The sequence below is a fragment of the Sphaerodactylus townsendi genome, linkage group LG06 (genome assembly GCF_021028975.2).
Source record: "Sphaerodactylus townsendi isolate TG3544 linkage group LG06, MPM_Stown_v2.3, whole genome shotgun sequence".
NCBI classification, from domain to species: domain Eukaryota; kingdom Metazoa; phylum Chordata; class Lepidosauria; order Squamata; family Sphaerodactylidae; genus Sphaerodactylus; species Sphaerodactylus townsendi.
In genome coordinates this window covers 101,580,112-101,687,663 of record NC_059430.1, presented here as the reverse complement: position 1 = coordinate 101,687,663, position 107,552 = coordinate 101,580,112, and the positions used below count along the sequence as shown (strand labels likewise).

At 47.3% G+C, this 107,552-nt stretch overlaps 3 protein-coding genes across 6 annotated transcripts; 1 reads left to right on the top strand and 2 right to left on the bottom strand.

Annotated features, from left to right (window-relative positions):
• Positions 1-9,261: 9,261 nt before the first annotated feature.
• LOC125435419 (S100P binding protein) lies at positions 9,262-28,381 on the bottom strand. The gene is given in 8 exon segments (XM_048501618.1): positions 9,262-9,626; positions 12,282-12,378; positions 15,215-15,308; positions 17,856-17,993; positions 17,995-18,091; positions 21,091-21,268; positions 21,385-22,268; positions 28,305-28,381. Coding segments are annotated over 7 exon segments (1,509 nt in total). The 5' UTR covers positions 22,154-22,268; positions 28,305-28,381; the 3' UTR covers positions 9,262-9,490.
• YARS1 (tyrosyl-tRNA synthetase 1) lies at positions 28,333-46,338 on the top strand. 3 transcript variants are annotated; one of them, XM_048502319.1, is made up of 14 exons: positions 28,333-28,479; positions 29,359-29,455; positions 32,638-32,784; positions 35,069-35,244; positions 37,184-37,313; positions 38,078-38,158; positions 38,569-38,661; positions 39,493-39,628; positions 40,660-40,745; positions 42,229-42,364; positions 43,118-43,215; positions 43,691-43,884; positions 44,115-44,256; positions 44,744-46,338. In XM_048502319.1, exons 2-14 carry the CDS (start codon positions 29,399-29,401, stop codon positions 44,852-44,854), a joined length of 1,587 nt encoding a protein of 528 aa, XP_048358276.1. In that variant the 5' UTR covers positions 28,333-28,479; positions 29,359-29,398; the 3' UTR covers positions 44,855-46,338. The 3 variants fall into 3 exon arrangements, with proteins under 3 accessions (XP_048358276.1, XP_048358277.1, XP_048358278.1); XM_048502320.1 differs by having other exon boundaries at positions 28,336-28,475; XM_048502321.1 differs by lacking the exon at positions 28,333-28,479 and adding an exon at positions 28,516-28,669.
• Positions 46,339-46,800: 462 nt separating this feature from the next.
• Positions 46,801-94,570, bottom strand: KIAA1522 (KIAA1522 ortholog). Of its 2 annotated transcripts, none has more exons than XM_048500474.1 (7): positions 94,328-94,570; positions 63,220-63,375; positions 62,036-62,091; positions 59,414-59,531; positions 58,520-58,636; positions 54,276-57,410; positions 46,801-49,169 (listed from the first exon to the last, which is right to left on the bottom strand). In XM_048500474.1, the coding sequence occupies exons 1-7, from the start codon at positions 94,413-94,415 to the stop codon at positions 49,147-49,149; spliced, it is 3,693 nt and encodes a 1,230-aa protein (XP_048356431.1). In that variant the 5' UTR covers positions 94,416-94,570; the 3' UTR covers positions 46,801-49,146. The 2 variants fall into 2 exon arrangements, with proteins under 2 accessions (XP_048356431.1, XP_048356432.1); XM_048500475.1 differs by lacking the exon at positions 94,328-94,570 and adding an exon at positions 69,837-70,094.
• Between the last annotated feature and the right edge of the window lie 12,982 nt (positions 94,571-107,552).

Genomic DNA, 107,552 nt, shown 5'->3' with positions numbered 1-107,552 from the left:
GGGAGGAATTTTTGACATTGGACACATTCTAAAATCTCTTGCTTGAAATTCTACAGCCATAATAACTGCACATCCTGCTATTTATTGGTCTGCACAGATCACCCTTCCAGTTATTTGCACAGTTTCTAAGTCTGTTTTTCAAACCTCGGCTGCAGGGGAATGCCTGCCTTGAGAAAACATATTGATGAAGTTTCAGGGTTACACTTACATTAAACTTGGTCCTCATCTAATTGATAGGAGTGCCCTGGAAGAAGACCTCTTCCTTGTAGGATTCACATGGGAACTGCATGCTCAACCCTGCTGCGTTACGGCTGCCTGATCTTGAAAATGGTTGTTAACTTTCACTGAGACGCTTTCACTCAAGGGTTCTGCTTTCCACAGCCGGCACCAGAGGCACAGCAGATCAAGCAAAGGCCATGATCCTAAGGCTGTTAAGCACCCGCCAAACTATTCACTCCCACAGGCTCACTTTGTCCTGAGATTCAAAGAAGGTTGGCAACAGTTGATGCTCTTGGGCATCAGAACAAAATGAGAACCATTGCCATTGTGTGCCATAACAGTGTCACAGGAAAGAGGAGCATGGCTTGCACTGGGCAGAGGCAGAGCTACAAGGGGAAAGGGGTGTGTGCGTAGCACCAGGCACGCGCCTGTGGGGAGGGGGGGGGAGCAAAAATGTTAGGTTTGTTTTTTGTATTTTTTGTGTTTTTCAGTTTTTGGCCTGCAGGGGGCACAGTTTTTAGGCTAGCAGCACCAAAATTTCAGGGAGTTTTCAGGGTACTATCCTGATGATACCACCCAAGTTAGGTGAGGTTTGGTTCAGGGGATCCAAAGTTATGAACTCCCAAAGGGGGTGCCCCATCCCCCATTGTTTCCAATGGAAGCTAATAGGAGATGGGGGCTACACCTCTGAGAGTCATAACTTTGGATCCCCTGAACCAAACTTCACCACACCTGACTGGTATCATCAGGATAGTCTCCTAAAGATACCCTGAAAATTTGATGCTGCTAGCCTAAAAACTGTTCCCCCTGCAGGCCAAAAACTGAAAAAACACTAAATACAAAAAACACAAATGAACGTGGGGGGGGGGGGGGAGCAAAACTCAGATTTTGCACCGGCCTCCATTTTCCCTAGCCTCTAGCACTGGGTTCCTGGGAAGGTTGAAGCAGCTAGAAAGCCCCACATTACCACTGAGCTCCTTGGCATTCAAAATGAACACACCTTCCCTTTCCCCCAACCCAAAGGGGTCAGGATTTATTAGGTTGCATTAGGCTCTGAAGGGCAGTAAAAGCAGTTGGAGGGAGGAGAACTTTGTGGTTGCTACAGTACTGTGGATGGGCCCACAAAGGCTGCTTCACTCTTTACTAGTTAAGGTGACTGAACTTGCCCCATACCCTGGACCCCATGCAGGCCCTTTACACATCAGTCTCCAGGACCAAGCTGCTTAGGTAGACCTGGTGCTCCACAGTGTTCCCTTTGGCCTGAGAAGCATCCATACATCTGGGCAAGTCTGATGTGCTCAGAAAGGCAACTGGAACCTGGCAAGCTTTCATCATGACAAAACCCAACTCTGCATTCACAAAGCTGCCTTATAATGAATCAGGCCATTGGTCCATCAAAGTCAGTACTGCGTACCCAGACTGGCAGCAGATGTCCAAGGTTTCCGGCAGAGGCCTTTCACATCACCTGCTTCCTGATCCTTTCCACTGGAGAGGCCAGAGATTGAACTTGACATGCCAAGCAGATGCTCTGCCAATAAGCCACGTCTCTTTTCCTTTTGTGTGCCAATAAAAACCAGTGAAAGCAATGTACCAGGATCCAGGAAGCCAGGACACAGATCTTCATTCGGCCACAACGCTCACTGGGTGAGCTTGGGTCAGACTCACCCAGCCTTACCAGCCAGGAAAAAAATTGGGGAGGGAGAACATACACAGCTCCATGCAAGCAAGACGGGATACAAATGGGATCAATGATACAAAAATTACAGGGGGGAAATACAGAGAATTTCTCTAGTAGTGTGGACAGGCGTTTTACGTCCTGCTGAAATACATCCCTAGCAATTTCCTGGAAAGCCTACCTGCTCTTTGCATGTTAAGTGCTTAGACTGGCTTTCCATGAGTAGTGAAGGGAAGGAAAGGGGCATATAGGCTGCATTTCCTGTAATTGCAGGCTTTTAAAAACGTGATAATAAATGCTATTAGAGGGGGGAGGGGAAAACGCCAAAGACAAATGCAGTCCAAAAGTAATTCCACGCTTCACCAGGAGGATTTGCAAGCCATTAAAAAAACAGCCACAGTCTCTCTGTGCAGAGATCTTTAAATGATCAGGAATGCAATAAAATATCGTATATGTGGATGCTTTAAAGGGGCTGGATGGATTTCAGAAAGGACACCAAAAATGTAAGCAGCTGAAACACAAATTGCTAATAATTTATATTCAAAAGGACAAGCATCAGGCATTGGGGTGGCCCATATAAATGGCTTTTGTGAAGTTGGGGGACACTGAATTCAGTTCCTACTCTGCAAAGACATTTGCACCCATGGAAAATGGTAATCACACCCAACGTTTTCAAAATTTCAAAAGCATAAGGTGGGCTTCCAGTTAGAAGACTCTCTCTCTCTCTCTCTCTCTCTCTCTCTCTCTCTCTCTCTCTCTCTCTCTCTCTCTCTCTCTCTGTGTGTGTGTGTGTGTGTGTGTGTGTGTGTGTGTGTGTGTGTGTGTGTGTGTGTGTGTGTGATATATATGATTAAGCATTGAGTGATTTTCCATTTCAGCTTAAGTTTGGCAGGTGCTTCACAGATTCATGCATTTGATTAGTCCTGAAGTACACATTCATCCCCTGGTACTATTTCACACCATATCACAGCAGCAAGTTCTACAAAGAGGAATTCCTGTTTTGAAGTCAGCATCCCAGCTGACTTTGAGTCTCCTTGCAGGAGAGAAAGGGGGGATATAAATCCAACTCTTCTTCTTCTGACAACAAAAACAGGTAGATTTACTCACTATTCATATGCTTGAAAAGCAACAAGGGCAACAGGTCTGAGCAGAGGACGGGTGGGGGGAAGAACAGGACTCTAACTGGGTTAATAACATGCACTGTCATTCACACTGTCTGAATATGGGAAAACGAACCCAAGCAAACAGGTCTGAATTAGGATGTTGTAGGTTTTCCAGGTTGTATGGCCGTATTTCAGTAGTATTTTCTCCTTTATCCTCTAAAGATGCCAGCCACAGATGCAGGCGAAACGTCAGGAGAAAATACTACTGGAACATGGCCATACAGCCCAGAAACATCTGAGTGAATTTGGACGTGAAAGCCTTCGTCAATACAGGTCTGAACTGTTTGCAAATAAGGGAAACTGTTGAACAACAACAAAAGTCAGCTCCCTGTTCATGACCATTAAACAGACCGAGTTGAACTAGTGGGTGCTGCAGCATCCCCAGTGATCAATGCCCTGCTCACTGCCAAGGAGCCTAGAGAGCCCAATCTAGCTCAATCGCTTCAGAGAAGCTAAGCAGGGTTGGACCCGGTTAGTACTTGGATGGGAGACTACCAAGGAAGCTAAGGGTTAGTGCAGAGTCAAGCAATGGCAAAGCACCTCTGTTCCATTTTTTGCCTTTAAAACCCTGCAGTGTCACCCTAAGTCAGCTACGACTTGACTGCAGCAACACTGCCAAAGAAAGCAGCCCCCCAATTCTTAGATGTGTATGGCTCTTAGTGATGGTTAAAAAGAAGAAACGATTATTCACATATTCTAAGGCATTCCAAAATGGAGACCTGTAAAGGGACACATGAACTATGGATGTGCTTAGAGGATGAGAAACTCCAAAACTGGACCCTGGCACACTCTGGCTCATGAAGGCCTGGATGCAAATTGATTGTTAAATAATTCCACATATAAAACAAAGCCATTCCCCAGTGCATGGCAGAACTCACTGAAATTATACAGTAGTGGATGAAGAAACAGGCCAAATTCACAAGTGCCACATTTTACAGCCCCTCTCCTGTTGCAAGGGTGAAAAGCAGTGCCTGGCAAGATGGCTTAAAAACTATTCCACATTCTTCTGTAAAAAGGCTGTTCTAAACAGATTCACACTGAGCTTCTGAACCTATTTGACAGCTCTGCAGGAAGGTTGATTTATACTTTCATTTCAGCCTTCCAGCACTTTGCAACAGGGGAGCGATTGGGGGTCTAATTGCAGGCAGACAATTCAGCTCATGCAGTTGCATAAGAAACTCCCTCCTGCAATATGTGGTTTTTAATTGACAATTTAAGGAAGAAAACTAAATGGAACTGAACGACAAAAACCCACATCAGCAGACTCCACAATCTTCTCTTCAGCAAGGCATTGTGTGCAAAGTGGTGACACAAGGGGGCAGTGTGGAGAACAAAGCCACAATTCAGCAAGGTTCCCTCCCTTCACATCCTGTGATTACCATTCATTTCTAACCCTACTACATCCTGTACTTTGAAATCCCTGTATGACACCCCCACCCCCACTAATGAACCAAGAGCGTTGCCCCTGGTAGTTCTCCTGCACAAGACTCATTGCCATGGTCAGGCTGTGGCGCTGCTCTTGCGCATCTCCTGCATCTTGAAACGGGGCTTGCGCAGGAAACCTTCCTACTGGCTGGCTGAATCGACAAGGCTCCATTTCCCAACTCTGCGGCCATCAGCAACATCCAAAACCTGCCTCCAACCTGCTGATTTCATTTATTTACTCCCCTCCCTTTAAAAGCACCTTTCTTTTACTGTCACTCAACACCACCAGAGCTGAACAGACCTTGACTAGAGTCAAGTGTTACACTATTTGTGGACAGAGACTTTGCAAAGGAACACACACAGAGAGAGGCCAGCCCGATAGATATATTCATCCTGCGTCTTCAAGGCCTCTGTGCTCTACCGCACAACTCACAGCTGCAACCAGAGATCAAAAACAGCAGGTATGCAGCAGTGAAACCGGTTAATACCCCTTTCTAACAGTGAAGTACCTCATGCCAAGAGACACTGGCAGTAAGGTGAGCAGTCTGGATGGCTTTTGCTGCACGGACAGGGCTTGATCGAAGCCCCACTGGGTCAAGCTTTTCTCTCTCAGAGCCAGAAGCGGTGTGTGTGTATGTATGTGTGTGTAGTAGCTTCCAGTTTCCTTTTCTGCTCCACGAAGGCTGGCCCCAAGTTTGTTTTCAAAATTCAGGCCTAACACATTTAAAGAAATCAGAGACAGCAGGAGTAAGAGGCGATGTGGAGAGTAGACACACAGTAGGAGATGAAAGGCTTCCAATCCAGTCCCTGAATTCTTCTGGACACCTCCTGAACAAACTTCTGGACGATTTGGAGCCTTTCATGCCCCCCTCCCTCCAAAATGGAATAGCACAGCAGGAATCGCTGCAGCAGACAGACAGGTGGGGCCTGGCAAACTCCTGGAATGATACGACTTCTAGAGAAACTGTCTGGATCTTTGTACCCGGCTTCGGTACCTCTTTTCCTTCCTGTCCCCAAACCACTCAGCAATCCAGGAATTTCCCAATGTGGAGTTGGCAACCATACAGCCAAAGCAGCAGACAGTTGCAAGGAGGGTAATGCTCCTTTCAGTCTTGGCCCCTGGGCAAAGGAGGAACTCTTTTAACTGTCTGCAAGTGGCCATAACGGTGATGCTTACTGTTACTTGCATATTAATATGGACTGTAATTGCAATCCACTTCAGGTGCCTGAAAAGCTGGTTATAGATACAAATGCGACAAGGTTTTTGACTGTGCTCAATAGTTATTAGTGTTGTGTGTTTTCCAGTAGAACATGGCCATACAACCCAGAAAACCCACAACACTCTAGTGATTCCAGCCGTGAAAGCCTTCGACAATACTAGTTCTTGTAGTACAAGTGTTGCTGTTCTCTTAACATGTGCCTATTTCCTGTGTTGTCTCACAAATAGTTTAAAGATAAATCTAACTTAAAATCAACTTCATTAGAGGAAGAGAGCTGTCAGGAATCCATGTGGGGGTTGCCATGACTCTGGCCTATTATGTTGGCTCTACCCTATGAGTCTTAGCAGCTAAAGGTGGAAGTTATGAGGTTAGCAAAGCCATTGCCGCCACCTCCACCATCTGTGCATCTTCTACCCTTTGGGGCCTTGGCTCAGTCATGGAGCATCTACTTTGTATGCAGGGTGTCCCAGGTTCAATCCCTGGCAGCCTCAGTTAAAACGGTCAGGCTTCTATAGGAGATCCTAACTGCTGCTAGTCACGGTAGGCAGAAAGCATTTTGATAGACCAAGGATCTTGATAGATCACATGTACAGCCTCCTTTCTCTCACTGTAGTCCAATGAATTCTGCAAAATTTTGTTCCGGGGGGGAGGGGATCCTTAAGAATGACACGAGGGGCAAACTGGAGGTCTGCAGCAGGAAAGAGAAATTGCTTTCAAAACTCAGTGAAAGTTACGCCTCCCCTTCCATTAGCAGAAAATTCAGTCTGGATCCAATCCAATATGTTCAGGATGGCTCTCCTTAGCAGTCAGTACTTATAAATTCAACTTGCATATATGGACTAAGCCAGGAGCCCTGGAGTAACTTTCTTAAGCTGACCAATTCAGGGATGCCAGATCAGCCTGTCGCTTCTCAACTGATTACAACAGGAGGAACACTTTAATGAGGCTTGCCAGCACAACGATAGCATGAAACATCTAATACAGGGGTGTCCAACTCATTTGTTATGAGGGCCAGACATGACATAAATGAGACTTTGGGGGGGAATCTGGGGGGGGGGGAGGTGGCTGCCTTGGCTGGTGAACTCCAGCAGGCTCGCCAGCCCAGAATGGCACTGGGGGAGGTGGTCAGGACTGGAAGGGGTGGCAGCTGGCAACCCCACAGCAACCTCAAAAGCCCAGAATGGCACATGACGGGGGGTGACTTGCCAGGTCAGATCAGGAGTGGGGGAGCTGGCTCGTAGGCCTGATAAATCTTCTCAAGGGGCTGGATCGAGCCCAATGAATTGCATGTTCGACACCCCTGACCTTGCATGTTGCCTGCAAGAGGCATGCTACCAATGGTGCACTCCTTACAAAAAGTTTCGGCATTTTTTTTACGACAGCCTGAAAGCTGTGTCCCACAGAAAAGTGGAGGGAGGGGAGGAGAGAACAAAACAGGAGTGACTTTGCATTTGTGTGCCAGGTTATACAGCTTCTGCCTACTGCAAGACCATTTAAAGCTTTCTTGGCAAAGTGTCATTGATAGATCCACCCTCCCTTATAAATCTGGCAATCAACCAACTAGAAGCTACTGTAGAAGGATAAATTCTGTCACTCAAATCCACGTTTCTTGTGGAATACCCTTCCATTTCTTCTGGGGTTCCTTCCAAATCTATGACACAGAATGATTCCACGCTCTGGTGATTAATAGAAGAGATGCTGTTCTGTGGAATTATGCACACATATAAGACCATTGCTCAGCTTCTCATAACTGGAAGACAAGTAGGCGAAGATATGAACTGCCTCTATTACAAACCATTATGCTCGAGGTCTTTAGTCTGTCACCAGGGATATGCTCCCCATAAACAGGACCTTGCTTAACACAGTCGCTATTGGGCAAGCAGGCCAATAAAAACAGGAACATAAGAACATAAGAACAAGCCAGCTGGATCAGACCAAAGTCCATCTAGTCCAGCTCTCTGCTACTCGCAGTGGCCCACCAGGTGCCTTTGCGAGCTCACATGTAGGATGTGAACGCAATGGCCTTCTGTGGCTGTTGCTCCCGATCACCTGGTCTGTTAAGGCATTTGCAATCTCAGATCAAGGAGGATCAAGATTGGTAGCCATAAATCGATTTCTCCTCCATAAATCTGTCCAAGCCCCTTTTAAAGCTATCCAGGTTAGTGGCCATCACCACCTCCTGTGGCAGCATATTCCAAACACCAATCACACGTTGCATGAAGAAGTGTTTCCTTTTATTAGTTCTAATTCTTCCCCCCAGCATTTTCAATGTATGCCCCCTGGTTCTAGTATTGTGAGAAAGAGAGAAAAATTTCTCTGTCAACATTTTCTACCCCATGCATAATTTTGTAGACTTCAATCATATCCCCCCTCAGCCGCCTCCTCTCCAAACTAAAGAGTCCCAAACGCTGCAGCCTCTCCTCATAGGGAAGGTGCTCCAGTCCCTCAATCATTCTTGTTGCCCTTCTCTGCACTTTTTCTATCTCCTCAATATCCTTTTTGAGATGCGGCGACCAGAACTGGACACGGTACTCCAAGTGCGGTCGCACCACTGCTTTATATAAGGGCATAACAATCTTTGCAGTTTTATTATCAATTCCTTTTCTAATGATCCCCAGCATAGAGTTTGCCTTTTTTACAGCTGCCATGCATTGAGGTGACATTCCCATGGAACTATCAATTAAGACGCCTAAATCCCTTTCCTGGTCTGTGACTGATATTACTGACCCCTGTAGCGTGTATGTGAAGTTTGGATTTTTTGCCCCTATGTGCATCACTTTACATTTTGCTACATTGAACTGCATTTGCCATTTCTGAGCCCACTCACCTAATTTATCAAGGTCCGCTTGGAGCTCTTCGCAATCCTTTGTGGTTCTCACCACCCTACATAATTTGGTATCATCTGCAAACTTGGCCACCACGCTACCCACCCCTACTTCCAGGTCATGTATGAATAGGTTAAAGAGCACTGGTCCCAAAACGGATCCTTGGGGGACACCACTCCCGACATCTCTCCATTGTGAGAACTTCCCATTTACACCCACTCTTTGTTTCCTGTTTCTCAACCAGTTTTTAATCCATAGGAGGACTTCCCCTCTTATTCCTTCATTGCTGAGTTTTCTCAACAGTCTCTGGTGAGGAACTTTGTCAAAAGCCTTTTGGAAATCCAAGTAGACAATGTCCACCGGTTCACCCCTGTCCACATGCCTGTTTACACCCTCAAAGAACTCTAGTAAGTTTGTAAGACAGGATTTGCCTCTGCAAAAGCCATGCTGACTCTTTCTCAGCAGGTCTTGCTTTTCTACATGTTTTATAATTTTATCTTTAATGATAGATTTGACTAATTTACCAGGAACAGATGTCAAACTGACTGGCCTGTAATTTCCCGGGTCCCCCCTAGATCTTTCTTAAAGATTGGTGTGACATTGGCCATCTTCCAGTCTTCAGGGATGGAGCCTGATTTCAGGGATAAGTTGCATATTAAAGTGAGAAGGAGCAGAAATGTAAACTACTGGGGTGTCTAGGTCAAGCGGAGAGGAAGGGGAAAGAAGTCAGACTATTAAAACGTAAAAATATTTTATAAAATATCAAAGGGAGCTACATCAGAGAGAGTGGTGAAAACAGCAGAACTCCAAACAAACAAAAACATGGCATTCAAAACTGGCCTTAGCTTACAAAATTAATAAAACATAATTTAAAAAAAATCATTAGACAAGAATGGTCAGCAGTTAGATAACTTTTAAAGTGCAGATCAGCCCACCGCTTAGTCGTCAGAAGCGAGGCGGCTTCTAACGGCTCAGGGCAAGGCTGCGTTCAAACTTGTCAGGGATGGTTGCAAAACGACGTCCGTAACGCTTGTTCAGGCTCATCCACTTTTCGAGGCTGTACTTCTGGATCTCTCTGTTCCTCCGCTTGGCGTAGTTTCTGAATTGGGAGATGGGAAAGAGGAAAGAGAGGAAGGGAGAGAAGCTCTAATGCAAATTGTAAAGTGGGTGCGAGGATGAAGAAGAGTTTCTCTCCTGTAAGGAGACTCAAGGTGGCTTCCAAACTCCTTTCCCTTCCTCTGCTCACAACAGACACCTTGTAAGGTAGGTGGGGCTGAGAGAGGTCCAAAGAACTGTGAACTCTTTCAATGTCACAGCTCCATGCTTGTATCCACAGTGGGATTCCGTATAGTAATTGCATGGTGATTTTAGCATTAAATGCCTTAATGCCAGCAGGTACAGATTAATGGCTTTTGGTGCGAAAATAGCGACTGATGGCCTTGCAACTGAGTTTGCTTGATTCAACAGCCAATTTCAGCAGGAATGCAGAAGTGCACAAACACATCTGGTTCACTAGATAAGCCTCTGTCACTCAGGTGGAGGAGTGGGGAATCAAACCCAGATTAGAATCCACCAGCTCTACACCATGAGGGGTGGAAGATGGAAGCCAGGTGAGCCTGCAGATGTGACTTGCCTAGCTTCTATCCTACCTACACTTTTCACGTTTCTAATCCATCTCGACACATCTGATCCAGCACGGTGTCTCCAACAGCAGTGGAAGCCCGCAAGGAGGGCATCATAATGGCTTCCTCTATTTACCGCCTCCTGCCTGTGTCTCATATTCCAAGGCAGCCTGCCACTGCAGAAGGCAATGCCAGTTACTTATTGTGCCTAACAAGTGCCCACAGACAGAACCCATCATTTGTGAATACAATTAACCTTGTTTTAAAGCCATGTCAGCATGTGGTCGTACAAGCTTCACACAATAGACATCAATTAGCCATTGCTGCTGGAGATCAGAAATGAGCTATGCCAGCGGTGGCGAACCTTTGGCACTCCAGATGTTATGGACTACAATTCCTATCAGCTGATGGGAATTGAAGTCCATAACATCTGATGGGAATTGTAGTCCACCACGGAGCTATGCTATCCAAGAGATTTACTTCTATTTGAATCCTGGATAGCACCAGGATGCAGCAACTTAGTTATCTTGTCTTTTGCTCGTCTGTCTTTCTGCACAGGGCAGGTTTCCTCTATGAGGGCCACGGACCTATTTGTACGACACTTCAACTATTCCCAGTCATCAAGGGAAAAGCTTCTGGGATCTGTCCACTGCTAGCTTTAAAGCACTTTAGGACAAATGGTGACTGCCCCCATTCCTGTTCCTAGGGCATGTCAAAGAACATAGTCAGTCGATGAAGGAGCATTGCTTCAAGGCATGACCGAGAAGGCCACACATCACAATACACTACTGGGCGGGGGGGGGGGGGGGGGGATATATTTTCTATTTTTACTTTATTATATTCATGCCCTGTCCATCCCTGACAACAGCCATTCTCTCCCTTCTTTAGGTGCTATGCCAAAAACCTGTACTTGAACACTCTTCCAAGCATTTCTAGCTGAAGGAGGAAGTACTAGTGGAAAACCTGGATACTTTCGCTTCCAAGGTAGTAAAGGACTCTTTCAGGCAGGCCTGAAGCTGCTCCAATTGGCCCACAATTCGGCTTAATCTAAACAGGAGACTGGCAAGATGACGCGCTTCCCTCTAAAGTGCTGCAAAGGCTCAGGATCACATTTTGGCTTTGCTGCAACACAGATTTCGCTGGCCAGCCAGAGATCTGCACCCCTTGAGGACACTGTACTGGCAGGCCCTCCTGCATGGTTTGTGTGATGAAGTTGTCCTGTAACTGTATTAGAAAAAGTCACACTAGCCTGACAAGCTATTTGATGCCCAGAGGCAAGACCAAAAGGTGGTAACCAAAAGGAAGCCGCAAAGAAGAAGAAGAGAAGAAGAGTTTTGGATTTATATCCCCCCTTTCTCTCCTGTAGGAGACTTAAAGGGGCTTACAATCTCCTTGCCCTTCCCCCCTCACAACAAACACCCTGTGAGGTAGGTGGGGCTGAGAGAGCTCTGAGAAGCTGTGACTAGCCCAAGGTCACCCAGCTGGCATGTGTGGGAGTGTACAGGCTAATCTGAATTCCCCAGATAAGCCTCCACAACTCAGGCGGCAGAGCGGGGAATCAAACCCGGTTCCTCCAGATTAGATACACGAGCTCTTAACCTCCTACGCCATTGCTGCTCCAAACATCAAAGGCTAGGTGACCACATGGCAGGAAGGAAGTTTTCCTGAGAAGTAAAGAACAAAGGTTTGGAGATTCTGATCCAGGCTGAGTTCGAGTGAGCATCTGAGCTCAGGGGGGCTGAGAAAAGCCTGAAGGAACGGTGCCATTCAGCTGAGAAATATCTGTATTGACTGTTTTGTTATTTTCTGTTTTTTATTTTCAATAAAATCATGGAGAACTCAGCTGGTTTCAGAGTATCTGGAAAAAGGAACCCAAGGTTTTGTAGAAACAAGCATGGCTCTCCCAGGCTTGATTCCGTGACAGTTTGCTACACAGTCAAGACAAGATGCTGGGTCTGGGCAAAGTCACATGAGAAGCTCTTTCCCTCACTTGCCTCACACCTGCCATTTCCCCCTTGATTATGTGCACCTAAGAAGATTAAAAAATTCTCGAGCAGGGTGAGGAAAGTGCTTCCATCTCCTTTGCTGAGGGGTTCCCCATTCTGGTGCCCAGAACAGGAGGAGCAACTTACCTCATGGTCAAGTTTGTCGGGTGCCTCTGATCGGCCTCCTGGAAGTGGTATTCAGAAGTTACCTTCCCCATTAGTTCGTGCAATTCGTTAACAGCTTCTGCAATTTGACAGAGCAAGAAGTTAATGAAGAGATGCCACGATCCAGTGTCTGTGCCTTAAGTTCAAAGAGGGACAGAAATGCTTCTGCATCTTCTACACTCACTCTCCCTAGTCCCCTCCCCACCCAGCTTGTGGGAAATGTTTGGAACCAGTCACATTCTGAAACACAACTAGAGTCAAGGTCCTGTTGGGGGCTAGCCTGGTCAACGAAGGTCACAAGTCAGTAAGAAAGTACTTTAACTAACAAAACTATAGACAGAACCCCTGTAGACCTGGGGACTCAATTTCCTTTTAGCTGTTTCTGGAATTGAGACTCAAGGCTGGAAAGAGTCACTGCAAATGAGAAGCAACAATAACAAAAGCCTTTTAGCATAACACAGGGATTTAAATACAAGCAGCTTGAAAGAGAAGGGAGAGAGGCCCAGCTTCTCAAGGACAGATGTAGGCAGCGTGGCCAAGTATACAAAAGCAAGTGTAGGAGAAAAGAGAGAAAGGAGAGGACTCAAATAAGCCTGAACTGAGCAAAGGCAGCCAGAAGGAGTGGGGGTGGGGGTGGGGGTGGACTTTCCCAAGGCTGTGAAGGTCCCAAGTAAAAAATACTCATACTGCCGAACAGGCACTGGAGATATTTTTAATGTCTTCAACAGTCTGCATGATTAAGTGAGTGTGTGGGACCTTCAGACTTGGAATAGGCCTTCAGCCTTGCCTCCATCACATCTTGTCTATAATGGCAACTGAACTGGGCTCCATTACCGTGAAGCAAATCTGTCAATGCCAATTTGCAGACTTTGCCAATGAGATTCCACTCTGCATCAAGCTTGCACAGCCATTTAAAGGGAAGCCACTGAACGTTCTCTGGAGTGAAGAATGGAACTTGGAGCACCAATGTTGCTCAAACAGCAGGCTGCAGGAGCAGTCTTTGACATACCCAATGATGCCACTAATGACTGGCAAAAGAGATCAGAGACTTTGGTAGAGAACCACAAGGGCAGAAAGACCTTCACTCAACAAAATGCTAACCTCTTTTTTTTTTTTAGTAAAGATGCTCTTTGACATTTGGCTGCCTAAAGACTGTACAGAGGAGGTGGGTTATGCACCATGTTCTGTTCAGAAAGATGCTAGCAATGGGAATTCCACTGCCCAAATAAAGCATGCTGGGTAAAGTGACATCAAATTGCACCTGACTCATGGAAACTCATCGAGTATTCAAGCAGGAGACGAACAGAGATTGTTTGCTGTTGCCTTCCTCTGTTTAGCAACTCTAGACTTCCTTGGTGGTCTTTATTCCAAGGGCTAAACAGGGCTGACCTTATGTGACGAGATCACACTAGGGAAGTGAAAAGATTAAGTGTGCTGCAGAGTCACACCTGACTCAAGATGATCCCATGGATCCTGGTGTTCTCAAGGCCAGAAATGAGCAGAGGTGATTTGCCATAAGACTTTCTAAGACTAGCAGCCTCAGACTTCCTTTGTGGTCTCCCATCCACCAAGCACCAACTCAGCTTCTGAGCTATGAAGAGATCAGGCTAGTTATGAGTTATTAGGTGCTACCCAAAGCAGGGGTCTTTAAAGGGCATTTCCACAGCCATCTATAATGCAAAGATTAGGCTCTCAGAATGCAACCAGAAAAACATGGTCACCATTGCAACTTCTGACTCCAAAGAACCAGCAAGGAGCTGAAACAGTAGCAGGCAAACAAGAATGGCGATCAAAGTATTTTACTCTTGTAAGCCAAGGACTACCCCACTGCATTTACGCTCTGATGTATTTTCCACACCATACTCAATATCATCTATTACCCAACAGCAGGGAAGACTTTGCCTTTACATGGCGTGAAGTCACAAACACACTAGAAGGCGGGATGACACACAGAGGCAAAACCCAGCCAATGCACACAGGGTGAGCTGCTCCTCTAAGTTTGGCCGTCTATTTAGCACATTTGCACTGTGAACCACATAACCACGTTCTCTGGTTTTTTGCATCACCGCGCCCGTGCCTAGTGCTGCCAGAGGCAAGATTTGCCATTCTCAGGAAGACTTATTCCTGGCCACAATAATAAGTTTGGTATTAGAAACAGACTTGTCAAACAGCTCACAGAACAAGATGGACACTTGTAGGTTGCCACACATAAATGCAATTAAGGTCAGATAGCAGCACCCCAGCACCACCTTCTGGAGTCAGTCAGCAACACAAGAACATAACTGCTGTATCATAATGCCCCTCAATCGCTGCTTTAGCCAGAAACATTTCAAACGATCCAGAGAAGTCCAGGACAATCACACTATTTCTCTCTCCTGGCAAAGATCCTCTGCCCTGGCACCATCTATTCCAAATCCAATTCTGAAGTCAGACTGAAATGAGAATCTCATCCAAGGACATTTGGCGCTGCCCTTCTGCATCTGCCCCCCCTTGCTCAAAAGATGGCTATTAGCTGGCCCATAGTCAGTCTACAGAGGGGTGATGCCCAAGACCGTCAAGGCAGTTGGACCCTCACTACTTCTGGAGCTGCCTTGTTCTGAATCAGACTCCTGATCCCTCAAAGGAAGCACCATCTATTCAGAAAGGCATCAACTCTCCAGGGTCTGCTAGAGGCCTTCCACATTGCCTGCTACCCGATTCTTTCAACTGGAGCACCAAGGAAGGAATCTAGAACCTTCTGCATCTCCCACTGAGCCACAGCCCCCTCTGCAGAGCAACCCCTCTGGCTAGATGCCACAAGCCAAGATCAAATATCTAGGAGGTAGGTTGTACATCTCCAGGAAGTATCATTTTTGTTCCAGTAATATTAACACTTTCAAAGTGCATGACTGATCAAACAATGACAATTATCTTACCTGAGACTCGGACCTTCAGGGCCATTAACACCTGGATCCCCTTTGCCTCTCTGCCTCTCCAAGCACCCCTGACTTCAGTTGCCCTGTTTCTAGTCTAATGGAAAGAAAACCAGTGACTGAGCCCAGGTGCTGGCAGAGCTCAGGACAGTCTTGAGTATTATCTCATTCAAGGAATATGTGTTTTGGGAATAAAACAGCATGACTGTTACAACTCGGGCAAAGGAAAGGACACGCTATCAGCAAGAGAAAGAATGTAACATCGGGGTAAGCCAACAAGACGCGTGGGAAGATAGAGGATTTGAGAAGTCAGTTACAATAACACTGAAGTGGCTTATCTAAAAATTCCACTGTGTGCTTTTGCGAACCTTACAATGCTGCAAAGTCTTTTTCACATAGGGGCGGGGGGGGGGGGGGCCCCTCCTCCAGTGTTTTCCCAGTAACTTCAGCAACTGTGCACCAAGACATCCCCCGTGCAAGTTCCACCAATACCAGATGGGAACTGTGAAAGGGCATATAAAGTTGTCTTAAGTGGCCCAAACCACTGGGGTCATCAAGCCCCGCATTACCTATCGCAGGGGTCTGCAACCTGCGGCTCTCCAGATGTTCATGGACTACAATTCCCATCAACACCGGATTTGTAGTCCATGAACATCTGGAGAGCCGCAGGTTGCAGACCCCTGATCTATCGTGACTGGCGGGGGCAGCAGCAGCACTTCAAGGTCTCAGGCTAAGGCCATTCCCAGCTGTTACTGGCTTAGATCCTTTCTTAAACAGATATGCAAAGGATTTAGGGACCTCTCTGAAGGCAAAGATGTGCTCCATGACATACCTTGACTGTTTATTTTTTGGTAACATTTCAACATTTTCACAGGCAGACTGAATGTTTTCAGCACTTGGGACCAGAAAAAAAGGTTGCCGATACACAGAAACTGCTAAACATACCATCCTTAGGAGGAGCAGCTGTCTTCTTTGCTTTCTGGTCACAATCAGAAAGGACCAAAAAGCCAGCTAGAACAAACCCTACTCAAGGAAGAACAGTGTCCCAACCCCTTTTCCCACAACTAACTCCCATCTTGTCTTATTTACTATGTAATTGAGCAGCATGTTCCAAACAACGAACCAGAAAAAACAGGACTCTGGGAAAGGTAGTCCAGAGGATGCAATTTCCTAATGTACAGAGGGGCTGACAGGACTACAACTCCCAGATTCCTTCTCACTCAGATCGTAACACTTTTTAAAGCTCTGTTGTCCTTGCAAGGCTGTTCTATTCCTTGCCAGAGCCAACTCTTGAGTAAGTCATCAGTGAGTCCGGCACCAGCTGCCAAGACTGAATAGGCCATCCCAGGGGGAAAGGGAAGGCTTCGCCGCACCTAGACAGCTCTGGCTGAGGAAGTGAGAGCGGGGTTTGGGAGCAGAGACCATGCCATGCCCATCAAGAGCATCATTGGCATGCTACCAAAAATTGGGGGTGGGGGAGGAGAAAGAGAGTTGGAGTAGGGGCAGAAAAAGAATGAGCCCTGGGGAGGGGCACAAAGAGAAGAGAGAGCTCAGGTTGGGTGGCAGAGGCAGAGCATAGAGAGTTGGGGTAGAAAGAGAGAAAGGCAGAGCTGGGGTAGAGGGAGCAGAAAGAGAGCTGAGGCAGCAGGGCAGAAAGGTAAAAACAGAATTGGGGTAGTGGGCCAGAAAGAGACAGCTGGGTTGGGGGGGCAGAAAGAGAGTTGAGGTTGTAGAGGAAATTAAGATTAAGAGAAGGCTGAAGAGTGAGAGGCAGAGAAGAAGGGGAAGAACAGAAGAAAAAAGGTGGGGAGAATGTTCTCTTGAATCCCCACTTGCTAGAGCCCGTTGTATTTTTTCACACAACGGGCTCCCCATCTTCACAGGTACTCCACTGGCTCTCTCCTCGCTTTGCAAATACGAGATTCAATTTTGCAAACAGGGGGAGGTGCCTATGGAGATGGGGAGAACTCTTTCATCTTCACAGGCACCCTACTAGCCCCCCCCCCTCTGAAAAGCCAGGATCTTGCCCTTGATTAGTTTTCTAGAGTCTGTTGTATTTTTTTTGCACAAGTGGCTTTACTGCTAGTAATACATGATGCATGTCTCACAAGGAAAGAGCTTCCATATCCTAGGCAGCATCTATAAGTAAACAGGTAGGAAGTGCATTCAACTAAGAAACCCAAGCAACCATGTTTAAAAGCGCTGGGGCAGAGGCTAGACTGCAGAACCTGGGAGACCAGGGTTTAAATCCCTCTTCAACCACAAAAGCCTACCACAGGGGTGTGCAATTGGCCATGGTGGCAGGGGCTGATGGGAACTGTAGTCCATGAACATCTAGAGAGCCGCAGGTTGCAAACCCCTGGCCTACCACGTGTCCTACAGCAGGAACCATTTCTTGTTGACACAGAGTTTGTGTGAGATTGAAGTTACCTTCTGGAAAACTGCCCTGAGCCCTTTAAAGGAAAGGTGCGCTCCAAAAAAAAGGAAAGTCAGGCTCAGGGTTACTAGCCAATCAGTCCTTAAGAAAGTATGCAACTAGACTGGAAAAAAAAATTACCATGAAATAAAATATCAGACCAAACACCCAGCAATTTGACCTGACACTCAATATGGTTGGGAAAAAGGGTGAGAGAGAGAAACTTACCTGGAGGAAAAAGTGCTCCCTGATCACAACAGGCCCCAGCGGAGGCAGAAGACACCACAGACCCTTTGTCGGACCACCTACCTTTCTGAATGTTTGGATGGCTTTACTGGCCCACACTTTGACATTAAGCCTCTGGCTTACCTATGATGTTGGGATGTTGAATGTGGGTAAGAACACTTGCAACATATTTCTCTTTGCTCAACTGGAGTTCATCTTCTGGGATGAATATTCGCTGTCTAATGGGAAGAAGATGACAAGTTATCCTTGCCTAGCAGGTGGTGTGTGAAAAGCAAATGATTGAGAAGCTTGGACCCCACCCCACCTCCCTCAAGGCTACCATCTTACCATTGTTTATGGTGCTCTGCAATTAATTCCCTGGTACTTCCAAGTTTTAGAAGATCAAACGCCTCCCACATTTGTATACATGAAAGCCAAGACACAGCATGTGAATCCTGACAGAGATCTCTGTCAAACACCACTTTGAAATGTTGATAGGGAAGAGGCCATTTACCACACCCTTTTTAGAATCTAATATTCACAGGTTCCAGGTATTTTCTTCATCAGTGGCACAAACTTTTTCCCAATCAGTGGGTGAGACAGCAAGAACTTAAAAAGCAGAAGCTGTTTATACAGTTTGTAGTGTTAAATGACCAGCACCATCCAAATCACTTTGAAGTCCTGGTTGACAGCCCAGTTTTAGGTCACCTGTTACAGATCTGGCACCTGAAGACATCTGTCTAGCTGAAAAGCTGAATGGGTACACTTCAGAACTTCCTCCATAATGGGACTTTTTGCTAAATCTGTTGGTGTATACAGAGTAAAAAGTTCCCCAGGCTTTACTGGTGATAGGTAGTAGTGGGAGAAATCATCCTTTCAGCTTCCTTGTTACCATACTGCCCTGGCATAGTGGGGGAGGGGGGAATGCTTATTTACAGGTATCTCTGCCCACGTGCCAGCCTAAAGGGTAATGCTGGCGTTGCAGAGATGGGGATCCCATTCTCTAGCAAAACCAGGTCTACCTACAAGAAACTTCCAGGAATTGTTTTCCTGTACTCATGGTCTCAGCTTGCTTGCCATATCAGCACATGTTCAGCTCCACAAAGGAAGAATGAGTCCTCACCACGATAAAGTAGCCCTGCTGAATGGATACTCATTTTCAGCCACAATAAGGTTCCTGATGTTATTGCTTCCCCTTGTTATCTTAACCCAGATACTCCCTTCTGTAACTAAGTTATTCTGACCTTACAATGCACTCTATCGTTTCTCAAACAGACTTTCTGGACACCTCCCAGAGGTTGTCCTAACATCCCTCAAAGGTTGTCCTGACACCCCATGAGGTAGTTCTTCACCCTATGAATATTCTACCCTCCAAAGGGCCAATTGCTCAGTGCCACTGACACCTTTCCATCTTTGTCGCTGTGTCCAACACATTGCCCCCTGGCACCAAATGCTGGCCATTTGGCTCTGAACCCTGTATCTTCTTCACGTCACGATCAGGTGGTATTACCCATATATCCCATACCCCTTTCTATTCCAAATCTATTTTCCAACTTATCTATATCTTAGGAACGTTGTGTGTGAATGTTGGCTGCATTTAAACCAAGTGATTATAAACCCCTTATCTCTACAATAAAGACTGTCAAATTTGCCTGCCTCCACATGTGCTGAGTCTGGGGAGAACTATGACTAGCCAAAGGTCACCCAGCTGGCTTCATGTGGAAGAGCAAGGAATCGAAGCTGGTTCTCCAGATTAGAGTCCACCACTCTTAGCCACTGAACCACGCTGGCTCACCTAGTTCTAGTATCCAAACTTAATGGGGCTCTGAGAACTTGTGTGGACTTCTGAGTAGGCAATAGCATTTCAAATTTTGGGATCTACCCCACGCCAAGGATTGACTGGATGGTGGACCAAATCTGTGAATTGCAGTACTTGTGACCGTCTGACATGACAAAAGAGTATTGGCAGATATCACGGACAGAGGAATCTAAAGAAAAGACAGTCTTTGCAACAACCTGGAAACTATGCTGTAATCCAAACGGCTTTGTACAAAGGACCATTAGAGCCTTTCAGCACCTTGTGGATAAAATGATGTCTCTTTTGTAGGAAGACTTGTGTTTGCCTATGTGGATGATACAAAACTATTAAAGAATGTGAAGCAGCCAAACTGCAACGTAGACTTTTGTCTCAAGATAGAACCTTAAAGTGGCGGGGACTTCAGGACTCTCCTCCCATTGGGCTGCACAACTCCACAACACCTAAAGGCTATAAATACATACAGGGTAAGGTATGGAGACAGGTGTCAAAGAGGCTTCCTGGGTCTGCCATAGAATTAGCAGAGCAAACAGGAGGTAACTGCCAAAAACCGGATGTGGTAACACTGTGACAAGAGGCACTCTCCTGGCAAAGGGGGAAGGAGGGTTCTGGCGACTGAGGCATTGTAAGTGGTTAAGACTCTAAGGAGGGGGAGCCAGCAGCAGTCCCTGTCTACTGTGTGCTGTCAGTGTTACCATGGCAAGTCTGCCACATTCATCAGGAGACTCCAGGCCCACATATAGGGGCAGGTTAGGATCCTGCCTTTTGAGTGGACACTGGGACATCTGGCCAAAGGGAATATCCTGCCTAAGGAAAAAGTACCACTCCCTCCCCACCCCCAAGTATAATATGACCTGCAACAGCCACAGACTCATGGCCCACAAAAGAGAAATGCCTAGGCATTGGCGGAAGGTCAGAGGTGAGGTAGGGGCAGAGCTTGGGCACTCATCAGGCTGTAGCCTAGGGCTCTGTCCTCTGAAGCCCCCCTCCCCCCCCCAGGGCAGGACAGACAGAATTTAGAAAAATCAAAATAAAGTTCAATCAAACAACCATGAGTCATGCAGAAGGCCCTTCTGCCCTCTCAGACATGCAACACCCAATTCATTAAACAGTTATGTGCTTGCTACCATCTAGAAGGCATAGAGACACAAGACACTGCAAAAAAGATTACAGGCACAAGCCACTGCAAACACTGATAGCAAAACAGGCCATGTCAGATTTTAGAGCTGTTGTTTAAAAAGACAGAGATTAGAAGAGATCAAAACACCAAGAAAAGCTCCCAAGTCCTTGACGTTTCATCTGTGCCATTGTTAGCAGAATGCCATGAGCAGATAGCAAGAAAAGTCAGTGTGTGGCCTGGCAGACCACAAATTACTTAAGAAACCAAGCCAAGCTGCATGTAAAAGGGGAAGACATTCTGACCTCTTGAAACAATGAGGGCTGGGGTCTTCGGATTCTTCAGGGCTGGATTTTTCAGATGCTTCAGGGCTGGGGTCTTCTGCATGATCCTCTTTTTTGGCAGTGATGAAGTGGTCTGATGCAACCTCTGGGGCAGAGATTGATGCTTCCTCACAGGGTGGGCTGCCTGCACTCTCTCCTGCTACTCCTCAACTTTGATCTCTTATTTACGAGAAAGCCTGTCCCTCTCAGAGAGGCCTTTACTCAATCCCACCACACTTATGAAATTCATGCTCTGCCAGCCTTTTAAGCGGTCTCAGCATATGGGTGATGACTCCTCTCCTCCTGTCTGAATAGCTCCCTTATCTAGTATCCCAGATCCACTATCCCCTCTCTTTAGGCTACAAGAACTTGCCTCAATTGATTCGGCAGCTTGAAACCCAAGCCTGTCTGGACTCACATTGAGTCCCATTTGATTCTGAGGATCTACAGTGGCATTAGTTGCTCCTGCAGGATTTGCAGGGGCACTACTGTAAGGAGGAACACTACTGGGGCAGATTGAAAGGCCAGTGGGATGGAGGGGCTCTGGACTCACATCTAAGGTGCTAGGAACACTCTGTAGCTGAGTGTCTTGAAAGGATGCTGCAGGAAACCCACTGCCCACTTCTTTTACACTGAACTCTACTAATATATTGTTTGTGTCTGTCTCCAGGTCATCTGCTAAAAGCTGATCCTCATCTTCAAGGGTAACACTCAAGGGGGAGTCGTGGAACTCCCCATCGGAAAATTCTAGTATGGTGGAATCCATGTCGCTGTCATCACAGTCTCCATCGGGGATCAGGGAATAAACCTGAGAAATAGCTATTCTGTTGCTTGGAGATGAAGGAATAGCAGATGCCAGCGACATCTTTTGGGACGGGAAGGTTAAGCCGCACTGCTGTTTCTTAACATCTGGTTGAAGGGCTTGCTCTCCCTCTTGAAAGTCTCCAAAAGGCCTCTTGCTCCTGGAAACTAAATCATTTAAAATAGTGACTTTAAGTTCATGATAGAGTCCAGAAGAGCGGGAGTGGCAATACCTGCTCGCCATGTTTCTTTCCTCACTTCTGCACTTTTTAAATGACCCTTCTGCTCTCCAGACTAGCAGGAATTAAGAAGAAATTCTACACTCAGATTTTGCTTCTGTCAAAGGAGATCTCAGTAGCCTGCAAAAAGAAAGCAGAAGAAGCTAGCTGAGCTAGGGGAGTCTCAAAAAAATGCTTAAGCTCCTCTCCCCCCCCTGCTTCCCTTCTTAACTCAAATCCCATGCCCCTCTAAGAAAAAATGATATCTTTTGCCCACTCTCACTTGGGCCTTTTCCCCTCCAAAGTCTGTACTTACCTGGAAGTGAAATAAACTAAGCTCATTTCTACGTAACATGGTGGGGAAGGGCAGACTGGTCAGAAAGCGCTGCCAATGAACATCCCCTAAAGTTAAACCCAAAAAGCTGTAACATGATAACAAAAAGGGTATGATTTGTTCCAGGCCTTGAACTTTAGGAATTAAGCTTGAAGAGCCAGCACGGCTAAGGAGTCTGCCTGAATCCCACCCCTGTTCCAGAGGAAGACCCTTGCAGCAACTTAACAAATTTACTATGGCAGTGTGTCGTCAAAGGTTTTCATGACTGGACTCAACTGGTTGTTGTGGGCTTTCCGGGCTGTGTGGCCGTGGTCTGGTGTGTGACACTTCTCTCTGTGATACACCTGTGAAGATGCCAGCCACAGATGCAGGCGAAACGTTAGGAACAAGATCTACCAGACTATGACCACACAGCCCGGAAAGCCCACAACAACCAGTTACTATGGCAGCTTTTTTTAGTTGCAGCCCAATTGCCGCAGACTCTTGCTCTTGGTTCTCATTCTCAATCCTTCCATTCTGTAGCAGAAGTAACTGTAATCAACCAGTAACTCACTGGGCAAAATTTAAGTAGTGGTCTTAAACATGCTTTCTAGGAAATAAGTCTCAACAAGTAAACAGGGTGTGTATGTTCTAAAAAGAACAAACAGCAGAAAGCAGCCAGACAGATGTTTACACAACCCATTTCCCTAAATCTCCAAACAGAATGAGAAATACAATATTGTTCTTAATGCTGCTATTTGTCAACAGAACACCAATGCCCACATAAACACACTTGAAATACTGGCTGTTCTGGGTTTTTGATGGGGGAGGGGGATGTGCACCCATAATCGGCTGTAGATTTATATTTGTTTGCAGCCGAGACAGCGACTACACAGGAAGCAAGTCTGATTTGTGGTTTCAGACATGCCTAGAAGGAGAGAGAAACTATTTCAGGGTTATGTTCCACTTTTTACACTTTAAGTTGAATTGAAACTACTTCTGGCTATAGCAAGCAAAAACAGCAAGGCTTAATATGCCCTTTGGGAAGGCATAACTACCAGAGTCTTACTCAAAACTAGCAGCAAAGCCCACTGTAGAGTAAGAAATACAGCAGGCCTAGATAGGGCTGGGTGTGAGGGAAGATAGGGGAGGACTTGCTGGGGGGGAGGACGACAGGGCTCGTGCTGCCCCAGGGTGGGGTGGGGCAACCCAGGAGGGGGGGACAGAGAGGGCGACAGGGTTGGTGCCATCCTGGAGCAACAATACCAAGGCTCCACTGCCCTGGGGTGGGGGAAACCTGAGAAGGCTCACTGGGGGTGGGAGGAGGGTGACAGGACTGGTGACTCTCTGGAGCAGCACCACCAAGGTGCCGCAGTTCTGGGGCAGGGATGGAATGTCTGACAAACGAATCCTCTTCCAATAAGGGAGCGTGACAGTGAGTCCTGCTGCCTTATTGGTGGAGGGTTTGTCATTGGACATTCCAACCCTTAGTGCTTTATTACTGGTAAGATGGTGGAGGAGACCAGGTTTCCTTGAGACATCCTTCAAGCACTGTGGTGGGCTAAATCCTAGATGGAATGGGCTTCTACTTCCATCCAGCAGAAGTTTGAGGGAGTATTAAGATATCCTTGCCAGCTCAAACATTGCTTATGCCCCCCGCCATGCAAAACAGAAAGGGCTGCAAGTGATTGGGTGGGGAAGACAGACAATGTCTCTATAGGGGGGTTGGATTCTGACAGGGAATTCCAACCCCTGGGAGACTGGGCTTACCAACTGGAAATCTGAACCAAAAAGAAACACCGAGAGTGTTGTTAATAAAGGTTGTACTGTGAAAAATAGAGAGATCAAGTAGCTCACTGCAGGGGTAACAGGGAGTTTTCTTTCACTCAGAATCAACAGGGATTCCAAGATTTTTTTACAGGCAGAAACAAACAACTATAATTAGGCAGGGTTGACACAAAACTGTGCTGACACTAATACTTAGCAAATGTTAGTTCCCTTATAGTTAGTTATCATCCCAGACTTTGGGAAATTGTCTGCTTCGTCTCTCGTGTTTCTTTCAATAGTGAAGGTCAGCCTGATCTAGTTCAGAAATAAATATGTACAGAGAGCAATGAAAAAAATTAAATCAACTACATAAGCACTATTTCAGGGGGGATAAAAGTCAATGATTTAAAAAAAATATATATCAGATTTTTATTTTAATCAGATTTTTAAAATTTAAAATTATTTTTGTAATAAAATGGTTTTTGAGGAAAAATCTATCTAAAGATAGTTTAGTGTTCTATTTAAGAGCCACTATAGTCTAAATGTTATTCATCATGAAATAAGGATTCATTTTTAATTATGAAACATGAGGCTGTATACTCATGCAACGTTTAAATTTTTGGATAAATGAATTCCATTAATTCATTCACAATATCAGAGGTTTCAATAAGATTATTTTGGGCAATTTGTCAGTCGAGAAGATATTCTCACAGATGCTAGGTTTTGCAGTTCTCCAAACTGTGAATTTCTACAGAGATAACATGCCTCTTCTTTATAGTAAAAATGTGACAAAATAAACATACAGAATTGAGAAGAAGACCTTAATCCCACTGTTTTTGCAAATCTATGAACACAGATTCAACCTCTTACCTCTTAAGTGCTAAGTTTTAAGAGGTTCAGTGCACAAGGTGTTACGGGTGAGGAGGGAAAGGCAAGCAGTAAAAATGACAATGAGTGAAATCTGTTGAGCAGAATACTCCACAAGTCTGGAGATCTTGGTGTGTATTACTTGAGGTTCATCACACTATTCTGTTCCTGGAGGATAACAGTTAAAGAATGTACAGGCTGTAAAAGAGATCAAGTTTGGGATATGTTTTAATGAAGTTCCTCTACCTACGGGTAAGGCAGGTATGCACGCCAAATTCCAAACACTGCAACCAAGAAATACAAGGCTTGGTTGCCCAAATGAAATGAAATTGTTGTGAGATGAATTTCCTATGTATTTCTAATAGTAGAACCAAATCAGTAATTTTTTATATAACTGCAAAATTAATCTGAAAAGTTATTATTCTAAGAATGAAACTTTCATCTCGTAAATATTAATACCAGCAAGAATACCAGTCTTTAGGTAGAAATTAATGATTAAAGTCAAAACTTACTGATTTAATAATGATTTAAATCGATCTGACCCACCCTGCACAATTTATCTTGGATACATTACTGTCTCGTCTAAGGTCACTGAATATACTGGCTCCAGCTAAAATATAATGAAAAGTTATGCTCTGATTATTATTTGGCTCACTCAGGCCTGTCAGGCCTTCTCCTTCAATCCTACTTACTCTGAATGCAGGTTTTGATGGAGGGGAGCTCTTATCTGCCCAACAGAGTTTGGGAGTGTCTCAGTTCCTCCCCAAGACCCCTCCTTTCTACTCGTGTCAGGCTGTGCCAAGTCCTCACACTCCCCCACACCAGTAGAGATGTGAAGTCAGGGAGGAAACTTCTCTCCCCACATTTTTTCCCCTCAAGGACTGCTGCTAATTTTTTTTCCCAACTGAAAAATTAGAGGGAACAATGAAATAAAAGCTGTAAAAAATACTTACTCCTTTAGAATGAGCTAAATGCTTCTTAAGGCAAGGTTTTTCACACTCAAAACGGATAGCAGTGAAAAAGCTTCCCCTTTTTCTAAATGGGGGGGAAAACTTGTTTTGTAGATTCAATACAACCTTTTGAAGAAATGTTTTCCCTTGAGGTAAATAATTTTTTGAACAATTAATGTGTTACAAAGTGTTTAATACTAATACATAATTAGACAACTAAGAATTTATAAAGTTAAATATTTAATATCAGAACATTATGGTAGTGCTACTTATTAAGGCTGTATGAGGGTCCAAACTAAAGCACTTTTTTTGTTAACTATGTAATTTTTATTTATTTTTTCCTATCTCAGCTAGCAAAAATTAAATATACATTTGGTGTGACAGCACTGGCAAAAGTTTATCAAATACTGGGCACATTTCATTTAAGAAACGCACATTGCAAACAGTAAGAAGTTGGGCAAAGTGTATACAACCTCAGCGAATTTTTTTTAAAGGAATCATGGATAGATTTATAAGCTATTACTTCAATTTGACACAGAAAAAGAATGTATAGTTAAAGCATGTATAATCAGATGGATGCAACGTTTTGAGGAAGAAATCTCTTTCCAACAATGGGAAATCTTACGGATGAAAGATATAAAACTTACAACCAGTCATATATTAAGACAAAACTGGTACAAGATGTTTTATCACTGGTATATTACTCCAAAGGTATTTGAGAAAATGGACAAGAACTATAAAGGGAAATGCTGGAAATGTAAGGAGGTGGATGACACCCGGGCCTAGATCATATGTGGTGGACGTGCGAAAAGACAAAAAACATTAGAAAGCAATACGTGACAAAATCCAGAAAATTAAACCTGCTATGGAAGCCAAGAGGACACTTTGGGGCATTTTGCCAAAAAAGATTCCAAAAATTTCGGAAGAATTGTTTTAGATAAATGATAATGGCAGCTTACATTTGAAGCAAAATGGAAAGCAGAACAATGCCTACGCCAGGAGGGCTGGGAAAGTAAACTAGAGAAATATGCAGTAATGGCAAAATTAATGAACCATGTGAACAAAAGACCAATAAAATAATTTCAAGGTAGATAGAAAACATGCTATTTCTATTACTTTTTAAAATGGGGAGCAGGGAAGGAGATTGATGATAAATATGAATTATTAATAATCATCTTGATATATTGTATTGAAAAGAGTTAAAGGAGGGAACATTCAAATATATCATGGATCAATTATTATAATATGTGAACCTGACTTTCAATATTGAACAACTCTTTTAGACATTTGTAATAGTAATTACCATTGCAAGTTTTTTTTTTAAATCTATTCTATTTATCACAATTTAGCGTATGGTACTGTATAACATTATTGTTTATTTATTAAATTTTTATAAGGTTTCTTTTGATTTATGCGAAGATTTATATGATAATCACCATCCAATGCTCATTATCACTCTAAATGTTGCCATCATCACTTATTTACCGGTACTGCTCAACACTCTTTCCCTATTTTCCTATGATGTAACTGCAAGTATCTTGCTGAGGTTGCTTCTGTGTTTCCTTTTTTCTGCTCTTGTTCATATTTATAAAAATTAAATTAAAAAAAATAGAAAGCATACTTGTAAATAGGCCGAATGATATAATTTTCCATGCTAAAGTTATAAATGACGCATTTTATGTCACTTTACTGATTTAACAAGTTTTGGTTTAACAACTTTTGCAAAGCCACCCAAACCACTACTTTAAAAAATCCAGGAAAATCTTAGGGCTCGCGGAGGAGGAGCACCTTCACCAGCTGGTGGCGATTATCTTGCAGACCCGGGATCGCATCACCCCTCTGCTATGGACGCTTCCATTTAGCCAGTGTGGTGTAGTGGTTAGAGCTCAAGAAGACCCAGTTTCAACTTCCTACTCTATCCTGGAAGGTGGGTGGTGGCACAAACTCAGGCTAGCCTGCTCCACAGGGGTGCTGTGAGATTACAATGGGAGGGAAGAGATATTGTATGCTGCTTTGGGTGCTCATTGCGAAGAAAGGCAGGGTCTCAATAAATGAAATGAAAAGAAGGGACGCTGGTGGGGGCTGAGAGACCTGAACCCCAGAAACTCACCGACACGCCCCCCTCCCCAGTAGAGACCGGAATTCTCCCAGTCCACGAGAGAAGTCTCCAGCACCACCCCCAGACAAGCGGCTGCTGTACCCCCGGAGCCGTGACCGGCCGTTCCTCCTCGCCCCCTCCCCAAGTATCCGCCCTCCATTCACGCACCCTCCCTCACTCACCCTCCGCTGCCATCTTGACTGAGCTGGGGGCGGCTGACCAGGCCCCTCCCACTTCGCCCGCGGAGCGAGGTTTTCTGTGCTCCGCTCGTTAGGCTTCGCTGCTAGGCTGGGTAGCAGAGCGCCGAGAGCGAGGAAGCTGATGCAACCCGGCGAAAGCCTGGCGATAAGGAGGTCGGTGAGTGGCGGTCGCTTCGGGTGGGGGAGGCTGAATGGACAAGCTTCGCGTCTAGGCAGTTTGGGATCCCCGGCTTCTCTCTCCACCATTGCCTGTGGAGCTTCTTCGCCTCTGGAGGAAAGGACTTGCTTTGGGGAGGCCTTGCAGCCTCCTCCTCTTCCGCAGAAGGAGCCTCGAAGGAGTCTTTCAGGTCCTTCTTGTGCTGTCGATCTATGGCTACCAATCTTGATCCTCCTTGATCTCAGATTGCAAATGCCTTAGCAGACCAGGTGCTCAGGAGTAGCAGCCGCAGAAGGCCATTGCTTTCACATCCTGCATGTGAGCTCCCAAAGGCACCTGGTGGGCCACTGCGAGTGGCAGAGTGCTGGACTAGATGGACTCTGGTCTGATCCAGCAGGCTAGTTCTTATGTTCTTCTTATGTTCCTTCGAATGCGAGGAGGACTGCCTGATCCAGTTCCCAAGGGGCGAGAAGGGCAATCCAGCAATCTGCGCTCCTTTATCCTCCCTCCAGTTGTTTTTTGAGGTGGAATTTGTGCTGCTTAAACCACCAGCCGAAATCCTTCTCTTGTCCCCCTCAATATGTATGTCCAAGCTAAGTATCTTAGGAAAGCCAGTTCCAGGATTGACTCCATGCAGTGGTGGCGAACCTATGGCACTCCAGATGTTCATGGACTACAATTCCCATCAGCTCCTGTCAGCATGGCCAATTGTAGTCCATGAACATCTGGAGTGCCATAGGTTCGCCACCACACATATTGTGTGTCCCCCCTCCCCATGTCCATAACGCTTAATGAGGAAAAGGGCAAGAAATCTCAGTTCCTTCTGTAAGGCTGGCTGTTCTCTGTGACAGACATGTATTTTGTTACATGTATTTTCAGCCCCCAGACTCTTGTTGGTTGGTGAGCAGCTGCTGGCACGATGGGGCACGAGTTGACAGCACAAGAAAAGTATCATCTGATCACCCGGAATTTACAGGTACCTTTGCCAGAAGGGCTGAGTGGAAGGCTACCTTGGGTTTCTGGTTCTGCAGGCAACACAGAAGTGCAGGAGTAGTCTGACTCAGAATCGATTTCACACATTAGGAAGTCTTTCGACAGAAATTGGAGTTTCCTGCTGAGAATGTAATTTGCAGAGGCTTGCAGGGAGAGGTGCTTACACTCCTAGGCAATTTCCTTACCTGAAAAGGCCCTGAGTTTCATGGATAGGACAAATAGGAACACTCCAGGACAGTATGAGGTTGGGGAAAAGATGCTGAGGGGGGGGCAAGCCTTTCTTTTCCCACATTCCTCAGTTGGATTCCAAATTGGGCCCTCTGACTGCAGATCTGATCCAAAGTCCTTATGGTGGCTACTTATATGTGACATGAACTCTGTAATATGTGAATCATCCACAAGTTACCAAAGTTTATGTACCGTTGCTCCTCAATACAAACGGCAGGTGATCCCTAATCATATACCACTATCACTGAGATGCTGTTCCCTACGCCAGATGTCCTGGTGTCGTGTCTGACTTGATGCTTCCTTGTCAGATCTAAAACACTGGTATCACCAGGCCATTTATTAGGACCAATTAACATTCCAGACAATAACTGTTGCACTCAGCTTCTGCAACAGCAACAACAAAGGAGAATTAAAGACTATCAGATCTCATAACAGAAATTTTTAGTATAATGTTTTCTTTACCATATAATTTTAACAAAATAACTATTTCTATAAACTCAGTAATTCAATTATTTTGTTAAATATGACATATTACCCTGAAGAAGCCTCTTGGCAAAATGCATAAGGAATTTTAGCTGTAATAAAATATATATTTTAGCTTATTTTGCACTATTTGAGTTGGCTTTATTTTTTATCACTATTAAGTCATAGCCAATTTATGGGGACCTCATAGGCAAGAGACATTCAGAGGTGCTTTGCCATTGCCTGCCTCTGTGTAGAAACCCTACTGTTCCATAGTGATCTCCCATCTAAATACTAACCAGGCCTTGCTTAACTTCTGAGATCTGATTAGATCAGTCTATCCGGGGCTACCCATATCAGAGCTTTTATGAGCTAGAATCTACTTTAACAGATGACTAAAGTGAAACTTCTGTGAGCATCTAAACTATACGTGTAATTTGTTGGATGTGTGTAGTGTGTTGGCTGCAAAATGCAAGAACTAGCCCTTCCGTGAGCACCGTGACTGTTTGCAACATCAGTGATTTGTGATAAAACAACCGTCTTAGTTTTGCTATGCTGTTTTTCTGTTTGTGGTGATAGAAAGAAGCTTGACTCCAATTGACTGTTCATTTAACACTCAATCAAAATTACTGATACTTTCTAGCTCAGTAATATGGTTTAGTCTCATTTTTTGAAATTTCTTTGAAAAATGATGGTTTTCTAGTAAATAATCTTGTAAAACTGAAATACCGGTAATCCCTGCTGATTTCTGAATGTTGCTATTTTGATGTCAAGTTTTGTCATCTATTTCCAATTAGTGCTAGATGGCTGATTAACTGCTACTTCTTTTTTGCCAGTAGCTTTCCATAGTATCAGTTCTGAATCCAGTGGCATCTAGCAGAGGCGTATGCTGAGTTAGCCAAACCTGCAACCTTGGTGCAAGATTTTCATATATTTTCTCCAAGGCCAAGCTTCCCTTTCTCCATCAGGCCTGTTTCTTAGTGTTTCCTTTCTTGAGAATCCTTGTAGGGCTGCACAAGGCTCTCGGGTTCTCAGAAAAAATGGCCTGGTGGGAACTATACTTCCCAGGAGACCTTGTGAGCCCCAAGGTCTCCTGGGAACTGTAGTTCCTCAGGGCATTTTTACTGCAAGCAGGCCTTTTGCAGCCTGAAAAAGTTCTCAAAAAGGAAAGGAACTAAGGTAAGGGGGGGCGCCGTGGAGGGGGAGGGGCTTGGGGGCGATTTTTCGCGTCCCCCAGGCGTGCACCCAGTGCATGGCGCGCACCCCCGTCCCCTTGTAGCTTCGCCACTGGCATCTAGTCTAAGCAAATCTGCAGTATGTTCTCAACTTTTAAAAGACTGCAGAGTGCAGGGCTGTGGGTTTTCTATTCTGCCCATCTCCCCCACCCCCATTTTTTTGTTTTGAGCATCTGATGGAACTCAAAAACTTGCTGATCACTTTGTTCGATTATCAGAAGTATTGCCCTGCTGTTACCTTGTTATACAGGTTAGCTATATATACACATCATGATCAACCAGAGTTCTTTACAACAGGCATGAACCTAGCCTGTTGGCTTTGTTATTATCTTCTTCCTTTGTGCATGGCATTTGCCTTGAAGTTGATTTTGGAAATCTTCAGTCAAACCGCAGTTTGCCATGTCTCCTGGTCAAACTGCAATTTATTTCTTCTGTACAAAGAAACAAACTCCAGTTATCCAACTGCTCACATTGCAATGTCATAGAAAACTGACGTTTGAAGGCTTCCAAAGACAGGAAGAAGCCTTTCATCTTGCTTGAGATGGGAAAAGGAGGGTGTATGTGAACACAGAGCAATAGATGTGTGGATGCTGCTGTCTTAGCGATATCTCAAGGACACCTAGTGAATTTTGTGTTGGATCCTGAGTCTTCTTGGGGATTACTCTTGTCATGATGAGCAAAGCAAAGATGAGATACAGTCATGACCTTGAAAAGTAATAGGCTGCCTTCAGCATAATTGGATATTGTGTTGTCATTGTACTATATCAGTCATTCACACCTGGCTTTTCCTGTATGGAATAACCTGTCAAGCTTGGAATGGTAATTGTAGTATAGTGATAGTGCAGTATCCATTCATGCGTGGATGCAGCCATAGACTTCTAATTTAATTTTCCACATCAGAGTGATAATCTCCTGGCAAAAGGTAGATACCTAGATTTTTGTGGATATAATGAACAAGAAAATACTATTAAAATTATTTGTATTTACTGTATCTCTTATGAATGCATTTCTTCAACATTGACTAATTTAAAATACTATAAAAATACCAAGAGTTAATCCTACAGATAATTATACAATAAAGGGTCTCCGCTGTAGATCCTTGACTTTGCATGAAACTTGAATGGGTCACAACTTGAGAATTACTGAATGCATGCCTTATCCAGTGTTTTCTTCAAATACTCTTATAACCTGGATGCCCACATCAACAGCCTAGAGATGGTGAATTTGTCCCTCTTTTCAGGAAGTTCTTGGAGAGGACAAGCTGAAGGCCATCTTGAAAGAGCGTGAGCTGAAGATCTATTGGGGGACAGCCACAACAGGAAAGCCTCACATAGCTTACTTTGTGCCCATGTCCAAGATTGCAGACTTCCTCAAAGCTGGATGTGAGGTAAGAATGGGCTTGGACAGAGGCTTGGCTCTTGGCAAGTGGTGCAGTGACGGAGAGGAGGTCTTGCGGCGTATTTCACACACACACACCTCTGCTGCTCTACACCTTTTGATCACTGTAAGGCAAATGTTTCCTGCCTTGCCTTTTTGGGTCTCACAGGACTGAATAGCCTTTCTGGTCGTATGTTCCACAGTAAGGTGTAGAATGCTTTTTTCTTTGTAAACCAATCCCTTTGAAAATGTCACTGGAGAACTGATGCAGCTTCAAACAAATTAGAAGGAACATTTTTTTGAACAAACAAAGATGGAACTATGGAGAAAATCAACTAATGGAAATCAGGCAGGAGTAAGCTATGTGCAATCTTATGTTTCTGTCACAGGCACAGGATTTTATCAAACTTTCTAGGTTTCTTAGATGTCGAATTTTTTTATGGAGGTGCAGTTTTGTCTTGAGTTACTCTTGGATGTTAATAACAAATGGATTCAAAAGGACACTAGGTTCTAACAGGCTGCTACCCTTTCTCTCAGTACACAAAGCCTGTTAGATACACACTGTTAGATACACACTCTACAGCAATCTCCCTCATGAGATAATACCTCAGACAGGGAATCCTCCTTTGAGTATAATTCCCTTCCTAACTGGCTTAGGGATTTCTTCTATCTCCCAGAAGATATATACCTCTTACCCTTTATTTATGGTCTCTAAGGAAAGTCTCTCTCACTATTTCACCTCTGCTTTTACCAATAAATACACTTCCAGTTCTTTTTTCTGTATATTTCAGCATACACGGACACACGCTATATTTCGTTTTAGATTCATTTTCTGACTGAAATCCTCTCAGGGTAGATTTTCACACACAGCTGAGGGATTTGATGTTAACACGTAGAAATCCAAAAGCTGTTCAATCCTTGCCTTCTCAGAGAGATACTTCCTCTTTCTGTTAGTTAACTGGTTGCACCATCAGTCAGAGCACAAGTCAGCTTATCCGATCAGAGTCCTGTTAAGTTCCTAGGAATTTTTTCCCCTTGCAGTCTGTTTGTGATTGCACTTTGTTTTTGGCTGCTCCTCCAAACCGTACTTATGCCGTGCATCACACAGCAGTTCAGAATCTTGAGTCCAATGCTTCCTTGCACTCTGTGACACTTGCAGCATTGACAGACTCTCACCAGAGTTCCTTTTGGTTGAGATGGGGCCAACCAGAAATGAAGACAAATGGTGTCTGCTGTCCTAGTATCTTGTTACACAGATGTAAAAAGAAATAGGTGCAGTTACGGACATGGGAGACTGAGGGATGGACCTGCCTGTATAAAAACCTGGGAGCATCATCAGTGTCTTGGGCAGCAGGGAGCACTCTTTTCCCATCCTATGTCTCTGACATCACAGCTGGACAAATACCAATGAAGCACTATAAGACAGTGAAGCACAGATGTTTGCCTATGAGGCCAGGCAGGTTTTTGGGCATGGTCTTAGGCACACATAGCTTGGAAATACTAAGTCGTCGGGGACTGACAGCATTTGAGGGGTCATTATGGTTCCAGACGGGGGTGTGGTCTATTTTGTCTTCTTTGTTTGCATCCTTCCATTGAGTATTTAAGCAAATACCATTGCTGACATCAAGGTGTACAAACACTGGATTGAAACATCCTTTGACTTCTCAAAAGGCACTTGGAGAAAGGATTCTAAATGTATTATTCTTTTTCAAGGCCTGCATGCAAAGTAATTCTGTGCTGCTCTCCCCCACAACATAAAACAAAGTCAACATGGAACAAGTTTAATCACAGTGGAACCTCAGTTTTTGTTGTTAATTTGTCCAAGGAACCTCGGCGAAAACAGAAACAAACGAAAACTGAGGATCCCTGTTGCAAGCAATGGAGCAGCAGGGGGTCACCGGTTTTTGCTGCAAATTTAGCGCATGCGCGCCAGCTAAAACCAACAAAAAAAGAAGTGACGAACGAAAACCGAGGCAAAATTTTCACCCAAAGAATTGGCAAAACCCGAAACCAATGAACTCCAAAGGTGACAAAAACCAAGGTTCCACTGTATTAAGTGTGAAAAATAAGGTGTATAAGATAAGTGAGCAATGGGCTGTATTTGAGGGACATTTCTGCAGTGACAAGTCCAGGTTAGCCATAGAGGCCCTCTTCCCAAGTACTTTCTCTCCCAGATCTCCCTGTTCCTCTTGTTCTCATGGCCCACCTGGAAAAGTGTCTTTGTTTCCCAGGCCACAGTTTGGGAACTGCAGGGCTCGGGGGCATGAGCTCAAGCACACTCATTTCAATTCTAGGTGACGATCCTATTTGCTGATCTCCATGCCTACCTGGACAACATGAAGGCCCCCTGGGAGTTGCTGGAGCTGCGTACCCAGTATTATGAGAATGTGATCAAGGCAATGCTGGAAAGCATCGGGGTGCCTCTCGAGAAGCTCCGATTCGTCCGTGGGACTGACTATCAGCTCAGCAAGTTAGTCTGTTTGCGAGAAGGGGAGCGGGTGAGAGACCACCAAGGAAGGGTGCTTTTTTAGCACATGGCCATGCCAAAAAGGTCCTGTCCCTTTAGCAGAGGCTTTTTGCTTGCTATCAAGTTATAGACCACTTATGGCGACCTCATAGGGTTACAACAACAACAACCTTTATTAGGCATATAAAATAGGCTCTAAAGCTAATTTAGTACAGACACTTGCTTGGCAAGTAATGAAAACAAGAATTACGGCTCAAAAACATTGGTGATGACAGAGTAAGCTTTAATTTGGACGTGCTGACTTAGAGGTAAGTTCTGTCACTTGTAAAAGAAATTTTGCTACTTTTCCAAGAGCACGACATCTGTATTGTTCAACAGAAGCTCCACAACAGAATTGTGAGAGTCTCTTTCAGATTTGTCCAGGGCCAGCCAAGGAGAGAAATTCCTAATACCCACAAATCTCAGACAATCGACGTGAGCAAGAGTCTCCACTGCCTCATAGGGTTTTCAAGGCAAGAGACGGTCTCCGATGGTTTGCTCATTGCCTGCCTCTGTGTAGCAACAGTGGTCTTCCTTGGTGGTCTGCTGTCCAAGTATTAACCAGGGCTGGTCCTGCTTAGCTTTTAAGATCTGAGAACATTCGGCTAGCCTGGACTATCTAGGTCGGAGTAATAGAGGTTTAACAGGATGTTGTTGACAAGGCAGTGTTACTTTCCTCCATATCATACAAAGCTCCACTTGCTCATTTTCAAACGTTAAACCTCTGCCGAAGTGACAGGATGCTTTTTCCCTAGATCTGTTGGCAGCCCAAGTCAATGCTCAGCCGCCTGCATTTAAACTTGCATCATGTTCCAGTCCATTATCTTGAGCATGAACCAAGGTCTGACATTACACTAACACAGTGGTGGTGAACCTATGGCACTCCAGATGTTCATGGACTACAATTCCCATCAGCTCCTGTCAGCATGGCCAATCGGCCATGCTGGCAGGGGCTGATGGGAGTTGTAGTCCATGAACATCTGGAGTGCCATAGGTTCGCCACCACTGCACTAACAAGACTGTCCCCTTGTATGCTCTGACTCCCCCTCTTTTTTCTTTCTTTCTTTTTTTTGCAACAAACCATAATTTCCCAGTTTGGCTAGAAGGCAAACTGGTTTGCTGTGAAATAGGAAGTCAGAGAAAGAACTGGGATGTGCAGGGACGTGAATGAAGATGGAAGCTTCACTCTCAGGTGGCCTAGTAAAATCAGGGCTTAGCCATTGTCCTGGGCCATTGGGTTTCCCAAAGGAAACTGAGTAAGCTGTTTGGCTGTGCTTCTGTTTGAATGTGGGCTTCTTGTAGCTCGGTGCAATCTTGTACCCATTAAGCAGAGTTATCTTTTAGTTAAATACAGAATATTTGAAGGTTCAATAAGGCTTCTGTCCTTCTGGGGCAAGGTGATGGCATGGGTGCAGAATAAACCAGCGCACCCTTGCAGACAATTGCTGCACTCATTCCATTGTCCCCACAATGGAATTAAGTCTGAGGTTAGGTTCCAGCCTTGGCCAGGCAGCTGCTATGTACACTTCTGATTGAATGCTGCAGTGCGCAGCCATGAATAGGAAGTGGCCCAGGAACAGGAAGCTTCTCACTGTAGGAAACTTGTCTGTGCAGAATGCATGTCCCAGGATGGACCCATAAGCATCCCAGCCCATCATATGAGTGGGGCTAGAGATTTTGTTTGGGCATCAGCTGCAGTTGTCTGGAACTGTGTGTACTCATTTCTTTGGGTGAGATCAGTGGTTATACCCTAAGTGAACACAGAAGAACCAGTATTTGAAGGGAGAGGGATATCCTCAGTCAGGGAAGGTGGTAGCACATCTCCGAAAAACTGTTGGCTAGCAGATTTGTGAAAGAAGATGGCACTTCTGCATCACAGTAAATCACTGTTTTTCCTCACCAGGGAGTACACACTGGATGTTTACCGCCTGTCCTCTGTTGTCACCCAGCACGATGCTAAGAAAGCGGGTGCAGAAGTGGTGAAGCAAGTAGAGCATCCGCTGCTGAGTGGCCTCCTCTATCCAGGACTGCAGGTAGCTGATGGTGGGGGGAGGGCATCTTCACCCAGTGCCCATGCATTGGCAAGGATCTCCCAGAAGCCTCAAGGTTGCCTGCGTGTGGAGCCAGTTCATGAAATTCTTCCCTTGAGGAGGAAAAAAGGAAAGAAGTACATGTGGGAAAGGGGGAGAACAGTTTGCAGGCCAGGCCTACATGCAAACAGACGCATGCATAGAAATTTGCAAGGATTAGGCCTCTTTGTCCTTGGAGTGGCAGAAGGAGAACTCGTGTTTGCTTCATTCAGCCTTGAGTCGTTGGGATAAAGGCCACAGCAAACTCTAACTAGGAAGGATCATGCTTGAACTTGAGAACATTTGTGAAAATAAGCACGCAGTGAACTTGCAGTGAAGGAATCAAGTATTTATTTTCCTTGTAGTTAACCTCTGGAACTTTCTGCCACACAACAAGTGTCTAACTGGGTTTGTAGATAAACATTTCCCTGCATGAAATAAGTTGGCGAAAAAGCCCTCTGTGGGCCAGTGTGGTGTAGTGGTAAAGAGCAGTGGACTCTCATCTGGAGAACTGGGTTCAATTCCCCATTCCTCCACATGGAGCCTGCTGGATGACCTTGAGTCAGTCACAGTTCTTTCAGAACTCTCTTATCAGAGGCAGGCAAATGGCAAACCATCTCTGAACATCTCTTGCCTTGAAAACCCTGCAGGTTTGCCATGAATCAGCTGTGACTTGATGGCACACACACATACACACACAGAAGCCCTCTATTTGTGTATCCCCACAGGCACTGGATGAAGAGTACTTGAAAGTTGATGCACAGTTTGGAGGAGTGGACCAGAGGAAGATTTTCACCTTTGCGGAAAAGGTTGGCATCGAGGCTTGGCCTATCTACTCGGTTGTTTGTGTGACTCATTGACCCTTGCCCACCAATCATGGCTCGATGTCTTTTGGCCACCTCTTCTGGCCCTGGGCTGGCTCAAACCATTCTGGTGTCTGAGGCAGAAAAATCCAAAAGGCAACTGACACGCCTTCTCTCTCTTCCTGCCCCACCCCACTCCCAATTCTGGAGGGACAGGCCAGATGGGAAGACCTTCTGTTCAGGCTTCTTCAAAACAAATGGGAGCTTTGAAAGAGGGAGGAGGGGAGTGGTCCTCTTCAGGGAGTTGTTTCCCCTCCTCTCAAAGAGAATCCCTTCCCTCTAGCTGAACTCCTGTGCCAGGATCTAGCAGCCCCTGATGTTGCTCGTGTTGTGCCTCTCTCTTTGTCTTTCTCCAGAGCCTCCCATCCCTGGGCTATGCCAAACGCATCCATCTGATGAACCCCATGGTGCCCGGGCTGACTGGCAGCAAGATGAGCTCTTCAGAGGAGGTTGGTCCCTAAACTTTGGCTGCTAGCCGCAGCAGCTGAATCCTGCAGGGAGGAGGTCTTTAAAACAGGGTGGGTGGGTAGGTTGGATTGCCTGGGGCTACAAAACCAGAGCAGCGCCTGCAGAGAAACACTGCCCTGTAGTGCTCGCTAGCCGCTTTGAGGATCGCCCAGTGCTTGTGGTTGCATAGGGAGGGGAGGGCCAGAAAGGAGGAGAAGAGGAAGGGAAAATCCCCCTCTGGTGGCAGAGGCTGATGGGAATTGTAGTCCATGAACATCTGGAGAGCCACAGGTTGCAGACCCCTGGCCTAGAAGACCCCTTCCCTCTCTGATTCTGTGATTTCATATCACTGTAGAATGATTTGAATCCACTGAAATTTACCTATCTTCATATATTTACTTATGAATAATTTTACTCTGCAAAATAAGCATACTTCGCTTTTAGATGATGCATGGAGTGCAGTACAGCCGACAGCAACGTAGAAGAGACATTGTCGCACAGGAGTGGATCAGGAATTCCTCTTTTACAACGGTGTCTGCTGTCCATGGTTCTTGTAAATATTTTTTAAAACAAAAGTGGTAAAAGAGGCATTCCTGATCCATTCCTGTGTGAGAATGTCTCTTCGACGTTGCTTTTTAACTCTTGCACCCTGATCGAGGAGAAGCATCTTTGTATTGAATTAGTTCGTCAGCTAAAGGCTGCAAGCCCTAGTTCTGAATCCTGATCCCACAATTCCTCTGCCTCTAAACAACTGGTGGGACCTCCCATCCCAAGAACAGCTCCACAAACGGTGGGCAGTCCCACAAGAATCCCTCCCCCCTTCTCTTTCCTAGGAGTCCAAGATTGATCTTCTGGACCGTAAGGAAGATGTAAAGAAGAAGCTGAAGAAAGCTTTCTGCGAGCCAGGGAACGTGGAGAACAACGGTGTCTTGTCCTTCATCAAGCACGTGCTCTTTCCGCTCAAATCAGGTAACCATCTCTGAGCAGCAAAAGCAGGAGCAGGGTCTTGATTTGTGGGCCTTGATATGGTTAGAACCGTTGCTGGTTGCTTGAGTGACTAGGAGGCCTGTCTCTAAACGATGACAGAGGTGAGAGACCCTTTTTCATCTTCCTCCACTCTCCCCCCGCACAAGCATCTGCATTTGGCCTTCTTCTGCTAGCCATGGGGAAGAACAAGGAAGGATGTGGAGGTGATCCCTGCATACATGTTTTCAAGTGTGTTTCAACAGCCCAGAGGGAGGGAGGGTGGGTGGGTGGGTGGCGCTGAGAGAGCTCCAAAAAGCTGTGACTAGCCCAAGGTCACCCAGCTGGCGTGTGTGGGAGTACACAGGCTAATCTGAATTCCACAGATAAGCCTCCATAGCTCAGGTGGCAGAGCGGGGAATCAAACCCAGTTCCTCCAGATTAGAATGCACCTGCTCTTAACCACTACGCCACTGCTGCTCAGCTTATGGGTGATCACCAAATCATGGGTGATCACGAGAGCAAGAACCAACACGTTTCTTCTTAATCTATCCCCAGAGAGATTTAAGACATCCTTACCCCAGACGCATGGTTGCGTACATTGCCCAACCTCTGTTGAGTCGTCAGACCATATTCCGTTCGCTTGCCCAAGATTTACAGAATTCAGATCTAGTTTCTTTTGGAAGGTTCCAATTCTGGCAGGCCCTGTCTCTCCTAATTCCAAATTGAACTATGGATAATCAGGACCCTAAGGTTTTGCAATTGGTGGCCAACTTCCTGGTTAATACTTGAAATCACTTTCTGGGCTTTCCTCCTTGTACCAATGATGCCTGTATGTTTCTGTTTTTTTAATCCGTCGTGTCATTCTGTTAAACCCTATCTGGTGCATACCATACACTTTCTTTTTTTGAAGACCTAATAAAGGTCTAGTTTGAGTTTAGAAGTCAGCTTTTTTTTTTTTGAAGCAAACATTTTGGGTTGTACCCCATGTTCCTTTTAATGTGGATCTCTCCTTTTTTTCCTTTTGCCACTGACAGAGTTTGTGATCCTGAGAGATGAGAAATGGGGAGGGAACAAAACCTACACAAACTATGCGGAGCTGGAGAAGGACTTTGCTGATGAGGTGATGCCCTGGGCTGAGGGCAGAGGTGGGGGCAGCTGCTGTGCTGTCGGCTTGCATGGGGGGGTGGGGGGACTGTCTTTATCCTGGTCTCCTGTATCGGAGCCTGAACTGTCCTGCCAGGTAGGCTTTAAAATACGGTTGAGTGCTGGGGGAGACCAGTCTCCTACTCTGTGTTTCTTGGTGGGGTCACTGCAAGTTGTAAAGCTGGGCTGAGATTCATGGTGGTGTCTCCTCCTGTGGAGGTTTTTAAACAGAGGCTGAATGGCCATCTATCAGGAGTGCTTTGATTGTGTGTCCCTGCATTGCAGAGGGTTGGACTTGATGGCCCTTGGGGTCTCTTCCAACTCTATGATTCATGAAGGCAGGGAGAAGAGAGGAGATCCTGAGGTTGGGATTTTGACTCCTACTTTGCATCCAACAGGCATCATTTCTGTAGCTCAAAGTTATGCCTGTGTGTCTGGTTTATCATCATTGCCACCCATATTCCTCAAAATATAGTGGCACACATGAAGTTCCTTATAGTGAATCAGACCCTAGATCCATCACACTCCATATTGTCAATTCAGAGTGGCAGCTGCTCTCCAGGGTCTCAGGCAGAGGTTTTCCACGCCTTCTACTGCCTGGTCCTTTTAACTGGAGATGCCAGGGATTGAAGCTGGGACTTGCATGTCAAGCAGATGCCCTGCCACTGTGCCATGGCTCCTGCTGGATGTCAGTGTCCATGGTGCCTTGCATACTGGGGAGAGAAGTCCCTGTGCTGAGGAGTTTACAATCTAAAATTTCTCTCAAGAAGATGGAAGTAAGGCTGAAGACTGTGCTGAACAGGAGAGTAATATGCCTTGACTAGGCTTCTTCTAACAATGTGTATTTTAAGAAGAGTTTGGATTTATATCTCCCCTTTCTCTCCTGTAAGGAGACTCAAAGGGGCTTGCAATCTCCTTTCCTTCCCCGCCCCCCCAACGAACATTCTGTGAGGTGGGTGAGGCTGAGAGAGCTCAGAAGAACTGTGACTAGCCCAAGGTCACCCAGCTGGCATGGGTTGGAGTGCACACGCTAATCTGGTTCCCCAGATAAGCCTCCACAGCTCAAGGGGCAGAGCGGAGAATCAAACCCGGTTCTCCCCTTTGGATTTAGGAGTGCGCTCGCTTTTGCCTTAAATCCCATCATGCACCCTAAAGTGCAGCCACCTCTCTTCAGTGGAGCTCCCTACGGCCTGGAAGTGGTGGGTGTCTGCTTTTACCCCTCCCTTGTTCAGTTCTTGGGGTTGTATTGTACAGAAATCTGTGGTGGAGACTGACAGTTGGAAGATGGGTCTAGTAATCAAGCCAACAAATGTCACGTGGGTTGCTGGAGCTTAATAGCTGGGGTCTGACAAAAGGGCACTGGCAATCCATGCCAGGGGGGGCGGGGTGTTGTGGAGGGGAACATGTCACAAGGGGAAGGAAGAGACTAACTGGATCTCTGTTTCCCTTCCCCACAACAGGTTGTCCACCCTGGAGACTTGAAGAACTCGGTGGAAGTGGCTCTGAACAAGCTCCTGGAGCCCATCCGGGAGAAGTTCAGCAGCCCCCAAATGAAGAAGCTGACCAGTTCTGCATACCCTGATCCCACCAAAGCTAGTAAGGACAAAAAAGGCACTTGCAGGTTCTTCTACTGCTACAGCCTTTTTTGGGTGGGGAGCAAGAAGTCATCCTTGAGGTTCCAGGTTTCCTCCCACGCTCCAGCCATCCACAGAACTGCACATGTTGAAACAGTCAACATGTCAGGATTGAAAGGGGTGGCTTTAACTGCAGACGTGGTGTGGCTGGCTGCTTGCTAGGGTCCATCTGGGTAGACTTTGCTGGGAATCCTTCCTGCAGTGCAGGTTGCCTCTCTATCCCAAGGGGCCACCTTGTTTTTGCGGTTCTCTTTCTTTGGAGATTGTCCAAGTAATAGCCAGGAGCTTGGGACACTTTCTCCAGGGAAAGTGATCAGATCCTGCTGTCGTAGTTTTCATTCCAGTTCGGAAATTCAATCCTTGGTCAATTGCATCCACGTGCTTTTCTGAAATATTTGGGTCCCCTGCAACTCCAGGCTTACCTTCATTTTAGGGGAAGGGAAAGAGGAAATTCTTCATTCCACCCCTCATGTTTTCCTTGGTTTGTATCCCATCTCCTCCATCATTCCACTTCTGTTCCTGCTCCTCCCCAGTTCTTTCTGTTCTTGCATACAGTCTCATGGCATTCCCTTTACATTACTGGAGGGTGGGATCTCCCAATCCAGGCTTCGGTGGCATATAAACTTTGGATCCATCAGGAGCTCCTCTGCCTCAAGGCTTCTTCTCCCTTTGTTCAGTCTCCCTAATAGCTGCTCCCCTTCTCTTCCCTGTACAGAGTCTGTGGTCAAGGGACCTGTGAAGAACTCTGATCCTGAGGAGGTGGTACCCTCCCGGGTGGACCTCCGTGTGGGCAAAGTGCTCAGCGTGGAGAAGGTACGTGGAGAAGGAGTAGCAGTGGCGTAGGAGGTTAAGAGCTCGTGTATCTAATCTGGAGGAACCGGGTTTGATTCCCAGCTCTGCCGCCTGAGCTGTGGAGTCTTATCTGGGGAATTCACATTAGCCTGTGCACTCCCACACACGGCAGCTGGGTGACCTTGGGCTAGTCTCAGCTTCTCGGAGCTCTCTCAGCCCCATCTACCCCACAGGGTGTTTGTTGTGAGGGGGGAAGGGCAAGGAGATTGCAAGCCCCTTTGAGTCTCCTACAGGAGAGAAAGGGGGGGATATAAATCCAAACTCTTCTTCTTCTTCTTCCTCGGAACAATTGCTTTCAGGTGGGCTTCTGTTTTTGGGCTTCTAAGTGGAGAGGACTGAAGTATGGTTTCAAGCTGGCTGTCTCAGGCAATTTGCCCTGGGCCACCATTGCCTTCTAAGGGCTCTGGACCTTCGCTGTTTTCCTCTGTCCCTGTGCCATCCTGACGCAGATGCCCTGTACGTGGAGAAGATTGACGTGGGGGAGCCTGAACCCCGGACTGTGGTCAGCGGCCTGGTAGAATTCGTGCCCAAAGAGGAGCTCCAGGATAGGCTCGTGGTGGTGTTGTGTAACTTGAAACCCCAGAAGATGAGAGGAGTAGAATCCCAGGCCATGCTGCTTTGTGCTTGCAGGTACATCCAGAAAGCGGGACAGGGCAGTGGTTGGAGGATGGGAAATAGCAGAACTACAAAAGGACTAGGGGGGCAGCAGAGAGTATTTCTGTACACCCCCAACACTGCCTTCTTGGCTGGTTCCTTTGTCCTACCTATTGGGCAAGAGTGGTTGGAAGGTGAAGGAAGAGGTAGCAGTGAAACCACCTTCTTTAATTCTTTCTATGCTGCTTCCCCCCCCCCCCCTGTAGTGTCGGGGAGCCTTCCCTAATAGAGCCCCTAGACCCCCCAGTAGGCTCGTGCCCTGGAGAGTGTGTCTTTGTGGAGGGCTTTGAGAGCGGCCAGCCGGATGACGAGCTGAAGCCCAAGAAGAAAGTCTTTGAGAAGCTGCAGGTAAGGAGGTTTTTTATGATGGGCACTCATGCAGCCTGTAGCTAGTGCAGCCTTACCGTGGCATCTGCAGGCCAGGCTATTCCTCAGTGGTCGTCATTGACTGAAGATCCTGTGGCAATCCCAGGTAGCCTTTGTGTAGCATTTACTGTTGGGCAGAGGAAGGGATCTTTAGGGGGGAGGGCTCCTAGTCTGCTTTCAAATTTAGTCCAATAAAATGGCATGCATTAGGGTTCTTTATTTGAAGAGGAAAAAGAATAGATTGCAAGGCATGGCTTCTCTTGGAGCTGGCACAAAGATGTGCCCGGGGTGTTCCTTGCTGTCTTTCCAGTCTTTCTTCCAGAATTAGGCCACGAGGTGATTCCAATGAAGCCAGGGCTCCCCTTGCCCACTACCAGTGCCAAGTGTAGACAGGATGAGGAAAAAAAATGTTTCTTGCCCACTAGCTTTGATCCTGACTGTTCTTTGTTCTCTCTTCCCACCCCCTCAGGCTGACTTCCAGATCTCTAAGGACAGCGTGGCTCAGTGGAAGGGGAAGAACTTCATGACCAAGCTGGGGAACGTCTCATGCAAAACCCTGACGTGTGGCAGCATCCGCTAAAGAATGTCTGCCTGCCCCTTCCGCATTCCCGGCCTCTTGCTCTTCCTCATTCACCTTGTCCATTGAACAATCAAGTAATGTCCATCCTTCACTGACAGCTCCTCCCTGGTGTTTCCAGCCAGGGTAGCCCTCTGCCACGCTGCCTCAGATCCGTGGAATTTACAACTTGGATCGAAATCAAGTGGGGCGCTAGATGGATTTGTTAAAAATGCCTATCTGTGAAGAAAGAAGATTTGTTTATTTTCTGGACTGTGGGAGCCAAGGGAAATTGTTTGCCTCCAAGTATTTTGGGAATGGGAGGGGGCAGAGAAGAAAGTAAGGAGACTTGTGTGCCCTCAAGTGAATGAGCAAGTCACAGCAGTAGAGGAGCTGTATGGTCATATGTATTCATTTGTGCCACTCCCTTCCTCTTTTAAGTTGCTGCTTATGTCTAGCTTGGACACAGGCTGGCAGACGACGGAGGCAAGGACCTCTGTCAAGCAGTGGTTTAGACTTCTCCCTGAAAAATGCCAAATTCAAAGTAATTTATTATTATCTTCAAATAAAATGCCACAGTGAGACTTCTTGTCTTTTAGGTAGACCCAGCTTGACTTTACAGGGCTTTGTAGAATTCTGGGATTCTTAACTAGTTACCAAGAAATTGGTCTTAAGATATTTCTATTAGAACCACAGTATCCCAGTGAGCAGGCTTCTGCGCTCCACAGGACTCTTCATCAGGTTGGATGTGCAGAATAATAGGAAAAGAGTCAGGAGGGAGCAATTTTTCAGGGAATGGCAAAACAGTTTGCAGTTCATAAGGTCTTAAAATGGCATGTTGCATTTGCTGCCAGTTTAAGTGGATTGGATTATGCTGGGCAGGACAGAGTCAAACTGGACAGGGTGCTGGAAATCTTTGACCACTAAATGTAAAAAAAAACCCCAAACCTGTAAAGTAATGTTGGCGGGGTCCTGATGTGGATTGGTGCTGGGGAAAGGTAGGTTAATCACCCTTTTCATGTGATTTTCTGAGCTGGAAATGATTCTTCATTACTACTACCACCACACACCTAGTCAAGCTGCTTTATGTACCCTGAGAAAAGATGCCTTCAAATTGGGGAAATGGTACTGGCGTGTGGAACAGGAAGCTAACCATGGCCCTTTCCATATCACCCATCCTATTTTAGATCTGGAGTCTTTGTGTAGCATTCCAGCCACAGAAATGTAGTGTTACATATTGTACGAACTACAAGTTTCAACAAGTACTGTAGGCTATTGCAGAAAACCAGCCTCTTCCCACCACTTCCACCCAGTTCCCCTTTGAAGATCCTCCTCCTAAGAGTTGAAGAAGTCCACTCCGACTTCAATTCAGCTATTCCCAAAATAGGAAGACTTGAACCCTGCCGGTTCTTACACAGGAATGTCTTCACAAAGCAGGAAGTTCTGGTATTTATTTCTATAATGTGCCCCCTGTAGTGAATCAGATGAACATTAAACAGTTGAACAAAGTCTTCTGGGGTGACTGTTTTACAGGTTGTATTGCTTTTTAAAGATCATCACCGATACTACTCACCATCATTTGGGGAGGGGGCTTTCTTAAAATTAACGGATTACAGATAAAATCAGTGGGTGGCAACACATATGTTGGACTGCTCCTGAAGGCATGGGTTAGAATCTCTCTCCCGAACAGTCCAGGAGTTCAACTGTTCCAGCCCCTTTCCCTTGCAGCTAAAGTTGCATGGTGGAAGCCTGAATGCCTTCTGAATTGCAACTCAGACTTGTCTTCTGGGGGTGGGGAAGGGATGTTTGCATGCAAATCTGGCTCCCTCTTGGGACACAGAGGGCTGTTACTGCTCTTCTTTCCTTTCTGAAGGTTTTACTCCCTGATTGGCCAGAGATTTCTCTTATCCATGTCCACTGCCCATGCCCACCCACTCACTCCAAAGAGATAAAATGCTGTAGTCAAGTAGTAAAAGAGACAGCAAGCAGGCTTTAATCATTCATCTTTACAAATATTCTTTTAAAATGGAGTTTGCCATCTTCGTACTCCTCCCTTTCTCAAAGGTAGTTTTATTTAATTTCCTGTTTTACAATCATGGAAATCAAAAGCAAATGACCCCAGGATTTTTCAAAAGTATAGAAATCTGACATCTAATGTTCCTAGAGAACAGAAAACAAAGGCGCAAAGGGGGGAAGGGGGTTTGGTCTCACTTCTGAGATGCTTTTATCCAACCCAAGGATAAGCATGCCCTTCTCCTGCCTTCAAAGTGTGGAGTCTGGCCTAGAAGAGGAACGGCCTGCTTGAAAAACGAGGCTCAGCTGTACACTTGGAAAGTCCCTCTGCTAAGTGTGACATTCTCACAGCTGCCCTGACCTCTACCAGGTGGTCTTCTGTCTGCCAGCAGGCAGCCAGGAGCATCTCTTCTTAGGGAGGGCCCCTCTTGGCAGGGCTTGCATCCTCAGGCACACTTGGTGAGGCGGCAGCATCAGGGAGACTCAGAATGCTGAGGGGGTTTTTTTGGTAGGGCTGCAATCCCAAATTCACCCTTTTAGAGTCTGCCTTTTTCTAGGCACTGGAGGAGAGGGCAGTTTTGTAACTCAGCTGGCTGAAGGGGAACAGGAAAAGGCCTGAGAGTAATCTCTTCCCCAGGCTGAACACCACCCCAGGGTACCAAAAGTGAATGGGCAGCAGCTCCTGGTGCATCTAAAACTATGTTCACTCTTCAGAGCAGTGGGCTTCCAACTGTGCTGGGGTACCTGTGGAGTTCCTCAGAAGCTCTCTGGGGAGAAGCTTGGGAATCTTAGCCCTGTTTAAGGAGACACGTTCAAAAGGTGTCTCATCGTGACCTCCCGTCTTCCAGAAAAAGAATTCAAATGTGGTCCCCAAAGGATCAATCCTCTCCTCCCACCAGATGTTTCCATCTCAGAGGTAGCAACAGAACTGGATTCATGAAAGCCAATGGAGGGGGAACTGGAAGAATTCTGTACCTTTCTATATACTCCTCTGATCTCCCCTCCCCATCCCCCCACAGCAACTGTACCCCAATTTGTGCTATAACAGAAGCCATGTTCATAAGTTACAGTGAACACATATATAAATAACCTGCCTGTTTGTAAGGATCTTCCTTGATCTGAGATTGCAAATGCCTTAGCAGACCAGGTGCTCGGGAGCAGCAGCAGCAGCAGAAGGCCATTGCTTTCACATCCTGCATGTGAGCTCCCAAAGGCACCTGGTGGGCCACTGCGAGTAGCAGAGAGCTGTACCAGATGGACTCTGGTCTGATCCAGCAGGCTTGTTCTTATGAGCCAATATGTGTTCACTTTACAAATAAAACTAGGGACCATTACCTAGATAAAGGTACAGCCTCAATCACACTTTCAACTATACATGCACTAAATAGAGCATGAGAACTACTCAATGCATGTGTAAAGAAAAACCAAGCGTACATCGCGCATGGGTTGTACATGTGTTCACTGTGACTTGTGATCAGGCCTAGATTCAGGCTGGAGTTGGGTAGTATCCTCCAAAATCAGCTGCTTATAACAGGGACTGGTTTGCAAAAAGGAATCTCATGTGCTATACACGGCACAGCACTGTGGTCCACTCAAATGCCAAGGCTAGCCAGCAGAGCCCTCAGGGGCATCCATTTGTAAATCCATCAGATGCAAGCACAAAGGATCAGGGGCCTAACCAATATTCAGCAAATCCAGCAGGAGTCCTCCAACACAGCCGTCCTTGCTGTGGTACAGTCTTGCTTTGAAAAGTGCTTTTTGTTTTTTACAGTTCTAGGTGCCCGATGGCAGATGGTTTTCTCCCACCCCCTGCCAGTTGACGGCACAACCCCCCCAAAAAGAGAAAAGGAGGATCCCTCTGGGAAACACACCGGGCAGTTTCAGGTTTGCCTGTCTCTCCTCTTGCAGATGGTAGAGGGGAAAGGGGGGAGCTGTATTCTGTTGAAAAGTTCTCTTTTCATGCACGCACACACACAAAAACCCTCCAAGGGGGAGAGAAAAGGATGGGCACACCAGCAAACCCAGCCAAGAAATCCTGTTCAAGGCTTTAGCTTTCGAGACAGGGGAAAGGGCAGCCGAGAAGGGAACTGTGTGCTAAAGTGGTAAAATAAAGCTGTATGATTGAAGAAAGTGAAACCAACACAACTTTTGCATAAATATCAAGGCCATCAGAGGCTAAGGCGGTTTTTTCTTTCTCGCTGCCATGTCCGGGATCCTCTTCTGGCCTGCTCAGGTCCCTGAGATTTGTTTTGTGTTCTGTTTTTCATTCCTGTATCTTGCGGGGGGTAACGCAGGCTTTTTCCTTACACCGTCTTCTCTTGCGTGCCTGCAAGAAGAAGAAGAAAGTCAGTGTGGCTCCCTGGAGGACACGCATTGAGATCTGAATTCAAATTCCACTCTACCAAATGGCTTTATCACTGTCTTCACCTCTCAGTTCTGCATGCTCAAAATAATAAAAGTTCTGCTTCCAAGCAAGCTGGAATTCTGCTCCATGGCTAAACTGGAACGTATTGGCAAAATACATTCAAATGCTGATAATATCCACCCCAAACACAGCACAAACACAGCCCTAAGGTCAGGGAGTCCCTTTTCCTATAGCTGAAACAGCCCCTCAGGGCTTGGCTGAACTGCCCCTACTTTATGTGACCATACTGAGAGCCAGCGTGAGCAGGTGCACTCTAATTTGATTCCCTGCTCTGCCACTTGAGATGTGGAGGCTTATCTAGTAACCAGATTAGCTTGTGAATTCCAATCTGGGTGACCTTGGGCTAGTCACAGTTCTTTGGAGCTCTCTCAGCTGGGTCCACCCACCTCATAGGGTGTCTGCTGTGGAGGAGGGGGGAAGGGAAAGGAGATTGTAAGCCCCTTGGAGTCTCCTTACAGGAAAGAAAGGGGGGATATGAATCCAGCTGTGTCAGACCCTGAAGACAGAGGCCCCCCGCTTTCAGCAATCTGATTCAGGGCTGGATCCCATGGAAATTCGACTAACAGAACAACAGGGAGGTTATCTTTGGGGAGGGGTTTCCCCCCATGTTCCAAAAGCAGGCTCTCACGGGCACAATTTGGACTGCAGAAGGAAGAGAGAAGTGAGGCAATCTTGCTCCGCTAATGGAAATCCCTTCTGTCAGCAGAGATTTGAAGCCACTCGGCAATTCTAATAATTCACCTCCTGGATTTTCCAATAGTATCCTACTGGGGTGTGCAAAAAGGGATGAAATGTTTGCCCAATGAGGTAATCCTGCTTTTTGCTAGCGATGGTGCCTTTTTCCCTCCTCTGCTTAACAAAAAGCTGTCAGCAATGACTGCCCTCCTCTGTTTCAGCCTCCCAACGACACCATGGAGCCAGTGTGATCTGGCTAGAGACAAATATGCGGTGGGGACCAACGCTTCATGCCCTCATTCTTAAAAGAAAGGGGGAAAGGACACCAGCCATAGCGGCAGACACCAACGAAAAGTGGAAGGAAGGAGGTTTCTACTATGAACACTGAGAGACACCTTCCCTGGTCCCTCTTTCATGCCAAAGACAGTTCATGAGCTTTTTGGCTATGCCTTATTCCAGTTACACCAAGAAGGGAAGAATCTTTCCTGGCAAGACAGTCTGCAACAAATAGAGCAGCAGAAAGAGGGAGCTGTGAAGTAAGAATACAGCAGGAGCCACAAGATCCAACACAGAAATTGTTCCTCACAACAAATCACTATGCAAATCACCAGTCTCTCCCTCCCCCCCCCACACACACAAAGGAGTGTCATACTCTTAAGGGCTCTATGAGGACTTCTCATTAAAACTCTCATGGCACATCTGCTCTATGGTCTGTGGCAATGGCATAGCAGTGTAGTCCCTCATGAGAACTCTATTGTGCCCTGCAATGCCTCCCCCCCCCCCACCCCACCCCACAAAAGCCAACCCTCTCTCACACCCTTAGCTCTTAAAGAGTTAAAAGGGAGACAGGAGCACTGACTTTTGATCTTTTATGAATGCGCTTCACTTTACTGGAGCCAACCCCACCCCCAAAATTTCTGTCATAACCATGCTGTAATGAAAAATACAAACAATAACAGCACAGCAAAGAATTCTGCTGTTAACTATGAAAAAAATGAGAAATGCTTATAGCAACGTTCCTAAACCAGTCTGTTTGAGTATAATGGAGGAAATGATGAGGTACTTAAAAAATTATAAGCTCATTTCCACTGCACTACTGAGAGCACTTTTATTCTGAGAAGACCACCCCCTCAGTTCTTCCATGATGAGAATCTCCCAGACAGCACAGTGAGCTGCTTGCAAAACAACACGGCTTCCCTGCTTTCCAGAACAATCCGAAGCTCAGCATGAATCAAGAACATTCCCCTGGGCACCTCTTCTAGCTGAGGGTGGGGGTTGGAGAATGGAAAAGGCAATTTTCTCCATTTCTACTGAGCCTTAGAGAGGCTCGGAAAATCATGACGCATCACACAACTTTCAATACTTCAGGGCCAATTCTCTCCCCGAGCACACCAATTAATTTTTAAAAAGCAGGCATTGCTTTGGCATTTGTGTTTCAGTTCAACAAGGATTTTTTTTAACCCAGTGCAAACTGTAAATAAAAAGGGAGGGAAAGGCATGTGCAAAGAAAAATGCAAGCAAGGTAAATCAGAGCATAATTCTAAGTGGATATATTCAGAATTCTACTCAGGTGTGTTCAGCAGTGCTTACACCCAAGAAAGTCTTTGTTAAACGGCTGCAGTGGCAGTGGTCCTTTGCCAGTCCACCCGGGGCAGATGGTCTTGTAATTCCATTCATATTTTGAAACGACAGGAAAACAATTTGGAAACCACTTGACAGCAACAGTGATGAAGTTTTTGACCTAACTCAGTAAACATGGAGATGACTCTTTATTGTTTAATACTCCTCAAGATGAAAGAACAGTAACCGAACAGCAACTGCAATTCCAACTTACAGGCCGGCACAGCACCTACACAAAATATTGGCATGAATGGATGTTAAGAAAATGACCAGAAAAATATTTTTTCCTTCACTCAATTAAAAAAAAATATTTATTTACTTATGCTTCCAATTTATAGGCCGCCCTCCCCCGAAGGGCTCAGCGTGAAAGCACAAAGAAATGGTGAGCGTGAAGGCAACCAAGAACTTGGGGCTTTTGGAGATACCTGCATGGGAGAATGAAGACTCCGGTGAAAGGGTCACACAGTCATGGGTAATTGGTGGTGGGGGGGGGGGCGTGGTTTTACAGAAGGTGGCACATGTGGAACAAAGGGCTTGAGGAGAAGCACTTTGAGAAATGACAAAAGGCAAAGAGAGAAAGGAGCAAGGCTGTAAAGAATATGCTGCCACAGGAGGTGGTGATGGCCACTAACCTGGATAGCTTTAAAAAGGGCTTGGACAGATTTATGGAGGAGAAGCTGATCTATGGCTACCAATCTTGATCCTCCTTGATCTGAGACTGCAAATGCCTTAGCAGACCAGATGCTCGGGAGCAGCAGCAGCAGCAGGCCATTGCTTTCGCAGTCTGCATGTGAGCTCCCAAAGGCACCTGGTGGGCCACTGTGAGTAGCAGAGTGCTGGACTAGATGGACTCTGGTGTGATCCAGCAAGGCTCGTTCTTATGTTCTTAAAGATGCCTGAATGGAAAAACAATCAGCTTAAAGTGACCGGCCCAAGGTCATCCTGCAGACTCCATGTGGAGGAGCGCAGAATCAAACCGTTCATGTGGAAGAACAAGAAATCAAACCTGGTTCTCCACACTTGAGTTAACTGCTTCTAACCACTACATCATGCTGACTCTGAAATTAACTAAAATGTTGGTAGGGATAGATGTAAGGAAAAGAGGGAACTCTAGATATGAAGACGGAATGACGTTGAGAAGAACCTGGACAGGAAAGAGAAAGAATGTCTTCCCAGATTTAAAGAGAACAAGAAATAGAACTATCATTAAGGATGAGAGTAAGTGATGTTGAAAAAAAATAGCAATACTAATACAGTTGGTTTAGGAGCAGCTCAATTTGGAAATGTGGGATTCCATCCAACAAGAAAGCAGAAACTGAGACCAGAAAAGACAAGGCAAAGAACAACTCTCTTTCCCTTTACACAGTGTGTAACAGACTTCTATCTGTGATACACCTCTGAAGATGCCAGCCACAGATGCAGGCGAAACGTTAGGAACAAGATCTACCAGACCACGGCCACACAGCCTGGAAAACCCACCACAATCACGCTTTCCCTTTCTCTGCCCTCAGCTCCCCAGTCATCTGAAATATCAGGATGGTGATTAAAAAAAATATTCTAACCTTTTGTGGCTGCTTGCAATGACTAGACATGAAGCACAAAGAGAATGTGAAGAGGGCCAATGTTGTCAGTGAATTAAAGTCAGGAAGAATCAGCCATCCTGTGCAAAATAAATCATGGGCCAGACCCCAAAATATGTTTACAAAGAATGTTCATTCCTTCAAACAGGTTCCATTTTCCAGAGGGGAAAAGTCAGCTTGCTGGGCCAGCCTCCGCCTGATCTACTGAGCCAGTGTGGTGTAGTGGCTAAGAGCAGGTGGATTATAATCTGGAGAACTGGGTTTGATTCCCCACTCCTCCACCTGAGTGGCAGAGGCTTATCTGGTGAACCAGATGTGTTTCCACACTCCTACATTCCTGCTGGGTGACCTTGGGCTAGTCACAGTTCTCTCTGAACTCTCTCAGCCCCACCTACCTCACCAGGTGTCTCTTGTGGGGAGAGGAAGGGAAAGGAGCTTGTAAGCCACCTTGAGTCTCCTTACAGGAGAGAAAGGTGGGATATAAATCCAAACTCTTCTCTTCTTCTACTTACTAAGGATAAAGGGGAGAAAAGGAAACATTGCAAGCCACTTTGGAAATCCCTATTGGGGTGAAAAGGGGGGGGGGACAAAGGAAGCAGATAAAATAAGCAGACAGTCTCATGTCATTTTTATATATATATATAAATATATATATATATATATATTCTTGTTATATATATAGAGAGAGAGATATTTTCTTGTATATATATTTTCTTGTTGGAGGAACATGGAAGCAGAAAGAAAGAAAACTTGTGAGTAACGGGGGACTACTTCAACAGCAGCCCTGTCCTCGCTGGCCCAGGCTAGCCCATTCTCATCAGGTGCAAGAAGATGAGAAGGATTGGCCTTTGTTATTACTTGGGTGGGAGACCACCAAGGAAATCCAGGGTTGCCATGCAGAGGCAGGCGATGGCAAACCACCTCTGTCTTGCCTTGAAAACCCTACAGAGTAAACATAAATCAGCTGCAATCTGATGGCACTTTCTGCCACAATGTCAACAAGAAGGAAACACGACTCCTCTCTCAGTGGAAAACTACTGGCTTTTTCACCAGGTAGAGCTGCCAGGAGCAGGTGTGTGCTGCCCTGGCAGAACTCAGACCACCCTCTTTCTGACCTGCCCAGCCCCCCTACCTTGTGCTGGGGGGCTCTGCAGCAGCATCTCCGGCCTTGCAAGAGGGCTTCTGCTACCATCCTCCACGGGAGAGGCCGGGTTCTCACTCCCTGCACTCTTAGTCCTGTTTTCAATGGCAGACAGGGAGGAGCTCAGCTCCTCCGCTCCCAGTGGCTTCGGGCTCTGGGGCGACGGCAGGTGCCCTGGTGCAAGTGAAGGCTTCTTGGCTATGGGAGGGGGGATCTTTTGCGGCTTCTTCTGAGCCTGGGGCTTTCCTAAGCCCTGTTGGTTGACTCCCAGGGCTGCTGCAGGCCGCTGGCTCGAGACATTCATCAGTTCGGCAACCAGGTTCTTCTTTAGGTTGGCTTGGGCCTCTAAAGATGACGGGGTCTCAATCACCAACTTTTTGGAGCTCTTTGAAAAGATGAAGCTGGCTGTAGAGGCTGGGGATTTGTGTAGGGGGGACAGCTGGCCTTCTTTTGCCTCGCCAGAGGCAGCTGTTGCTGCCTTGGAGGGTGTCGGCAGAGTCAGCCGGTTTCTGGCTTTCCTCTCCGCCGTTCCAAGGCCAGGAGCATCCCTGGAAGATAAGGTGGAGGCCTTCAAGCGCACAGCATTGTGCAGAGGGTTCGAAGGGGACACCTCTTTGGAAGCCGATGGGGGGCCCTTCAAGGACAGAGACTTGCGGATAGGCTTCTTGGGGGCGGCCTGTGCCGGCTTGCCATTGACGCTCAGGTCAGTACCGTTCTGCTCGACGGGCGGCTTTGCTGCAGCCGGGTTTGCCACAGGACTGTGGGCATCCATGTTGATTGAGCGCAGGCGCACCATCTGCAGCAGAGAAGGGGTGACGATAGGCAGGCTGGCGTCCTCCTTTGGCATGGGGTTGCTTTTACTGCGGGAAGCGGGCTCCTTCTTCAGATCCGGGCGGGAGCTGCCAACCGGCTTCTTGAGGCTTGGCTGAGTTTGCAAGCCAGAGGGCTGGGGTGCCGCTGATACTGAGGCAGCGGCCTTTCGGTGGCCAAGCTGAGATCCAGATGCTCCCCCCATGACGGGAGGCTTCGCAGATGGAAGGGGCTCCGGTGTGGGAGCTGGCAGTGATGCAGCATCTAGAACTCCCTGCTGCTGAATCTTGGAGGAGACCATCGTGGAGAAGGAGGGCGAAGGGGCGGGCTCTTTGCCCTTTTCGGCAGACACTGCTCTTTGGTTGGGTGGCGACTCCATAGTGGCAGGAGCCCCTGGGGCTACAACGGAGGGTATTTCTGCAGCAACCTGCTGTGCTTCTGGCAGAGGCAGCAAGGAGAAGTAGGCCTCGTCTGGGGGAGGGAAGTCTGCCATGGAGAGATCGTGCTCGTCCGGCACAGGTGGGGGTGGTGGGGGCCACAGTGTGTCCTGAGGAGAATCCACCTCAGTTTCCAAGATGCTTGGCGCTTCAGGGCTCTCATCAGCCTTCTTCACTGGGGGCGGCGGTGGGTGGTAAGCAGGAGGAGGAGACGGAGGAGGTGACCCATTGCTGGGTTTGGAAAGCACAGGCGGCTCCGAACCAGCCTTGCTAGTGGAGGATGAAGCACAGGGCTGGCTATCGGCAGTGTTTGGCTCAGCCTGTTGAGGCTTGGAGGGCGGTGGGGAGAAAGGAGCTGGGACCTTGGGGTGAGGGGGGATAACAAACCTGTCCATTTTATTTGGAGCAGGAGCAGCGCCGGAAGGGGGCTGGATCTCCGCAGGGGCTGGATCTGAGGCAGAGGAGGATAAAGACGTCAGGGAGGAGGAGACGGAGGGCCCGGGGGACTGCAGGGAACAGACCCTCTCTGGTTTCTTTGGTTGCGGCCTCTTGCTTCTGGGAGAGGAGGTGTGGGAAAGGAGTCCCTTGGTGTGGAGGGTTGGGGTGCCGCTCTGACTGGAATACCCACTGGAGGGCGACATGGTGCGGCCAAAGTGGTCCGGAGAGCTCTGCTTGGAGGACAGCTGCTGCCCATCAGCAGGCAGGGGGCCTGTGTGAGAGAGGTCAGCAGAATAGGCCAGGCTGTTTGTCTTGCTCTGTGCGGATGGGGAGAAGACCTCATCCTCCCCAGGCAAACCAGGACTTCCTAGCCGCACTGCAGCCCACCCCTCGCTGCTTTCTCGCTGGGGCCTGCGTTCCGGCTTAGGGGGCAGGCCCATTGCCTTAGGAGCCCCGCTAGCCTCCAGCTGCTGGGCCTTCTGGGACAGGGAGTAGGTCCTCCGCGGTGGAGCAGGAGCCTTCTTCATCTTCCTGAGGGAAACGCTGCGAGAAGTGGACCGGTCGCTGCGAACACTGATGGTGTCTGATCCGTCTGCCATGCTCCCAGTGCTATAAGCGGGTGAGGCCCGACCGCTGCTCCCCGTGGGCTGCACTCCCAGGAGGTGGGGCGAGGCGGGGGCACCCTTGATGTAGTTGGAGCTGGCCCCGCTCACGGAGCTGTAGGCGCTGAGCTGGTCGAGATCGGGCCTGGCCATCGTTCGAGACTGCCTGTCCTGCCCAGCCTCGCTCGTTTTCTGGCTGTTGGTACCCCCATGGGAAGAGATGGTGGACGTGTTGGAGACAATCGTCTCGGTGGACTGCGAATGGCTCCAGTTGTCGCTAGAGGAGGAGTGCTCGCGGCTGCGGGGAGTGGAGAAGCGCCCCAGCGAGCGCACCGAGGCCGGGCTGGCTGTCGCCAGGCTGCAGCGGCTGAGTGTGCGCACTTTGTTGCTGGAAAGGGCAATGACGTCCACCATGGGTGGCAAGATAGCATTGGGAATAATCTTGGACAGGTACGTGCCTTGAGGGGAGATGGACATGACAGGGCGCATCAGGTCCGGGGAGCCGGGCTGCGTAGTCATCCAGGGAACAGCCAGAGACTTGGGCCTGACCAAGGGGGACAGCTTGGCTGCTGTCTTGCGCCCCAGCAGGGAGTCATCATAGTAGACACAATCAATATGGCGCTGGAGGGCACGGTCCGCTGCCTCCAGCTCCAAGGTCTGGAGGGAGACATGAGCGCCCCCTTCAGGGCCAGCGGTGGGCTCTAATTTTCCATCGACTGTGGGAATGTGGATCGCGTTGCTGGAGACCTTGCCTCTGTTCACTGGGGGCTGGGGGCTGGGGCTGGCTCTGACAGCAATGCTGCCCGGACGTTTCTTCGCGTCGTATCCATTGCTCAGACCTGGGGTGGAGAGACAGAAGAGGACAACACGGTAAGAAAAAAGCATAAAGAGTCCCATGCACGGATTGAGAAATCACAGATTTTAAAGGCAAGCCAGTTGGAGCAGGACTGGAACCTGGAACTCTCAAGCCTCCCAAAAAAGTGGGTCACCCGGCAACCTCTCTTTCTTCCCACTCCATCCCCACAGTAAGGACCAATGAATGGAGTGATTCGCGGTGGTTTCCAGGAGTATGGACATGGCTTTTAGCAGCAGTTCCCACATCGACGTTATTGGGGATCTAAGTATTGGCATCTTCAGAGGATCTGAATGCCAGCCACAGATGCAGGTGAAACGTCAGGAGAGAATGCTGCTAGAACACGGCCATACAGCCCAGAAACCACACAGCACCCAAGTGATTCCGGCCATGAAAGCCTTCGACAATACAATGGAGTGACTGTTGGATTTGGAAAGATGGGAGGTCCAATCCCAGCTTGGACATAAAACTCTACAGGTGGCTTTGAACAAGTAACTAGTTCTCAGCCTCAGTTTCATGGAACAATCGTTCACAAAGTATTGTCGAAGGCTTTCACAGCCAGAATCACTAGTGTGTTGTGGGTTTTCCTGATTGCATGGCCGTGTTCCAATAGCATTTTCTCCTGACGTTTTGCCTGCAACCCTTAACACTTCTAACCAATGAAAATGGTTCTTTCCCCCACCCTAGACACCCTGGTTCTTTCCCCCACTTGCTTTACTACCATCAGACCCTCTGAAGATGCCAGCCACAGATGCAGACGAAACGTCAGGAGAAAATGCTACTGGAACACGGCCATACAACTCGGAAAACACTAATAGTTTACAAACTGACGAGATGGTTGCAAGAACGAGAACTAACACTGTAAAGTTCTTTGTGTATTAATGGCACTGAACCAATTATTCCAAGCAGATGTGTATGCTTGTTTGGTTCTTCCTCAAATGGTCCTCCATCTTCCAAACTCTAATGTGAGCGACCAGAACACCTGGCGAAAGTCATTTCCTAAACTGACCGGTAAGATTAAAATGGCAACATAGTTCGTAAGTGCAAAACCTCAATCTCCCGCCGCCCCATTTTTTTGCCTACAGGAGGACTTACCCAGCTCTTTCTGCACATGTTGGGGAAGGCCAAGAACTGTCGTCCTCCGGTCTCTCCTTCTCTTCTCGCCCTTCATTGAGGATTTGGGGAATGAATCATGTGGCCGAAAAGTGGAGCCTGCAAGGCAGGAGGGGAGCGGAGTTAAAGCCAGTGGGAGTAAAGGGTGCCTTATGTTCAACTCTTTCTGTTTCTCTTTTTCCTTCCCCCCTTCTTGTTCCTGTAGAAGAAACTTTGTATATGCCTATTAAGCCTTGTCATGCTGAACATCTAAACTGATAGGGAACAGTAAGTATGTCAGTTAGCCAGCATCTTCGTTTTTATGTATCCCTTTTGTCACAAGCTGCAATTCTGTTGTTTAAAGGATTTTTTGCCATTTCTTTCAATAAAGCTTTATTTTATTATTTAATAATAAAGCTTTATTTTATTATTTAATAATAATTTACTATTATTATTTATTATTTATTTTTGCCATTTCTTTCAATAAAGCTTTATTTTATTATTTACTCTGTGAGTTACTGGCCAGACCCACAGCTCAGGGATATTACTGAAGCACAGCAAAGGTCTTTTGCCCAGATTTTTACTCTGGGCAACAGAAGAAAGATACCCGCCTGGCCACATGGAATCTCCTATATGAAAGGAATTCAGAGACAAGTCCGGAGTGGGAGGAGAACTTGGAAGATGGCAAGCAAGGGCATCCCTGCACCTCAAATTTACACCGTGGCCCTTTCTCCAAGGGACTGCTTCTAATCTCTGCAATGTGCTGCCATTTCAGTATTCCAGTTGGAAGCAGAAGACACATTCCCCCCTGCTCAATGTCAATACAGCTCTTGTGAGTGAGTAAACAATACCATGCCTCCAACCCTTTCCCCTCAGGCCTTCGGCATACGGTAGTACCTTTCCGCTGTATCATCTCCGAGCGGACAGAAAGCGCATCCTCTGAATTCTCTGTCGTGCACGATGGAGTCTTGCTTTGGATCGAGAGGTTATCCCCCTCTGTGGATGAGCGGGAAGACTGTGTTGAGTCCAAAAGAAAAGAAGAGAATGGAGAATGTGATTCCCCCGAGATCCTAAAAAATACTGCCAGACTCTGCTGATATTTGAGACCTTCAGCAGCAGTTTGAAGGCAACCTAGTCAGATGCATAGTCTAGCAGGAACCCTTCCAAAGGGAAAATACCAGATCCTAATTACCCCCAAAGACTCTTCCTGCCAGACCTCTCTTCTCTAGGAAATAAACTGGAGACAGTTGCAGAAAGAAATACCATGTCTGACCACTAGATGGTGCTGCTAGTCAATTGCACTTTGATGTTAAACCCTTTTTGCCTTGTTTCCAAAAGTTCAATATTCCTTTTAGAACAGAAGGACATGCATGTAACAAGTTTCCTTTCTTTTTCTTTCCTTTTTTTGGGGGGGTGGGGGGGTGGGGGGGAAGCATATCAGAGGTGAAGAACATGCATGTAACAAGTTTCCTTTCTTTTTCTTTTGTGGGGGTAGGGGGGTGGTGGAAGCATATTAGTGGTAAAACCGGCCTCACAAATATGTGCAAATATCTGTTGGGGCTCACTCCAAAAACTGACAAAGACAGGAGAAGACTATAATTGTGGGAATGTGCTTTGCACATGCCTGATACATCTTCTTAACTAAAGCAGCCTTATCTAATGTTTTGTTGATATTCAAAGCATGTGAAAAGGCTAGCAAGGCAATGAAAAGGTTAATCGTGGCAGTTCTATGGAAACAGTCCCCTCTGCTATCCAGGAGTTGTAAAGTCGAGAATTTCCACTTTCGTTATCGTTAAGATAAACAACTAAGCTTCTAGCCCTCGTGAAGATATGAAGATACATGTCAAAGTATGTGGGCAATATCTGGTGAAAACTGAGACATCAGAAGAGTTGCTAGCAAAGATGCTTCAGGGCTGATAAAGGTAAGGGCTTCAGTATCCTGCAGACACCCCCTCGCCCACCCAATGCCTTCATTTGCAAAGAAAAGAAGTGTACAAAACAGGGCAAGTTCCCCCCTCCTCCTTTTTGGGAGGGTTTAAGTAAGGGTTTTTCGTGGGATGCCAATGTTATGAAATAATCGCTGTTTTAATGGGATTAAATTTTATAGTTCATGGAGCTTGAATATTAACTATAGGTTTATTTATTGACTAGTTATTAATTCGCTCCTCTTGTGATACTTGTGTTTTATGATGATTTTATGTATGAGGTCTTATGTTGTACACTGCCCAGAGCCCTTTGGGGATAGGGCGGTATACCAAATCAAATCAAATCAATCAATCAATATAAGTTACAGAAAGTAACTGCTCACTTTTCAGTCAAGATTACCGATTTCTACTTTTCTTGGCTTAGAATTTAGGCTCCCTGAATGCAGAGTCTTGGTTTAAAAACTGTAGAGTTTGAGAGTTACTTTCCCCAAGTCAGTGACTGGCTTTGGAACTCCAGACTCGTTTGCAAAGGAAAGATATTTTTAAGAAGATACTTTTCAAATCAGTAATTAAAGCTGTAGCTGATAAAGAAGAAGTTTGGATGTATACCCCCCCTTTCTTCCTGTAAGCAGTCTCTAAGTGACTTACAACCGCCTTCCCTTCCTCTCTCCACAACAGACACCTTGTGAGATAAGTGGGGCTGAGTGAGTTCTGAGAGAACTGTGACTAGCCCTAGGTCACCCAGCAGGCTTCATATGGAGGAGTGGGGAATCAAACCCAGTTCTGCCGTTTAGAGTCCACCGCTCTTAACCACCGCACTACGCTGGCTCTCCCTCAACTAATTGAAGACTGCACCCTTGCTTGCATTTAACAGATCACACTCCCAGACTGAGGATACCTGGAAGGTTGAGAATGGAAGGCTCCATGATCTTCACTGGAGATAGGTGACCCCCTCTAGACTGCTTGGCTCTGCTTCCTGAAGCCCAAAAGGGTTACTCAAGTAAACATTAAATGGAAGCAGTCCATTTGCTTAAGTAAACATACCTGGGACACAGACAGGGCCAGCTGGGGAGAGAACAATCCCAGCACGGGGGAAGGGTAGGCATAGTTTGCATGGGAACTTGCTGTAACCAAGCAAAGGGAGAAAGTGCAGCTGATCTCAGCCGAAGGTACACATAACAGGGAAAGCCAGGAAGAGAGCTACACCCTCCCCCACCTTCCCAGTTAGGTACAGATCAATCTCAATTTGCCAGGCCGCTTCCTCAGGCAAGCTGGACACACGTACAACCCTCTTTCAGGATCCCCAAGCTGCTGCATTCTCTCAGGCACCCTTCAGTGGTGCAAAATTGGGGATTTTACTGCTGCTGCCACGACTCACGATGCAGACAGCTCTCTAACCCTGCCACTACAACCATAGATCTCCCAACCACGGACTCCGCTGAAGAAGCAGGAAAATCACCCACCATGTGCCTGACTGGTCTTCTGAGCCAAGGGGAGGCAGGCACTATGGTGAAGCTGCTGCCGGCAAGCCGACAGAGGCCCCATCACCCCAGTGGGGCATCTCTGGGAGGCTGCCCTGAGGAAAGCTGCTTACCTGGATGCTGTTGGTGTCGCTTTGATCCCAGGCCCGTTTGGTCTGCTTGTGTTTCTCTAGAAGGAAACAGGAGGAACGTCAGTCGCCTGTGGAATGGTGGCATCCATCTTGATCCTCCACAACTGTAACTGTATTGCCCACCTCCCAGTGGAAACTGGATATCTCCCAGAATTGTAACTGATCTCCAGAGTACAGAGGTCAGTTCCCCTGGAAAAAATGGCTGCTTTGGAGGGTGGACTCTATGGTATTATACCCCACTGAGGTCCCTCCCCTCCCTAAACACTTCCCTCTCTAGGTTCCACCCACCTAATCTCCCGGGAATTTCCCAACCCAGAATTAGGATCCCTCGGATGAAATGCTGGGGGAGGGGAGGAGGGGCAACACAGGGAGGGATGCTATTCCTCTTGCTTCTCTTTCTTGCAGTCCTGGGAAAAGAGAGTCCCCAAACAGCCTTCTGGAGACACCTGTCTGTGACTGGACCCCACAGTAAAGGACAGCACAGAGAGCGGGCCCAGTTCTGTGTCCTTCTAAGCCAGCCGCCCCACACGCACACTGGACTCTGCTCTGCTCCTGCAACCTCTCCACCCCGACATCACTGCAAACACACGCTTGGCCAATGCCGTTTTATCTCTGGTGAGGGTGGAGGGGAGAAAAACATCCCAAAATGCCATATGTGGGAGCAAAGAAACTCCCCACCCCGGCTGCCACCCCAGAAAAGGGGCCAACCAATAAGCAAGCTTTCCGGCTGTGCAGACGCTATCTTTGGACTTCTGTTGTTAAAGTGGGGAACAGAAATGTTCTCCTTTTCCCCACTTCGCGTTATTTTTAGACAAGTCTTATGGAGAGTTTCGTGCAGCTCTGAAGCTCTCCTTCTGCACTGTGAACCAGGCCTGCTGTTACTGAATCCTGTCCCAGCGGGTGACGTGGCTACCTGCCACAATTCCACAACAGGATCCGGTCACCTTTTGAGGGCATGTGCATGGGTGGGCAGAACAAACCTGGTGGCAAGGGTATCCCGTAGGCCCCATCAACCATCCACTCCCAGTGCAGAGGGCAATCTCAGGCAGAGAAGAAGGAGCAGGGCTACTAGTTATGGAGGCAGGGACGCAGCACAACAGATGTTGACAAGGGGGTCCAAACTAGAAGCTCCTCTCCCCTCCCTGCCCCAATTCGACGGATGATACCTTGGTTTTGCAGAGACTTGAGCCCAGCCTGGGCCTGGATGTGCAGCTCCTCCAGGTGGGGAGCGCGGTTGCAGGGGAAGAAGACATTGTCGGGCTGTTCCGTCCCTGCTCTGTACTGGACACTCAGTCGCTTGTCATTGTCAGACTTTGTGGCACCTGCAAGCAGAGAACATGGAGCTTAGCCGGGTACTTCATTCACACCATCAACGGCTTCAGTCTCTGAAACTCTGGCAGGATTCCTTAAAGCCTTCTGTCTTCAATTTTATCCCAGAATCCTCAACCCATCCCTTCCCCCAGCCCCAGTCGAGAACTACTGGAATGACACCCTGTCCACAAGTCAATGGCAGGCCGTTCTTTCTAGGACTCAGCTGTCACTCTGCAGACCAAGGCAAATAGCAACTGCCCAAGGCTAGAAATCAAGGTCCGGATGCAATGATGGTGGTCTGGAAATGTGGACATGCAGACAGACCCATCTTCTAGGTTCCTAAGGGAGTCATCTGGATTTAATGCATTCTTGATATGCACTATAATGCTGGTGTCAAACTCGCGGCCCTCCAGATGTTATGGACTACAGTTCCCATCATCCCCTGCCAGCGTGATGCTGTAGTCCATAACATCTGGAGTGCCGCGAGTTTGACACCTGTGCACTATAACACAGAGATGGGGGCACTCAGCCACTTTAGGAACTAACTCCTGATGGAATACATCTGCACAAGGAGCTAAGTTTGAGGAGGGAGAGGCAAGCAGCAGAAATAAATGTGAAACCTTTTGAGCAGACGACTCCACAAGTCTTGGAAGCTTTGTGTGTATAGCCTGAGGTTTATCATATTATCCTCTCTGTGGAAGAGAATCTATGATGGCAGCAGGCTCTAAAAGAGATCCAATTTGGGAATATTGTAATGAAGCTCCTCTACCGATGGGTAAGGCAGGCCGGCATGCAAAAACTGCAACAAACAAATACAAAGTCCAGTGGCCTGAAAAAAACACTGGAGATAGTTCAACTCGCAATAATTTCACAACTATCTATCTATGTATTTCTAATAGTATATCAAATCATTGCTGTTTTGATATAACTGAAAAACTAATCTGAAAAGTTATTATTCTAAAAATGAAACCTTAATCTGGAGGTAAATATTAATCTTATACCAGCAAGAATGAGTCTTTATCTAGAAAACCATGATTTAAATTGTCTTACTAGTGATTTAAATTGTCCTTTTTTAACTGGAGATGCTGAGGACTGAACTGTCTGTCTGCTGACCAGGTGCTCCACCACTCAGTCACGGCCCCTGCCATCTCTACGGGCACTTATGCACATGCAGAATAATGCACTTCCAATGCACTTTGCAGATTGATTTTACAGTGCAAAATAGCAAAATCCACTTGCAAACAATTGCAAAAGTGGACTGAAAGTGCATTATTCTGCATGTGCGGAAGTGCCCTACAATGCAGTAAATGGCTCCCAAATGGTAGCCCGAAGTGAATGTTGCAGCTAAGTTTTTAATGTCTTCCCTGTGGTTTATACGTTGTTTGGGTGGCAGGATGCTCCCTTTCCAAAACAAATAAATTACGCACACGTATCCAGTGAAGCTCGTGGGACTCAGCTGGGCTTGAGCTCCAACACAGCCTCCTGTAACCATGACACCCGTTTGGATCCCCTTACAGCCTGCCTGCCCTCCACCGACACAGGTGAGATCTGACACCTGCCTTTCTCCCTCCCTTCTCCACCCTGTATGTCCAAAGCCTGTGCCTTTAAAACAAGGGAACTGAATCAGCAGAAGCACCCCAGGGTGGGATCACATGACCAGTGCCAGAAATATCTGAGCACCTTGCGCACGCACAAAAAGCCTGCTGGCCAGTCTGGTTTAAAAGGGCAGCACTTGGCATATTTCCCTACCAGAAGGAGGGGGCAGGCCGGGGAGGGAGGGGGAAAGGCTGAGCACAATAAAATCAGGTGGTTCGACACATCTGCCTTTTCCAGTGGCGGCGGCTATAGTTGCGTGGCTTCCAAAGTGGGGATTTGGGTGCTGTTATTCCTGTCTGGTATGGAGAGAGCGCACCACTCACGCCCATCCCAATGCTTTCTTTTAAAAAAATTCACCTGGATTTATTGAAAAAAGGGTTTCAGGAAAGAAAAAGGCAAATTCCTAAAATAAGAGAGTATAAAAAGGTATCGCAATGCTACTGAGCAGGAAACCTCAAGGCTTCCTGACTCCCAGGAAGCCATTCCTTGCCAAGACTATCTCCACCTCCCCTGTGACCCACGGGACCAGCCTCTGAGCTCCATGCTGGCAGGCCCATTGAGTTGTGCGAACACCAGCTATGGACTGCCAGGGGATGAAGCCAGCAAGTCACAAATGGCTGATGCTTGTCTTTCCAGCTTAACATTTTGGCAGAGCATCGGTACATTTTGTTTTTAAAAATGAAAGCAAGTTTCTAGTCCCCTACAGTGAATATATTTATTCTCTTTGGCTCCAGCTGTCTAACATACTGCACAGAACAGTGAAGCAAGTGGCATAGCTTCCACAGGACTGGGTGGGGATAGGTGCCCCGGGCGGCCACTGTTGGGGGTGTGTGGAAAATGTCATAGGAAACTTCTCACGTCCCAATCAACAGGACTCAAACAAACAAAAGGTCAGAAACTTAAAAGAGCCACCAGCAGAAAGAGCAACAAGCAATCAAACCCCACGCAAATACTATACGCGGCTCACTAGCATGCAGAGGACACGAGATTGCAACATCGGACGTACAACTGGGCCCTTTAAAACCCAGCCTTGGCCAGAGTTGCCCTCTTACCAATAAACCACCTTGAATGTGGGTGGAATGATGCTCACCACGCTCCCTGCAAACACATATCTTGCAAACACGCCCAAAACCCCTGCGCCTCCAATGTTCTGCTATTGAACGCTGCAACAAGATCTTTTGAAACTGATGTTCGGGCTGCACAACTATCTGGGAAGAAGAGGGAAAGGCCAGGAAAAATGAGCTCTTTCCGCCCCTTCTCTCCGGCTTATGCTTTCACCACGCATTTCAATTTTTGCAAAAATTAAAAAACACCATTTCCTCCATAGCATGGTTTCCACTGGAAAGATGTACAAAATGTGCAGCTCAGTAAAACATGACAATATCCCCCCACTTTTCCAATATTGTACTGTCTTCTGCTGCAAAGGGTAACATGGAAGCCACAATATGGGTATAAACTCCAACCCACCCCTTCCAAAAACCAAAGTGTGTGTGTGGGGGTGGTGGGGGTGGAAAGATCATGTCCAGTTGTTTTAAATAATTTCATTATTATTATTAATAATAAATTTAATAAATGATTACAGATTGGGATTGTTCTCACCTGTGGAAACCCGCTGCTTTAACTTCCGCCACAAAACATTTAACCGCACTTAGATCTTTTGATGGAAAAGGGTACACTAGCATATTTGGATATAGAGTTAAACACACACACCTGTTATAAACCTGAACTCTGCAACAACCCTTCTGCTCTTCAACAACAGTCCCACCATAAAATATTAATTGTGGACAAAATTGATCCAATTAAAAAATATATTCTTGAAAATAAGTCATATGTTTATGTTTTCAAAATAAAGGAACGATCATTCTCTGATGCTGTAGGCTGCATTACAAATCCTCATACTAACTGAATGAATAAAATCTGGTCTTTAAAAGCATTTCACTTATTCCCAAAAAGAATTTCAAGGGAGCATATTTAGTGATGTTTAATTTTTTTGATTTTGCCATTTAGAAAGAACTGGGAAAAGTCCTTGAAGGGGAAAAAAATGTCTCCCCAAAATGTTTCTGTCTTTTCCTGGGCTTTCACCTCTGTAGATACCACTCAAATGCCTAACAACAGATACTGCTGGAAGCAAAGGGGGCTTCCCTTGCTGAAAGCCCCTGGAGTCTGGAGTTTAGAGGTAGCTCTGCCTGAGGGCAACAGTGGAAAGGACAATCAAGACGTTCCAGGGCTCAGCAGTACCACTACAAACACACACAAAGCCAGCAATCTGAACTGCTAAAAATTCCTACTGCTGATCGGTTATGATAGAAAAGGGATCATCTCACTGCTGTCTGGCCCAAGATCATCTGGAGAGACCCATCATAAAATGGACAGTCAGAATTGGCTTAGCAATATTGGATTGCTGGGGTTTGCTTGTTTACACATGACTGGCTGAGCCAGCCCTAGAACAATCTCCTTGAACGGTTTGTCCAAGGTCACTGAGACCCCTCCAGGCCTAGAGATGCTGACTCAACACGGATAAGGAGTCTGCCATTCTCTCCCCGCTCAGCCAATCTTTGTTCTCAGTTCAGCAGGAAGATCAATACTCAGCGAGTAGCTTTCTCTCATATTCATCCATCCCATCCATCCTCTGTTCTCCAGCAAAACCAAAACAGCACAGATTCCCTCCCAAATGCACGCCACTCTTAAAGGCAAAGGAAACCACGTAGGAATCTCGGAAAGCCACACAAGAGTGTGCGTGTACTGTGTGGGTGGGGGGAGTGAATATGCAGGAGGGCCAAAGCACCCAATAGCAAGGATGCTGCATAACAATCACATACAACAGAATCGCCCAAGGATGCTAAGATATCATCTCTATTTCCCCCTTTTGCAACCACGGTCTAGCCATATTCAAATTCATACAGATTTTGTCAATTGATTCTCGTGCAATTAATTGGCTATTAATTAGACAGCCTTAGGGCTAAGTGGATGTGCTGGGTTTCTTTTTGATGGCAAACCCCGACCTGTGGATACGATAGCCACGTGCCATGCTGTGTGCTGTTGATACTTGCTTAACCTTCCACTGGCTTCCAGGTAAGCTCTCCTCTAAACAGATACCCACAATTTCAGTGTTCAGTTATTCTAAAGAGAGGTGCCGGGAATGCTTCTGCCTGCAATTTCCCCCTCAACCTAGACCCAAATCTCACTGGCCAGGAAAAGGAACTCTGCACATGCCCACAGACATTCGCATTTAGCCTTGCTTCTACAGGAGAGAACCCTGTTGGCTGGGATTCCCTATCTGATACTGGATAACCTCATCAAAATACACTAGTCAGGGAATCGTCAGCAATTGGATCAGGACGAGGTCGAACATGCAACTGAACCCCAACATCTCATTCTTGTTCAAATACCTCCCTCCAGTCACATTAGCTAATGCTCATGTGTTTGCGTTGTTCTGGGCTTGATGGGGTTTTGTGAGGCTGAGGATTCTTGACCACATGTGGCTCAAACACTGCATGGTACTCACCACTTTAATTTGCCTCATCCTGTTTACACTTTGCCCCTACAGAAGAGTCACCAAACACGACAGAGACCTGCAGGGCAATCCTAAACAGAGCTGCAACCTTCCATGTCCTTTAAGGTCAACGGAATTAGAAGGGCATAACTCTGTTTAGTTAGCACTGAAACTTACTTAAGGTCTCTGAATGAGTCCATGAAGGTGACTACATTTAAGCCCAGGTCCCTGGATCGTCTCTCTCTCTCTCTCTTTCATTCCTATTCCAATTTTTATCTCCATCATGGAGTATTTAAAATCATAGAGTTCATCCAACTAAAGCGATAGTTTCCATTAGTTCCCCCTTCCCACTGCAGACCCCTACCCATGTCATTCCTCAGTGTCTCCTTGCCCCAGAAGCAACATTTCCTACAGATGGTAGACAGGCAAGAAAGACCCATTCAGCTGATGGAAAATCTGTTCTGTATCCAGCCTAAATATTGTCCCAGTAACATTTCCAACAACCCTGTAAGGTAGATCGCCATTGTTATAACTATGTTTCAGGAACAGAAAACCAGATTGCCTCAGGAAATCTGGTGAGCTGGGGCCCCAGGGAACACTTCTGAATTTAGGGCTCTTTCAACACCAGAATTTAGGGCTCTTTCAACACCTTTCAAGGCTAGCTCTAACCACTGGACAAACTGCTTCTTGCAACCCACAGCAATGGGATTGATCATGTGTTTTCAGTTGGGGGGGGAGAGAGAGAGAGAGAGAGAGAGAGAGGCAGGTGCAGCAAGCGAAGGCGATTGCAGGCTGCTTTGAGCCCCCTTGAAGGCTGAGAAAAGCGGACTGTAAAAACCAACTCTTCTCCTGCCAAATCAGATTCCGCTCAGTCTCTCTGCCTGCAGAAGCCGGCGAGAAAAACAAACCGTGAGGTTGGGGAGGAGGGACCAGGAGGCCGAACCAGGCTTCAGGAGCGCTGCAGAGGAGAGCCCGGGGAGGAACCCTCAGATCTCGAGACCCGCCCCGGCCACTTCTCCCACCCACCCGGGATAACAATAGGCGGCAGGAGCCTCTGCTGAGCCCGGGAATAGCGGGAGATGCTCTCAGGCTGGGCATCGCCCGCGCCGAATGAGGAGGGGGGGGGCACAGCCGTTCCAAAGACCCCGCCTGCCCGCGCTGCTCGGGCCAGACCCGCGCCAAGCCGCTGCCCCCCACCCCCAGGGCTAGATTCTGCCCCCCGGTGAAGAATCCAAAGCTAGAACCAGACGAGAGACTGACTCCCGAGTACGCCGCACGACCCAGCAGGCCGGGGAGTCCCGTCCCCAGGAGCCCCCTCCCTCCCCGAGTCAGCAAAGTTCAGGCTGGGCTGGGCTGCGCGCCCTTCGCGCCTTCCTCGCTCACCTTTCTTCTTGAAGAGCGCCAGCAGGGAGGGCAAGTTCCTGCCCAGGAAAACCACCATCCCGCCCTCGGCAAGGTGCCCCCCGCACGCCGCGCGCCTTCAGCAGCCCCTCGACGGCCACCAGCCACCGCGCCGCTTCGTCCCTTTCTCCTTCAGCATCCTTCTGCGGGGCGGGCGGCCAGGCGGGAGGGAGGGACGGAGGGAGGGAGGGAGGTGCCAGCGGCGGGGCCCCGGAAAGGCGGGGATGGGGAGGGCTGGCAGAGGTCACCCGGAGCACCTCGAGCTAAGGAGGGGCGCACAAGCCCCACCCCCTGCGCCGGGACCGGGGTTTTCCCACCCGCCTTCCCCGCTTCCCCAACCCGCCCGGCTTGGCAGGCCTTGCGCGTGCAGACAGACGACCTGTTTGGAGTGTCCTGGAAACCCCAACGCGTGCACCAGGTCGTTCACTGCCGACCCTCCGTTTTATCACACGCGCGTAAGAGCTGGATGGATCCACACACGAGGCACTAGTTTCTCACGTGATGGCCTGCGCTGACAAGGCGTCCTGGGGAGACACATTTTTGCTGTCTCCTGACGTTTCCTCACCAGGCAGGGTCACAGCTGCAACCAGCCCGGCTGGTGCACAAGAATCAAGCGGGGCACATAGAAGCCGCGCGGGACCCAGGAAGCCAGAATTAGGGTCATTTTCAGGGGCAGCTTCCCTGCCCCCAATTTACAACAGCGCAATATGTGAAATGTCCTTTCGTTCCCCCGGGAAGAAAGAAATCTCCACGTGCGCACAGCCCAGGCCACTGAAATGGCAGAGAGGCAGATGGAAAGGGCAAGCCAGCTCCTATTAAGAGCCAGTGACTGGGATCAGCCTGCGGGGATGGGGGGTGGATGGTACTTTAGCAGTCTACTTGCCTTTTGGGACCAGGTGCCAGCCAGGGAAATGGAGAGTTTCTGGTTTTCTACTACCACTAACAAAAACTGTGCACCCATGGCCTAATCCAGAATTCTCAAACAGGAGGTGTAGATGTCTTATTGGGCCCACAAAACCACCTCACAGGTGCCTGAACAGGCTTCAGGGGCAGGATCAGCTCCCCGCCCCCCCATACTGTTGAAATGAAAAGCGCTACCAGCTCTCTCCCGGACTGTGAGTGAGTGTGTGTGTTAAGTTCCACTCAAGTAGCTTCCCATCTATGGCAACCCTATGAATCATCTGATGTTTAACAGCCCTGCTCCATTGGGCGCAATGTCCTATGACACATGGCTGGCAACTGCTTGCCCTAAGAGCGGGGTGGGGTGGCCATTAGAACGGCATTACAGTATTGAACACATACACATGAAGCTGCCTCCTGCCATCTCAGGCCCTTGGTCCACCAAGGTCAGTACTGTTCCTTCAGTGGGGCAGTGGCTCTACTGGTTCTCAGGACAAGGGCTTTCCCATCCCCTATTGCCAGAACCAGAGATCTTGTGCTTGCAAAACAGATGCCACAACTTTGGTATTCAAGACCCTGCAGCCTGGGAGTGAGCCAGCATGCGCCGGTAGGCTGATCGGGTGGGGGCCCTGTGTAAGGGAAAAAGAGAACCAGAGGACAGCCCAGCCAAGATCCACCATGGGCCCAACTGTGGGCATGTTCCAGGTTTATCATGCCTTAGCCAAGCTAGCCCGAACTTAGCAGATCTGAGAAGCTAAGAAGGGCTGGCCCTGGTTAGTATTTGGATGGGATATCATCATGGAAGTACAGGGTCATAATGCAGGTGCAGGAAATGGCAAACCAACTCTGGCAAAGAAATGGCAAAGCATCTCTTGTCCTGATAACTCTACAGCATAGGGGTCAAACTCGTGGCCCTCCAGATGTTGTGAACTACAGTTCCCATCATCCCCTGCCAGCAGGCAGGGGGTGATGGGAACTGTAGTCCATAACATCTGGAGAGCTGAGAGTTTGACACTTGTGCTCTACAGGGTCACCATAAACCAGCTGCAAGTTCACCATAATATCCACTATCAGCTCCCCCACCCTCGACACTCACCCCCCGATCAGAGTACAGGAGGTTATAAACTACCAGTGGGTAGGAGGTAGTTATTTTGCCATCTGAAAGGATTTTGAAGGTCCAGCATTTGACTGTGGTCATTCCTGCTCCCCACTTTTAAACTTATTTTTCAGGATCCATTCCTAACCTTGCTTTTGGGACACAAACTCCCTGCTTCACTCCCCATGGACAAAGTAACATTTTATTTTTCCATGTTTAATATTCCTTAATACCAAGCAACAGGCTGTTATTCCATGGACACTTTTCAGATTCTGCCAAGGCAAACCCACATTTGCCATGTAGCCCCCGCTGATCATCTTGTTCCCTTCTGGCTTCATGACCCAAGTGCAAGAAAGCTGTGAAACACTTTGGGATCCTCCCCCCAGTATGAAAACCACGGGCAGGTAGAAAAGGTACTGAGATAGCACAGAGCTCATTCCTGAAAGGGGGGCTGTGACAATTGGGGGTCAGCAACAGCAACTGATGCAGTGGAATTTGCAGGCTAAATCAGAGGGTTGGGTGGGCAGCAAGAACATTTTAGAATTTAAACCTACTTTTGCTCATGGTTCTCCTCCCACTAACACGCCTTCAACCCATTGGTGTTTGGCAGCCCCACCCTAAGCCAGATCTCTCATGGCCCTCGTTCTCCCATTCTCTCTCTCTCTTTCGCTCTCTTTCTCTGCTCTCCCAAGCTTTTTTGTTTTGTTTTTTAGAAAATGCAGCCCATTCACTGCTGCCTGCCATGACCCCTCTGGAAAGCTACCCCCTTCCCCAGCTGAATATTCATCAGAGAGCACGAGAGAGAAGATACACAAGCAGGTCAGGGCCATACCATCTGGCATACGGCAAGAGCCGAGGCCTTTTCACAACTTTTAAGGAAAACTCCAAGAAGCCGGGGCAGCTGCAGGGCCTGCAGACAGAAGGGAAGCCGGCTCATTCTTCTGGAGCAGCGACCGTCTGGAGGGGGGGAGGGGGCACATGAGGGGCCCACAACGAGGTAACAGAATCCCTACAGGCATGCGGAAAGCTCTTTTGGACACTGATGCCCAGGTGTCTGGCAGCATTTTAGCATGGCTCTAACGGATAAATTCTTATATCTATCTTTCATGCACCCTCCACAAACACACAAGTGAGGAAATGATGCTGATTTCCCTCGCCATCCCGCACTGCTCAAAGAGTTACAGAAGGGCTCAATTCAAAACTCACGGCTACCATTCCAATTTATCTTAATAAGGAGGAAACATGTAGCAGGTTGTAAATGCCAGGTGGTTCCATACAGGAAATCATCTACTGGGCACCTTTAAGTGAACACCTAACAACGTCATGTATGAATGTTACCCGAATGTCGTACAAGAACACCCATTAGGGAGCCAGGATAGCTGAGGCTTTCTGCTGAGGGTTGGAGCAGTGAATGGTCTGGGTGTGCTGTCATGTAATGTGCGAACATGTGTAAGATGTTCTCCCACCAATAGAAACTGATCTGAACTTAACAGGCAAACTGGCGAATGCTAGGAGCGGGGACTGACTGACTGCTTCTCTGTCCCTCACCCCGATCAAGGGTAAGAACTGCCCCTCTAAGCCTTCATCATAACTGCTCGGCTTATAGACAGAGTGACCCATGGTCAGACAATACAGTGGAAGCCACCCACATTCTGGAAAGCTGCAACTCCCACTGCCGCCTCCTTCATCCAGAGCAGCTCCTCGGCATAAGTGGTGGGAGGATCTCGTGGGAGTTCCTGGGAGGGTCTCTCATTGCATGGGTTTCTTTTGGCCCCCCCCCCCCTGGGTTCAATTCCTGACATCTGCACAGGAAGCATTTTGGACAGAAAGCAGAGTTGGGAGGCAGACTTCTGGGGAGATCGCCTTCCTGCCCTCTTTTCCTCCCAGATCACTGAAGGGGTGCCAATGCAGAGGAATCTCCCAGGAGATTTTTTGGAGCCAAAGCTCTCAGTACATCTGCCCCTAATCCAGCTTGCAGGCCTGCCATTCACACTGCAAGCTTTTTGAGGCAGCTGTTCTTTGCCTACTCTATGACTGCGAAGGGTGCCATAGCAACAGCGGTCTTAGCAATGGGATGGGCCAATTGTCAATCTGAGGCTGAGGCCACACCTTCTACCCAATGCTTTTGCACACCTAGTCTCTTGGTGCTTCAGCTCTGACCATCGATCGTGGGGGTTCCTGCTCAAATGTTCTTTTCACAGAACAGTTCACTAAGACAGGGTTTTGACCTTGTGCTGTGTAGAGAAGAGGAGTTTGGATTTATACCCTGCCTTTCTCTCCTGTAAGATTACAAACTTCTTCCCTTCCTTTTCCTACAACATAATCCTTGTGAGGTATGTAAGGCTGAGAGTTCTGAGAGAACTGTGACTGACCCAAGGTCACCCAGCAGGCTTCATGTGGAGGAGCAGAGAAACAAATCTAGTTCACCAGATAAGAGTCTGCCACTCATGTGGAGGAATGGCAAATCAAACCTGGTTCTTCAGATTAGAATCCACTGCTCTTAACCACTACACCACGCTGTGTGTGAATTCTCACGTACTAAATGCCAACTTGGGTGCAAATGCTCACACACATAGCAGTGTCAGGTTTGGCTTCCCTGAAAATTTAAGGGGCATTCTCAAAATAGCCACACTGGCTGGGCACACAGTAGCAGGCAAAACACATCTGGGGGCTAGCGGTCTGTGAGACACCTTGACAGGGAAATAATCCCGCAGTGGCATAGGAGGTTAAGAGCTCGTGTATCTAATCTGGAGGAACCGGGTTTGATTCCCAGTTCTGCCGCCTGAGCTGTGGAGGCTTATCTGGGGAATTCAGATTAGCCTGTGCACTCCCACACATGCCAGCTGGGTGACCTTGGGCTAGTCACAGCTTCTCGGAGCTCTCTCAGCCCCACCTACCTCACAGGGTGTTTGTTGTGAGGGGGGAAGGGCAAGGAGATTGTAAGCCCCTCTGAGTCTCCTGCAGGAGAGAAAGGGGGATATAAATCCACACTCTTCTTCTTCTCTTCTGCCTCAGAGAAATGAAGAGTGCAGGAATCTCTGGCATGCTGGCAGCACAACACTCAGTTGTCTCCAATTATGCTGGCTCTTGCCCGTGAAACACCTATGCCATAATAGAGTCACGCATCTTTAGCTTGCCACAAGACTCCCTGCTAGTTTCCTGCAACAGACAAACCCAGCCTTATGATCTGCATTGTGAACTGATTGGATTCTGAAACCTGGCCAGGTAGTTTTTGTCTGGGGACAATCAGGAACACCCGGGGCCTGCAGCTCTGTAAACAGGCTGACTGTCTTCCCTGCTCGAGATATCCTCACACTGCAGACAGGTTCAACTCTTACACTCTCTTCCAAAAGACCCTAGAATTATCAAGTCAATAGTGGGTAGACAAGGAGTTCTTAAGGGAGAGTTCTCAGGGCCCTCATGACACTTCCAAAGACGGGGGGGAGGGGGTGCAATTAAAATGACATGTAAATATCAATTTGTAGCGCTGATTTATTTCTCAGTACTTTCTTGCTCTCCTCTCGAAAAGACACGGCATGGCTGAAGCAATATTGTCCTCTCCTACTTGACTCATAAGAACATAAACAAAAAAAAGTACAATTATAATCCATACACATACTTCTTCAGGCATTCCTCCCATCAGCTCCACATTTTTTGCAAATTTCTCTCCCAGGCTGATTTGACACCAGAGCATCCAAACAAAGAGGCAAAATGAAGTCCATAAATAGCCGCTCACTTCCTGCTCCATTTAACCTTCACTTTCACCCTCTTGTTTTGCCAGAGAAAAGCCTGGGCAAAGCTGATGCATCATCTTGAAAGCATTCTTGTGCTCTAGACGGGCTCTTCGATCATGACTTTGCAGGGGCTGTGAGCTCAAGGCCAAATCTTTGACCGCACCACGGGAACAAAACCCAGAGGGGGGAGTTCTTCCGGCACTTCCAGTTTAAAACTAAACCAGTTTCTCCTTCTGTTCCCAGGGAACACGTGCAGGGCTTTCAAGACTCAGAGGTCATGGCCTACATCTGCCAGGGCTTGCCAACTTCTCTCTGGGACTCACAAGGCGGTCTTAAGCAAATCCCTCTTCTCTCAGTCTTCTCACCCACAGTATGGGGATAATTACAGTGGCTGACTTAAAGGCTACCAAGTAAGGATACCAACTATTATTGTTGTTCATGCACCATCCTAGAGTTTGCAGTGAGTGGAGTGGAAATAACAGGGGTGGGGGAGGGAATGCTGAAGCTATCTTGGGCATACTTAAGATGTTGGATTACAGAACAATCCCATACCCTTCCTACAGAACATTTCCAGACAGCAGCGTCCCTAGTGTCTGGGGCAGGGTAGGGTTGAGCCATAATGAGAGGCGCCTGAAGGAAGAGAGACTCACTTTGATGACACGGTTGCATGTCATGAGTTGCTGCCCCTCACGTGGACCTGTAAGCCATAAACTGGTGCAGTCCCTGCATGGACATCCATGCTTGTCACATTTGACATGGACATGCCCTTCCAACTGAAGGCAGTCCCAACTGTATCTATTAAACAAGATAAGAACATAAGAAAGAGCCTGCTGGATCAGACCAGAGTCCCTCTAGTCCAGCACTCTGCTACTCGCAGTGGCCCACCAGGTGCCTTTGGGAGCTCACGTGCAGGATGTGAAAGAAATGGCCTTCTGCTGATGCTGCTCCCAAGTACCTGGTCTGCTAAGGCATTTGCAGTCTCAGATCAAGGTGGAACAAGATTGGTAGCCATAGATCGACTTCTCCTCCATAAATCTGTCCAAGCCCCCTTTAAAGCTATACAGGTTAGTGGCCATCACCACCTCCTGTGGCAGCATATTCCAAGACAACCACTGATCTGAACATTGGGTGAGGAACTAGAGGGGCCTCCAGGCTGGGAAACTTTACAGTCATAGGGTAGTCTTTCATTTATTTCATGGATGATGACAAACACAGGTGGTTTAGTAATACATTGTGTGGACTTGTTCAGAAGGGCAGGCTAAAGCCCCACCAAGGTAGGAGAGGAAAGGGCAGAGAGCTTCAGCTCCATCCCTACAGTGATACCTATGATGGCCCATTCTCACATGGAACTCATCAGTGGATACTGGAGTCATCAGAGTGATAAGTGGGCAAGTATTAACATGACCTGTCACCTCACATGCAACTGCCAGTTATCAGTCAAACCTTAAGGCTGTGTATACTTACTACGGAGATGCCACATCCATTAATGTTCAAGCGTTTGGGTTGTTCTGGGCTACTGGGGTTTTGTGAAGTTGAGAATTCTGGACCACGCACGGCTCAAGCAATGCAAGATACTCATTGCTACACTTGTAGAATTCCAGGGCAGTGACCCGCCTGCTTCAAGCACATTCCCCAACTGCAGCCTCTTGGCTCTTCTGAAACTATTATCCTTCCTAGTTGAAATTTATTTCCTGCCAACAGAAGGCCGGGAGCAGTAGAGAAGACAGACAGTCCTAGCCCAAGAGGCATGCCCAGGTCAAAAGAAATCTCTGCTACGGAGTGCCTCTCTGCAGTTTAAAGGGCCATCTCTGACTATGCAGCAGAACATCTGCGTTCCAATGATCTTAGGTATCAATGTGCACCCCATGCTGCCTCTGGGGAGACCTTTTGAATTTCATGTGTTCCTCATTACATGCAAGAGGGTCATCATCTACACGAAGAGCCGTTTGGGCCAAGTACTGGATGGTCCAGTCTGTCCTGATCTGACCTCAGAAAACTAAACAGGATTGGCCCTGGCAGATGCGTAACTGGGCGGGAGCACAGGAAGAGCCCCTACCCCAATTGATCTATCCCAGCCTCACGGCCTGGAAGTAAATTCATCTTAATTTTAAAGCAACCAGTTACTTTTGTGGCAGCAGTAGGGGCAGTGGGGAGGGAGAAAAATGGCCAGGAGGAAAACAGGGTGGGGACAAAGCCAGGGAAAGAACACCCCCCAGTCTGTCCCGACCACAGCAATGCTCCCCTGAAAGTAAGTTAATTTTAAAGCAACCAGAGGCTTTCTTTAAAGCAACCAGAGGCAGCCTTGGGAGGTGGGGGCGGTGGGTGACCCCTCCCCCTCCTGCTCCCCCCACCACCAAAACTCTCTCCCTTCCCTCTTCCCCCTTTCTCTCTCTTTCCCCCACTCTCTCCAGATAGAGGATACACTGCTGAGTAATAGTGTGTGAGAACAAGATCTTGGAGTACAGGTGGACAGTAGGTTAAATATGAGCAGTCAGTGTGCCGCAGTGACAAAAAAGGTTAAGGTAATCTTGGGATGTATCAATAAGGGCAAGAGGTTGAGGGGTGCCATTTTACGCCTCCAGGCCCTGGTTAGTATTTGGCTAGGAAGGGAACCACCTCTGGAGAGGAAGAAACCCATCTTTTATTAGTTTCTTGCTGACAAAACCATAAATAAAGCTAGGGCAGTCTTTCTTTTGGCAAATCAGAACCCAGTCACAATAGAATTGGTTCTTGCAGCGTGCCATAAGACCAATCTAGCCTACACAAGTTCTGGTGTTTTTAGACTGTTAAAAATATGTTCTGTAACTTATTTAATGTTGTATTTTATTATATGCCAGTAAAAGGCTTTTGTTGTGGTAGTAGTCTCTTGCCTCGAAAACTGTGCTGGGTTGCCATAAGTTGGCTGTTTATACACACACCTGTTGTAACCTGAACTATTTATCACCCCCTACAACTCTAACAACACATCCCACTTGGGTGCATCACACAACTTTGACCTGGTTAGGAAAAAGACAACACAAGGAATTTCTGGGACTGTTTTCATGACATTCAAGCAAAATAGCTAATGAGGGGTGGGGGGTGGACAGCAGTCATGAAACCATCCAGCAAGGACAAGATCAGGAGTCCAAATATTTATTGCCTTCCAAAATGTGACAGAAATTATTCATCAACTAGCAGCAAAGCCCATTTCATGTGGGAATGAAGTAGGCTCTAGGAAGCAGGTAGGTGAGGGAACCACCTGCCAGTGGAAGCTTTCTCTTGTACCCCTACCCATCTACTCACGCCTTGGCCGATCCACTTCTGCTTGTCCACCTCAACCCAACTTCATTTTGCCATATTTTGGCTTGCTGCCTCGGCCTGGCTTCGCCCCCACAAATAAACACGAATTAACCTTTTCAGTGATTGGGGAAGGGGAGGGGGGTTACCCAGGCCTGTGGCGTTCTCCCACGGACACCAATGGCTGTGCACTCTGCCGCTGCTCTGTGCTGCTACCACCGGGGTGGGCTGGGGTGGCTTGTGGGGAGTGTAGGAGGGTGAGGGTAGGCAGGAGGGTTGTCGAGGGTAGGAAGGGTGGCCTCCCAGCACCCTGGCTAGTGGGCCGGGCTTGCTGCTGGGTTGGGGGAAGGCAGGCGAGGGACAGACATCCCACCAATAGGCGCAAAGGACTGAATACTGCGTGCCGCTTGGGGGAGGGGGGGTTCATCATTGGAAGGTGGCAACTGCCACTTAGGGAATTATATATGGTAAGATGAGATGAAAGCAAGCAGATAAAGTTGTCCTGGGCTGATTTTGTGATGAGAAAATTCTTCCAATGTACACAGAGGAGGATGGGCTGCCCTGCAGCATTCTGCACAGTATGCCCTTGAAATACACCCCAAAACCCTGGCTGCCTGACACATCAGAGTGCACCTGTAAGGTGCTCTCGGGGGACATGCGGGACTGCCAAAGGGAGATCCCATTAAAGTGTGTAAAAAAACTCTTCCCATACGGCGAGGTCAGCTTTGATTCCTTTTGTAAGGCAGATGTGATGATGGGGGGCGGAGACCCCACTAGTGGCCCACGCCAGTCTGGCGCAGAATATCACCCTGCAAGCAAAATTAAGGTGCCCCCAAAGCACTTGAATTTCTTCTAACGTGCATTTTTGTTTTCTCCCTAGTAAATGTAAGTGATCCACAATTTTCCTTATGTTGTCAAGGGGCAGGCAAGACACTCCCCGCACCGTATCCAGTGAGATAACTAAATAAGTTAACGAGGTGACAGGGAGAAACCTCCTGTTTTTCCCCCGAGCAAGGGGAGAAACCCTAGCCCCTCGGAACCCAAAATGCCTCAAAAGCAGCCACATGTTATCCCTGATGTGACATTTCCATCAGGCACTTCTGCCTGCTCTCCCTAAGTGGTAAGAGCAGCAAATCATCTAAGTAGCGAGTGACATGGGGACTGCCCGCTCAGCCCTTAGCCGCCCACTCCAGGAATGAGCTAAATGATTCGAAGGGCCATCACATCGCAGCCAACTTATGGCAACCTGGCAGGGTTTTCAGGGCAAGAAACGAGCAGAGGTGGTCTGCCATTGCCTGTCTCCACAAAGCAACCCTGGATGTCCTTGCTTGCTTCCCATCCAAGTACTAATTGGCCATGCCAGGAGGCTGATGGGAACTGTAGTCCATGAACACCTGAAGTGCCAGAGTTGGACACCTCTGAGCTAGAGCAAACAGGTAACTTGAAGCACCACTACTGCCAAGCAAATTTTAATGCTTGCATCTCAGCTAAGGGCATACCCTGCCACCCCCTGGTTATTTTTAGCTTTCTGCTGAAGCTTACAAGGCCAAGGGTTTCTGCTGTTTTCTGGGGGATACACATGCTTGGACCCCAGCCTCAGCAACACAAGCAGCTTCCCAATGTGCCTTACCCCCATGGCAGCCGTTCGGAGACCCTTTGCATCTAATCCAGTTGACTGACTCAGGAGAAAAATGAGACAGAAGGGAGGGAGGGGAGGGGAGAGGAGAGATGAAAAACAAAAGAGAAAAGCCCACCAGGAGGGAAACATTCACCAAAGGCATCTCATAGTGGAGACAGCTGATTGTTTATTTCAGGAAGCTGAAGAAGAATTCAAAGAAAAATTGCTACTCAGCTCAGTACATTACCTCCCCCACCCCCCACCCCTTTTAAGACCCTGGATAAACAGGCTGTGCAAGCTTTTGCACTGTGCTGCAAACCTGCAGATTATGTTTGCTCAGAAGCAACTAAGGTACAAAAGAAATATGCAGGAAACCTTTCTCAAACTGGTTTCGGCTCTATCAAAAGCTATCCAGGTCTCCACTCTCATCTTCCGGGTCATCCCTTCAGAAAAGGGAAATCCCTCCCAAGGCAAGGCAAGGCTTCAGGTTGCTATTTCTGACCTACAGGTAAGCCCAGTTTCAGCTGAAAGGTAAATAATGTCAATATTATTGACAACCTTAGGCACACCTGTGAAGCTCTCCAACTGGTTGCACAAAACCAGAATCTGAAAGTGATGTTTATATATGCATGTATCTAGATAAATACTTATGTAAACATCACTTTCACATCTATCCATCTATCTATATGGAATTGCTGCTATAATGTATTTTAATGAATTGCAATGTTTTATCGTTATATTGTATTTATGAGACCTTATATTGTATTTGTTTTATGTCTCATTGTACACCGCCCAGAGCCCTTTGGGGGTTGGACGGTCTATTAAGCTGAATAAATAACAACAACAACAACAATAATAACAATAACAACACTAATAATAATAACAATAACAATAATAATAATAATATCTATCTATTGTGAGAGAGACCTAAATACTCCAGACTTGTAAGAGCTTGGAAGCTAAGCAGGGTGGCCCTGGTTAGTACTTGGATAGGAGACCACCACGAAAGACCATGGTAGCTGAGCAGAAGCAGGCAATGACAAACCACCTTTATTAATGTCTTGGATTGAAAACCCTATGGGATCACTATAAGCCGGATGTGACTTGATGGTGCTTAATGGCATATATGTTCACAGGGCCCAAAGTGGCTTACAACATCATTCTCCCCTTCTCCAGTTTATCCTCACAACAATCCTGTGAGGTAGGTGGGGCTGTGAAAAGTCACAGAGTGAGCTTCCATGAGCCAGTGTCCCCTGCCACCTACATCACCCTATATCCGGACTACCATTTTTTTTTAATCTGCCATCCCAGCTGTGGGTGACAGTGGGGAGCAAAAACTGCAGACTAACGGATCTGAGGACCACTTTGGGGGAGTGCATGGCCCCCTTTCACCTTTGTTTGAACAGGAGAATAGAGCAACCAATGAGGAGAGGGTTTGGTCAATGGAACTGCACAGAGACTCAGTGAAGATGCCTGCTTCAGCAGAACTCCTTACACCATCCTGCTCTGCCTTCCTGGCCACAGACTGGAGAGCCTGAATGAGTTCCCCTCTGGCATCCGACAAATCAGCTTTCTGGCCACTTGACTGGCAAGTCAGGTATAATGGAATTAGCACCTCCTTCCATGGTTTTTCCGGATCATCCCTAGCCTCTGCTCCCTGGGTCAGCCTCTTCTACCCAACCCTCCTTCAAAAGCCACCAAACAGGTTTACACCTAAACCCAGACTTCCTGTGTTGAGAAGGAAGAGACAGACACAGGGAGGCAGCAGAAACAAAGCCTTTTCTTTCTTTTTTTAAAGCCAGAGAAAGTATGAGGAAGCTGGGGACCAAAGTACAGAGAAAAGCACGTGGAGATCTCCAAGGAGAAGAAGCCCCAAGAACAGTGCCTGCACACCAGCCTAGTGGGAGCAAGACAATATTTCCAGCTCCATTGTGAAGAGGATGCTGCCTGAGTGGGAGCAGACACATTCCCATTGCACAGCAGAGATTGATCTCCAGCAAGGAGAGCCACTTGTACCCATCCACATATCTGAAAGAGCTTACTGGCCTCCTCCTGCAAAGGCTTGGCCACAGCGACAAAGATACTGTTCTAAGAGGGAATCAGTAATATCACACCTTTCCCATCTTGCTCCAAAGCTGCACTTTGTTCACTGTTGACTGCCCCGCGGTCCCTGGAGACCATTTTTGTTTTATATTACATATGCATGTTTTTGTGATTACTAAAGGAAAAGTTCTCCACCCATGCTCAGAGGCACCATCATTTTGCATAACACATTCTAAGGCTGAGGTTTGGCATTGAGAGTCTACTGCTGGGTTGAAGTGAGATGGGAGTGACATGTAAGTTTGGCTTCCTTCTCTGCCCATGGTTGTAGCAGACCAGGTAAAATCGTCATGAGCGCTACTCTTCTGCTTCTTAAGGCAGTGTGGAAAGGCAGGACACTCCTCCTCAATGCCACCATTTTGTTCCCACCAGGTGCCATTTGGACAAAAGCCACATTTTGCCAGGATGACTCAGTGGAGCGCAAAGCATACCCATCCTGATAAGGAAGTGATAGTTTTTCTCCTGTCTCCACAATATCCGAGGCATTCAAAGGCCCTATACTAGTAGAATTCCAAAAGGTAGGACTGGGAAGGGGAGAAACACATCTAAATGCAACACTTGTGGATAACGTGGCTCCTACCAAACAGGCAGGGTCCTTGTCAAGGGGTATAAGGATGCACCATGTTTCAGTGGAGATGTAAGAAATAATGTTTTGGGCACTAGCCCAGGGTTGTGCTATGTTAAAAAGAACACAATATCCACCTGCAATCATGTGAATACACATGAGAAGAGGAATCACTTTTCAGTTGACCAGAAGATGCTCAGCACATGAGGGGAATATTCATATCCTCAAACACATCCAAACAGTTCCATGATACCAGGCGGCCTTTTTCACCCCCATTAAGTCACTGCAAGCAGACCCCTTAGGATACAACTTCCAGCCTCAATTATACAGGCAATCCCAGCAGCCTCTGAACAGAATCCCCAACTTTCAGGCATTAAGGTGCCATTGACTGATACAATTGTTGATCAGGGATGAAGGCTTCAGGCTAATCTGCATGTGCTACCTAAGAAAGCATAGCTTATAATGTTGGGAACCCTGCGTACAGGTGTCCCCTAAGGCACATAGAGGCAGTACAGGTGTCCCCTAAGGCACATAGGACATTTGGCCAACTGCAGTGGGTACAGTGCTGTGGCATTTCTATGGGAAACAGGATCTGAACACACTTACTGATGCTCTGTGGCACCCCCACTGGATTACTGCAATGCATTGCTTGTGGGGATGACATTGAAGACTATCCAGAAATGTCATTTGGTGTAAAATGCAGCCACAGATTGCTGACAGACCCTCAACATGTCTGTCTCACTGGCACTAGAAGATTTATAGGGCTGCCCAGAGGTGGGATCCAGCAGGTTCTCACAGGTTCCCAAGAGTAGGTTACTAATTATTTGTGTGTGCCGAGAGGGGGTTACTAATTGGTGATTTTTGCCTTAGTTATGCCCCTCCTCTCCGCAGTAGCGCGCAGAACTTGAAGCAGTCTAGCAGGAGGTGCATTGCAGGCGCGAGTGGCAGCCTCGGCGCCTTGGCGCGGTATCTCGCTTCCCGCCATGGGACCAGCGCAGCGGCTGGGTCCTTGCCACAGCCCCACCCCGGAATGCCCTGCCCCCGGAATGCCCAGCCATGCCCCCGTCATGCTCCAGCCAGCCCCATTGGCGCTATGCCACAGTTTGAATCCCGCCACCATGGGAACCTGTCACTAAAATTTTTGGATCCCACCACTGGGGCTGCCTCTTCATTTGTGAGCATAGTCCAAAGTGCTGGTTTTCACCTCTGCAGCCAGGAGAGAAGTCCACTTGGTCCCAAAACAGCCATCCAGAAAAGATCTTCCACAGAGCTTCGCCTATGAATGCATCTAATCTATGGAGTGATGCACGGGCCACCAGTAGGATAGCGGTTTCTCTGCCATACCACCTTGCCTTTTGAACTCCTTCTCACACCTGAGGCTGCCATTTTCCTCTCCATGCAGGCTGTTTGTTGATTTTGTTCATTTGGCATGTTGTTCAGTTGTCTGTTTTGAGTTTTGCCCTCTCTTTGTCTCACTGTCTCAGTTTGTTAGTTCATGGGTGTTGTTTCCTGAAGGCAGCTATACTGCATTATATAGACCTGTTGCGTTTACGGGCTTTTACCTGGTTGTACATTGCGTCAGCTGCCTTTGACCAAGAGACTGAGGAATTTTAAAAATCAACCAGCCAACTGCATTTGCTTCTGTTCCTCTCTGGTCAACTGGAGGACATTCGACAACCAAAACTAGGAAGGAAGGAAATGTCAAGCATCAGACTGCACAGGTCAAAGTGTGTGGGGGGGAAGGGGGGCACAAAATCTCACCCAGAGAAAAGGGAGAACTGATAGGAGCAAAGGGACAAAGAAAAGATTTAGGCTCACCAGAGATCAGTCCCCAAAAACTGCCTTCAGGGGCCACATAAAACCAGTACCTGTGAAGTGATTTAGGTGGGCCTTGAGTTGGTAGAGCAGCTCTCGGTTGGCTGGCCAGCTAGTTGCCTGCTTATTTTTTAAACTGTTATTTTTATAATTGCATTTTTAATTTGATTTGAACTCCTGATGAGAGAAAGTTAGATTTAAACATCAGAAACAATGCTGTGTAGTGACTAAAAACTCAGGCTAGGATCTGGAAGACACAGGTTCGAATCCTCCCTCTACCATGCAAGCTTGCTGCATGACCTTGGGCCAGTCATACACTCTCAGCTTAACCTGTCTCGCAGGATTGTTAGGCAAGAATGGGGGAAGAGGAAAATGATGTAAGCCGATTCAGATCCCCCCTGGGAGAAAAGGTAGGATATTAATGACATAAATTAATAAAACCATGAAGTATCTTGGAACACGTGTAGTGTGCATTTGCCTCATCAATTATGTTAGTTAGCTGTTTGACAATGCTGCAGGCTTTCACAGTCCTGTTGTGATTCATGCACACACACGCATGACGTTTCTGTGGAGATCCCATGCACTTCCGTGGGACCCACCCAGATGAGGTCCTTCATGCAGTTGTGTAACTCAGTACTTAGAACCTTCTGCCTTAATTTAATCAGGGCTCTCGCATTTTTCTTACGCCTGAAGCTCAAGACTGCACCACCCCTCATTCCTTCTCCTGCACAAGGAAAAGCCAGGTTTTGTAGCAGGGGCACCCCCTGCCCCCACCTATCGATCCTGGCCACATGCCCTGCAAAAATGCTGAAGCAACACAATGCACATTTTTCTTTTGCTCTGTGGCCTCCAGCCGGTTGTCATGGAGCTGGGGGCATGAACAACAGAAACACGCGCCACATTTTTTCAGGCTCCCTCCTGGCCAAGGTCCCCACTTTTGTCCTGTTCACACATGCAGCTGTTGTTGAACCCGCAGTAGACTTAGTCACTACAGTTCCTTTTTCTTACTCACTGTTCCAAGTCAATCTCATCTGAGCAGATCATGCCGATATCTAGCAGGCCTCAGGCCTACCTGAGACAACTCAGTTCCCAGTCACAAATATCCTCTCTGGGCATACCTACTCTCATTCACCCTGATCACATGAGAGGTTACAACATATTCATTTTATTCTCACAACAACTTCCAGGAGCGTGGTATGAAACTGAAAGGGATGTCCTTTCTCTTGGCCCAGCATGCTTCATGGCTAAAAAGAGATGTGACCTGTAACCCCACCCCTCCCCATTGGGAGCTTCATGGGAACTAATAATAACCTTTAAAGCGCCATATAAACGCTCAAGTGCTTTTAAAAGGGCAGGTCCTTGTCTCCAATAATTTTAGAAAAGCGAGCCACTGGCCCCAGATGTCAAGAATAGGAGGATCAGCGACAAACACTTCAGGACCAGAGAGCAAATGTTTCTATTTATCTATCTATCACACTAGTAGCCCATTCATCCTTGAAAGAACTCACAAGCGCCTCCTTTCCCGCATTTTAGGCAGGGCTGAATTCTACCACCTCTCTTTTCAAATGAATAGCTACTAAGAGCTCCTCTGAACATGTGAAAAGTGCATTTGCCGCACCAGGCAAGCAGGTTGTAACTACACATTTGGGAACGGAAACATAAATTGCTAGATTACATGCATATAGTATACCTCTGTAGATACTATCAACAGCACCAAAATAGCTAGCAACAGATATAAGACAGAAAGGGAAGCTAAGAGATACCCATTTGTTAGCATGGGGCATGAGGTCAAAGAATTTTCTTTGTGGCACCTTCTATGCAAACCCTTTCTAATGCTAAATTCTACCAGCAGTTTGCCAAGCTGATTTTGAGATATAGCAGCTTTAAAAAATGGAATATTAAAAAAAACAAATTGAAAATCAGATGTAGTGTAGACAAGTGATTTCCACTCACTTTGTCAACACACAGCTGAACTTTGGTAGAAACAGAGAAAAGTACAACCAGAACTGTGATTCTAATAATGACACTGATTTCAGGAAGGCTCTTGACTGACTCACTTAACTTTTAGGCAACTCTATTCTCTTGTTAAAAAAAAAATGATACAGCTAAGCCAAAGTTTCCAAATTGCTTTGAAGGGAGGGTAAAAATTATGACAGTTAATGAGATCCTTACTAAGATTTAATTGTTTCCTTTCCTCCTCCCTTTCTCCTGGGGTGCCCCAACTCTTTTTAAACTCTCACTCTCGCTCTCTAAGGTGTGTTGTGAAAGAGAAGAAAGAAATGAGGCCCCAGCCAGGTGCTTAGATTCTTGCAAATTAAAGTCAGGCAAAAGGAGGGAGAAAGCCAGACATTAAAACCCTTTGGGGTTTCTTTGAAGCTTTTGTTACACAGTCCAAACAGGCTTTCAATTAGTGGGTTGACTCTAAAAGCATCCCAGAAAAACCAGCTGTTGACATTCCTGCTATTTCCTAGGTGCAAAAAGAAAAAAAGAAGGGGGGAAAGATGGGTGTGGGACATACTTTATTTCTAGAAATGAGACATGTCCCCAAAACAATGCTTTTTAACCTTGAAGCACTTCCAAATATTCCCAAGTGAAGGGTGGCTATGATTGCTTGGCAATGAAGGGAAAAGTAATCTGCACATGTTTTGAGATTACTTGGAGGACTGCCAATTCTTTTTTAACAGGGCTCCAATGTTAAGTAACATGCTGGAACTGCATTGTTAACGCCCCTCCTATCACTGTTATCTCTATGGCTGCCCACTCAGATTGTTGGAAATTAATTTGGGGACCCGAGCAACATGACATCTTTTAGGAATGAACCCAGAGTTCAAGGTCAAATCTGGGTGCCTGCTACTCTCTTCCCTTTACAGGAAAAAAAATGCTATTTTAAACTCCTTTTCCTTTCTCTCTCCCTTCCCTGCTTGTAGGTCACCTCTAAACTGGGCAGATTCCTTGTCTCAACATGTACTGAGGGTTCTGAATCTGGTCCAGTCCTTTGTTTCTGTTGGGCTGTGGTTCCGTTGGGCTGTGATACAGAGGAATCGAGTGGGAAGAGATAACAGACTCAAAAAGAGTAGGTCAAATGCAGGGGTCTGCAACCTGTGGCTCTCCAGATGCTCATGGACTACAAATCCCATCAGCCCCTGCCAGCATGGCCAATTGGCCAATGCTGGCAGGGGCTGATGGGAATTGTAGTTCATGAACATCTGGAGAGCCGCAGGTTGCAGACCCCCAGTCTAGTGTCAGTCCTCTCACATGAGAGTAGTCCCACTGAATTCAGTGAGTATGTCAGGCTCCAGGTCTTTGTATCTGGTGCCAGGTCAGGCATGACATGGGAGATCCAGGATCAGAAAGTCCATTTTTTCTTTGATTAAAATGCAGATATAATTACTGCTAATTTATTGGGGCATTAGTGGAAGGGTTCTTTTGCCTTTTGTATTATCTTCCTTGTTCTCAGTCACATCCCTGAATCCCTCAGTCACATCCCTGAACATCCCACAGAGCTATTGTAAGCGCCAGGTTTTTTGGAAATAGCAACCAGAGGTAAGGAAATAGCCAAGAGAGGTAGGACCAACAGGTACAGAGGATGCATACAGCAAGGAATTTTAGTAAGGCTAGCTTTTCTCTCCCCCAAGGACAATGAGTACTTGTTTAGATGCACAACCCGGCCACATACAGAAATCTTGTGCACAACCCAGCCACATACAGAAATCTTGTGGTCCACTGTTACTGCCATTTTCCCTTACAGCAGAACCAAAAGAAAAGCTGCCTCACCATTATTCTTTTTATCCAGGCCTGGGGCAGGTATGACCCATTCATCGTTTAGCATACATTACAGATTTGGAAAACCCAACATATTGGCAATGCAATATATGTATCGTGTGCGCGTACGAAGTTTCCAGGGAAAGAGACGTTCAGAGGTGGCTTGCCATTCACTGCCTCACATGCACCACACAACATTTTCCTAGTTTCATTTTGGAATGAGATAGTCCAAAATATGCAGGCAAACAAGCAGAAGTGTCATGGCCAAGGTCACTCAGCAAACTGGCGTCAGCATTCAGCACAGGAAGCCTGTGCAATATGTATCTGACCTCCAACCAGGAACCAGAGTCCTTTTCTTTTTCCCCCCTGGGGTAATAAGCAGAGGTGGGATCCAGAAGGTTCTCACAGGTTCCCAAGGGTAGGTTACTAATTATTTGTGTGTGCCGAGAGGGGGTTACTAATTGGTGATTTTGCCATGTGATTTTTGCCTTAACTACGCCCCTCCTCTCAGCAGTAGCGCGCAGAACTTGAAGCAGTCTAGCAGGAGGTGCACCGGCGTGCGTGGCAGCCTGCACCTACGTGCATTCGTTTCCCCGCCCAAGGACCGGCGCAGTGGCTGCGTCCTTGCCACAGCCCTGCCCAGCAATGCCCCACCCCCAGAATGCCCGGCCACGCCCCCGTTGTGCCACACCCAACCTCATTGGCACTACGCCACTGTTTGAATCCCACCATCATCAGAACCTGTTACTAAAATGTTTGGATCCCACCACTAGTAATAAGCTCACCCAGGTCTCAACGGAATGTAAGATGCTTCTCAAAGTGGGGACGAGATGAATGAAAGCTAGGGCAGAAGATCACGGGGTTCGACAAAATTGGAAATAGGGCCCTCATAAAGATTGCTTCTGGAAAAGCTGACTCTCAGAGACAGTGAGATAAGGAAGTTACCAGTGTCATAGTGAAAATTCTAGGTAACATTGCTGACTATGAGGGTGGGAAATTCCCAGAGATTTGAGGACAGAGCTTGGAGAGGGTAGGATAGTGGGGTCACTAATGAATCATGCTGTACAGTCCACCATCTAAAGCAATCATTTTCTCTATGAATGCTTATCTCTGTAATTTGGAGATCAGTTCTAGTTCCAGATCTCCACACTCCACCTGCAAGCTGAAACTCTAACTCTGAGGATGCGCAACCATCTCGACTGCCATTTTTTAAAAAAAAACCTCTTTGCTGGCCATTTCCTAATGTGACACCAAATTCTGGAACATAGTCATGATGGAGACCCAGTCTAGGTATGTGGGGAGGGGGTTTGTTACAATGCTTCCTGCCCCCTTTCCTCTCTTTCTTAATTTTGATCCATGTGTTTGAGCATTTCAATGCAATTTCCCTCCCCAGAGGGACTCCGAGCACCTTACAGAAATTTCCAAAACACAACACAACCTGTTCAAACAAACAAAAAGACATTCTGGATGGATCCTGATTCACTGAGCCGGCTACTGTAGGCTCCAGGCTGAAAGGGACATGCTTCTGTCTCTGGCCACGCCCAGGTCACGTACCTGCAAGCAAAGGACCCGTGGGTAGGACTTGTCCCAGCATTTCCTCTGTATGATAACATCTGGGAAAGCCCTATATCAGTGATGGCGAACGTTTTCGAGATCGAGTGCCCAAATTGCAACCCAAAACCCACTTATTAATCGCAAAGTGCCAACATGGCAATTTAACCTGAATACTGAGGTTTTAGTTTAGAAAAAAGGTTGGCTCCGAGGCATGCGTTACTCGGGAGTAAACTTGGTGGTAGTCGGTGGCTCTGCTTTGTGCAACTCTTCCAATGGGTGAATCACGACCCTAGGAGGGTTTACTCAGAAGCAAGCCCCATTGCCAGCAACCGAGCTTACTCCAAGGTAAAGGATCACGCTTTAGTTCTTCGCATGAAAATCAGTGGGGTTTAACAGCGCTTATCAGGGTTACCTACACTGCTTCCCCAAAACTAGGTCTTAGGTTTAATGCTAATAATCGAACGCAGTGGCCCAGGCCAGCCTAGATGTAGTGGGGGAACTCTGTTTGCACGTGCCCACAGAGAGGGCTCTGAGTGCCACCTCTGGCACCCGTGCCATAGGTTCGCCACCACTGCCCTATATCATCTACCCCTTACTGAAAGGGAAATTAGTGTTCACCAAACTGTATCAAAACAGCACCCTGTATTATTAAGTGGAGCTAAAAAGCTGGAGACCAGGAATAAGCTGACCACCACCCAATGATGCAAGTTAGGTATGAACTCTCCAGCCCCTCCCTGCAAGGTTTTTCCCGGACATAAACATCAGATAAAGACAAACTCCCATTTCCAGTAGAGTGGGGGCAGGAGTCCTCCACTTCCCTGAATCAGCAGCAACACCAAAAAAACAAAACTAGGAGTTCTGACCTCCCTCGATCACATGTCCTAACCGACAGAGCATCAACAACCTGAAAAATAAAATGACCTCTTTGGTCCTTAATCCTGGATATGCATTGAGCAAAACACAGCGCCCATCGCCAAGTTGCTAGGAAAAGTATAAAGGATATTGAGCTTCTTAGGCACTAATTTCTCTAGCACTCTTCCACCTTCTCTTCCCCACAGGGACCAATGTTGCACACTCAAGGGCACCTGCCACAGGACAGCTTCCTCTTCCGCAGCTTTGAAACTGATAGGTTATTATTATTCTTAAATTTCTACCATGCTACATAGGACAAGGTCCCTGCCCTGAGGTGTCTGCAAGCTGCAGCTCAACAACAAAGGCAAGGCAACAATAACAACAGGTGTAAACCCAACAACAAAGGCTTCAAGTTCCTGGAGAACCTGTGTGGTGTAATGTTTTTAGTGCTGGACTAGGGTCTGGGAGACCCAAGTTCAAATCCCAAATTTGCCATGGAAGCTGGCTGGGTGACTTTGAGCCACTCATGCTCTCAGCCTAAACTACCTCAAACGGCTGTGGTAAGAATAAAAAGGAGGAAAAGGAGACTAATGTTAAGTTGCTTTGGGTCTCCACTGAGGAGCAGCAGTGGCGTAGGAGGTTAAGAGCTCATGTATCTAATCTGGAGGAACCGGGTTTGATTCCCAGCTCTGCCGCCTGAGCTGTGGAGGCTTATCTGGGGAATTCAGATTAGCCTGTACACTCCCACACACGCCAGCTGGGTGACCTTGGGCTAGTCACAGCTTCTCGGAGCTCTCCTCAGCCCCACCTACCTCACAGGGTGTTTGTTGTGAGGGGGGAAAGGCAAGGAGATTGTAAGCCCCTTTGAGTCTCCTGCAGGAGAGAAAGGGGGGATATAAATCCAAACTCTTCTTTTTCTTCTTCTTCTTCAATTAACCAAACAAAAATATGCTCCAATGCCTTTAGCTGCAGCTTGAGCAACAGGAATCAGGAAATCCACCATATGGAAGTAGCTCAGGCTGATGTCACAGGAGCAGGGGGTTGGCAAAGAAGTTGACGAGGTCAGTTTTGAGGGCTGCGCTCACAGTCAAGGCCTTGCAAAGTTTCTCAAACCTCTGCCAGTGATTTCTGATGCATGAAACGGGGCATTTCATCACAGTAGCCCCAGGGCTAGATATTCCAGATTAGTAAAAGTGGAACACAGGGAACAGATCTGGTTACGTGGCAAATCATGGTAAGCAAGCAGCACAAACAGAAACCCAGAGAACGGCTTCCAGGAAGGTTGCGACAACCTCCCACCGGCTCCAGCCACCCAAGATTCCTACCAGGAGCCTCTGCCAACATCCTGGAGCAACACGGCCTCAGGAGGAGTAAGGCACACAGCCCTTTTAACAACAGCAAGGAGAAATAGCAACAGTCCTTGCAGGCCACAGAGCCACACACAAATGCCAAGAAGCCACCCCACTGATGCCACAAACCAGAGGTCTTGAGCCATGACCGCCAAAGGGCGGGGGCATGGGGCTTTCTCAAGCAGCAAATATGGAGAATCAGAGGACTGTCGTCGAAGGCTTTCACGGGTGGAGTCACTGGGGGGCTGTGTGGTTTCCGGGCTGTATGGCCGTGTTCTAGCAGCATTCTCTCCTGACGTTTCGCCTGCATCTGTGGCTGGCATCTTCAGAGGATCTTCTGAACATGCCAGCCACAGAAGCAGGCGAAACATCAGGAGAGAATGCTGCTAGAATACGGCCATACAGCCCAGAAACCACACAGCACATCAGAAGACTGTCGTTTAATTCCTATTCAAGCAGGCTGGCTGCAATGTTGCCAAACATTGGGATAAGGGATCTTGGGTGAGGGTATAACATTCACTACTTCCCAAGCAATACCGCAGCAAAGCCGGGTTTACCCCTGAATATTCACTCTGCAAGAAACTGCAGGCAACTCTGGTAAATCTCAGAATGTGAGAGCCAGAATGGTATAGTGCCGTGGTGGTGAACCTTTGGCACTCCAGATGTTATGGACTACAATTCCCATCAACCCCTGCCAGCATGGTCAATTGGCTATGCTAGCAAGGGCTGGTGGGAATTGTAGTCCACAACATCTGGAGTGCCAAAGGTTCGCCACCACTGGTATAGTGGTTAAGAGTGTCAACCCAGGATCTGGGAAACACAAGTTCAAATCCCCATTCTGTTACGGAAGCTTGCTGGGTGACCTCAGGGACAGTCAAGCACTGCACTCTCAGTCTAACCTACCTCACAGGGTTGTTGTGAGGATGAAATGGAAGAGAGGAGAACGACGTAAGGAACTTAGGGTTCTCACTGGGAAGAAAGGCAGGATGTAAATGAAACAAACAAATAAATAAATTAAATGTCACACAGCATAAAGAAGCATAAATAGCTTTTGAAGCATTAATAGCTCCGCAGTGGGAATCTGCCTGGGAGGCACCCCCTTGGCTTTGACTGCCTGGTCTCCTAAACTGCCACTGATTTGGGGTTTCACGAGCTCCACTTTTCATTCTGTCTTCCTAATTACATCACACATCTAAAGGCTGAATGCTTGCATAAGACACATGCTTCAAAACTGAGCGCCACAGTTCAAGTGAAGTCTGCCATACAATTTTAGTTCAGGCGTGTATGAAAAGCTTAGCAGATGCTACCAGGATGAAATCAGGAGGCGGACTTCACAGGAATTTGGCGTGAGGTGGATCTCGAAAGCTGACAACCATCTCTTGGCTCTGAACAGTCAAGGCTGGCTATAATTCAGTGCCCTCAACAAGGAGCTCTTTGCGAAGCTCCCCAGTTGTGCACTGGTGGGGGGGGGGGGGACACAGCAGGACACACAAAGATGTCAAAACTATGGGACAGACCCAAGATGCACTGACAACCTCTAGGGCCTAATTTGAGCCACGGATTTGGCCCCAGAACCTGGTTTCAATGCTTGGCTCTGGGGTGTGTGACAAGAACCCTTCCTTTGCGCATGTGCCGAGTGAATTTCCCTCATCACAACAGCAGCCCCAACGTATATACATGGGGGAGGGGCTGATGCAGGTGTTCCAAAGCCATGTCCTGGGAGTCTGAACTTTTCACTGAACAGGAATTTGGTTCTTTGACAGGCTGCCCAAACACACAGGGCAGCCGTCTCCCAGGCCCACCAGCCACCCCCATCCTCTGTCCCACATTTTCCCGCCTCACAAGCCCATACCTGTCTTCAGCTTGTCACTGTGGCCAACACTCCAGAGAGGCCCGGCCCCAGCTTTTGGGGGGGTTGGCTTGCGGTAGGGATTGCCCATGTTGCTCCCAAGTGCAGAGGCACCCTGCCCTTCTCTTCCCCACCCTTCTGTTGCCGGGTGGAGGAGGAACAGGGTGCTACATGACTGAACTTGGCAACCTTCCCTTCCTTGGCTAGGCTCCAGTCAGGCACAGAAAGAGAGAGACACACACACTAGGAGGCTTCTCCGGCTCCCCCATCGCTGCGGCTTGCAGCCGTGCCCACAGCACTTGGTCAGCCCTGAAACCAATCACAATGGACAGAAAGGGAGGGGCCTGGAAGCTGGCCTCTGGCCCAGCCCTTATAGCTTCGCTGCCTCCACTCCACCCCCACTCCCTCTCTCGTTCTGGGAGAGGCAGGTCACTTGTTGGCAGGGCTATTACCCCACTCCAAGGAAAAAGGTTCCAGTCCAGACTTGCCTGGAAACCAAATGTCTGTGACCTGCTTATAGGCCACCGCCTCAACCATATCTGGATCCAGAGAGCAGTGAAATCTTTCCCAGGACTACATCCCCACCGCTGTCCAGCTTAATTTGCAGAGTGCACCCAAAAAAAACAGTGCCGGCGCAAGAAAATGCTCTGCTTGTGCAGTGCCTCTTGCAGGCACAAAGGGGCTTTGCCTAACAGCCTCCCAGTTCCTAGAAAGCTGTTGCTAGTGGTTTTCTGAGTGGAAAAGGAAGGACTTGTGGCACAAAGTTCATACCACATGATTATGGTAACCCTTACAAAGCCCTGTAAGGTAGGCTAGGGTTACTGGTTCTGTAGTTGAGGGACTGAGGCTGGTGCTTGTCGAAGGCTCCCTAGAGAATTTATGGCTGAGCTGAGTTTTGAACTGGCAACCTCCTATGATCAATCAACCTACAGCTTAAAATCTTCTATGACTGTGTCCTGGTACACAGGGCTACCTTCCAGAGCCCATGAGGCAGCTGCGCTCTAAGAGAGACTTTTAAGGCTCCTGTGTCTCATCAGCGTGGTGTAGTGGTTAACTCTAATCTAGAGAGGTGCACTCTAATCTAGAGAACCTGGTTTGATTCCCTGCTCTGCCACTTGAGCTGTGGAGGCTTATCTAGTGAACCAGATTAGCTTGTGCACTCCAACACATGGCAGTTGGGTGACCTTGGCCTAGTCACAGCTCTTCGGACCTCTTAGCCCCACCCACATCACAGGGTGTTTGTTGTTGGGGTGGGGAGGGAAAGGAGATGGTAAGCCCCTTTGAGTCTCTTTACAGGAGAGAAAGGGGGGATATAAATCCAAACTCTTCTTTTTCTTCTTTTTGCCTTCATTTTAGCACCCAGGTGGAATTCCTGAATCCTGACCAGCCAAGTTATCAAGTTACTTGCAAACAGTATATTCCCTTATCTGTACCCTCCTTGCCCCTTAAATAATTATTGCTGTCTTTTTCATAGACCTCAAAAGTTCAAAAAGGCCTTACAGGCCATCTAGTCTGGGGTATTCTAACTCTGGGTGTTCTGCATTGTTTGGGGTTGAACAACGCAGAACACCCAGAGTTAGAATACCCCAGACTTTTATCCTACCCCTGCGATGGAGAATCCATTCACCCTCTAAGTAATTGATTCAAATTTCAAAGTGCTCTCAAAGTTAGGAAGTTTCTTCTAATATTCAGTGGAAATCCACCTTCTTGTAACTTCTAGTCTTGTCTCTTGGATTGCCAAAGACAGGCAGAATTCTTTCGCAACACTTACTGCCAGATCCTTTGTTAACTAGAGATGGTGGGGATTGAACCTGGAACATTCTGCATGCCACGCAGGGGCTCTACCTTTGAGCCACAGCCCTTTTCCATTTCCATTCTGACATTCAACTCATCATCCAACTCCTTACGCAGCCACATCTCCTGTTTTTCTTTATCACTGGTACTGTTTGTGACCCTAACTAGTTCATTTTCCCCAGGCTCCTTTCCCTGATATATTATCCAGCCAAGGAATCCTACCAGGCTTTTTGCTGAATTTGTTCAAATCAGCTCTCCAGATGTTCAAGGCACTCAACTGACTTCAATCACCTTCGCCATCTATAAAATCAAGGAAGTACTGTGATGGTACTACTTTTCCTCAAAATCCCTGCTAATATCACTGCATGAAACAAGCTTTCCCCATTGACTGGGACCACATCAAGGATAGCCAATCCCCTTGTTTCTTCATCCACTTTCTGAAAGTAGTAGTTGTCAGCAAAGGTAATCAGAAACGTATAGGAAAGTCCCTACTTATTGAAGTGTTCTTCCTAACAAATGGCAGGGCAGTTGAAGTCTCCCATTATTAATAATCCTTGCTTTCTTGGGGGGAAAGTCTATAAACAGCTTTAGGAAAGCTGTGCCCATATCCCCTCCTTGATTCTACCTGTGTATAAAAGACTTCAACCACAATATCATTTGATTCCCCCCCACCCTCCTCTTACTCATACTCCGATGCTGCCAATAGGACAACCCCATCCACTACCTTGAATTTCTGGGCAGGTGTATGTCCCTTTTTATAGGCATGTTACAATATGTTCAGAGAGAACAGATGAATCTTCAGTTATTACATTCCATTCATAAGAGTCATCTCATCAGATCTCAGCTAAGCCTATTAAATCCATTATCCTGCTCTCGGAGATCAAGCTCAGCTTGTTTATTCCTCATTATTTAGACAACAGTGTATAGCCACTGAAAGTCATGAGAATGACAAGCCAATGCCTCTGCCATTTTGTTGCTGGGATTTTTGGCACTCTTATAACCCACCCATTTTTTGGTACTTTTTTATTCTCACCCATGAGCTTCATCTCCCAGGGGCGTATTGCCCAGGGGGACATATAGAGTCAAATGTCCCCGGGCTGCGACCATTTAGTTACGTGGGGGGTAGAAAATCTCCCCACCCTCACCCCTCTTCCTTCTCCCCGAGTCCATACACTGACTTCAAGATTTGGTGCAAAAAACGTTTGTTCAAGGGAGGGGAGGGCGGCCGCCCACACAGGTGTGAGGGGGCAGAAAACTCAGATTTTGCATCGGGCAACATTTTTCCTAGATACGCCTCTGTCATCCCCCCCCCCCCCCGGCAAGATTTAGGTGGGTAGCAACTTAAAGAACAAGATTTCTGTGGTAGAGGTTTTAGAGAGTCAAAGCCCCCTGCATGAGGTAGCTAACAAAGGGAGTTTTGACTCTCAAAAGGTTATACCCTTGTTGGTCTTTCAGGTGTTACGAGCATCAAATCTTGATCCTTCAGAAAGGTTTGGTTTAAAGCTGGCTAGATGAGGTTCTCTGGCCTTCCACCAAACACATTTTCACCAGTTCTTGGAAAGTGCAGCCTCTTACTTGGGAAAATATGTAGATGAGCAGCAACCTCTCAATTTTATTCCAATTTTAACTTTTTGATCTCTTTGTACTTTTTTCCCTTCTCTCATTCTTACCTCAGATTAAAGTTCTGCATGCAGGTGTATAATAATTAAACAATAGTTTAGAATAGTTGAACTATCACAATTATTTATTTATCTTTTAAAAAATTGTTCATGCAAATACAAATACAAGCATCGCAAAAATCAAATACAAATGCAGAACACTATAAAAACAAATGGTTGCAAACCACCCACTGAACTACCCCACCCACTGAACTACCCCAGCTAAGGAAATCTGAGTCTAAATTATGAAATAATGTATTGCTATTTGTTGCAATTATGTAGAATTTTAAGTGAAAATGGTGTGGTTATTTATTTACGTTACTTATAGTCTGCCTTTCTCACAGGGACTCAAGATGGATTACACACAGCGAGCCACCCAACCAACAAAATGGGATATTCAGTAAGGAATAAATTAGGATTGTAGAAGTCGAGAACCAACTAGAAAGAACTGAAGCACAGCCTAACTATTCACATGAGACATTAAACAGCGTAGAAATTACCCAAAAGGATCCTACTTAAAGTACGTTAGACACAGTAGTACAGACTACAGTCCCCAATCAATTTTTCCAAGTACGTTTGTGAACCATTTTGTGCAGTGCCAATTCCATTACCTGTGAAGAAAAACCCTCTTGAATAATTCAGTTTTGCACAGCTTGCAGAAAGTCACGAGAGTGGGAGCCTTGCTGACCTCTTTGGGCAACCCTTCCATAAGGTGGAGAAAGCACAGGTATGGGCAGTGGTTGATTTCACCCATTTGCAGGTCAACACCTGCAGGAGGGTCTGTTGGCATGAGCGAAGCTGACGTGGCAGAGTGCTGGGGGAGAAGCAATCCTACAGACAAGATCATTACTGAAGAAGAAAAAAAAATGGAATCTTCTAAAGCCTATGGATCTTGGGGTTGGATCCAGTGAGGCATTTCCATAGACAAAAGGAGTGTGACTTTTTCAATTCCCCTTGGGACTAGCGTTGCCAGGTCTGTGTTGGGAAACACCTGGAGATTTTGGAGATGGAGCCTGAGGAGGGTGGGGTTTGGGGAGGGACTTCAATGGGGTGTAATGCCATAGAGTCCGCTTTCCAAAGTGGCCGTTTTCTCCAGGAGAACTGATCCGCCACCTGGATATCAGTTGTAATGGCAGGAGATCTTCAGTCACCACCTACAGATTGGCAACCCTACCCTGGATTATACTGTCTGAAGACCAAAATGGCCCAGAAACTGTGGTTCACAGGCTCCCCTATTGCTCAAAAAAGGCATTTTGGGCTGCAGAGGGAGGCAAGAAAGTCATGCTGCACAAGTGGAAATCCTTCTGACTGGGGAAAAACACTGTTGGATCCAAGCACGGGTCTGGGGAAGATGCTCCAATGAAAGACAAGAGCTTCTGTGCTTCTCTTAACATCAAAACAGCCCCCTTGCTTGCTAGCATTCCCCTGACAGTCACACAAAGAATCTTGGGCCCTTTCCGCACGGCCCGAATACAGCGCCCTGGGGATGGCAAAAACACCATCCCCAGGGAGCTGTTCGCATGGGGGGCGCAGCTGCTTCGCAGCCACACTGCCCTCGCGCCTCCCCAGCGACGCGAAGCCACTGTTTCCCAACCTCGCTCCCTGAGCGAGACTTTTGGGAAACAGCGGCTTCCAACCACTGCCGTGCGAACGGCAGAGGCTGGAAGGCGCCATCCCTCCCCCCTTTCCCAATCGACTTACCGTCCCTGCGACCGTCCGGCGCATCGCTGAGGCAGGGCCCCCCCCCCGCCCTGCCACTCTGGAGCGGTCGCGCAGGGCGGGGGGGGGGGCATGTCCCCTGGCCTCAGCGATGCGCCGGACGGTTGCAGGGAAGGTACGTCGATCGGGCGACGGTGCAGTGCGGCGACGGCGCCCCAGTAGTTTCCGGCACCGTTCATGCGAATGGTCCCAGGGGGGTTGGGTTGGCATCATGTACTCCAATCCAACCCCCACCATGGCCGTGCGGAAACGGCCAGACTCTGTAATGCTTCCCTGTCTTTTGCGGGCAGCCCACTTGCAAGCTGGACATAGATCTTTCCTCCCAGACCTCCTAGGCATCTGTCCCCAGGGTGAGAGGAAGAAAAACTGGGTTTCCATTCAGCCTTTCTGAATGTCCAGTGACAAAATCACAGACACTGTTCTCAAATGCAGCTCAGGAACAAGAGTCCAAACACTACTGGCATTGCATAGGGGCAACCTCTCCATGTTTTGCAATCAACCCCGTCCTTTTCCAGTCATACAACCATTGTTTACAATAACAATTTTTAAAAAAGATTCTAGTAGATTAGCAGTAAAAAAAGCACATTTACAAAGGAGTTATTTGTAAACAAAGAATTCCATTTGTAACCATCGTACATGATCTCGGTGCACCACTGTTTTCACTGGCGCACACAGGATGCAAGGAAATAGTGCTTTGCAAGAATGTCTCTTTTGGGACTGAAGCTTACTCCCAGTAGGAACAGAGGCTCAGAATAAAGGTTGCCAACTCTGGCTTGGAAGAATTAGGAGGGGAGGGACCTCTATGGAGTATGATGCCATAGAGTCCATTCTGCAAAGCAGCCATTTTCTCTGTTGTCTGGACAGCAGTTGTAATTCCATGAGATCTCAGGCAATACCTGGAGGTTGGCAACCCTACTCAACATCCCACTGTCTTCTCCACTTTCTTTCCTTCATCCCTAAATGTTAAGGCCAAATTTACACAGGCAGCCCACACAAGCCAAGTCAAAAATGGACAGCACTTAGGTGTACACAGACCAATTTTGCATTTGCCTGGGAAAATTCCAGAAGGCAGTGAGGGCCTTTGGCAACCCTTCAAGTGAATATACAAAAGTCCCTTATATTGAGCCGCGCCCTTGGCCAGTCTGGCCCAAAAGCATCTATTTTGGTAGGCAACCAGAAGGCTTTCTGGGTCTTGCTACGTAAAAGTGTCACAAAGATCTTCTGCATTTGAAGCACTAGCTGTGTCTTAGCAATGGCCCCTTTGCCTCCATGCCAGACCACCACTGCCCTACAGCTCCACCCAGTGGTCATGGGACAGAGTCTCAGTAATCCACAGGTGGTCAGCATTACAGATCTATTCCCCAGTCACATCTGCAACTGCCCCATCCCTTGCCAATAATGGCAAATTCCTCCAAGGCTGATTTTACAGAAGGCGGATGTACACCACTTGGCCAGTTTGCATAACCCTGAAACTGGGCTCAGTGGTTGCTTCAGCCATGTACACGCACCCTTGCTCCAGATCAGGGCCCCCAGCCTGAAATCCGTTAAAGGAATTGAAGGTAAAGCTTAATGAGGAAAGCTGATTAAGTGAAACTCTCGAGCAAGTTATGGGTCATCAGGGGTTAGCGGGTGAAACCAGAAGAGCCTAACTGGTTTGCACCACTCTGGTCCCCAAAGACGGAAAAGAAAACAAGAGCTGAAGACAGAAATTGAGGTTAAGATGTGAAATCATTAACAGAAATAAGCTAACTTGTTGCCAGCTACTTCCTGCTGAGACCTGATTTTGGGCCCTGCAGGCTTCTGCCTGTCTCCTGCTGTGACCGACAAAGTAATCCCCACATCCAAAGCAATAGAAAGAGATGTGGGCCAGGCAGCCTAACCCAACACAGGTTCACTCAGAAGTAAGTCTCACTGAGTTCAATGCGATTTACTCCCAAGTAAATTTGCCCAAGATGTGCCCTTGCCACAGGGTCTCTTGGCTCTTTGCCTGCTGCGGGAAACATGCTGAAACCCAAGGGCTCCTATACCGGTTTGACAAGCGCAATCCTTTCTCACTGCTCTCTCTTTAGCACTTTGCCTTCCTCTCTCACCCTCCGTGGTGCCAGAGTCCACATCAATTATCAAAATGTCTTAAGAAAGACAACCTCCCTTTATGCACAGAAATCTGACTCCGACAAAACAATTTGGAGAGTCTTAAAATCAGATCTCAGATCCTGCTATTGCAGGGCGGGGGGGGGGGGGGGATTTCTTGCACTTGTCTCCAGGTGGAAGAGCTGTGGTCGGAAGACACACCTCTCTTTGTTTAGTTGAGAAGCTCTCCTGAGTTCCAGCTCAAACCAGACCCTGGATTCCTGGTGCTCACATTTTCTGAAATGTCACTCTTGGCCTTCCAAGTTCTGCAGATTAAACAAAATTATTTCACAAACATTTGGAAACCCCTGTGGACAATTAAGAGGTAGTGGCAGCTAGCACAGAACAACAGCGGGGTGTATATTGCAACTAAAGCAGGGCCGGAAATGAAGCAGCCCCACATGCCAGTTAGGACTAATACCTTATATACTCGTGTATAAGTCTACTTTTTCAGCTCATTTTTGTGCTGAAAAAGCCCCCCTCGACTTATATGCGAGTGAGGGTCCCACTTAATTCTTGTGTGGCGTTCCCTCTCCCGTCTTCGCTCTCTCCTGCCTTCTTCTCTGCCTTCCCCCTTTCAGCTGCTTTCTCAGCCTCTGCTTCGCTCTCCTCTGCCTTCTTCTCTGCCTCCCCCCTTTCAGCCATTTTCTCAACCTCCTTTTCTGTTTCGCTCTCCTCTGCCTTCTTCTCTGCCTTCCCCCTTTCAGCCGCTTTCTCTGCCTTCTCAGCGGCAGCCGGCCCCTGGCTCTCGGCGGGTGACAGCCAGTCGACAGAACATTCTACAACAAAAAAGAGTTGGCATGCTTTGTTCTGTTGGTGGAAGAATATGCAACTAACATCTTTATGTGAAACAGAGTTTAGTCCAATACTCCATCCACTGTGCCACACCAGCTTTCAATGTGATGTGTCACATTAATACTCAGAATTATTGGTACCACTCCGCTCAGCAATAGATGGACCCTTCTCTCAGCCCAAGAGGTCTGCCTCAGGTGGAACAACCACTGAAGTTGGTAGAAGGCTCCTTAGGTTGGTGGAAGGCCTCCAATATTATTGAGTGGAATGGAAGGATATAAGCCATTAGACTGGCTCCTGTGGAAGATTTCCACAGCTGGAAGGGCAACGATTTCCACACATCACCCCCAGCTATTTCTAGGGAGTCCCCCTTTTCACAGAAATAGCATTTCTGCTGTGGAAAGGCAGTGTTGCTCTATGAATAGAAGTCCCTTCCAACTGTGGAAATATCTAGTGAGTCCAAGCCATTATTATTGCTTTTCGGTTTGAATACCACTTTGTAGTTTCTGTTTCATGTTAAAATAAAGCAGCCTCATAGTATGGAGGCATCTAGCTCAGAGTTGGCCCTGCTGACAGGCACCAGCTCTCCACCATCTCTGCAGGAAAAAGGATCTTTACCGCCCTGATCTCTGAGGGTCCTTTTGTCTCCCAACAGGAGGGGAGGATTCACCCTTGCCCTGATCTGTGCCTCACCTCCCACTTGTCAGCAAGAGAGTTGCCCCTCATGGGCATTGGTTTTGAAACATAGGATTAGAATTTGGCTCCACTGGCACTTGTGACTTCACAAGACCCTAGATGTGCTCTCCACCTGTGCTGCTTTGCCACCTAGATCTGGCAGGGGTGGTGCCAATCCATGGGCAATCCATGCTTGTGAAGAACTTTTGGGCAGTGAGCCAGACTGCCTTACCTGCTGGAGTCCCTGTGATTCACTGGAGCAGCCTGAAATGATCATAACTTCAGCCTACTCAAATTCCCAGCCGATTTCCTAGCACAGACAATGAAATGTTACATTTGCCTCCTGATAAGCAGTGCATTTTTCACACACTAAACATTCAGTGCATACAAGGCCAGCCTTCCAAAGCTTACAGGTGTTTTCAACAGGGCTAGAATTTGGCTGCCTGGGGCAGGGAACCAGGGAAAAGACTCCCAGTGGTTGGATGAGGCACTTATCTAAGTTGCAGTTCCCCAAATCCAGGCTGTCTTGTGTTAAGGATTAGGTTTTGGCTCCTCAAGCTGCAAGGGGATGGAGATTGCAGGCCACAATTTATTTCCTCTAATAGAAGCAGAAGAGGAACACAGCCAGGCAGCTGCAGAGAGAGAGGGCAGTTCAAAAAGCAACACTATGGGATGAAATGTGGTGCCAAGCAGGAGGGTCCCCTAAGAGTTTCAGGCATTGAAAGAGAAAGCACAACCACAGCCTGCCAAGAGGAGGGAAGAGGAAAGATACTCGAACTGAGGGATCCAGTACAAACCACGACTCACAGAGTCCTTCCTTACAACATGCATGCAACCTATGGAATTCCTTGCCATATGAAGACAAAAAAAAGGTAGCAACATGGCTGGATTTAAAACAAAACAAGAGAAGCCTCAAAGCCAGGGTCACTGCTACACCAGTTTTCCATCCGTCAGGTCTGCAAGGGAAAAGACAGATCTGCTCATAGATCTCCTCTGTTCATTAACATAAAGCAACTCTGCTTTTGCAATTGCATCCCTTGAAAACATCTGGATTTTCAGGAGTAAGCTTCCCAAAGGTTTTGGAAAGGTTAGAAATCACTTGGTTTTATAATGCAGCCAGTTTCTAGCAGACAGATGTTAGAAATCTTTCCTGGAGTGCACAGGTTGCTTTAGAACAACCACATGCCAAACAGACATTCCGATTGCTGCCCCAACAGTTGGTGCCTATGCTGAATTCATCTATGACGAGGTGTCTGCAACCTGCAGCTCTCCAGACTTCATGGACTACAATTCCCATCAGCCCTGCCAGCATGGCGCCATGGTGGCAGGGGCTGATGAAATCCTCAGATCCGTGAACATCTGGAACCGGAATTCACGGAACTATTTCTAGGGTCATCCCCTACTTTCTCTCAATAGGGATGCCAGCCTCCAGGTGGGACCGCAGAGTTCCAGATATATCGGCTCATTTCCAGACTACAGAGAACAGCTCTCCTGGAGCAGGAGTCTGCAACCTCGCGACTCTCCAGATGTTCATGGATTTACAATTCCCATCAATGCCACCATGGCCAATTGACAAGAGCCTTAGAGAGCTGCCCAGTTTTCGGTTTTGCCAGGTCACTCAGAAATCAGATTCAATTTGATCCTCTTTACTTACAAACCTGACTATTTTTCCCCTTCAAACCTGTGCCAAGGCTAAGCCCAAGACCTTCTTAAAAGATTTGTGCCTCTAAGCTTGGCCCAATATCAATTGTAAAGAGCATGGCTGTAGAACGATATTAGATTTTTGTAATCAATTCACTTCAAGCAGCAATAATGTAAATACATGCCCAACTTAGAGTGAAGGCAATTATGACATTATTGGACTAATCCACACCAATTACTCCTATTAGAGCTTGCAAGCCTAATTAAAAGGTGGGTTTATGACTGTGAGTGCTAGAAAAAACCTTACCTGGGGAGGGGCTACCTAGGCAATTTCCTGAGCAGAAAGATTCCACTTTCAGCTTTTAAGAAGAGCATCACTGATCCTTCTTGAGATGCTCAAATGGAATAGCGATTGGTCTTTAGAAATTTTAATTTGGGGCATATGAAATAGATGGAGTGCTTAGCTTGAGGCTGAAACGAAGACCTGGAGTGGGTAGGAAGTAAAACAGTCTTGTACAGTGTCTTCCATTTCCAGGAAACACATCTGGCTGAGGAGAGAAGGGCTTTTAAAGCCAAGGTACAAGACTAGGCGGAGTCAAGCACTTCATGCTTGAACATGCCCTTTTGGAAATCTGTTTCATGCCTCGACTGAGGATGACAGGGGGGGCTGCTGGCACTTGGTTCAATATACCCCAAGACTTCACCTTTGGGGATGCATTAATGAATCAGAAGAAGGAGGGACAGGTGGGGGTGGGCCTCATGGAGCACATGGGTTGACTTCATTGTCTCTGTCAGCCCTAACCTGGCTGGCTCCCAGACTGGTATAATTATTAAGAGCAGGTGGACTCTGGAGAATTGGCTTTGATCCCCATTCTTCCACCTGAGGCCTTGAGAGGCTTATCTGGTGGTGAATTTGTTTCCCCACACCTACATTCCCGCGGGGTGACCTTGGACAAGTCACAGTTCTCTCAGAACTCTCTCGGCCCCACCTGCCTCACAGAGTGCCTGTTGTGGGAGAGGAAGGGGAGAGTTTGTAAAGCCACCTTGAGTCCCACAAGAGAAAGGTGGGCTATAAAGCCAAACTCCTCCTCCTCTTCTTCCCAGGTGTTTTGAGATTAACATTCTCTGTAGAGAGCCAGTGTGGTATCAGACTAGACCGGGGGTGGGGAACCTGCGGCTCTCAGATGTTCAGGAACTACAATTCCCATCAGCCCCTACCAGCATGGCCAATTGGCCATGCTGACAGAGCTTGATAGGGTGCTTCTATCAGAAACGTTCCTCTGAACTGGAACTGAAAGAGAATACTGAGGGTTGAATCCTAACTTTGACATGAAGCCAGTGGCAAGGCTACAAGGTGACAGGAGTGTGGAAAGTGCCCCAGGCCCCTCCTGCTGTGGCCCCCTTGCTGGTGGCCACCTCCCTTCCCACACTTACCTTAGTTCCTTTCCTTTTCCTAGAACTTTCAGGCTGAAAAAAGACCTGTTCACAGTACAGGCTAAAAGCGGCCTGAGGAACTACAGTTCAGTAGAGACCTTGGGGCTCACAAGGTCTCCTGGGAAGTATAGCTTCCATCAGGCGTTTTAAGCCTGAATAGGCTTCAGCCTGCAGAAAGGCTAGGAAAAAAAGAACTATTGGGAGAAGTGCTTGGGAGAAAATATAGATTGCGAACCGAGCAGTTTGGTCCAGCTATGCCTCTGCATGAAGCTCATTTGGGTCAGTCATGCATAGGGTTGAAGGGAAGATAAAATGGTTGCCCTAAAAGCCTCATCAGTTATGCAGGTTAATGCGAATGATGCATTATCTGATAGAAAGCAAGACTGCAGACCCACTAACAAGTGAGTCTGAATTTTTGCACAGGCGATATCTGAACATAAAGCTGCTACACACCAAAGTAAGACCTGGAGTCCTCCTCATGCTCAGTGTACTCATGTCTACTCCTGACTGGTAGCAGCTCTTCAAGGTCTCAAGCAGAAGTCTTTCGATATCACCTGACCCTTTTCAAGTGGAGACGCTGGGGATGAAATCCTAGACCTTCTGCAAAGCCAAGCAGCTTCACTGAGCCATAGTTCCTCCCCTGAGATATTTGAAAATGAGATATTTGAAAAGCAGGATATGACTATACGTCTAGCATGCCCAGATTAGTAGCTGACTTGTCTAGCTGAAAGTGGAATCCGGAGGAATTTAAATCTGGGCCACCTGCCCCCACCCCTTCCATGGATTGATTTTGTGGCCTTCTCCCACCTGTAAACTGAAAACAAAAACGAGGTGCTCTGCAGGGTGTTCTGCAGACTGGATGTGCCTAGCGGTTCTACTCAACCTGTGAGTCGCCCAACCCTTTGAAGTCGAGGTGTGACCCTTTCACAGGGGTCAAGCCCAAGACTCTCTGCATCAGTGTTCTCCATCTGTAAAAATGGATAAATGTGTTAGGGTTTAGGGTCACCCACAACATGAGGAACTGTATTAAAGGGTCGCGGCATTAGGAAGGTTGAGAACCACTGTGCTAAAGGAAGGATGAGAAACAGAGAATGCACAACAAAGTAAAACAGCTGTTAAATGCTTCTTCAGCCTACACATTTCAGTGCCTGCTACCACCTGGATCAGGTGGAACAGCCTTCACTTTTACAAATGCATCATCCCATACAGTTAACTGGAAATAAAAACACATGGGCTGCTTTTATACTGAGGATTTGCTCTGCTCTAGATCTCAAACTGTAGCACCCATGGGACGTTCTTCTCTCCCAAGGCCTTCCACAGTCTCCCCTACTTTGATGGTTCCAGAATGTGCTTTGGTCTGCTCTTTCTGAAAACATCAGAGTCAA

Bases quoted from the DNA above. Each gene is read 5' to 3' on its own strand.
- YARS1 (XM_048502319.1), top strand. From the start codon at position 29,399: ATGGGGCACGAGTTGACAGCACAAGAAAAGTATCATCTGATCACCCGG. The intron at 38,159-38,568 runs GTTGGCATCGAG...GTCTTTCTCCAG, and splicing joins TTTTCACCTTTGCGGAAAAG to AGCCTCCCATCCCTGGGCTA. The intron at 40,746-42,228 runs GTGATGCCCTGG...TCCCCACAACAG, and splicing joins AGAAGGACTTTGCTGATGAG to GTTGTCCACCCTGGAGACTT.
- KIAA1522 (XM_048500474.1), bottom strand. From the start codon at position 94,415: ATGGGCAATCCCTACCGCAAGCCAACCCCCCCAAAAGCTGGGGCCGGG. The intron at 62,092-63,219 runs GTATCATCCGTC...GTTTCCTTCTAG, and splicing joins CAAGTCTCTGCAAAACCAAG to AGAAACACAAGCAGACCAAA. The intron at 49,170-54,275 runs GTAGGGGGGCTG...TTCTTCTTGCAG, and splicing joins GCAGAGCCCCCCAGCACAAG to GCACGCAAGAGAAGACGGTG.